Source organism: Hemicordylus capensis, chromosome 4, assembly GCF_027244095.1.
Source record: "Hemicordylus capensis ecotype Gifberg chromosome 4, rHemCap1.1.pri, whole genome shotgun sequence".
Taxonomy (NCBI): domain Eukaryota; kingdom Metazoa; phylum Chordata; class Lepidosauria; order Squamata; family Cordylidae; genus Hemicordylus; species Hemicordylus capensis.
Window position 1 is genome coordinate 225,954,231 of NC_069660.1, and position 144,179 is coordinate 226,098,409.

Here is a 144,179-nt window from a genome sequence, read left to right on the forward strand (position 1 = left end):
GTTAGTACAATTGTGCCTCAAAAGTTTACATGTCCACCATTTTGAATTGGGGTGGATGATGTCATAATATATACCATTGAGGTGTACCTATGTGTCCCTACAGCTGCAGCAAATTTGGTTCAAATCGATTAAGCGGTTCACAAGTAAGCTCATTTGCAGCTCAAAAGTTTATGATTCTGCCATCTTGAATCAGGCTGGATGACATCATCACAAACTACACCACTGAGGTGTCCCTGTGTGTCACTCACTACAGCTGTACCTAATTTGGTTCAAATCAGTTAGACAGTCCACAAGTTAGGCCACTTGCATCTCAAATGTTCATGCTTTTGCCAAGTTGGATTGGGGCAGATGACATCATCACAAACTATGCCACTGAGGTGTCCCTATGTGTCCCTACAGTTGCAGCAAATTTGGTTCAAATTGATTAAGCAGTTCACAAGTTAGCCCACTTGCGCCTCAAAAGTTTATGCGTCTGCTATCTTGAATTGGTGCGGATGACATCATCACAAACTATGCCATTGAGGTGTCCCTGTGTGTCACTCACTGATACTGTAACCAACTTGGTTCAAATGAGTTAGGTAGTCCACAAATTAGCCAGCTTGCACCTCAGACGTTCACGCATCTGCCATCTTGGGTTGAGGTGGATGACATCATCACACACCACACCATCAGGGCATCCCTATGTGTCCCTACAGCTGTAGCAAATTTGGTTCAAATTGGTTAAGCGGTTTACAAGTTAGCCCATTTGTGCCTCAAAAGTTTATGCATCCGCCATCCTGGATTGGGGTGGATGACATCGTCACAAACTATGCCGTTGAGGTGTCCCTATGTGTCCATACAACTGTACCTGATTTGGTTCATATTGGTCCAGGCATTGAGAAGTTGATGGCGGGGACACACACATGGACACATGGACAGACCCACGGACGAACACACACACAAAATGTCAGGTGATCTCCTAAGCCTACTGGAAAGTAGGCTAAAAAATAACAGAATTGCTGCAACACCTCCCCCTTCCCTGTAAAACCATACATGCAGCTTTTGCTTTTTCGGGGGGGAGGGGGGGACCCTGCCAAATGTTCCCCTCCAGGCACTTTGATGAGGTACCCTGCTTGTGTTGCCATCTGAAGTGTTTGTGCTTGTGAACACACACCATTGTTGCTTCCTTGTGAGGGAGCAAAACAATTAGTGCCTGTATTGTCATCACATCCCCTGTCCCTCCTGCTTGCCGGGAGGTGGTGGGAAGGTACACAATGGGAAAATGGAATGACCCTGTGTTACTGTGCCACTTGAGAGGCAGACAAATGTGGGGTGAGATATGGTGGCATCCCTGTTGCCTGGCAACTCCATAGCCAGATAGGTGACAGGAGGGGTGGAGATGGTATTCAGAGAGCCAGCTAGCAAGAAGTGCCACAGACATGCAACGGGCAGAATCCTGGGCACATCTGTGCCGCAGCCTCTATGATTAATTCGGCTTGAAAATCAGGACAAAGCCACAATTACGGCAGCATCCAGCATGGTGGTGAAATTTTGTGCAAACTGAAGGTTCAGTTTGGAGTTTGGCAAGGCACACTGCAGGTCGATTTTGCTGCAAAACTGTGGTTTCACAAATTCGGACATAATGCCATTCCAACGTCTACCCTGTTTAACTCTAGTTTCATGCTTTGTCTGAATTCAGCCACAGGCTGACATCCTGACCAATGAACCACCAGTAAAATGGGAGAAGAGTTAGTCTGAAGAGTTCCAGACTAACACTGCAGCAGTGCTAGTGTATATATGTGTCTGTGGAATTTCAAGAACCTCCACTTCCCCAGAAAACCCTCTGTGTCACCCCAAAACATGTCCCTGCATGACCACAGGGACATTATTTGGGTGACAGAGTGCTTCCTGGGAAAGGCGAGGTTGTCAAAATTTGACACTTCTGCTGAGCCAGTTAGTTAAACACTTCAGAAGCACCGGTGCTTCTCCCATTGCACCAGTGCTTTGTTAATCAGGATGTCAGCCACTGAGACTTAGCAATGCTTAACTTTAGCTTGATTGCACTTTTCATATCTTTGGTATGATGTATTGAATTCTGACAGTGTTAATATTGTTTTTCACATTTCCATCTCCCCTAGTGTATGAATAGAGTTCAGAAGACTAGAGCACTTGTGACTTTGGTGTCTTTGTAATCACTCGATAATTTGCAAACATAGAAGTTGGGCAGCTGTTCTAATGGTAGAAGTGGAGCCTAAACCAAAATGTTGCAATATGTAAATTCCCAGCCCCTATGTGGGCTCTCCTGTCCAGCCAGCCTGGAACAGGAGTCTTGTCATTCTGTTCAGGCCTTGTGGGGGAAGGAGAGTTTCAGGAGGGGAGAGAAAGCCATTGTGCATCCAGTCTGATAGACACTCAGCCACTTGAGTTCAATATTAGTACATTCAAGCAACACAATGCTGCACCTCCTCAACCCTAGTAGTAGTCTACAAACTACCCATGCTTGATGATTCTATGAGTATGGAGTATGGAGTGGGGGAGGAGGGAGAGAGGGAGGCAGGCAGTGGTCACCTAGAGGAACCCAAATGCAAGTATACAATAAATAGTTATCATGCATGCTGCACTGTCCCCATTTTTGACAAGTAAAGAGAGGATGCTATACTTTTCCCCCTTTCCATTTACAGCCAACTAACTCCAGTGATGGAGAGCACAATAAAATCCCTGAAGACTCAAAAAGCAGGGACAAGGAGCCAGTACTTAAGAGTGAGCAGACAGGAGTCTTTGGTATTAAATATAATCAAACTCAAATAAACAGAAATACATCAGTTTCCCCCTGTCAACAGTAATCTTGCAGCTTCGGAGGCCATTTTTCTATATGGTAGGATTTCCAACATTTCAGGCACAGCACAGAAATCTAGCCAACAGGCACTTACCCTGCACAAAGGCTGGCCTGCCATCGACAATATATATTATATTATTTATATATACACAAAGGAAGAAGAATAGCCAGCTCTGTATATCAGAGTGACACATGATTTGAAAAAAATCAAGCCAGCATTTCTCATTACATTTATTAAATTACATTATGGCTGGTATTCATTTATCTACTTTAAAAAAAAAACCCTTTGTAACTGTAAAGCATTATTTAAGCTAAAGTGCTGATGACTTGAAATGTCGTGTTGCAGCACGTAATCCAGGTTAGAATGACCTTTGAAAAGGAAAGTTTGAAATACAAGGACCAATATCCTACAAAATGAAAAGGAATTCCTACATATTCAAAGACTCAAGAAATGACATAAAACTCTTGTGCTTAGGGGCAAGTACAAGCTAGAATGTAGGATAATAAAACAAAATTCTATGACCGGTCATCAATACAATTAAGTTAGCAATGCATAAAAATAGCCAGATCCCCAAATCTTTAAGAATCTTCAACTTCAAAATTAACATTACAAGACACTAGCCCTAATGGTTGTGGAAGAAACCTGTTCTCAAATAATTTGAAGTCTGCACCATCAAAAGCTTCTATAATCTCCTTGCCTTTTCCCTATGGTTTCTATAACTTTAGAAAGGCATAGTTAATTTCTCTGTTTGGAATATTGTCCTTTCCTTTAGCGGCTTGATATTCCTTCTTAGAACAAAGCCAGGAGGTGCTTATAGAGAAGCAGTTTGAATTTTGTTTGAGGGTATGGCTTTGCACTGCCTGCTTTTGCTCATTCATTCATTCATTCATTCATTCATTCAATTTCTACCTTGCCTTTCCTCTATGGAACTCAAAGTGGTGTACATAAGGTTTCCAGGTCTCCCACCCAGATACTTAGCAGTCCCAGACCAGGTAAACTTCAGAAAGTTGAATCAGAATCAGAATCAGAAAAGCTGCATCGTTCATGTTCCTAAGGTTGAACTGTAATGCCTCTCAGATAGGGATGTGCACAAAACTGGCTGGCCAGTTTGCTCCAGCACCCCTTGAACCCCCCCCCCCCCGGTTTGGTTTGGTCCAGAGAAGGGGGGTTGTGAACTTTTTCAAGTTTTTTTTAAAAAAATTACCTTAAAAGTGCTCGTTGAAGTGGCAGGGGTGCACGCAGAGGTCTCCCCCACCTGCCTTCAATATGCCCCCCTTGGGCCTTTTTGGCCCATTTTTCAGCTCATGCAGGCCTTCCAAAACAGCACGGCGGCCAAAATGGCAGCCGCCGCACATTCACAAATGGCCTCTGCAAGGCCTGGCATGGTCCACGGCCTCACAGAGGCCATTTGCGCATGCACAGTGCCCATTTTTGTTTGGTGGCCTTTTAAAATAAACAAATAAACAAATAATGCAGCGCTGGCCCCGATCTTGCTCCCAAATGGGGCCGCACAGCCACGTTTGGGAGTGAGACTATGACCCTCGTGTCTGACATCAGATGTGGGGGTGTGGCTAACCCCAGCATCTGATGTAAGACGTAGGGGGTGGGGTGAGCAGGGCTGTGGCAGCGGCCGGACACAGGGTGCCCATGGTCTGGCTCTGCTAGTGCAGACAGAGTTCTTAATTTTTACTGAGCAACAAACACACTATGTAAAAAGAGCAGATACAACAGCTTGGCAGATTCAACATACTCCAGTAGAGTGAAGCCTATCTGAAAATTCACTACAAAATTCAAACATATTCTCTAACACTAATGTTATTTGAAGTCAGCAATCACAGGAAGGAATATAGGAGAAGTGAGAACTACAAGGCCAAGATCAGAGGTTCTTGAATTGCTTTCCCCCAATCATTATCATGTAAACAATCACATACATTATGATAAGGGGTGCTAATATCTCAGGATACCAACCCTGCAAAAACCAAGCAAACAACATATAAAACATGATTGCATTAAAACATCCAATAAATAATGCTTAATCTCAACAACAAGGTGTTGCTCTAGTCTGTTTCCTTGGGCATTGTTGAGCCTTCTGTGTGAAAATACATAATCATGGACATACAGACATATACACAGAGTCTTGGGGCAAAAACTATTCTGGTTCTTAAAAGCTAACTTTCTCACGGCCCAGCAAAATCCTTCAATACAGACTTTGCAGTTCTTTAAAAAATCTATTAAAAATGTTCTAGCAATCCACCCACCAGCAGGCACCTAGAATCTCAGGTCAAATGGAGTGGTGAGTCTGGCAAGCTGTTTGTCTGCAAGGAATTGTTATTTGCCCTGGGCAAGTGGACAAGTGCAAGAGTGAACCAAATGTTGCATCTCTTTCTTAGTGACTGAAATCAATAAATATCTGGGTGTATATTTGCCCTAGAAAAGCAATAAGAGACTTGGGGGAAAGACAAAGAAAAGGTCAGCAGCATCCGGCATTCAATGTAACAAGACCCTAAAAAAACTACCAGCCCATTTCTGTATGATTTTTTTTTCTTTTTTTGCACTGCAGAAGATCATACAGAATCAACTCAGTAAAAGGAATTGTCATAAAATCTCACACCATTGACTTGTAAATGGAATTGAATCTGTAGAGTCTACATAATGATACTATCAAAAAGGGAAGGAGCTATCACATTCATATAACAGATGAGATATGAAATGACTACTATGGCAGATGAACACCCCAGAGGTATTTTGCTTTATTCTACTCACTGCGTTTATATCTCCAGTTTCTCTAATTTTAGTTATTTTTTTTTTCCTCGGGTCTTAAGACAGAGTAGAATTCTTTTTCTAACAAACAACCTCATACAGAAGTCAATAATATAAATACTTAAGTTTCTGGGGTCAGTGCTGGGGCTTTATTAAAGCTGATTTTTCACACACCATTCCTGTGGTATGTTTGCTGCTGCAGGAAACCTTCTAGTGTACCCCTTCTTTGCTACAGCTTTATGCATGAAAACAGAGAGGAGAGCCCATTTTGATCCCCTCCCTAACCCAATTTACGGACACTGGATGTTAACTCTCCCCCATAAAATCCATGCACTCCTTCTTTTCTGTTTCCTCCTCTAATTCTGGCTCTGCTGAGGCTGCTAATTAGCCAGTGCATCAAATAATCACATGATCCACTTAACTGGAGTTCTGACACTCCTCCCTTCAGCGAAAAGACACTGCCACAACAGTGCAAGCTAAAGTAGTCTTCCGAATTACTAAGGCAGCTCTTTGTATACAGCTGCCAGAAAAATATAGTCATGTGGCAGTGATTGTGGTGGTGGATTAGTAAACACAGCCTTCTGCCATGGCCCTCCAGGGATTCACACCCTGGGTTTAATTAGGGTTTCAGCCTGGCAGTCCTACGTCAAAGAGACAGCAAGATAACTGCATCCCAAGCTATGGACCTTGGTGTCTATGGCACACACAGACCCGCTGCAGTAAACTCGAGAGGAAGAAACATTCTCTTCCCTGCCCAGTACCCACCCTCACCTCCCAGCCAGCACCATTCTTCTGTAAATGATTAGCAATCATACAATTTACAAGCTGGAGGGTATTGGTTAAACTGTGTGCTTTGGACTTCTTATTAAACATGATTGGCCCCAAGGAACGATATGGCAGAGCTCATTCATATGAAGTGCTGTTGGCACTCTAATTCTATGGAAGAATATAATCCAATGGGATGTAATGAAGATCTATGAAGGCAGCAGCAGGGATGGTGATGAACCAGCCTCTGCGCCTTTTACGTGGTTTAATTTTCACTGCATCCAGTGAGAAGTCAAAAGAAATACAATGCATGTTCTGTGTTCACAGTGGTTATCAATCTATCAGCGCTGCATTTGATTTATACATGGATATATTGACTAGGAATACATAGGGATCAATAAGGTGAGCTTTGAGTGAACAAGAAACGGTGGGGGGGGGGGATTCAAACCAGGCAGTCTCCACATCATCCAGGAATAGGTTTTTTATTCCCTATAGAGTAAATTTCCTATATTATTAGGAAATAAATATAGTTCTTTATTTTATTATTTTATTTTATTTTTATTTTTTAAAAATTCTGAGAATCCCTAAGCTGGTCAGTATGTTGTGCTGAAGGCCCATGCTGAAAATCATTTTTTATAGCTAGCTTCAAACATTGTTGAGGAGCTGCCATCTGAATACACAGTCACTTCTGCATCTGGCTAACAGAATTCCTTTACTGTTTGAAAGGAAACTTGTACAAACTATTTGCACACACTGTGTGGTTGTTGATACAGCCTGCACAAGTTCCCATGTACCTTTTGAACATTAGAAGTGCTGCCAACTAAAAGTAAGCTGCCCATTTGGCTGCCAGTGCTTCTTCGATAATGTCTGAAGATGTTCAAGGTTTTGGAACATGTCATGAACATGACAATCCACTATTTTTCTTCCATCTCTATGTTGAATTTCAATGCAATGACAGCTATGTTGATATATGTTACTGCAAGGTGCAAGATGTATTGGTAACACTGTATTATTTATTCCTGGACTGTAGCCTTGCTTACCAGGTAATAGTTGATTAAGAAGCAACATTTTCCAACCATCCAGAGAAAACTGTGACTTGGAATAAACACATAAAGCAATGGGGAATGCACTGAGCAGAATGAATCCATAGCAAGAATTCAAGAGAAGGCAGTGACTCTGTGATCCACTTCAGTCTTCAGCTTGATGGCAAGTTGTTCACTTGGAATTCAAAAATTCAATTTGTAGGGACAAAAAGATATTGAGGCTATTCACACGACCAGAGATCCCTGGATAGGAGAGAATTAAGCCAGGGGTCCGTGGTCATCTGGGCAACCAGGAGCCTTCCCAACCTAGCCATGCCAAATTTGGGTAGCCCAGATCCATTACCCAGGTTAAAACTGAGGTAGGAAAACAACCAATCCCATCCTACTTTCTTCTGTGGTCATCTGTGCAACCGTGATCTTTAAAGTGGCTCCTGACAGCATTCTAATCATATAGCCAAATGGAAAAGGGGCCAGGAACAGCATAACTGCTGCAATAACGCAGACTGCATCTCAGCTGCTCCTGCATTGCATTTTGGTATAGCTAAAGGCCCCGGCTTCCAATTTCAGTAATACCCTGTTAATGAGGGTGCATGAGCAGCAGAGCCCAGAGAAGGCTCTGGTCGTCTGGGAGCAGGGAGCAGGTAGGGTCCTATCCTAAGTGGGATGAACATCCCGACATCCTCCTAGTAGCAATAGCAATAGCACTTACATTTATATACCGCTCTATAGCCGGAGCTCTCTAAGAGGTTTACAATGATTTTTAGCATATTGCCCCCAACATTCTGGGTACTCATTTTACCGACCTCGGAAGGATGGAAGGCTAAGTCAACCTTGAGCCCCTGGTCAGGATCAAACTTGTAACCTTCTGGTTACAGGGCGGCAGTTTTACCACTGCGCCACCAGGGGCTCCGGACCACCCGGACCGGGAGAAGTACATTCTTTTATCACAAGGGGAGGAGGTCTGTCCAAACCACTACTCTACACACACTCTACACACAACCCCAAAACCAGTTTAAACCAGTATTTGTGTCCCATATAGAGCAGTGGTTCAGATGAACTTCCCGCCACCCACAATAAAGGATCACTTGAGGAGGACATTAGGACATATGGAAAGACATCAAGAAAGACTTCCACTGTGTCCCCCTTCTTAATCACATGGTCCAGTTTGTGGGGAGAAAGTACTGTATTGTCTGAACCAGCACCTGGGCTTTCTTTAGTAAAGTTGTGGGAATGTAGTACTGTGAACACTGCACCTATCGACTCTGATGAATAACCTCTGGAAGGAAGGAAGGAAGGAAGGAAGGAAGGAAGGAAGGAAGGAAGGAAGGAAGGAAGGAAGATTTCACACACACACACACACACACACACTTCGTTACATTACTATCCCAGGCATTGTGTGTTTAGAGTTTATGCAGAAACAATAACTGGGAAGTTATTGTTTGGGGGTATCTTTACCACATGAGTATCACCAATCCTCTCATCCCACACAGATATCTGTAATGCTGTTCCCTACATCATGTATTTGTCCAGGTGAGAATGAGCTCCTCTCTATCAAATTTGTCTTACTTGGCTCATCCTCCAACCATGCACATGGTGGCTAAAATCACTCACTTGTTCTTCAAATAAAGAAGAACATAACGGGACTCAGATAGAATCAGTAATCTGGATAATACAGATTGGACACTGGCCCCTTTTTTACAAAAATAACCCAGAGGTATGAATTATGAAAGGAACAAACATATTTCTGCTCTTCATGTTTGTAATGTTTTAGAGATACATGTCCTCTCAACTAGTCTTTAATCAACCGGTACAATATGTGAGCAATACAGAAATCATTAGGATCTATACATGTGCCAAAAGCTGATTATGTGACAAAGTGTTGCCTTACAATGGAATGCTTTTCTGTTCTAGGCCTCAATTCTGCTTTTGTTTTGAGCATCTGTGGTGTGTGTGTGTAAGTGCTTTAACAAAAAAACTACACAGAGAATGGCCCAGGAGATGAATTCAAAGGAGAGTTCAGAGAGCACCAAAAATGTATAATATGCTGCCTCAATAGAACTTCATAGGCCCACAGAAATTGTTACAATATATTAAGATAGGAACCAAGAGACTTTTAAAACTTTTATTATCATGTATATATTGTCTTGGGGATTGTTAGAAGTATGCTGTTTAATTTCCCCACACACCTGGTCATTTATCATTATTAAAATCTATAACTAAGCAGTTCCACTGAAATACCCAATGGACACTAATATGTTAGAAAGGTCTGTTAAAGTTTGTCACCTCACTATGTCACTGAGTGCTAGCCTAAGGTCTTGCTTATGCAGTGTATTCAATGCAGTAGGCCAAGCTTCTTTGGCAATTAGGCCCTTAATTTCACTGGGACTTAAGACTAATTTGAACACTACGTTATTATTATTACGATGAACAGTAGATTCAAAAATCACTCACTTGTCTCCTTCCCTACTAATACTATAACATATGAATCAATGACACAAAGAAGATCTCACCCCCCAGTTAGATACATTATATTGTTTTTCTAGAGGTGATAGGCTGTATCCATTACAGTCTTACATCTTCTGAAATAATCTGTTACGTGGATTACAAATGTTTTATCCAAACAAGACTCTGGAAACCCTGACCTCTGGCATCAGTTCAATAGATCTGATCAATATCAAAGTAGGATCAATGAAAGCCAAAAGTAGGCTACACAGGGAGTAGGAAAAGAGTCCACAGCAGTAGTATGATAAAACAGGAGAAAAGTGGGGACAACTTGTTCACAGTAGGAGTTCCTGCTCAACTAAAATGCTCTGCAGGATAGCAAAGTGCTGTTTGGGGAAGAAGCAGGTTGTCATGACATCTATGAAAATGGAACAGATTCAGTTTTAAACTATAGTGGAAACCTGTGAAAGGAAATTTCCATGAGGTGCCAAGCACTGCAGACCAATCTAGGCATATCCATCCATTTGAGGCATATATCCTGTCAGAGGCGCTCTTACCCCCAGACCTTGGGGCCCCGGTCTGTGGCCTCCAAGGTCCAGGGTGGCCCAAATGACTGTGGCGGGGGGGGGGACTTCTGCTGCCACCCTGCACCCTGCTCTGCCACTGCCCTGCCGCACCGAATTGTGGCTTCCCTGTAATTTTAACCACCATGTGCATGCCTGGGAGGTGGGGGTGAGCTGAGCAGGCCTCCCCCACCTCGTGGAGGCGGCAGCAGGTGGAGCGGCTGCTGGGCTTGTCCATCTGGCCCAGCGGCCCTTGAAAACTGAATGTAACTGGGAAGTAAGTCTCATTGGAATAAACTAAATCTGAATGGGACTTCTCTCTGAATAAACACAATTAGGATTCAGCTATCAGAACTAGGGCTACAACCTTTATTTGATTAAGTGGTTACATAGGAACACCGGAAGCTGCCATATGCCGAGTCAGTATAATCTTCACAGACTGGCAGTGGCTACTCCAAGGTTGCAGGCGGGAGTCTCTCTCAGCCCTATCTTGGAGAAGCCAGGGAGGGAACTTGGAACCTTCTGCTCTTCCCAGAGTGGCTCCATCCCCTGAGGGGAATATCTTATCATCAGGATCAGGAGAAAGACTAAAAATGACATGGATGGACAGATGGGAAGATGTCATTTGATTTGGCTAATTGCAGATTCCATTCTAACATTTTAAATCCAGAAAGATGGGCACCACAGAACAAGGAAAAACTGTCCTTGGCAAAGTGAAAAAGAGCCAAGAGAAGGCCATCAGAAATAAATTACTATGATGAAGTTCATCTTTCATATCCAAATCACAGCTAACTTCTTACATAGGAACATAGGAAGCTGCCATATACTGAGTCAGACTATTAATCTATCTAGTTCAGCATTATCTACACAGACTGGCAGCGGCTTCTCCAAGGTTGCAAGCAGGAGTCTCTCTCAGCCCTATCTTGGAGAAGCCAGGGAGGGAACTTGGGATCTTCTGCTCTTCCCAGCGTGGCTCCATCCCTGAGGGGAATATCTTATAGTACTCACACATCAAGTCTCTCTTTCATATGCAACCAGGGTGGACCCTGCTTAGCTAAGGGAATAAGTAATGCTTTCTACCACAATAACATATTTTTAACCAACTAAAAAGGAAGACAACCTAGATTAATCAAACAACACATTTATTTAATTTTTAAATATATATAAATAATTGTAAGGTATATTACATATAATTGTAAGGTACTATGTAAAATGTACTGTTTGTCTGTGTAGGCAATATCTAGTGTAGGCTAGATGGAGGAGAGTTCACCACAACTTCTTTTGTTTTGACATAATCCCAGCCCCCTGTAATTCTACTTCGCTCAAGGGATTCGTTACTTCAAAAAGAAGACAAGAAAGAACCACAGTTTTTAGCTCATTGGAGAATAACCTGGCAGGACGGTTCTTCTATCCTATACTGTGTTTACCTGGATCCAAGAGTAGGGTTTTTTCCAAACTCTTTGATGTTAGGTTAAGTTTTTTCCAAGTTAGAAAGCAGGGGCTCATCTTAAATTCAGAGTCCTGTTCCTTTTGTGTAAATATGGGTATAATCTGTATTTAACCTCTATTTTTAAGTTATCTTGTATTCAGGTAAATATGGTAGAATAGCCCAACAGGGTAACAAATGGTGAGGAATAATATCATGTCTCGATTCAGTGGAAAGTCAGATCCTGGGGAGGTGGGAATCTAATCTTTTCAAGAACTGAGACATTTTGGGAAAGGGGGAAAGGTTATTATAGAGCAGTATTGTCATAGGCATAGGACATAATTTCCCACTCTCTGCCATACTCCTTGGCAACTTGACCACGTCCTCCACACACTATCCCAATAACTTATTTTAGTTGTCTGTTAATTAGCACAAGGGCAGGATCTTATCATCTGCACAGGGACGACAGTACAATCCCCATGCAAATATGATTGGTGTATATGATTGGTGCACATGGCACTAGTTTTATTCCTACTTCAAAGAAGGCAAACAATGGGGAACACAACAGAAGATGGCAAGAGACAAACAAAGGCAAACCATTAGGGGTGTGCATTTTGGAATTTACTTGTTTCAATTTGTATCCAAATCGAAACATCCCTGTTTTGTTTTGTACCCAAATTTTCTGAATCTGAATCAGCCCTGTTTTGTTTTGTAGCCAAATTTTCCGAATCTGAATCCGAATTGATTTGGATTTTTAAAAAGGGCCCCAGGGCAAAAAGAGTGGGTGGTGGTGGTAGTGTCCAATGGGTGGAAGCTACCACCCAAATTTCAAAGGAATTAGGCAAAAGGTTGATTTTTTTGTGAATTTTTTTTTAAAGTTTACACATCTTTAAGAATTTTCCCATAGGGAATAATGGGGATTCCAGAAAATGTATCGCTTCAAATCAATGGGAAAGGGATGACCCAGAGCAGAGTGTGGTGGGTGGTAGTGCCCAATGGGGGCAAGGAAACTTCCAGAATTATTTCAAAGGAATTGGGCAAAGGGCTGATCTTTTGTGATTTGTTGAAGTTTACGTGTCTTTAAGATTTCTCCCATGAGGAATAATGGAGGTTTCAGCAGCCCCATAATTCCACTTGGGGGGTACTGGGGTTGTCCAGAGCGAGGGGTTGTGTAGTGCACATAAGGTGCCAACCACCCCCACCCCCACAAGCCTGTGGGGTACTGGGTTTTGTTGTTTCTGAGGTGTTCACTGTAGATTCTCTGGTAGCATATGAGATTTTCAGTGAAAAACAAGAATCCACTCTCATATGCTACCAGAGAATCTACACTCAGAACACCACAGAAACAGTTAAACCCAGCACCCCATAGGTTAGCAACCCTTCCCCTGGCCAATGTGGGGTCAGTAAAGTGTGGGAAGAAGCAAAAGAGCCAATGGGGAACAAGGAGGGAATTGTCAGCAGGTCAGCCCATGATTTAGGTCACCGATCAGAAGGCTGGAAGGGTGGGAAATTCAAAGAGATGTCAAACGCAAAATGGAGACGGACTCAGAGATCACCACAAAATGGAGGTCCAAAACAACAAAACGTTTTGTAGCCGAAACAGAGACGTTTTGTTTTGTATACAAAACTTTTGGATCTGGAAAATGGGTGTTTTGTTTTGTCTACAAAACACCCGAAACAGGCTGTTTTGGGTACAAAATGTTTTGCATCCGAAACGTTTCATACATCCCTACAAACCATGTGTTACAATGAGCATGTAACTGGTCCTAGCCAGTCTTTCCCCCACCCTATTGCAGCTGGAGAGAATGATATACAGGTGAAACTCAGAAAATTAGAATATCGTGCAAAAGTCCATTAATTTCAGTAATGCAAATTAAAAGGTGAAACTGATATATGAGACAGACACATTACATGAAAAGTGAGATAAGTCAAGCCTTAATTTGTTATAATTGTGATTATCATGGCGTACAGCTAATGAAAACCCCAAATCCACAATACCAGAAAATTAGAATATTACATGGAACCAAGAAGACAAGGATTGTAGAACAGAACAATATCGGACCTCTGAAAAGTATACAGTGTACTGTGCTTGATTGGCCAGCAAACTCGCCTGACCTGACCCCATAGAGAATCTATGGGGCATTGCCAAGAGAAGGATGAGAGACATGAGACCAAACAATGCAGAATTGCTGAAGGCCGCTAATGAAGCATCCTGATCTTCCATAATACCTCATCAGTGCCACAGGCTGATAGCATCCATGCCACGCCGCATTGAGGCAGTAATTGCTGCAAAAGGGGCCCAAACCAAGTACTGAATACATATGCATGCTTATACTTTCCAGAGGTCCGATATTGTTCTATTCTTCAATCCTTGTCTTCTTGGTTCCACGTAATATTCTAATTTTCTGAGATTGTGGATTTGGGGTTTTCATGAGCTGTATGCCATGATCATCACAATTATAACAAATTAAGGCTTGACTTATCTCGCTTTGCATGTAATGCGTCTGTCTCATATATCAGTTTCACCTTTTAATTTGCATTACTGAAATTAATGGACTTTTGCACGATATTCTAATTTTCCGAGTTTCACCTGTACATTGGACCCGTGTTGGGTAGAGGAGGAAGGAGAAGGAGTGGAGGAAAGGGAGTTTTGTCCCAGCTATGGTCCCAATCCAGATGCCCTCCTGGCTGCTCTTTGCCCCAGGAAAGAAGAACCAACTGGTGTCAATGGAAGTGTCCCTCTTCGGACAAACAAGAGTCATGGAGAGATACATATCAGAACCATGGCAGCAGGAAAGGATTGAAACCTCCCTTGCCACACTGAGGTCCTGATCTGGATCAGACCCCTTCGGAGCTCCTATTAAGTGGGGAGGGGGGCAAGCACACAAAAGCCAATCACATGCTAATCATTACATGCAGTTTGGGTCAAAGGAAGAGAAGTATGTATGTGAGCATGTGTTGTTACATATACTATAGTCCCATGCAGACACTCTTTATTTATTCTTTTGCATTTCTCTAGCTGTCATGGGAGCTCAGTCCAACCCTGAGGACAAGCATGTCTCTTTTACAAGGTGAACTGAGCAATAGCCCCAGGCACAAGTGCACCATTTGCTTTTCCCTTCTGATGCTGCAGTCCCTTTTCCTTCTTCTTTCCCCTCCTATGGCATGCTTCACTTAGGAACATAGGAAACTGCCATATACTGTCTATCTAGCTCAGTATTGCCTTCACAGACTGGCAGCAGCTTTTCCAAGGTTGCAGGCAGGAATCTCTCTCAGCCCTATCTTGGAGAAGCCAGGGAGGGAACTTGAAACCTTCTGCTCTTCCCAGAGTGGCTTCATTCCCTGAGAGGAATATCTTGCAGTGCTCACATATCAAGTCTCCCATTCGTATGCAACCAGGGCAGATCCTGCTTAGCTAAGGGGACAAGTCATGCTTGCTACCACAAGACCAGCTCTCCTCCTTAAACTTGCCTTCACCACAGCAAAAAAATCTATTAAAACAATCAGTTAAAATCAGATCAAAATTCAAAAATGTAAAAAGCCTGAGTGAACAAAAAGGTCTTTAGATCTTAAAGAACAAAGTGATGAAGCCAGGTGAACCTCACTGGGGAAGCTATTCCATAAATGGGGTGCAACCACCAAAAAGGCCCTACCATTACTTTCTGGCTGCCGCCGGCTCCCCAGCAGCACTGCACTTCTCCCCTTTGTCCCCATGGTGGGGAGATGGCAAGAGCCAGAGAGGGATGAAAATGGGCAGGCAATCCAGAACTGGAGGTCTTGGAACCACTGAGGCTGAAATGGCAAGTGCAGTACCACTTCAGCAGCCAGAGCATAACGAGCATGCAAGTGATGCAAGGGCAACACCTGCAGAAGTAGCAATGTTGCAGTAGCATTGCAGCAGCCAGGGACCCAAGGGGGAGTGAAGCCAGTGCCTGCAGGGACAGCAGCAAGTGAGGGACCAGTGGGTAAGTAAAGCACCTCCAGGAATGGGAGGGAAGGGAGCCAGCATAGCATAGTGGGTTAGAGTGTTGAACTAGGACCGGGAAGACCCAAGTTTGAATCTCCATTCAACCATGAAACTCACTGGGTGACTCTGGGCCAGTTATGTATCTCTCAGCCTAACCTACCTCACAGGGTTGTTGTGAGGATAAAAATAAGCATGTACACCACTCTGAGTTCCTCGGAGGAAGAGCGGGATATAAATGAAACAAAACAAACAAACAAAGTCAGTGCACTCTGGTCTCAGGGAGTGGGGCTGTGGCAAGGTGAAGGATGAGGCCACCAAGGTGCAGGGTGTATGTTCTTGAGCTACCTCTGCCTGAGGATGGAGGTGGGGGCAGGCCAAGAAAAGCCATCCCTGGATCAGTCCCAGCCCATACCAAGATGGAGCCTCTGTCTGCTAGCCTGAAGACCTCAGAACTGGAGATCTTGGAACCAGTGAGCCTGAAGCTCAGTTTCCTCTGACAAACCAGCCCCCAGTACCTTATAGTCCCTTAAGCCTGAAAACTAGGGCCAGCAACAAGCCAGGAGGGAGTTCATAGAACTGGGAAGGAATGTTAGGCTCCAGGCAGGGGGCTGCCTCTTAAATCTCTCCTCAGTCCAGGCAAAGAGGCAGAGATTGGGAAACATTGGCCGAGCCTGGGTGTCTTTTAAGACCTCATTCCTCCTCTGGCTCTTGTTGGGACAAGTTGTTCACCTGAAGCTCTCCGGGGTTCTGCAAAGACCTTGTGGGTTCTTTCCTGCAGGATGGGGCATGACAACCAAGACTGTGTAGTCCAAGATGTGGCTTTTGATTTTCCTTTTGAGAATCAATTTAGCTTTTCCAAACACGAGATAATTCTCTGCTCATTTCGATTCCAACCCTGGGCCAGTTCAGATGAATAACAGCAATGCAACCAGCCTATATGTGATAATGTCAGTACCATGGGTGCAAATGCACCTGCCCTACGGTCACTTGTGCCATGCTATTGTGTGACAATGCTATCAAGTTACAACAATGAGGGGTGATCATCCAAATCGCCTCTCTATGCGCACTAAAAAAAAACCAGTTTAAACTGGGGTGCATAGTGCATGTAGAGGGGTGATTCGGATTACCACCCCTCACACATGATCAAAGGAATTGCCAGGATCACATCAGCACATTCTTGAGGGACGTTGGGGTGGGTGTGTTCATGCCAGCAGCCTCATGCTATTGCATCTTCTACTACTACTACTAGGCATATTTATATACCGCTTTTCAACAAAAGTTCCCAAAGCAGTTTACACAGGGGGGAAAATAAAGATGGGTGTGGTATAGTATAGTGCAGTGTAGGGCTGCTATAAACAGGGCCATTCTTAATCTGAACTGGCCCTTTGTCTTTTATTTCCTGGAAATAAAAATCCCAGGAATATCTTTTTCTTTACGTTATAACTTACTCATTCAGGGTGACACCCCACTCCCATAATTCAATGCATGGTTATTTGAAACTGTTGGTTATTTTAATTCACTGTGTCCCACACACTGTAGCTGTGTGTTACTATGTAATGATAAAATCATTATGTAAAAGCTTGCCCAGACTTCTCATTGTCTGAATATTGCAGAAGTTTCCCCGATCAGTGGGATAAAAATGTTTGCTGTATCTGCAAATGCATATCAGCCCCATTGGCCTTTGGAAGGTCACATGCCCTTCTCCCCCACCAACTCCAATTTGTATGAACGATGTAAGTTAGCAGCTAGTGGGAGCAATCCATCTCCCATTGCCATAAGTGACAAAGCTCCCATTGATTTTAATTGATCTAGATGGTGCTCCATATAATATCAGCTATGGAAAAAACCATTCTGTGGTGATTTCAGATCACCATGTATTTGTGTAGCAGATTAAATTATTTCACACATATTGTTATAGCAAAACAGACCTTTGTTATCCTGATTCACTTAATGTCAAGAGACTAGTTTTATTTTTAAACCAGCTGAATTTGGAACCCATGAAAAATAGCGCCTAATAATGGGAAATATTGACAGACCTTTAAGTACCACAACATGAATGGCACCAACTATAATAAGTATAAGGAACGATTCCGAAACAGAAGGCTGGCAAATAGTTACCCAGCTGCTACAGAAATAGCTAGATAGATATTATGTTAAAAAGTGGAGGGGGGGAGGGGAGGAAAGAAAAGAAATTAAATGAAATGGATATTAGCTGGAAACATCTGTGTTCAACCACAGAGCAAAATGCATATTCAGCAGCCAGTTTATTGGCTCTTTAGAGGATGTGAATGGTGCATTGTAAATAATGACACGCCTGTAATAAATTCCCAGTAAAAAAGAGAAGGGCGCTCCGCTTGTTCCTCCCACAATTCACATTTCTGGGTCCCTGCTGTGAGTGATGATTCACAGCAGTCACAAATTCCTGTTTTCAAAAATGCTATTGTATACTCCAGGGCTTTCATTAAGTTTTACACTAGCAGGAGAAATTTAAAACTTGAGCAAGAGGGTGGGAGAAAGAGGGCCCACAGACTCTGTGGTGACATTCATTTAATACTCAGTGTGCTCCACTGATAGATGGAATAGGAGAGGGCATGTCAGAAGTCAGTACAGGGTTGCTTTCTTTAACTAGAAAGAATGGCATATGAAATCCTGGCAGTCTATCAAAACACAAATCCAAAAAGGGAGGAAGTGTTAAAAATACACACACACACACACATCCCTCCTCCCTACTGACGATGACTGGGCTTATATTTTGTAGGTACATAATCACACCCTCCCACTGGGACTAGACATTTAATTTATGCTCCTAAGAAAGAGGCAGCTATCTTAATTTCCACTTTGAATCACGGATATGCTGGTGCTGTATATGAACGGTGTTCTGCTTTTGCACTTGCTGTATTCACCACTGTGCTGGCTGTGAAGGAAGATCTCGCTATGGAAAAAAAATACCCTTCCTGTCAAGCTGGCTATCAAAATATCTTCCCTTCCTCCCCCATTGGGGGAATTCCTACAACATCATTCTGGTACATGGCTCTCCCAGAATTATCCCCATGCTGGGTCTCTCACCCCCAAGACATGGTTTTATATTCAGTTGACATCATTTCAGCCAAACAGTTGTTCCACGGTAGCAAAGCACACTAATGAGATGAGTTTTTGGCAGATTCGCTACGTTCTCAGTGCCCAGAGATATACATGTGGTGTGCTGTGGATCTTCTTTTACACTTAAGGAAGGAAGCACGGAAATATTTTTTTTTCTTATTCCAAGAGAAGAATTGTCCCAGAGGCTCAAAATGCTATACAAGCCTGCCTGACATCTGAATGTACCTACCCAGTCTCATTCATTTGGAGGGAGACACTTGTTGCATCTGGTAGCAAATTAAAGGTATTTTCCAAATACAGGGCTGTCTGGTGATCTAAACTCGCTTGAGCTTTATTGATTTAAGCATAGTTACTCTACATGCAGACAGGGTTGGCCTTTTTTATCTTAAGGCTGCTCGATATTTTACCGAAACTTACAATGACTGACAGCCCAGGTTGTACTGAGACTGTGAAGGAATGGGCAGCAGAGTTGTAAGGCAGCAAAGGACCAACACTTTCCTTTCATGAGTGCTGGGATTCCATCACAGTACTGTCAAAAGCCCAGGAGCATTCCAGACAGCAGGCTTTACTGCAAGTTTACTGCAAAGCTTTACTGCAAGTTCAAATTTACCAAAACAACAAACCACTGATGCAAATAAAGTGTCTTCTTTTTAACCCGGACATAAACTGGGCTATGCTCTAACATGCAATGAAAAACCCAAATCGTGTCTGGAGTGCTCCCCGATAGCTTGCATGGACTTGAGGGTGGAAAAGTGAGCTAAAGGCCCATCTAGAAATGCTCCTGGGCACTCCAGTCCAGGAGGAGGGCTCGGCGTGGAAGGAGCCCTGGGACACTGACTAAGCCTTGGAGGAAGCAACACTAGGGCAGGGCTGGTGAATGGAACAAGTCCTGCCAGTAAGCCTTAAAGTTCTTTAGCTTAGAACTCTGAGGCCACCTCAACCTCCTTTGGCAGTAAAAGGTGGGTGGCTATACTGAACGCCTGAAACATTTTTATTTTCAACCCCCTTCCTAATGATCCCTAGCATGGAATTTGCCTTTTTATCACTGCTGTGCACTGAGTCAACACTTTCAATGAGCTGTCCAGCACGACCCCAAGATATTTTTCCTGGTTAGTCATGGACAGCTCAGATCCCATCAGTGTATATGTGAAGTCGGGTTTTTTTGCCCCAATATGCATCACTTTACACTTGCTTGCATTGAACCACATTTGCCATTTTGTCACCCACTCCCCCAGTTTAGAGAGATCTTTTTGCAGTTCCTCACAATCTGTTTTGGATTTCACTACCCTAAATAGTTTAGTGTCTTCTGCAAATTTGGCCACTTTGCTGCTTACCCCAACTTCTAGATCATTTAAACACTGGTCCCAGTACAGATCCCTAGGGGACTCCTCCCTCCATTGTGAAAACTCTCCATTTATTCCTACCCTCTGTTTCCTGTCCTTCAACCTGTTTCTGATCCACACATGAACCTGCCCCTTATCTGCAGATGATCCCCTCCTTGTTGCTGGGTAGGCAGATCTTCCACCCAGACAATTGCCAGCTTCTCCCGGCAGCAGAGAGATTTGGGGACCGGGAGGCCCCTGGAACTTCCATAATGCACCACATGAGTACACAGTGCATTATGGGGAGAATTTTGATGCTGACCAGGAGGCTGCTGGTCATGGGTGCTATGCAGAGATATGCGGCACCAACACACAATCAGTTAGCCCAAACTAATGGCTTGTTTGCGCCCTTAACCCAGGCTAACAGCTGGGTCTCCCTTACAGATTTGGCTCCTGGTGGTTCTCGTGCACAGACAAAACCGGCCTGGGCTTCCCTAGCCTTGTTTTGCCTGCACATGAGAACAGCCTAATTATCTATCTCATTAAATCGTTGATATACCTGATTCAACTCCACTGTCTTGTCCTTGCAGGCCGCAACTCTTTCCTCAGGATTCTACAACATCAAATGTTAAAATCCAAAAAAAGAAATAAGAACACTAAAAAATAAGCACTCACTAAATCATACTTAATAGTAAAAGACACATAATATATAAAGGTAATTTTTCTCTTGTTCATATAAAGCACAAATACTCAACCAACCAAAGCCTCAGAGTATTCAAGCAAGTGGACCAAGCTACATGTAAAGGCAGAAACAACATTTCTATAAGAAGCAAACCCTATTGATTCCAGAGTCCCACTGATCCTAAATGCATTCCACAACAGTCCTACTGATTTTAAACAAATGTGAGCTCTCTCCAGAGGTGTTTTTTAAAAAGGGGATTTTGTGTCCCCATGATATGCTCTGAAGGCTTAGCCCACAACCTAGCCTTCTGGCCACACACAAAAAGTCATACCGTTGCTGTCACTCAGCATGAGGAGCTAAGGCTTCTGAGCTCATCAGTGATGGGACAAGGCTTGCAGTCATGGTCTCAGGACACTGTTTGCAAGTACAGCACCCCCTTTTTTAATATCCAAAGATGGCTGTGTTTATCATACTGTCTTCCAATTGTCTTAACTCCTAGAAATCCAATTTACATGGGATGGTGGACTTTAAGAGCACTAATATAAAACATGATATCTTAATCTGACTGAAGTAGTTCTGAACATTTCTGATTAAGTGGGAAAAGAAAATTCAAAATAAAGCAGAATTGTAAGGTCTTGCACTACTGTGTAAGTAGAAAAAACTTTTCCTGTTTTTCACAGACAATATTTTATTGAAAACAAAAATCCCCCTTTTTCAGATCGTGGCCTCTGCAAGTGGTATTGGTTTTCACCTCTAAATCCCTATGTGGGATTGGTCTAGTGTGTTTTTCTGATACTGAGGTAATTAAGGTCAACTGAGGTGCTCAAACTAACAGACTCCTGATTTAAATGCACGGGGACCAACAACTGGTGCCCTCTGTTCTGGATCATTCTCTTCATCTGGGTCAGAAATGTCAACCTTCATAGTTTGTTTGCTTCCCTAGGCTCTTTCCTAGCAAATGGCAGTTAGAGAAACTAAATTGATGTACTTCTTCAGTAGAGCTGGAGTTACTGAAGAACAGACATAGTTAAAAATTGAGAGAAATGCACATGTTTCTCTTCAAACATTACAACCACATTTTACATTCATAAAAATCATTTGTACAGCGAATAGTTCATTTATAAAGAAAGCAAAGTAATTCTTCCAACATGGCCAGCCTCCAACCTGGTATTTTAACAATTAGTTTTATATTTCATGCATTAAAAGGCCTGCAAACTTTTACACCCCCTCCCCGTAAATGATTGGAGCTATTTTCTCTCCTCAAGGCACCTTTGGGCCCAATTACTCTAGCCCTGGGGTGGGACCTGCAATCTTCCATTTACTCTGTTTGTAAACTTCAGTTCGGCAATAAATCTCAAAGGACATGTTGTGTTTCTGGGGTGCACTTCTGGAATTAAATGTATAAAATAATCCTTGGGGTTTCCTGTGATAAATAAAACACTGTAACATTTTTCAGGTTCTCCTAACAGTTATTTACACACTTTGAGGCACTAATTCCTACACGTGTGTGAGTGCATGTATGTGCAGATTGCACTTCAGGTTTCCCTCTTGCCCCCACCCACCATATAAAAAATTAGGAAGCAGGAAACAAGGAACACTATAGAAAATGCTAGTTTAGATGAAATATTGTCCCAGATACCTTAGATAATGCCCCAGCACACACACACACAACACACACACACAATATATGTGCTGAAGATAATGAGTGACAAAAGCAGTATTATTGCAGTTCCTCATCATCACAATTCTGTTCGTTCCTATACCACTTATCAACATGTAAACTTGGTTTTCCCAGGAGTAATGATTTTACATCGACTGGGGACAAAAGCAAACGTCAGTTAACAGCCTCATTACACATCAAAACAGCCTTTGCCTGACATCTCTGGAACAAAACTTCAAGAGATTCAACAGAACTGGAGATGTTTGTTTGGTTTAAAGGTGGCCACTAAACCATAAAAGAATTTTACAAGGAAAAAAAACCTCCCTTCTTCCTGCCTTGGAAATAGAGGTGAACTTGAACTGGAAGTTTATGTGCTATCAACAAGTTGAAATTTAAATGGCATCCAGTTAACTTTGTTGCTCTTGCCCTCAATTTTTAAACAGGTATGCAGGAGGAGCGTTTTTCACACAAAGGATATCCAAATTGTGTCCCAATTAAGGACACATTCTGAATTCCACATAATCTTATTTGACAGAACAGAATTTCTTAGAGTAAAATATACAATGAATCCTCATCCCCTTCAATACCTGTTTTCAGAGGATGCTATAGACTTTCTTAGGGCTGACCCAAAATTTAGAAAAAGTGACATTCAAAACAAATTTCAGGATTCTTCCCAAGGCAAAATATCTGAGAATTTTCAGAAGAAGCGGAGCAGACCAAGGACACTGATCAGAGATTTTGCACATCTCTAATTAGTGCCGGACATCCTATCTAATGAAGTACCAGTGCACCAAGAGATGTGCCATTGCTGTGGACAGCATTGACTAACTCAGCAACAACATTCACATGTGGTATGTGTATCAAATTCTGCCAACCAGTCCTTCCCTTGGAAACCCTATGTGTCACCCAAAGTATGTCTCTGATGGTTACACAGAGGGACTTCTGAGGAAAGGCAAAGTTCTTGAAATTTGAGTGAGTGCTGGTGCTGCATTAGTTGGAAACTAATCTGGAGTACCCATGCATCTCACAGCACATGGGCACTTTGTTAAGATGTTTTCCACTGTTTATGGTTTAGAAGCTTCAGCTCATTCCGATTAGGAATATAGGACTATAGGAAGCTGCCTTATACCGAGTCAGACCATTGGCCCATCTGGCTCAGGGTTGTCTACACAGACAGGCAGCAGCTTCTCCAAGGTTGCAGACAGGAGTCTCTCTCAGCCCTATCTTGAAAATGCCAGGGAAGGAACTTGGAACTTTCATAGAGTGGCCCCATCCCTTAAGGGGAATATCTTACAGTGCTCACACAAGCATTCTCCCATTCAAATGCCTGCCAGGGTGGACCCTGCTTAGCAAAGGGGACAATTCATATTAGCTACCACAAGACCAGCTATCCTCTTGAAGATTACTACTGCAAGGATGCTTGCTGGCACTAGGTGTTACATCTATCCTGTGGCAGCTTCACTAGCTATCAGTTTGATTCCAGGCCAGATTCAAAGTGCTGGCTTTGACCTTCAAAACATCGAATATGGCTTGGGACCAAGGTATATGTATTCACTGATCTGAATATGTGATATCTTCATTCATCTATATAAATCTGCCAGGGTCCATCATTCTTCCTTGCAGGCCTTGTTCTCCCATTCAAATGCAAACCAGGGTAGACCCTGCTTAGCAAAGGGGACATGTCATGCTTGCTACAAGACCAGCTCTCCTCCTATTGTCAGTCAGTGGGATTTACTTCCAAATAAACATGCATAGGGTCACCTGCATGGTGCTTTTCCTTGGGACAAAAACAATGAAGTCTTACTTTCAGCATAATTTTTGCCATGGCCCTCATATTGTTATATATCGATTGCTTTGGATACCCCTATAGTCTCTCATACAAATGGCAACCTGTAAATAATTTTTACCAGTCCAACACTTTTTCTTTGTAAATTGAACAGGCTATAGTATTTAGTTCAAATGAGAGCTTTTTAAATTAAATCTTCACTTGCTTTACTTCTAAGTTAGAACTTGGAAGGATTTTTAAAAAGATATGAGGCTTTGTTTTAATTTAAAAGCAGACTCAGTTCCAACTGTGTAACATATTGCCAGCTTTAGGCTGATTTACTTTCAGCTATAAGTAAAATAATAAATCATTCACCATTTTCTAGACTTGCTTCTTCAACATTCATCTCAGCAACTGCAAATCCCTTTGTTAAACCTATTTGCTTGCCAGTTGCACAATAAATTATAGATTAATTACTCAATAACAATTATGGAGGTGATGCCTGACTGAGGATTCACACTCACACATTTTGGTTAAGTTAAACATAGATATTCAGTTTCAGCCTTGCCTTAGAATTAGTACCTCCTCCACATGATGGTGTAATAAAGCAAAAAACAAACAAAAACCCGCCACTACCACCAAGGATGACTGATGCCTTTAACGTCCCTATAGGGTAGAGATGTGCACAAAACCAGTCAGGCCAGTTTAGCGCAAATCCAAACCAGATTCGAATAGACTTGGCCCAGCTTGGTTTTGGTTCCAGTCAAACTGGACCCAGTTCGGGGGGTGGGGTCTACTAGTAAAGGGGAATCCTCCACTGGTTTGGACCAGTTCAGGGGGTCTACTGGTAAAGGGGAAACTGGTGAGGATTCCCCTTTACCAGTAAAGGGCCAGGGACTTTCCCTCCCTAAACCTAGAGAGGGCGGGAGGGTAGATAGTCAGTACTTACAAGTCCCATTTGTGGCCATCTGAGGCAGTGGCGGCAGTGGCTGTGGGGGGTTGGTGGGAGCTCCACCCCCCCACTCCCACCAGCCTCCCCCAGAGTATCCCGGGCTGCCAGCAGCCCAGTTTAGGCCTCTGTACACGTGCTGGGCTAGTTTAATAACCTGCGTGCATGCATAGAGGCCATTTGCATGACCAAACCTATCAAACCGGGTCAGTTCAAAGTCGAGCCCGGCTTGAACTGAGCTGGCTTGCTCACCCCTAATAAAGGGGAGAAAAAACACATGAAAAAGATTTTTATATGGTGGGCAAGATGAGCAGATCTTCATAGATCTTGCCTTAGACAACATGTCCTGCTGCTTCGCAAGCTTACTATCCTAAACAATTTTGATTTTTTTTTATAAGGGCTTGATGCAGGTGATTAAATACCTATATTTATATGTTAGAATAATAATAAAAGAAATAGTAAATCCTGAGATGGGGCAGTAGCTCAGTGGTACAGCATCTCCTACCTGGATATCCCACGTTCAATCCCTGTCATCTCCAGGTAGGGCTAGGAAAGGTCCTTCTGAAATCCTGGAGAGCCACTACCAATCAGTATAGAAAGTATTAGCCTAGACCAGGGGTCCTCAAACTGTGGCCCTCCATATGTTGCTGCACTACAATTCCCATCATCCCAGCCACAATAAGTTGTAGTCAGGGTGATGGGAATTGTAGTTCAGCAACATCTGGAGGGCCACAGTTTGAGGACCCCTGGCCTAGACAGTACTCAATATAAGGCAGATTCCTATGTAACCTGTGAAATCCATTCAAGATTGATTGATTGATTGATTGATTGATTAAGTGCCATCAAGTTGGTGTCGACTCTTAGCAACCACATAAATAGATTCTCTCCAGGACGATCTGTCTTCAACTTGGCCTTTAAGGTCTCTCAGTGGTGCATTCAAGTTCGATTGCCAACAACAAAAGCAATCATCTTTACTCAAAGATCCAAATCATCTTCCTTGTGTGTCTACCCTCAGAGTCCTACAGCTCTTCTGAAAGTAATGAGGCCAATGTCAAAAACACACTTAAAAGAAATTTATATCAGAGTTCATCTCTATAAAAAGAGAGTGCTTGTAAAGATTAAAGAAGCTGGGTAGAATGCAGACATTAAGTTAGTCATGACTAAGTCTCATTGAAATTAATGAGACTTTAAAAAAAAAATTACATTTATATCCCACTCTTCCTCCAAGGAGCCCAGAGCGGTATACTACATACTTGAGTTTCTCCTCACAACAACTCTGTGATGTAGGTTAGGTTGAGAGAGAAGTGACTGGCCCAGAGTCACCCAGCTAGTATTATGGCAGAATGGACATTTGAACTCGGGTCTCCCTCGTCCTAGTCCAGCACTCTAACCACTACACCACGCTGGTTCTACACACCATGCTGGCTCTACCATGAGCCATATCATGACTAATCTTTAGTCATGATTAATAGCTTGCCCCATTGATTTCAATGGTGCTTAGTCATGACTAACTTAGTTTGGATGCTGCCCACTGCATACAAATGAATAGATGATACATTTTGGTCACACTCCGTTAATTCAGGTATTTTTAACGAGAAGGCATTCACAAAGATATCTGATAAAAATGTATCCCAAAAACTGAAGCTAGGTTAAAATATGCTGTTACTTGCTTAAAGAAACACATCACCGAAACAGAACACATGTAAATCATAGGAGAACTTCCAGATTCTTCTCAGGTGCAAACATGGTAACATATGGAACAGTAAGATAATGATATAGGTCAGGGGTCCCCAACTGTGGTACTGAAGATGTTGCTGAACTACAACTCCCATCATCCTTAGCTACAATTTATTGTGGAGCACAACAGGTTGGAGTACCCCTAGTATAAGAGCATCTACTGGTTGGAGTTGTTCCCTAACAAACTGCAGCATCCTTAAAACATAATGTGATGTTATATAGAGTTCCAGCATTCTTTCATCTTTTTGTTTTATGTAGTAAGTAGCAGAGTAAGCATGTACATGGAAAGGCTGTTTAACTCTGTCATTTTCCAGCTCAAAACAACCTCCCCCTCCCCCCAATTTTCCCTCCATAGGTGAAAAAGCAGCTGGGGGGGTGATTTTCAGCTACAAAGGAACCTGAGGGCAAATGGTTAAGCAGCCTCTCTTCCCACCATTCTTCTGCTCAGATATAGATTGTTCCCAGATGGCTTTGTGTTCGTGTTCGTGTTCGTGTTCGCTCTCTCTCTCTCTCTCTCTCTCTCTCTCTCTCTCTCTCTCTCTCTCTCTCTCTCTCTCACACACACACACACACACACACACACACACAGAGCTGAAAACAGAGTCCATACAAGTATTTTCTGGATACCAGTCATTGTTAATCAAAAGCATAACATAAATGTGTTAATGCTGTTAATCAAAAAGCATAATATAAATGTATTGTGGCTTAATGATCAGAAATATAATATGCACTGGCACATATATTGGCACACGTGCGCGTGCGTACACACACACACTATCTGACTTGTCAGTCACTGCAATAGAGATGCCATCAGATGCAGTTAAATTGGATGTATGTTAGAACTTTTGGATCCATGCACTCGGGACACTGGCCACAGGAGGCCTCAACCTCAAAGACAGCACATGACATGTCTGCAGCAGCCAATGCTTGACTGCAGAATACTCCATCACAGACCCTCTATAACTGTTACAGCAGCTGCTGTACCATCCATTTAACATCAGAGCAACTCAAGCAGAAGCCAAAACAAATTTACATACATACATACATACATACATACGAAAGAATTGTGGAACTCTGCCCACCTCACACCTTTTTCTTCAGAGTGGTGTGAGGGAGAGAGCAAAGAGTCACCCAACTGTCATGCCCTCCTCCCTCAGGGGCCCAAGGACATTTGTCTCCCCGCTTTCAACTGCAGCTATGGCCATGCGTGTAATTTTTGAGAGGATATTCTCATGGCAGAACAAAATGCTTGGGCCATTGGTCATGCAGTAGCTTCACAGCTCTCTTCATTGCTTTGAAAAGAGTGCTTCAAGGGTAGGAATAGATTCTGATTATCTGAGCTTGTTATTTTAACAGATATAGAGGTTGTGCACATGACTTCTTCCTAGACGGACGGGGAGACCAGACAGGGAGGCAGGCAGGCATGCGATCTCCCTCCTCACTTCGCTCTGCCACTCACTGTGGCACACAAGCAGCACCACAGTGAGTGGCAGAGGAGGGAGCCAGAAAAGGAAGTCCTCCAGCATCCCTCAATGCACTGCTCCAGGAGAGCGGTGCACTGAGGGATCATCCCTCAACCAGGCACTCTTGCTGCCCAGCTCACTGTATGCCCAGGCTGCATGAAGCCCAAGCATGCACATGACCCTGGCGCCGAGATTAAGAGCATGCTTACAACTTAACTCTGGCTAAAGGCTGGGGCAAAAGATAGGGTTAGACAGGGTGGGAGCACCGGGCTTGGAATGATCCCAGTGCTTCCCATGAGCAGCCTAAACCAGGCTGGGCTGCCCTGGCCTGGGTTAGGCTGTTCGTGAGAATACCTTCATAATGTAACATATCCAAGACCTAAAACAACATGCACAACTGTAACTGGGTGGTTCTTTCTAGCTAGGCAGCTCTGTCCAGCACTTAGAGAGTGCCATGTCTGTGCCGAAGGTAAATATAACAGAGGCCAGCAAAATCATCTGCCCACCAGCTTGATGGGTTGCTAAAGCGAAAACGGCTTCTCAGGCCTGCCTGGCCGGCACAACAAATCAACTTAGCAAGCATACATCTAGCAGCCGTGCAGCCTCTTGTGGAATTAAGCAAAAGTGAGAGAGAAAAGCCAAACACAAATTGATCAAAATACATTAAACCCAAATACAAGCCCCTGGCCTGTGCATAAACCTACTTTCTTTGCAAAGTCCTGCTCCTGCAACCCACAGCATTTTTCACCATGATGAAGCTCAGAGTGGGCACAATAATGCACCCATATGCAATAATTTGTAGGACCAAGGTCTATTGTGCCTAGCAGGCGTGATAAATAATAGCAAGCCATCAGTTGTGGAACAACGAGGTTTACATTAATGAGGGATCACTGTTATGATATAGCTTTCTTATTACCAGAATAGTTTAATCAGAAGATTTACTTAGTCAGTACAGGGCTTTCCAGCTCAAGCCCTTCGTCCTTTCCAGCACCCTAGCTTTTCGGTGTGAATGCTGAAAGTGTCTTGTGGTGACACCCCAGCAAGCTGTCTCTCATCAGCCCTTGCTGTGATGCTCCTAACTCTTCCACTCCAGGGAATGATTTCATACTTGATGCTGCTAGAAGATTAAAGCTGTTCTCATTTTCTACTCTTAGCCAAATAGATGCATAAGCAAGCTGTTTGATTGTTTCACTGTCACCACTGTGGTACAATATTACCTTGCATTTTTGCAGTGCTTTACTGTAAGCAGTCTAATAGTGGTCATTTGCAAGTCAAATGCAGAGGAAAGGTGGAAGAGAGGTTAAGAAAGGTAGGCTGTACAGGACGTTTCTTTACAAGTCCCTATTCTGCAAATTACCAGGAATCCAGTGCCTTTTGTCCAGGGCAAGAGGTGATGTGAACATTAGGAAATATTTTCTATCACTGGAGGGAAAAGATCAGGATTCATTATCCTAAGTGTCCTTAAGCTCCAGTGGCATTTTTTATTTTTCCCAGATATTGCCAGTCTGAATGAGCACAGTAAAAAGAATATGCCAGTCCAAGAAGATACAGTGCAGTGTAGTTGATTTTTATATACCATCCCTCATGCAGAATGCCACAAAACAGTTCACAGGGACAGAAATATAATACTTTACAGAGCTTGGTGCGGTGGCTCCCAGAATGGCAGAAAGGGAAAATGACATATGGAAATGTAGCCAAGAAAAAGGAAGAGATGCAATATAAAAGGCAATAAAGATGCAGGTAAGTATCCTTGGGGACAAGTCACAGTCAAGGATGCGGCAATAGTGTTTAGTGTCAATCTGAGACAAAGACAATAATTGATGAGCAAAATTAACTTGGAGACATAAGTGATCACTAGTAGACAGGCTGGGTAACCTTTTGGCATCAAGCATATACCAAGAAGCAATGAGCGAGGGCGGAGGGAAGCTTGTGTCTCCATAGCACAGTTTCCTTTTCTCCTTTCTCCCACTGCTGCCCTAACCCTGATAAAGAAGCAGGCACTATGAAAGGGCTCTCCCTACAACAACTAACCTGTAGTAGGCAAGCAAGCTGGCCAGAATTTGTTGTGGAATGATGAATTTCATCTTGTGAGCTGACATCCTGTGAATATAGCCAAGAACACAAAAGTTAAACAGTAGAGGCCGCGTGTTTATTATTGGTCCTATATGCTTGCAACACATTTCATTCCAAATGATGTGAATAAATCTGCTGATGGAGCGGTGAATAGAGAATCCTTTCTTGGGGAAGAGAGCTGGACTGCCACCTGAAGTTCTGGTTCTTTGTGGACATGAGGTTCTCTGGGCCAGTTTCTATGTTCAGTGGAATCAACTGGTAGAACTCTTCTTAAACAATATCACTTTCTGCTGCACAAGGGGAATCAGATCTTTTGAGTGATTCCTCCAAGCGGGAGTGGGGGGAGCAAACCACCTTTATATAGAAGAAATAACATGTCAAAAAGAAGGCTCAATTAAGGTTTAAATGTTCAAGGAGATATTTGTGTGTGGAGGGGACATTTAAACATGCAGCCACCGACCTGTGGCCTGGAATGGTATGGGGCCATTTTATTCTACAGGAGCTTTTCCACACAGGGCTTCAAGTTTGCAGCTCCCCAGAATGGTGGGTGTACGTTCACATATCAGTCAGATCTTCCCCGAAGTCCCGGCAAGCTATCAGGGAGCACTTCACACATGATTTGGGTTTTTCCTTGCATGTTAGAGTGCAGCCCGATGTATATCCAGGGTAAAAGAAATCCTCCACTTTATGTGCCGGGTTTTCTTGGGCAACTTCGAACTCGCAGTAAAGCCTCATAGTCAACTCATAGCAAAGTTTGAAAATGCTCCGGCATGCATTGTCCATGTAGAACAAATATTCAGTTGGAGCTAAATCCAACAACTCATTCCAAAATACAAATCACCTTGCTGGAATACTAGGTCAGTCATTGAGGCGTTTCTCACGATCGGCTAAAATCAGGCTAGGGGAGCCTAGCCCGATTTTAGCGGACCGTGAGAACCACCAGGCGAGCCTGGTTGCCTCACAGCAGGTAACCCACTTCTGCAACCCTCCCCTTAGCCCAGGTTAGCAGAGCAAGCACTCCGCTAACCGGGGTTTCTGGATCGTGTGTTGCCGTGCTGTGCCTCCTCATGAGGAGACCCCCGGCCGGGAGGATAAAAAGCAGCCTCCCAGCTCGGGGGTCTCCCCAGCATGCTCTGTGCATTTGTGCAGAGCATGCTGGAACTCCTGGGGGCCACACGGCCCCCGAACCCCCAAGCCCCCGCCGGCTCCGTCACAGAGCCGGCTGTTGTGTGGGCGGCCGATCCGGCTGCCCAGGAAGGGCTTAATTATTGTCTGTGGAGAGAGCAGGCTTAGCCCGCTCTCTCCACAAACCCTCTGGAGGCGGGTCTCACCAATCATGAGACACGCCTCATTATGTACTGGAGGAAGTAACGTTTAAGAGAGCTGGTCTTGTGGTAGCAATCATGACTTGCAATTGGAGCAGAAGCACTGGAAGTGGGGGCATGATGGGATCCCTCCCCCCTGCTTTTTAGCAATCTAAATTGCCTTCCAAGCTGCTATTAGCCCCACAGGAGGAAAATAAAGGTATTTTACCTGGTACCTGTATTTTTGTCCCTGCTGTAATTCTTCCCAGTGAGGCTAACAGAAGCTTTGGGGGAAGAGTTAGATTGAGAAAATGGCACTGGAGGAAAGGGTCCTTCTGGAGTGCTGATGCTTTGTAAGCACTGAAACCATGGCTACTTGAAAGTTAAAAGAAATGTTAGGAGACGACCTGGTCACGGATTTCCTGCATCTTGCCTATTTTGCTGCTAAGCCATCATGGAGATTCACATATTGGATGAAACAAATCCCTATGGGTTTTGCTTTAGAGCTAATTTTATTTATTTAATTTTATGAGCTACTAATAGACCTAATCTCTATATTAAAGATAATCATGTGGTACAGCCCTCCTAGGACCAGAACATTTCTAAATGAAGCTCTCTCAGTCCCCTGAGAGCAGGAGAGGAGGACAACTGAGGTGCTCATGGGCATCATGTGACCACAATTTGGTCAAACCAAGCATATACCAAACTAAGGGTGACATATTATTAGTGGCAGAAACAGTGTGAATCCTGAAAACAGAATTACCAAATAGTTTCATGTGCCATACATCTCTTTGTCTCTATAGTTTTTCCTAAGTTTGACCAAAGTGAAGCTCTCTAGCAATTCAAAGGGAAACAGAGTATTTTAATAATCTGTTACAAAGGTGATGACTTCATCTCTTCATAGTGTTGCCTCATTACATCACTTACTACTAGGTTACCCCTTGTGTCCTATGAAATTACCATTTAATGCCAGCAGTTAGTGCTTTGTGTCTAGGGAGTAAACAATCCCTGTTTCCAATCTACCTGTTAAAAATCTCAGTAATAATTGCCACAGCCCTCTTTCCATCTCTCTGTAAGGGGTAGGTATGGGGATGGGGGTAGGGTAGGAAATGCACAGCTTTTAAAAAGGCAACCAAGAACAAAAGAATACTGGAGAGGTAACTCACATGTATACTCTGAGGTAACTCACTAAAGGTAACTCACTAAAAAGTTCCAGAAGGCTAATTTGCACTTGTGTTTTACAATTACACTTCCATGCAGATACTATGGCCACATTCGCACACAGTGTGGAACTGCAGTTGCATAGGCCAGAGGTTTCCCTACCATTATGTCTGAATGTGTGCCACACATTCCTGCCCATCCAGCGACCCAAAGTTGCTCTCCACAGACTCTAATTTGAACCCTCAGTTCGTAGTGAATTTCATGGCTCATAACTGGGGTTCCAGCTGCAGAGTGTGTCATCTGAATGCAGCACTGGAGGGTGCATTTGGTGAAACCAGAGTTGAAGGAGGAAGCTCCTCCCTCTCTCTGGGTGTGATTGGCTATGTGGGCTGTCCTTCAGGCAAGAAGGAAGTCTGCATAGCCAGTTCTTCCTCCTCTCTGCAGCCTCCAGAATGAAGAGAGCCTGCATTATGTGCGAATACAGCCTTAATCTTTGTTACTATATCTTTGGCACACATGTAGAATAGACAAACTTCACAACATTAGTTATCTGATATTGTCAGGTACATGATGGTTGATTTATGTGAAATAAGCATAATGGATATACCATTGCAGCAGTTGGAAAAGAAAGAAATGTATTTCTAATGTCTGCAGCTGCAGCACAGCTATTTGCTAGCATGAAACCTGATCTTTTGTTAGCTCTGACAAGTTCTGTCTTTAGTATCAGCAAAGGGAGCTGCTTAGTGGCTTTTGTTGTTGTTGCTGTTGTTGCTATTTAAAAAAACCAAAACTTGGATATAAATTGGGCTACACTAAACTACTACATTGTTTTCAACATGCAATGAAAAACCCGAATTGTGTATGAAGTGCTCCCCAATAGCTCACAGGACTTCAGGGTAAATTTGGCCAATATGTGTAGGGATGTGCACAGAACCATCTGGCCTGGTTCAGTCCGGCCCCCATCGAACCCCCCCCCGGTCTGGGGGGTCCACGATTTTTTATTTTTAAAAATAGAGATAAATACCTGTAGCCCCTTCGGGGGGCTTGCTGTGGGTCATGGGGGGGTCCATGAGGGTTCCCCCTCCCCTGCTGACCTCCCTCATCACCACCATGGCCAGGGAAGGGTATTTTGGGCCCTTTTGGGCCTCCTTAAAGGTGAGCAGCGGCCAATTTGGCCACCACTGCGCATACCCAAATGCCCTCTGCAAAGCCTAGCATGACCTATGGCCTCACAGAGGGCATTTGCGCATGCACGGCAGTGGCCCAAATGGCCACCACTCACCTTTACAGAGGCCCAAAAGAGCCCAAAATACTACAGTTACCCAGCCGCAGTGGAGATGAGGGAGGCTGGTGGGGGGAGGGGGAACCTTCACCCCCCCACACTGCCTACAGCAATCCCCCAGAGGAGCTACAGGTATTTATCACTAATTTTTAAAATTAAAATATATATACAGACCTGTCCGGCGATTTGGTTCCGGTCCGGACGGAACCGGGGGGGTTGATCCAGAACTTCCGGACTGAACTGCTGGACTGGTTCGCACATCCCTAGATATGTGAACACAAACCCTCTGTTCTGGGGAAGATGCGAGCTAAAAGCCCTGTGTGAAAAATTATATGCTACAAGCTAAGCAATAGCTTTTTCCTGGAGTCCTCTGACTCCAGGGCAAAAGGAAAAAGCTATTGCTTAGCTTGTAGCATAGAATTTTTGGCCCAAGAAGAGTACTAAATCAGAGAAATAGGAATGGACCATGTAAGTGTGCTAGTTCATACACAGTTGTCCCTCACCAACCATAGGTTGCAGAATGTGCGCTGTCCATGTGTTTTTCAGAACAAATACAAGAGAAAGGTTTAAGATAACTTCACTTGTGAGACAAAGAAAAGAGGCACTTGGAGATCAGTATAGAACTTGCTGACTCACACGCAGGTACAGGAACAGGAAGGAGAATAGAAACTCCTAGCTAGCCCAACCAGTACTGAGGAAGCTACAGTGCCCCCTCTGGCTTCATAGCAGATTACATGCAAACTATACACAGTAAGTTAGGCTTCAGCTGTTGCATATCTCAACACCCCTTCTCAACAGCTGCGATGTATTCCACTTCTGAAGAAGAAAGTGCTACTGAAGCTTGTTTTCTGCTGGCCCAACTGATGAGTCCCCTTCCAAGTAAAAACAGATAAACTACAGGTAGATTTTCTATCAGAACTGTCTCCAGCCCAATCTGCATCCACATATCCCGTTAGGTTGCATTCAGAAGTTGCTGGAAGTTGTAGCTTAAGGTGTAAAGTTCCTTTTAGGTAACATATAAACCGTTTCACTGCATTCCAGTCCTTCTGACTTGATGCTGAGACCTTCCTGTATAAGATCACAATTACTGCTGCAATGTTGGGTCATGTGACAGTGGCAATGTATAACAATTTCCCAATTACTTATCTATATTGTTGGTTGTTTGGCAACAATGTACTCTGTTCTTTGCTCTCCTTTAAGTAACTGGTTTCCATGGGAGTACTTACTGCCTTTGCATTTTTCGTTTCAAAGTCCTCTATTATTTCTTCTATTTTGCAGCTTTGACTAAGGAGGTAGTTCCCATCATCTTCTCTATCTCTCTGTATTCCCAAGTAGTGTGTTATGTTTCCCAGATTTTCCATTTCAAATTGTTGATTTAATGCTTTCATTATTCCACTGCCATCCCCTTATCAGTAGGTCATCCACAAAGACCAGAAGAAAGATCCATCGATTGTCCACTTTCTTCAAGTATAGGCAAGGATCTGCTTTACCTCTGGTGAAGTTTTCATTTATGAGTACTTCATTTATTTTTGCATTTGCAAATTTTTGCATTTGCATTTGCCCTTGCAGCCTGTTTAAGTCCATATATGCTCTTGTGCAACTTACTTACAAAGTCAGGTATTCCTGTATTTTTGAAACCAGGCGGCTGTTCCATATAGATTTCCTCTTTAAGTTTGCCATGCAAAAAGTCTGTCTTTACATCTAGGTGTTTGACATACATTCCTCTTCCAGATGAAACACCTACTAATGTCCTAGTTGTTGTGTACTTAACAACTGGGGCAAATGTTTCATCATAGTCTTCTCCAAACCTTTGTGAGTAGCCTTTTGCAACAAGCCGAGCTTTGTACCGCTCTCAGTTTTGCTTTCTTCATTAAATTTAATTTTGAATGTTCACTTACTGCTTTTAGGCTTTCTATTTGGTGACAATGGAGTAAGCATCCAGGTATTATTGCTGTGCAGGGATTTCATGTTCTCTTCTGCTGCCTTGGTCCATTTGTTGGCTTCCCCTTCTGGCATTTGCTGGATCTCTTCCCAGGATGGTGGTTCAGATAACCTATTGGTACTAGCTTTATATGACAGGCGGAGAGGTGGTTTACCTTTGTTTGTCTTGGATGATCGTCGTAGCTCAACGTCTGTTGATTCTGCTTGCCTCTGCATTTCAGTTGGTTGTATATTAACTTCAACCATTTGTTCAGAAAGTTCTTCTGTGTCTTTGGGTGGTAGTTCTGATTCTTGTAAAGTCATGACATCATCAGCAAAGCTTTCCTCAAATGTCACACTGTTACTAATAGTCACTTTATCTGTGTTTGGGTCTAGAATTCTGTATCCTTTGGAGCATTCATTGTAGCCAACTAGAATCCCTTCTACTGCTCTGTTTTGCAGCTTGGTACGTTTGACTTTTGGGATGTATACGTACGCTTAGAACCCAAATAATTTAATATGTCCCACACTGGGTTTTTCTCTATACCACAGTTCATATGGGGTTTTCTTCATTGTTGTGGAGAAGGACAAGTTTTGCAAATATGTAGCTGTGATTGCTGCTTCTCCTCAGTATTTTTCAGGTAGACCTGAATCTGTCAGCATGCATCTAATCATTTCTGTTAGGGTCCTAGTTTTGCGTACTATCACTCCATTCTGTTCAGGCATGTACAGGACGGTTTTGTGACACTCCACTCCATGAACTCTTTAAAAGCCCTCAATTTTCTTTCCTTAAAACGCTTTAAAAGCCCTCAATTTTCTTTCACCCCCATTGTCAGTCTGAAATATAAGAGGCTTGCACTGAAATCTGTTACTTGCCATGGATACATAGTCTTTATCTGTCTTTTATTTCTTCCCCAATTCCACGCAATTGTGCCACCACTTCCAGCATGGCATTTATGGGTTCTTGCATTTCTGTTCCTTTCCCAAGTCTCAGTTTGTACAGTTTCCTCAAAAGGAAGCATCTACTGTTCAAACCAGTTCTTTAATATAAATTTCTTAATGCATTCCACATGCCCTTCACTGTAGCCTGATCCCTTATGTGAATGAATTGGTTATCTTCCATTAGTAGACTGATGGTTGCCTGTGCCTGTCTGTCTTTTCTATCCCATTCTTGGGGATTTGCTGCTGGTCTGACTGTGTTAGTAACCTCCCACAAGTCATCCTTCGTTAGAAGCATTTCTATTTCTAACTTCCATAGCTGATAATTTCATTTATTCAGCTTTCCCACAGAGAGCTTAAATTCAGAGCTGCAAGCCATTTTTCTTTTGGAAGAAATCCTAGCTTTACTTACTTGTATTCAGCAGGCTTCTTCTCAGAGGGTCTCCATGTGGTTTCTGCTCTTTCCAGGCTGCTTCAAGGTCATTCTGGGCTTTATACTGGGTTGCTCTGAAGAAGTCTGGGCACCATAACCTGTTGCAGAATATGAGCTGTCTGTGTGGTTTCAGGACAAACACCAGAGAACGGTTTAAGATAACTTTACTTGTGAGATAAACAAAAGAGGCACTTGGAGATCAGTATAGAACTTGCTGATTCACACACAGGTACAGGAACAGGATTCAGAAGGAACTCCTAACTAGTCCAACCAGTACTGAGGAAGCTACAGTGCCCCCGCTGCCTTCATAGCAGATTACATGCAAACTATACACAGTAAGTTAGGCTGCAGCTGTTGCATGTCCCAACACTGTGAGGGTTCCGTTCCTGGAAACCCTTGCAGTTGGCAGATTCACAGTAGATGAGCCATTGGTTTCAATGGCAGATGGTTAGGGGAATCATGGTCGCAAAGTAACTGAAAACAAGGTAAAAAATTGGGGGGGGGACCAAAACCCTGACCCCCTTAAATGTCTCCCTGATCCCTGGAAGTGACTGCCAGAAATCACCCCTGGACTGCCCAAAATCACCCCAACCCCCCAAATCACCCTGACCCCAAAATTAACCAAAAACCCCTCCCCATTTTTTAAAACCCATCAAATCACAGATACTCTGGGCATGTTTGGCGAGCGAGTTCACAATTTCCCAGTCACAGATACACAAATCCGTGATTGGGGAAACCACAATAGGCGACTGTATAAGAGTATTGCTTTGAGATTTCAGCTATTGAAATTTAAGTAACAAAAATAGAATTATCTTATAGATTTTTGCAGGCTATTTTTGAAAAATTACCTGTAAAAACTCTAATCTAATATTTTTAATTATTTAATATTTTTAATATTAAATAATTATATCTCAAATATTTTTCTATTTGTAGTTTTTTTTTAAATGTTTAGTATCCATAAATTCCTTTCCCGTAAACTGGTACAATCATATGAAAGTACAGTATAGCAGACAGTTAAAGTCCTTGAAACCATCTTTGGCTTTCTGATTCCAACTGAACATCACAGCTTTGAAATAAACAGAGAAATAACAACAAAAAACTGTGCATCCTACTTGTTACTAATTCTCAGAGTAATGTACCCTACCCACCTGTATAAGTCTAGAGAAATCTGGGTATTGTTAAAAAGGCCTTTTGGTTATTCTTAATGTCTGTGTGCATAATTACAAATCAAACATATTCACATTATTAACTTTTATAAGTTTATTAGTCTCAGTGCTAATGAAACCATTCATCCTTTGCAAATGCACATGGCTCCCTAATGAAACTTCACTAGATGGGAAAGCAGTTAAGTGAGTACATCCAAACGTTTATGCCAAATTCTGTTTGCTGCAACAAAGAGGAAAGACCAAATTGCTTTGAAGCAGCTCTCTACAAACAACAAATTAATGCAATCATATCCTCTCCACAAAAAGGATTTTAGGTAGGCAGCCACTTGTACTATAGAGCTATAGCTGTATTCTTCCAATGCAATGCTTAATCATACTGTCTGCTGAACAAAATGAGTTTCAAATGCATATTTTTCATCATTGCTGTACTATTTTAAACATTTTAAAAACAGATTTGGAAAGTGTTGATGGAACTCGGGGGTGTTTGTTCAGTACCCCCCAGTTTGAGTGAATGTGGGGAATTTAGCTCAAAAGAGAAAACCGTTCCAAGCAGTTTTAATTTGTGCAAGTGTATGAACTCAAGAAAGTCGGTTTGAAAGAGAGGTTTTAATTAAATTAAAAGAGTTTATTGTGAGACAAACAAATAAAAGCAATAAGACTAAGTTACTAGGTGGCCTTAATGTAAAGGCAATACAAATATGTTTTAAATTTGACTATTGTAATAGGGATGTGTAAACCGGCTCGATATCAAGCCGGTTCGGTTTGATAGTCCGGGGTCAAATCGAACCACCCACTGTTCGGTCCGACCCCAGACCGAACACCCCATGACTGTTCGGGGGCTCACAGACTTTTTTTTTTTTTAAAGTCACTTACCCCCTAGGGACAGTTGTTGGAAGCGGTTGGGGGGGGTGTCTACAGAGATTTTCCCATCCACTGCCGGACTCAATGCAGCCTGAACCGGCCCGTTTGGCCGGCTCTGTTCAGGCCTGTTCAGGCCTTCCTTCTTCTGTGCTGTGGCCACTTTGAACACTGCCGTGCCTGCGCAATTGGCCTCTGAGAGGCCTGGATCATGCCAGGCCTCTCAGAGGCCAATTGTGCAAGTGCAGTGGCCTCCAAAATAGCACCACACCAAGGGGGAAGGCCTGAAAGGGCCAAGGAGCTGGTTCGGCCTGCATTGAGGCTAGTGGGGGGAGGGAAAACCTCCACAGACCCCCCACTCCCTGCCACCTCCAACAACTCCCCGAGAGGGGGTAAGTGACATTAGAAAAAATAGGGGGGAAAGGTCCGCAAAGACTGAACTGAACTGGGGGTAATGGACTGAACTGACCCGGTCAGGTTCGAGTCTGGTCCGGACTCGAACTGAACCAGGCCAGCCGGTTCCATGCACATCCCTATATTGTGAGGCACATTTAGCTTAAAGTTCCAGATAATGTGTAAATTCCCAGGCATGCAAGAGAGAGGTGCTAAGAGAGGGGGAAGGGGGGAGTTTGAATCGAAGTGATAAATAGGGGTCCTGAGAGCCGAACAACCGCTATATTGTACTGTCTCTAAGTATATATTCTATACTTAGAATATTCTATATTCTATACGCTATATACGCTATATTCTACTGTCTCTATACTGTCTCTAAGCAACGGGGCTTCGATCAGCGGGAGACTCACATCATTGGGGGACAGCAAGGTGGAAGGCAGGAGGGTTGCAGAGGTTAGCAAAAGGATGGATGCCCACGATATAGGTATCTCGGTGGGCCCAGCTCACTACGCCTGCTAGGGATGCTGGCTGGAAGGGCACATGGACCAATCCAGGTAGTGATTTCAGCTTGGATTGCTCCAATGGAGAGGGGGAAACCAAGGCAGTCTGCTGGAGTTCTTGTTGCAGTGGAGTCCCAGGTGTAAAGCACAAGAGAGCATGGAGATGTTTTGCAGTTCAGTCCTGAGTTGGAAAGACAAGGGAGCACACTTGTTGCGATGTTCTGCAGTTGGAGTCTCCAGTGATAGACACGGGAGAGCACACTGGGTCATGGAGACAGGGATACTTATAACCCAAAACGTGTCTTGGAAGCATATTTCTTTTGTCATACTTTATTGAATAAAAGAGTCCAGACAGGCTTTTTCGGAATGCATTGTGTCTGATCATCCTTCCTGAGTAGGAAGGTGTGCAAATCACCTATTGTATGCAAGGCTGCTTGTAATGAAAACTATAGTATGCAGGTGTGTCAAAAGAGTATCTTGTGCTGGAACTGACTTTCCCAATAATTCTATCAAAAGTTTCAATGTGCACCTTTTCAAAGTTATGTCACTGACATCCCTGTTTTGAGGGAGTCTGCTGCTGCACGTGTCTTATCTGCCTTCCCTTCCTGGCCTAATTGCTTCATTAGCATCAGTGGTTCTCTCTTGCAAGATGATGAGGGGAGCTTTAGAGTTCATCCTAAGTCCAAAATGAGCTTGGATGCCAGATAGCTCACTATAGCTAGTTCTAGAGCCTGCTTAGCTGGGCCCCCACATAGGGAGAGGGGATGTGAAGCTAATACCCTTTCCAATTTGTATTGCTGGTGTCCAAATCTAGGGGCAACCAGTCAACTGCTAATTAAGCGACTTATCCTCATGTATCATATAAACTGGGAGCTCACATTGTGGTGCAGCTCCTGAGCATAGCATAAGTGCAATCTCCAAGCCTGGAGATGCAGCTGTAAACAGGGAGGCTTCTGGGAGCTGAGCAGAATAAGCTCAGCTAGTAACATTATACAAACTCTTAAAGGTTCAGGAAGGTCTCTGTGGTACAATGCACTTTTCACCAGCTTAGGTTCATGTACTGGCTGGGGCTGTTCCTGGACTGGGATTGTCTGGACACCAAGCCAGGGTAAAATATAGATTAAATTACTACAATGTGTTGTATATGGATCTGCCTCTGAAGACTACTAGGAAGTTTCAACTGGTTCAAAATATAGTTGTGTATATGATTCTCATTTCACATTTTCACTATGCATTTGCCTGCGGTGTTATCCAAACCACACAAAGGCTCTGAAATGATGTTGTTTATATGGATGTGCACAGTAGGAATCAAACCATTGGGTTAGCATGTGATTCTGCTTCTTGATGCAAGCCAGGCTTCACTTTCTGGTTATAATGCAAAGTCTTCACACACCTGCTGGTCAACCCCCTCTCCACCCATTGTTCCCCTAAGTATCCTGGCAGAGATGCAGTGAAAGAGACGAAACTTTTGTGCCCATCATGGGGTCTTTCATGCACTGTCTCTCCAAGGAACATCACCCCCAGTACATTGGAAATTAAATACACGTATTCCCCATTATTCACAGTCCCACTATTCATGGTTCCATGTATCTGTGGTTGGGAAACATACCCGACCTTGCTGTTCATGGCATAGAGTCCCACATATCCGCAGTTTTCGGCACAAGGATTCGTCCATATATGGTCATGGCCTTCCTGAACGTTCTTATGAGTTGCGAGAAGAGGTTGGAGAAGGACAAAGGAGTGATTTGCTGTGCTATTTTTGTATGCATGTTTTGTTTTAAAAACACATTTTAAGAGCACTTGGCAGCCTTGGGTAGCCTTTGGTATCCTCAGGGAGCCATTGAGAGCCTTTTGGAGCCATTGCTCTTGAGCTTGAGGAGCCTTCCCAAGCCTGTGGGAGCCCTTTGGAACCGTTGGGAGCCTTTCCTCTGGAAATGCCTGTGGAGCTTCTTGGAGGGACCTCATCCCGTTCTGTGCAGCCCTGGTAAAATCCTAATTATAACTTTAATTTCAATGTTTAAGAAATTCAATTTTTTATTTAAAAATTCAAATAAATTATAGTAGTGTACTATACCATATAACTGTAGTTGATCTAAATAGCAATTAAGAGAACGTCTTCTTCGCTATGAACCACATCGCCCATTGAGATCATCTGGAGAGGTTTGTCTGCAGCTGCCACCGGCTTGTCTGGTGGCTACTCAGGGATGGGCCTTCTCCGTTGCTGCTTTGGAGCACACTTCCTGCTCAAATAAGAGCCTCCCCATCTCTTACAACTTTTAAAAGGGCAGTCAAGACACATTTGTTTACCCAGGCTTTTAATTAGATACTGTTTTAATTGTGTTTTAATAGTTTTAACTTTTTAGTTTTAATTGTTGAAATGCTTTAATCTTTTATTGGCTGTTTTTATTGTTTTGTGAGCTGCCCAGAGAACTTGAGTTTTGGGCAGTACAGAAATGTATTAAATAAATAAATAAAATAAATTTTAAATTTAAAGTACTGTACTGTACAATACCATAAAAATTGATTTTAAGTAGCCATTGAAAATTGATTTTAAATACTGTACCCATTGAAAATTGATCTCAAGTAGCCATTGAAAATGGATTTTAAATACTGTATTGTAGCCATTAAAAATTGATTTTAAGTATCAATTGAAAACTGATTTTAAATACAGTTCTGTATTTTGAAAATTGATTTTCAGCATCCATTCTAAATTGATTTTAAATATCAGTTACAGTACTGTGCTGTCCTGTATGGTACTTTCCAAAAGATTAGAGGGGGAAGGTGTTGTCTGGCACTATTACCGTGCTGTACTGTACATTATTGTACACATTTTTCCTTCCTCCACAGTCAAAATGAGCAAGTGCACAGCAGACAGCTCTGCTGAGGGGAGTGGCAAAAGGTTTTGCAAAGTGTTGCCCTTGAGTGAGAAAGTGAAGCTGCTGGACATGCTGGTTCATGGGGACAGCGTGGCATCTGTTGCACACCATTATGGCATCAATGAGTCCACTGTCTGCTCCATCAAGAAAACGGAAGCCAGTATCCAAAAAAGTGTGGTGTCTCAGAGTCTCAAGGTGGCATTCCATCCAAACAATCCCCACATGGAACTGGTGGGAAAAGCCCTCAGCCTGTGGATAGAGGACCAAGACCAGAGGATCGTGCCACTGAGAGGACCACTAATCCTCGAGAAAGTGCTGTGGCTCTACTGGCGGTTTGCAGTGGAAGGTGGTCCAGTGGCAGGAACACTTGAAGGCACTGAGTGCAGTTTCCAAGTGAGCAAGGACTGGTTTGAAAGGTTCAAGCACTGCTACAGCCTCTACAACATAAAGATGGCGGAACATAAGACAGCACAATGATATCCAGTAGAGTTTCAGCAGCTGGTTGAGTCAGATAGTACAGGCCAGAGCAGGTCTGCAATGCTGATGAGATGGGCCTGTTCTGGAAGCAGATGCCATCCCACTCCTTCATCAGTAAAGAAGAAAGAACTGCTCCAACTTTCAAAGCAGCCAAGGACTGCCTCACTCTTCTGGTGTGCAGCAATGCTGCAGGGGACTGCATGTTCAAGCCCAGGGTCCTGTACTTAGCACAGAACCCTTGTGCCCTGAAAGGGAAGAATAAAAACCATCTTCCCATCTTCTGGAGAGCCAACAGGAGAACATGGGTGACCACAGTGATTTTTGCTGACTGGGTGAACAACTGTTTCCTGCATGAGGTGCAAACAGCTCTGGATTAACAATAAGGCAAAACAAGCACGTGCTTAGGGCATCAAGGGACGGTGGGGCACCACAGAGTTTCCCCCCTAGCTATTATGCCCTTAACTCTTTCACTGAACATAAGAACATAAGAACGGCCCTGCTAGATCAGGCCCAAGGCCCATCTAGTCCAGCATCGTGTTTCACACAGTGGTCCACCAGATGCCGCTCGAAGCCACAGGCAGGAGTTGAGGGCATGTCCTCTCCCTGCTGTTATTCCCCTGCAACTGGAACTCAGAGGCATCCTGCTTTTGAGGCTGGAGGTGGCCTACAGCCTTCCGACTAGTAGCAAATGATAGACCTCTCCTCCATGAAGTTATCCAAACCCCTCTTAAAGCCATCCAGGTTGTTGGCTGTCACCAGATCTCATGGCAGAGAATTCCACAAGGTGATTGATTGTGTGTTGTGTGAAAAAGTGCTTCCGTTTGTTGGTCCTAGATTTCCTGGCAATAAATTTCATGGGATGATCCCTGGTCCTAGTGTTGTGTGAGAGGGAGAAGAATTTCTCTCTATCTACTTTCTCCACACCATGTATGATTTTATAGACCTCTATCATGTCTCCCCACGGTCGTCTTTTTTCTAAACTAAACAGGCCCAGGTGTTGTAGTCTTGCCTCATAAGAAAGGTGCTCTAGGCCCCTCATCATTTTGGTTGCCCTCTTCTGCACCTTTTCCAGTTCTACAATGTCCTTTTTTAGATGTGGTGACCAGAATTGTACACAGTACTTGGTGTGGCCGCACCATAGTTTTGTATAAGGGCATTATAATAATAGCAGTTTTATTTTCAATCCCCTTCCTAATGATCCCTAGCATGGAATTGGCTTTTTTCACAGCTGCCGCACAGTCAGTCAACACTTTCAATGAGCTGTCCACCACGACTCGAAGATCCCTCTCCTGGTCAGTCACCAACAGCTCAGAACCCATCAGCGTATACTTGAAGTGGGGATTTTTTGTCCCAATGTGCATCACTTTACACTTGCCAACATCGAAGCACATTTGCCTTTTTGTCGCCCCCCTCCCCCAGTTTGGAGATATCCTTTTGGAGCTCCTCACAATCTGTTTTGGATTTCACTACCCGGAAGAGTTTGGTATCATCTGCCAATTTGGCCACATCGCTGCTTACCCCTACTTTTAGATCATTTTTGAATAAATTAAAAAGCACCAGTCGCAGTACAGATCCCTGGGAGAGCCCACTTCTTACTTCCCTCCATTGTAAAAACTCTCCATTTATCCCTACCCTCTGTTTCCTGTCTTTCAACCAGTTAGCAATCCACATGTGTACTTGTCACCTTATCCCATTACTGCTAAGTTTCCTCAGGAGTCTTTGATGAGGAACTTTGTCAAAAGCTTTTTGGAAGTCCAGGTACACTATGTCAACTGGATCACCTTGATCCACACACTTGTTGACACTCTCAAAGAACTCCAAAAGGTTTGTGAGACACGGTTTACCTTTGTGGAACCCATGCTGGTTCACTCCCAGCAGGGCCTGTTCTTCTATGTGCTTTACAATTTTATCCTTGAGTATGCTTTCCATCAATTTGCCTGGAACGGACATTAAGCTAACCAGCCTGTAATTTCCCAGATCACCCTGGATCCCCTTTTGAAAATCAGTGTTACATTTGCTACTTTCCAGTCCTCCAGAGCCTGATTGCAGGAATAAGTTATATATTTTGGCAAGGAGGTCGGCAATTTCACATTTGAGTTCTTTGAGGACTCTTGGATGGATGCCATCTGGCCCTGGCGATTTGTTAGTTTTCAGTTTTTCCAGACAGTTTAGAACATCATCTCTTGTCACTTCTATCTGACTCAATTCTTTAGCCTCCATCCCTGAAAAGTCTGGTTCAGGAACAGGTATATGCTCAGTATCCTCTGCAGTGAAGGCAGACGCAAAGAACTCATTCAGCTTCTCTGCAACCTCCATATCCTCCTTAATAATCCCTTTCACTCCCTCATTGTCTAATGGCCCAACCGCCTCCCTGGCAGGTTTCCTGCTTCTGATGTATTTAAAGAAGTTTTTATTACTCCCCTTGATACTTTTAGCTAAATGTTCCTCAAACTCTCTTTTCGCCTCCCTTATTGTCACCTTGCATTTCTTTTGCCACCTTGCATTTCCCTGCCACACTCAACTTTAGTCAATTTTTTATTTTTTTTTGCCGTGTTCAACTTTACTCTGCATTGTTAAGAAAAATATTTTCTTTGGCATGGTGAGCAACTAAAGTTTTGAGAAACTACTAAACTATGTATCTGAAGTAAAAAGTCATTGATTTGCAAAAGATTACTGTAAAGAGCAGTACAAAATATTGATAAAACTTCACGTAAAAGATCGTTGTATGTTATGATGTCTGACACTGAAGATGAAATATTTTTCTCAATCATTCCTTCTGTTGCGGCTATTTATAAGAAATTATAGGCAGTGGAACTGTTTTGTTTTACCATAAAAAATCTAGAAGAAAACTTTTAAAAATGGAAATAAATATTAAGGTATAAGTAAATAATTTGCTTGAGTCTTAATGTCTTGTCAGTAAAGTAACAGAGGGGGCCAAGGGGGGCACCATTGTTGGGCTGTGCTTAGGGCATCAGTTGCTCTTAATCCGGCCCTGGGTGCAGAGATATCTGGCCTCCAAGAACGTGGCCTTCAGCGTCGTCCTGCTGTTTGACAGTGCCCCTGGCCATCCTGAGGCCCTGCAGTTTGCACACCTGATCTTGGAGACTGCCTTCTTGCTGCTCAACACCACCTCATTGATCCAACCAATGGACTGATAGCAACCTTCCACTCCTACTACACTCTCTGCACCTTCAGAAGCCTGCTGGATTGCATGCAGTATGATTCCCCTCTGATGGCCAGCAATTGCTGGAGGAACTACAGCACCATGGACTGCAAAGAGAACATCACAGCATCCCTTTCAGTGATCAAGTCCCACACCTAGAATGCAGTGTGGAAGAAGTTGTGGCCTGGGGCAGGCACCTCTTAATCTACTGCAGCTGTTCCTTCTGTAGCTGATGAGGTGCAGCGGATCACCAACCTTGTGCACGCCATTGGTAGAGAAGGCCAAGAAGACATCCAGTCACATGATGCTTCTCCAATCTCATTTGGAGGAGCTCACAGAGGAAGAATTGGAGGAGATGAGCCAAGCAGCTCCTGAGAGTGAGGGAGAAGAAGAGGAAGAGATGCTACCCAAGTCCTTCACCACAAGGGGACTCTCTGAGATCCTGCAGCTAGGGACTTCCTTGTCGGACAGAGTGTTTGAACTTGATCCCCCGATGGAGCATAGCATCAAGTTCAAAAGGCAACTGGAGGCTGCTTTGCAACTTTACAAAGACACCTACTGGGCTCTGCAAAGCAAGACCAAGCAAAGCACGAGCACCATCACAGCTACAGCTGCTGCGGAGTGGCCATCATCACCAGAAAGCAACACCTGCACTTTCTGTGACTTCGAGGAGGAAGAGGATGATGATGGCAGCAATTGTGTCAGCAGGTCTGCTTGTGCAGGGCCTGCTTCTGCTACGTGATCTGTGCTCCAAGCAGAAGACTGGAGATGGAGTGCTAACTCCAGCACTGGAGTGAAGGAACTCCACTGCTTTTTAAATTTTGATTTTTGCTGCTGCTGGCCAGAGACAGGGAGAGAAATTGAGTGCTTCTAACTCCAGCAGTGGAACTGTGGAGTGAAGAAACACCCCCATGTGCATTGACTGGAACCAAAACCAATTCTGTGCCATCTCTTGGCCAACCTACCAACCTTACAGGCCGGGGGTTTGTGCCGCTAAATGTTGGACTTCAACAGTGGAGTGGGGAAACTTCACAATTATGCATAACTGGAGGAGCTGGGGACCACTGGAGCACCTGGAGAGTGGCAGAGCCATGGTGGCCAAGGTACAGTGCTGTGTTCCATCTTTATTTCTGCTTTTTCCCCCCTCTCTCTTTTTGTGTTTGTGGGGGGTTTTTTTGGTCTATTTTCCGGGGCTCTGGAATCTAACCTCCCAATTCCCATAGACGTAAGGTCTTGTTATTCTCAGTTTCATTATCTGCAACTGTAAGTAGGAACAGAATCCCGCACGCAATGAGGGCCACCTGTAGTAACAGTGATAATTATTAGAAGTGTCACCAAATTAAATAAATATTAGTCATATGAATTTTAGTTGATTAATTGTTCAATTATGTTTGCATACATTTTGTTGAAATACTAAAATAATGAATTTGCAAATGGATAAAAACAAGATGCAAGTTTTCTTTGTCTTACATTCCTCACAGTACTATGATAGAAGAAGCCCTCCAGAGATAGAAAAGGGTTAGAAACTAGGTGTGCTTTTTCCTTCTTCGCACCCCAGCAGTAGCGAAAGGGTGAAGATTTTTGCTCCTTTCTCCTAGAGGACTATTTACTTGCAAGAATATGTCCTTGAGCACTGCACAGCCCTCATGCACATTTTCCTGCATTCAGAGGGAGGAGAGAGCAGCAAAAGTTGCTTCCCCTCCTTCCATTGCTGCTGGGCTGCAGAAGAAGTACACCATCTTTGAGCCCCTGAAGCACTTCTTCCATTGTTGTAGGAGTATGGGGAATGTCAGCCTTTGTTTTTAGATGATGCACAAATGTGTCACAGCAGGCATCATCTTAGAAGAGTCATAGGAACATTGGAAGCTGCCATATACTGAGTCAGACCATTGGTCTATCTAGCTCAGTATTGTCTACACCAGGGATTCTCAACGTTGGATCCCCAGATGTTATTGGACTTCAGCTCCCATGATCCTCAACCAAAGGCCACTGTGGCTGGGGATTATGGGAGTTGAAGTCCAATAACATTTGGGGACCCAATGTTGAGAATCCCTGGTCTACACAGACTGGAAGCGGCTTCTCTTTCAGTCCTATCTTGGAGAAGCCCGAGAAGGAACTTGAAACCTTTTGCTCTTCTCAGAGCAGCTCCATCTTCACATGAGGTCTCCCATCCAAATGCAACCAGGGTGGACCCTGCTTAGCTAGGGGGACAAGTCATGCTTGCTACCACAAGACCAGCTCTCCTCTCTAGTCAATTTCTTCTATATGAAATTTCTTATATATAAGTCTATATAAGTTTTCTTCTATATGAAAGAAAAGAGGAATGCTTATCATCTACAATTTTTATTTTTAATAAACTGTCCGCCTGATTAATCAGGGGTACCTTTTTCATTGATTTAAGCTTTTAAACTGATTTATCTAACCCAGGGGTTCCCAACCTGTGGTCCTCCAGATGTTGCTGAAGTACCACTCCCATCTTCCCTAGCCACTATAAATTGAAACTGGGGGTGATGGTAGTTCTAGTTCAGCAACATCTGGAGGACCACAGGTTGGGAATGCCTGATTGAACCTATTAATCAATTAAACTTTACAGGACAAATAATTATGTGAGTGATGAAGCAATAAATCAGTTTATGCCCTTTACACATATCTCTAGCGGTGCTGTGAAGTCCAGCCCTATACCTTAAAGCCCCGAATACTAACAATGAACCAAAAGGTAACAGAGGCTCCACTTGAAGGAATCTGGAATCCTATATAGCCAGAGGAAATAACACCCACCTCCGTTCCATTGTCCTCTTCGTAGAACAGGGGGAAACCTGTGACATCAATGAGAAAGAGAAGGGAACATATGGCTATAGCTGAGGGAGCCATCCCAAAGCCAGGCCAGATGCAGACGCAGGGAAAAAAAACCTGGCTGCAAACCAAGTCCAGCATTTGGGAAGCACTGCAGCACGGAATACTCCTCTGCATACATCTGCTTGGTTTTTACAGTCTTAGCCCATCTAGCACTGAGTGAAACTTTGGCCAGTGATTATGATTTGTTGCAGTTTCACTTCTCCTTATTGTTTAATCTACCTTTTGTCTGCAAGAGCATTTCAGGAGTTCAATGATTTTAATGAGTTGCTTAAGCTGGGTGCATTTTGTAGCCACATTTTGAGTGTCACAGCAGTGAGCTCTTGGTGAAATATTTAAGATTTATTCCCTGCAGTTGAAAGGCTAGTTACATTTCTCTCTCTCTCTCTCTCTCTCTCTCTCGCTCTCTTTTTGTTTTTACTATCTGTTTCAAAAAGACATCTCAAAGAGATACCCTTATGTTTCCAGACTTCTAAACTATTGGTATCAACTCCCCAGAGCACAAGAATTGCCTTCCAACTGTAATCCCCCCCCGCCTTCTTTTTGAACTCTGTTAAAATTGTTCTGCTCTGGAAATGTAAGCTTTTTTATTATTATTCTGTAAAAGGAACCCTTTTCAGGATTTTGTTGTTGGTCTGTTTATTTGCTCCCCCAGCAGGAAATTGAAGAAAATATGCATTTAGCTTTTGAACTACGCAAATTATCTCAAATTTCCTCATTATTTTCCACACCGAAGTATGAACATTGTGCCTGTAGTAAAATATGTATCAGTAGGAAACAACAGAAAACATTCTTAAACCAGTGAAGTATTTACTTCTTTAAAAAAAAAAAAAATAGACATCTTAATCCTATTAACGGTAAATTATATTACCTATTGTGAGAGCAAACAAGAAGGAAATATTTGAAGCATGCAGTTAATTATGATACCAAGTGAAACATAATATTTATGCGCTCTCTGTATTGCCTGAACAATTTTTCTTTCACTATCTGTGAGTCATGCACTGATTGAAGGCTTGAAATGGATGATGAGAGAGAGAGAGAGAGCACTGGCATTCCTGCCCTGGAAGTTTCATTCTATAGATCATTAGCATTACAAGAAATATCACTGTCTATTCTTTTTTAATATGGGTAATTCTGCATGGTTTGAAGAGAAACATTCTTCCCATCTTCTGTGGGCAAGCTGACACCAGCAGTGCAATCACATTAGCAGATTATGGTGTGCAGGCTGAATCTGTGGAAGTAACTGTTCCTACATACAATAACTCAATGTGTGAATGCAGCTAGTCTTCACACTTTGAGAGTCAGCCATAAGCAGAAGTCCTAAAGATGTAACCCATACTAGTATCTATGTAATTGCCACTACTGTTTATAAACATACCAGAGGATTACAGAAAGCATGTGAACAGTTGGCCACTTGTAGCATCTAGCCACATGTACTGGTAGGGAGATTTATATCAAGGGGTGCTTAGGGATGCTATCAGACACCATGGTCAATCTATCATGCACCTGGATGGAAACACAGTAGGAAAATTACAGTTAACCATCATTTGTGGATGTAGTTAATGTGTCCTAGCTGACATACTGAAACCTCTTGAAATTGTTCTGTATAACGACTATCTTCTCATGATCCAATTCTCCATGCCACTGCAAATAGCCAATAAAGGCTTGCCACAGAATGAATAAAATCACTCTGTCACTGTACACAGAGAGCCTACCAGTGTAATGCACCCCATGAAGCAACTGAAAGTGGCCTACAGATGGTTGACATAACCACAGTACAAGAGTTACTTCTTTCCCACTGTTAATTGCTATTTACATGTAACATGCTTTAACTGCTCCTGTTCTAATCTTCTCATACCCATCTGGCCAAACTACAAATTACATGTAAATGCATCTTTAAGTCCTGATTGGCACATAATATATGGAAAAAATAGCTTCAGGAAAGAGTATTCAGAACAGAGAAGCTGCAGCTTTATTTTCCACTAGTGCTGCTGGAGCAGTTGGTTGGGGAACGATCCCTCAGTTAATCCACACGATCTCAGCTTCATGAGCTAACTCAGTTTCCTCTGATCCACCACTAGTCTTTCTCTTTCTTGTTCCATTTCCATTCTCTTGAGTTCCACTTGGAACTTCCAATGTTCTAGGTAATTGCCTCTGTGCTCTCACCTGGCCCTAGACCGGTTTATGGGTCTCTGAGTGTCTGTGGAGGAGTCCCTTCCCCCTGACCTCCTGTGGGTCAGCTAGAAGGTTCCAGACATATTCATCCACAGTCAGGTTACAGATTGGCAACAACATGGGACATTTTTACTCTTTCAGTGCCCATCTTTGGTTGGCAATTCTAATCTGCACTGGTGACTGTGGGTACAGAACAAGGGGATACATGGGCAACTTTCTACCTTTGTGGTTAGAAAGTTGTAGTTATATACTCTAACAAAAGCTGCAACTTGAATATGAATGTCCCCCACACCACCACCACCACACACACACACAAGCAAGAATGTATGTTTTTAATTTTTGCTGGGAGAGGTATTACCCCAGCCTTCTTATAAGAAGCAGTTATAAGACCCCCTTGAAGAAGCCCTTCTAGACCCCCATGATTTTCTGACTTTTCAGTGATCTGTGATTGTTTGCATGAAGTTCATGTTGAAGGGGCTCCAACAGTTTGCAGCTTGTGAAGTCTAAAGATTAGAACGTTTTATGAAAACATTATCAGTCTCTGAAAGATGAGAGACAGTTTCAATACACAAAGAGGACTTCCTGGATAAAGCAACCAATGGCTGCACCCCATATTTTGGAAGTAACATGTATTTTGGAAGTAAAGTTTACTCTATCCAGAAAATGAAAAGAAGATAAGATACACAGTTTAAGCATGTTAGCAAACAGGAAAAAAATTACTTCTGTACAATTAACTTCTGAGCTTTAAAAGGTGAATTTCACAAGGGCAAAAATATAATTACATCAAGTTCAATTGAATATTTTTTTTTTAAGTTAGAATCTTAATCTGCAATGCTGTGTATTATATTTACAGTTGAAAAATATGGTAACAATCAGGCAAATGAATGACCTCTAAACATTTAAAAAGCTTCTTCTTGAGTAAATGCCACCTTTGTAGATAATTAAATAACTGTCCCTATTTAATACTTTCTAGGAGATTTTCAGTAACCTAAGAGGCAATATCAGTCTCTTGGCCACTTTATACATTTCCTCTAGGGAACACAATTCAAAGCCACTTTCGAGTAGTTCCATCTCTTCTTCAATATTGTAAAGTTCTGCTCCAAGGCATGATCCAAAGGCACAAAGTGTAATGACCTTGCTGAAGCTAATTAGGCCTCAGTCTGTTCAGTGCTTAGAGGGGAGTTGTAAGTATGTCACTCTGGCTGCATTCGCATGTAACGAGGAACCTGTGGTTCCGCTCCCCACTCCCACCCTCCTGTCCGAATTAAACCATAATGGAGGGCAGGCTCTCTGCTGTCAAGAAGAATGCAGAGAAGAGAGATAACTAGCTGTGTGGGCTTCTTTCTTGTGTGAAGGACAACTCACACAGCCAATCACAGCCAGAGAAAGAGAGGAGTTTCAGACAGCCGAGCCTGCAGTTCAGCATTCACATGTAACTCATGCAGCTATTAACCTCGGGTTGGAGGGGATAAACTCACTACAATCCGAGGATTCAGTTTGACACCTTGGTTTAACCAGAGTTTAACCAAGGTGTCCTGCATTCGGTCGTACAGGTTTGGCAACCTCTGCCCCCTTAAATTTCGGTTTTACATTATGTGCGAATGGGGCATTTGAGTTCCATCATGGAAACAACACTGGACATAAATGCAAAAAAATAATAAAAATCATTATGTATAATATGTTAAACAGAATGTTAAATATCATGCACATTAATCATCTCTTTTGTCTGCCAATAAAATAACTTTCTAAGTGCTACTGTAACTTCCAATCTGATTTTGAACAGCTCAGGTCTGTATCCACATAGTACATTGTGCATTACAAATCATAGTAAGCTTTTAAACATGCTGAAGTTGATGATCCATAAAACTTGTCCTTTATTAAACAAATACTAATGGTTCTACAAGAATTCTAGGCGGAGGTGTTCTATAGCAGCTTTAAACTTTATCCAAGAGACTAGAGAGCTCAGAACAGAGCACAGTGATACCAAAATAAATGGCATCATTCCAAAATCAATTTTGTTCTCCCCATATCAGGAAAAATATCAGAGTTCAAAAAGCAGAAGTAAAGAGGAAAAGAAATTAGATGGAATAGGCCTCTTTCTACCTTCTGCATTGGCCAAACAGATAAATATAATGAATAAGAAACAAATAATTGCAGACTAAAGTTGATTTTTGATCTCATGTTTCAATTTCTTAACAAATCCATCCTCGTCATTGGGAAAAGGGTACTTTGTGAACATAGGTTTAGAGAGCATACTTCCAAAGATCACTGAAACACACACGTCTCCTCAATAACTTTAAATCATAGATCTGTAAGTGACCAGATGGCTATAAGATCCATCTCTTGCTTCCTCTTTACGGCTCATACACAAAATCTACATTGGTCAGAGACAGTGGCTGAACTACCACACGACACTCTAAGGCTGTTCTCATGAGCAGCATAGCCTGGGCTAGGCTGCTTGTGTGGAGCACCAGGATCCATGTGGATCCCCGCACACCAACCCAGCAAATCCAACTACTAAGCCTGGCCTTTTGTTAAGGGTGCAAGCATGTCCTTAATATGGCTTCCGGGGTGGTGTGAAAACTCGGTCTGCTTACAGCCTGTGCAAACACAGAGATGGTGCCTAGAGCACTGGTCCCATGGGGCTATCCTTCAATGCACTGTGCTCACTGTGCAGTGCATTGTAGGATACCCAGAGCCCAGGAAAATGAGTACTGGCCTCTGCACTGCTGCCAGCGGCAGTGCAGATCATGTGGGTGTGCAAGGGCACACCGAAGACATCACCGAAAATAGTTGGGGGTGGGGAGAAAGCTGGATTGAGCGTTCCCCTCCCACTATTCATACATGCCCATGTGATTAGCCTTTCTGTCTGCCTAGCAATGCAGTGTTCGTGTCATTGCACAAAATTGTTCTTGCATAAGATGCTAGAATTACATACATGCAGTTGTGCGAGAGAGGGCAATGATTTCCAATTGCCCTGTATTGTGCGACTGTGTCTATGCAATTCTAGCATCTTTCACAAGAGCAAAATGCTCCACAAACACTCTGTTGCTAGGCAGATAGAGCATTGCACAGTATGTCAGCCAATGTTCTTGTCTCATGTATATTTATGGCTGACACTTTCAAGTCATTTTACAGCTGAAGATAGAGACAGCAGAAAGAAGAATATCCAGTTCTTCATGTGGACATATGCAGCTGCCTTATCCTGCATCACACTTTAGGTCCATCTAGCTCAGTTTTGGCTATGAACTGAGTGGACTACAGAACTAAGTGGAGGAGGCTTTTCCAGCATTTCAGAGAAGGTCTTTCCCAGCCCTACCCAGAGAAATTGAACCTGGGGCCTTCTGCATGCAAAATATGTACTCTACCACTAACTTGCAATGTCTCCTCAAGGAGGAAAGCCTTCTGCCTCTGTCTCTTATCCATTTGTCTCCCTAAGCCAGGAAAATAAAACAGACAGAGCGCTCAAAGGATACAACAGAAAGAAAATTGTCTTGGGCTGGTTAAGATGAATATTGGCCAGCACACATAAGCAGGATGGCAGTCACACCAAGAGCACACGTGTCCTGATGTCACTGCAGGATGTGACATCTGTTAAGGCTTCCTTTAATCATGTGAGGGAGGCATTCCTCTGAATCATGCAATTAAAGGATGCCCCAAACAGCACGTCAGGATTTCAGGGTAGGCATGCTCTTGACACAACCACATCTTGCTCATGTGTTGTGGCCAGTGCTCATGGGAAGTGGTCCACTGACTGATTTCAGTCTACCACAGTCCCCTCTTATCTGTCCAAGTGAAAATGGCTTAATAATTTGCGACAGGTGTGAGGAAAATGACACCCTTGAATTCAGTGGTCCACCAGTTGTCAAAAATGTTATAACACACTTTTTTGATCTTCACCCTATTGCACGTTGATTTGTAATACAACCTTTTGACAGTTCCAGGTACACATCCCAGGACAATGCATGTTTTGTACATTATAACCACTGGGATCCATATCATTCAGATCCATGTGTGTTCAGATCAGAAACTCATCTGAAAGAAAAGGATTCTCCAATTTAAAACTCCACATTTCTGCCTGTATCCTATATACATCATGACAACGTTTACATTGGGCAGAATGTCTGTTTAATTAGTAAACTAAGACAAGTTCTTTAGACTCTTGCACTCCTGATTGTGACTCCCAATCTGGCAGTAAAGTTGCATATGGCACAGGATTACTCTGCACTGCACCAGGCATCATGGTCAATTGCCTATTGTCTTTTCTCTGTATTCTTTTTTTAAACTCCAATTTATTTTGAGAGCAGTTTCTTTGGCTTTTTAAATTCCTTCGCCCCTCTTCCTTGCCTGATTTTGTCACAGATGCCATTATTTTATTCCTTTCCCCTCACTAAGAAAGCTAATGCCAGCTTTGATGCAGCCCAGCAAATAGGTGTGGGAAACGTGCCAGAAGGTTTCTCACCAAGGAGTACAGCTGCTGTCCTCCCTCTGAAGAATAATTCATCACCTCCTTGAAGCACTCTGTCTTCATTGGCTTACAAACACAGAGCTGCAGAACCTGTAGGTGAAGCTGATTGTTCTGCAGAGTAACATCATGTACTTTGTGGCACCCTGCCACTGGGAGATCATTGCTATTGGGTTTTGTTTTCCAGGCAAAAGTGTTTTATGAGTTGCAGTTTTGAATCCCCCCTCGCATTCTTTCTTTGAGTTCTGGATCCAACGAGTAGCCAACATACAGCTGGCTGATTATTGTCTTAATCAATTATTTCTGTTCGGGATTCAGGAACCATGTCATACACACAAATGGGCTTAATGGGCAAAGCATGTGCTGAGGCGCTCTTGACAGAACTACCCAGAGAAGGTCTGCAAATGGAATCAGACTGAATGAGCAACGTACATTGGTGCAAACCAACACACCTGGTACCTGTTAACAACTAGTAATCTGTTAAAATGGTATTGGAATAACATGCAGCATGAATACTTGGCCCAGTTGCCTAACGCCTGTTGTAGCATGTCAATCTGTGCACTATCACAGCGACACAGCTTTAGAATGGCTTTATATGAGTGAGGCTGCAATCCTATATGCACCGAAAGCAAAGCACATTGAACCAAGTGGGAATTTATTCCAAGCAAACATGCATGGGTTGTGCTGCAAATCCCTTATCCTATTCACCTTCATTTAAAAAAAAATTAGGATAAAAGTCATGCTAGTCCCATTTTACAAATAAACAGAATCTGAAAGATAATTTCTACAAGGCTCTTGAGTGATTCAGTGGTCATGCAAGGACCTCTCTCTCAGGTACAGTATTGTATAGAGTCTTTGGCTACCATCCGATATGCCTGAAAACAGCTGGCAGTGGCCTGGACTCTTTCTACACAGTGGGAGTGATACACTTGATAAAATGGGGGCCACAAATTAGGGCCACCATGTAGAGTTGGTTTCAACTGGATTCCATGGGGAATTTGTAGCATGTAGACCAGCCTTGATTTTAAGCTGCATCTGTTGCTTCCCTGCAATATTATGTTCGTGTTACTGAAAGCAGTTGCTAGTGACCATGATACGTATTGTACATTCAGTATGCTCTCAAAAACAATTGACAACCATCATAGCCATCCATCAGTCAGTGCTGCAGTGCCAACAGAAGGCTGGCAATATCACATTCCTTTGAACATGCACCCACTGGCATTCCTGCTGGCTTGACAGTGATATCTTGTGCGGGTCCCACAGAGTATAGAAATAGACCCGTTCCAGTACTCTGTGCCTTCAGCTACTTCTTTTCATGACATGACCCAAACAGACAGTTATATTTTGACTGACTGTTGTACGTGTCTGATGAAATGCTAAACCATTCATTTACAACATGGCACAAATAGAATAATTTGTTAAGCAGAAGCTTATTTCAAAATAAATTATTCCCACAGGAAAATATCAATATACAATTGTCCATATGGCTTCAGACTTTCCTAAATCTGCCCCGTCTGTCTTTACCTTCCACATTTAAATGATGAAAAAGTTATAAATAAGAACACCTTAAAAACACACACACACACACCATCATCTCTGGCAGCTCTTAGAAACAGTTGCCTTGAATTAGTCCTTAGTCCTTACAGTAAATTGATTATTATTTAGTATAAAGTAGATGTGCTACATTTTTCTTCTTTTATTTAAAAACATTTGTTGGAGAAATAGAATATAAGGTTTTGAGTCTCAGATGTTAAAGGACAAAAAATCAGTGTAAGAAGGCAATTCTGATAACATTATCAGACCACATTCATTAACAATGCACAAATTTCAGTCACTCAGCTGTGTCTCGACAAAATTCCTTTAGCACCAAAACAGTAGAAAGTGGTTGAACATAAGAATTGTCCTCTGGGATCAGATCTTGTTGAGAACTCTGTTTCTAATAGTGGCCAGCCAATAGCAACATTTCCCCCCAGCAACATTTTTTGTTCCCAGATTCTGATACAAAGAACAGATACCAGCTCTTAACTTCACCTATTTAGCGAAAATGGCTAATAGTCATTGACAGAATTGGTCTCATCATTTCTAAGAGACATTGAAATAAATGACCATCACAAAATCTTGTCCCATGAAATAATAAGCACTGCTTGCAGAAATAATAGTAGAGGGTATTGCCCTTAAGTAGAAGAGACTTGAACAGTAGAAGATATTACCTACACTGACACTATGCACATTAACTTGAGGATGAGCCCCATTTAATTCAGTGGAATTTACTTCCAAGCAAACATGTCCATCTCACTACTTTTCTATAGCTCTCTATAGCAACTTTCAGTAGTATATATTTATTAAGAACTACCTTGTAATCTAAAGAATGTAGACTTGCTTGTGAAGTTAGTTTTAAGGTACTTATGTAGATAAATTAAGTGGTGCAGTGGGGAAATGCTTGACTAACAAGCAGAAGGTTGCCGGTTTGAATCCCCACTGGTACTATATCGGACAGCAGCGATATAGGAAGATGCTGAATGGCATCATCTCATACTGTGTGGGAGGAGGCAATGGTAAACCCCTCCTGTATTCTACCAAAGAACATCACAGGGCTCTGTGGGCGCCTGGAGTTGAAATTGACTTGACAGCACACTTTACCTTTACTTTATCTTTAAACTAACTTCACAAGCTACTGCTGGCACTCCTGACTTTCAGTGCAGAAATTATATACCAATGTACCAAACTTACAGCCACCTAATGGAGAGGAGAGCTGGTTTTGTGGTAGCAAGCACGACTTGTCCCCTTAGCTAAGCAGGGTCTGCCCTGGTTGCATATGAAAGGGAGACTTGATGTGTGAGCACTGTAAGAGATTCCCCTCAGGGGATGAAGCTGCTCTGGGAAGAGCAGAAGGTTTCAAGTTCCCTCCCTGGCTTCTCCAAGATAGGGCTGAGAGAGATTCCTGCCTGCAACCTTGGAGAAGCTGCTGCCAGTCTGTGAAGACAATACTGAGCTAGATAGACCAATGGTCTGACTCAGTATATGGCAGTTTCCTATGTTCCTAATTGTGCAGTGGGGAAATGACTTGACCAGCAAGCCAGCCGGTTCGAATCCCTGCTGGTACGTTTCCTAAACTATGGGAAACACCTATATCAGGCAGCAGCGATATAGGAAGATGCTGAAATGCATCATCTCATACTGAATGGGAGATGGCAATGGTAAACCCCTCCTGTATTCTACCAAAGACAACCACAGGGCTCTTTGGTCACCCAGAGTCAACACCGACTTGATGGTACACTTTACCATTACTGTTCTTACCCAAATAGAAGACAACTCTGAATTTAAGATGACCACCTTAAAAAATGCCGGTTAAATACAGGTTATACTGTATTTACATGAAAGTAAGAAGACTCTGATTTTAAGGAGACCACCTGATTTATTTATTTATTTATTTCCTTCCCCCCACAATTGTTGTGAAACAAGCAAATATGTCCGTTACAATAAAGCCGATGCATGTTGAAATAGGCAAGGACAGTGGTAAAAGTCATTTGGAACTGTTTAGCAAGATTCTGGTAAGCCCAATTCATGCGCTTACATCTAGGCTGACATAATGACTAGATAGATGAACTACTCAAATTAAGGAATCCTTTCGAGAACTCCTGAGTAGTACTATTGACTAAATTAATTTGGATGTCAGTCAGACATTGGATGAGTATGCATTGTCCACTGGCAGAAAATGGGTATAATCATTCACAACAGAGTTTGAGGGCTACAACCAGGACTAGCATAGGGATAGCCAGTGACCACTAGCTTCCACCAGAAGTTCCATCTACTTTATTAATTTAATTTAATTTAATTTAATTTAATTTATTACATTTATATCCCACTCTTCCTCCGAGGAGCTCAGAGTGGTGGGTTAACTTTAGTGAGTTAATATTGCTGTATCTCCTTTTCTAGTCAATCCTCAAATTCTGCTTATGATGAGATATCAACATTTGATTAGTAGTAGTATTATCCTCTGTTTAATATGCTTGCATGCTATTGTGCATCCTTACAGCAGAATCTTGGGCCTAGAACCACCTATAGTCTGTGGCTGCCAGGAGCCACCACCACCCTCTGCAATGATCAGTTTTGGAAAGGGTGTGGAGACTCGACAGGCAAAAGTAAGTCTTTTAAGCCCCAATAATATCATCCAGAGCAAAGACATGGTCCTCACTGACTCTAAGTGATCTCATTTTAAATAGATTAATTTGGACATCTGTAAGAGTGCTCCAGATTAACTGAATGTAAGCAGACTAACTCTAAATCTGACATGGATAATTCTACTCTCTTAATTTTAGTGGTCTAAATCTAGCTTCAAGATACTGGATTAATAACTGGTATCATTTACTGGTCCCTAGTACGCTACTCACAAACTTCCCTGATTAATCTTTCCACTCATTGTCAGTAGAGCTAAAGACAAAGCATTAGTTTGGTCCACCAAAATTGTCCTCATGGGTAGCTCCTTGACTTTAACAATGCGTTGCTACTGCAGTTCTGTAACAGAACTGATGCATGCTGCATCATCCATGCCCTGTGCTGGAGAAGGGTACTTTTACGGCAACTCAAACCACAGTAAACCAAATAGGGTGAACCACAAAAAGAAAAAGAAAGAGACTTTGAAAACACACAGATTGCCCCACATAGCCTGACCTGTCTCCTACAGAACATCAATCGAAACTGATTGAGCTAATGCCTTGCATCTGCCAAGCTGTCATTCAAGCCAGGGGTGATTTGGATGGAGACAAGGAAAGCATTGTAAAAATGACTTTCTGATTTAGTTTACTGAGGCAGCCTTGAACTCCTCCAAGGTACACTAAAATCAGCTGATAGGACAGACCTTGTTTGTGGGAAATAGCTTCACTGGAATGCAGAGAAATTTGCTATATGAAAAGAGGAATTCCTTCAATTTGTGCCTAAAATGTAAGTGGGGGGAGGAATCCCAGATGTCTGATACATTGTGAAAACATATATATGCATTTAAATTGCTTATATCATTACTTACAGATGTAATTGTGAAATATGCTCTTTTTGCTTTCAAAATTAAGGGCAGAACAGATGGCGAAAACTCACTTTAAAGCAATATGTCCACTAAAATAACCCATGCTGTTTGTGCTTGTTATAACAATTCCTTATATCTTTATTTCCATTTCTAGCTAGCCCCATCTCAAATGCTCAGAATAGAGAGAAGAATGTTACAAAATTTTATACACGCCCTTTCAACACTGTATTTCAGTAACACCACGGGTACAATCCAACCCTTCAGTGAACTTGATGGCATAGTAGGCAAAATGAAAATGGTTATTATTATTATTTATTTATTCAATTTATATATTGCCCTTCCAAAAATGGCTCAGGGCAGTTTACATCAAAGTAGAAACAATTAAAATCAATTAACAATTAAAATCAAAACTATAAAAACAGCATAAACTAATTAACAGTTAAAACATTTAAACAGTTAAAAACCCTGGAGAACCAGGCTGAACACTTACAGCAGTTAAAAACAATTTACAACAGATTAGAAACCCTGGAAGGCCAGGCCAAACAGATAGATTTTAAGGGCTCTCCTGAAGGCCAATAATGAACTCAGATTACGGATTTCTGCTGGGAGTGCATTCCACAGCCCCGGGGCAGCTACAGAGAAGGCCTGCCTCTGAGTCGCCATCAGATGAACTGGTGGTAACTGGAAATGAACCTCCTCAGGTGACCTTAACGTGTGGTGGGGATCATGTAGAAGAACGCGCTCTCTAAGATAAGGCTGAGTTTTCTTCATCAAAGTCCAGCACTCATGTCACTGGTTTACCACTGACCTTCTAACCTCATAGAATTTAACTGAAGCTCATTTGAGAAGTGTTTTGCAATGAACTCAACACAGATACTTTGAAATGAGGAGCTAGCTGTGCAACATTTATTCAGCCTGTAGTCACTATGGGGCACTAGGGATGTGCAAAACGTTTCTATGTCAAAACATTTTTACTCAAAATGGGCCATTTCGAGTGTTTCGAGCTCAGAACAAAACACCCTTTAAATAAAGGGCATATTTTGAGCTCAGAAAAAAATAAACCCATTTTGATTTGAAATGTTTCAACATTTCGAGCATCATTTTAGAGGCCTGTTTTCCCCTTTATGATTGGTTTTCTGGCACTAGCTTCCGATCTCCTTGCTGCTTGGTTGGCTTGTTATCATACAAATTAAGTGTTGTTATGGGCAACTATGTCCCCATTGGCTGGGGGAAGGGAGGATGGAGGGGGACACGAAAGGGGAGAGTTTTAAAATGTATCCAAAGGGACTGGGAGGTAGAGAGAGCCCTTATAGTGTGCCTCTCTTGAAGAGAATACATCAGAAGAGGAGGAAGGAATCAAGGAAGGTTTGATTTTGTGGTTTTCTCAGCACTGAGTATAATATGCTGTGCTATGGCCGCTATAACCATCTGGTTTTTCTGGATCTCAAAGGCAGAACTTGGGTGCCTGCCTTGCGTGAGTTGTGGTTTCTTTTGTTTGTGAGATAGTGAAGCTATTCCCACAATCAGTAGAAAGCAGGCTAAGGCAACCTAGCCCACTTTCTACTGATCATCAGAACCACCAGACTCGCCTGGTGGTTCCAAGGCGACGAGCCCACCTAATTCCCCCTCCCCTTGAATGAGCACTTGGTTAACCTCATTTTTTTGCTCGTGTGCCACCATGGTATGCGATGACACATGAGTAGACCCCCAACAGCCTCCCAGCCTCAGGGGTCTCTCCAAAATGCCCCACACACTTATGCGGGGCATCCTGGAACTTCTGGGGGCCAGGTGGCCCCTGATCCCCGCATCATTGGCTCCATGATGGATCTGGCAGTCATGTGGGCAGCCGATCTGGCAATCCAGGGCTTGGAGTCTGCTCGTCTGTGGGGAGAGTGGGCTAAGCCCACTCTCCCTGCAGACCCACCAGAAGCTGATCACGAGAAGAGCTTCATTGTTTTGGCAAAAAATGGACTTTGACGTGTGTGTGTGTGTGTGTGTGTGTGTGTGTGTAATATTCCTTGGTGATTCTGGTAAACCCAATTAATCAAAAATGTATTGCAAATTGCAATGCAAAACTTGTGTGTGCACTCTATGAGTGCAGCTTGTTCCAGCCATAGGGAACAATAGGAAAATTCCAAACACCCATTGTTCCCCATGGGTAGCTCCAAGGGACACCAAAGTGGGTTCTGTGTTAGGGCATCATAGGTGCTACCTACCAGCCAACCCACAAAAGAAATGGGCAAGTGGGCAATTTTAAACAAATTTTTAACCTTTCCCCCCAAACCCCATAGGATCCTATGGGGTTTTGGTTTAAAAATAATTAAATATTGCCTGCTTGCCCATTTCTTTTGTGGGTTGGGTGGTAGATAGCACCTATCCATGTGCTACCACGCAGCCCACTTTGATGCCCCTAGGAGCTGCCCATTGGGAACAACTGGATTTTTAGTTTCCCCAATGTTGCCTATGGTTAAAACACATTAAAAAAAAGGTTTGAGTTTTGTTCTGTCAAAACAACCAGTTCAACTGCTGTTTCATTGAACCATTTCGGCCATCTGTGTTCTGTTTTGAGCTTGAAACAAAATGCAAAATGCATTTCATGCATATCCCTATGGGGCAATGCTTGCACTCTTCTTCTACTAGTAGAAGTGCTCTTCTTCATCTAGATGCTGCACAACATTTCAGAATAGCACAAACAACTTAGAGGCACATCTTTTCTTGACTTATGCATGCTAGCACAATGCTTGTCTAGATCCTACTGATTTTGTCTGCCAAGTCTATCCCATATTTACATGAATAGAAGATGACTCTGAATTTAAGACAACCCCCTGCTATCTAACATCAAATAACTTGGGGGGAAACTAGTCTTGGATACAGGTAAATACAGTATGTCAGCCTGCAATTTAGATATTTGGTTTACAGTATACAGCCAGAAATGAACTGGTCTTGTGGTAGCAAGCATGACTTGTCCCCATAGCTAAGCAGGGTCTGCCCTGGTTGCATATGAATGGGAGACTTGATGTGTGAGCACTGCAAGATATTCCCCTCAGGGAAGAGCAGAAGGGAAGAGCAGAAGGTTTCTGGGAAGAGCAGAAGGGAAGAGCAGAAGGTTTCTGGGAAGAGCAGAAGGGAAGAGCAGAAGGTTTCAAGTTCCCTCCCTGGCTTCTCCAAGATAGGGCTGAGAGAGATTCCTGCCTGCAGCTTTGGAGAAGCCGCTGCCAGTCTGTGAGGACAATACTGAGCTAGATAGACCAATGGTCTGACTCAATATATGGCAATTTCCTATGTTCCTAACCAAGAATTGAAAAGGGGTTCCACTATAGTTTGATTATCTTTATTAATGTTGTCTCTACTAGGATACTTGGATGAAACCCAGTATTATGAGAGAAGCAGACACTGTAGAGAAGCAGAGAAATCCACCTGATTCTCATTGTTTCAGCCTTACAGTATGTGCGTTAAGTGGGTCGTTGTCATGCCTTCCCTATTGGGAATGTAAAATTGTCATATTGAAGGCTAACTTAACATGTCAATTCAGTTTATAAAGGCACTGTGTAGGTTTCTAAAGTGACATAGGCTTAGAAATATGACTGGAAATGCATCCCTGTAACATAAAGATGTGCACTTTCTGCTGGATTAGGACTTTTTATTCTATGGAAATAAGAAGTGCATTGTGCTTGAGAAGTTTGTATCAAATCTGCAAACCTTGCGCTAATTTGTAGAATTTGTTTCCATCTGATTTCCATTTTGCATTATGTTTGCTGCCATCCAGAACAATAGCTGGGTAAACGTAATTGGTCTGTTGCTTTTGATGGTTGGGTTTATCACTTCAAAGAGACACACAAAACTCTCAGCTAAGCAAATCAGAGCACTTTCTCTTACCCATTTCTGAAATGGCTTTCAATTAAAAAATTAAAAGAAAGATAGGAAAATAAAAGCAAGGCAGCCTTTTCATTCATGTTTGGTTTTTTGTTCTCTCTTTAAAAATAATTTCTTATTTGATATGGTTATTTCTTTCCCTTGAAAATGGCATATTCATGTCCCTGCAGACTTGGAAGTTATAGCATTCTCAGCAATGAAAATAATATCATTCACACTGCATATAAATCTCATATTTTGGCTTTAATGTTGTCTATCCAATGACCTGAAGTGCAACAGCACCTCAAGCATGTTTTTAAGTCTTTACAAAAAATGCTATTTATTTGATTTTATGTGTTTCTGATTAAAAATACAAACACCACCTCAAATCCTTTTGCATATACGTATACTCCAAATTTATCATTTGGCAGATGAATTTGCATGCCTTTTGTTATTATCATGGTTTTATTTTGATCTGATCTATCATATTTTATTTTGATCTGGTTCAGATGCTTCCTGGCTTCCACATAATCACTCATGAGAGCATGCAAGTTTCCTGGTTGTATGAAGTGGTGTCTCCACATGGCAAAGAGGCACCTTTTAAGGTGGTGATTTCTTATATTTAGCAGGGGGAGAATAATTGTCCTTATACAATCCCAGCACAACATCCCTCCAGTTGTTGTTGCCGGTTTCTACCTTATATTTCCTTTTAGGACAGGAAACCATCTTATTTATTTTTCTATGTAAACCACTTTGAGCACTTCTCCTGAAAAGTGGTATATACTTATCCATAGTAGTAGTGGTGGTGTGATTATGATTTTAGTGATTTTGGCAGCTCAAAAAACTGCAACTGCAACCACACAAACTGTAGCAGCCATTGGTTTACCCCATTGTGGAGACACCCATTCATACAATGTGCACCTTCACACAATAGAAGTTGGCTTGCAAGCCTTCCCAGACAGCCCAAAGATATGGATTAAATCAGTTAAAAATTCGAATTTGGTTTAGGGATGTGCAAAGCAACGTTCAAGGTTCAACGTTGAACATGGTTGGTTTGGTTCGAAACCAGTTCAGTTCAACAGTTCGGGGGCGAACCAAACCATCCCCATGTTCTGTCCGACCCCAGACCAAACACACACCCCTGGCCATTCAGTGGGTTAGCAAGTCAATTTTTAAAAAACAAAATACATTTTTTCCATACTTATCCCCTCCAGGGAGCTTCTCTGAGGCCATGGGAGGGGGGGAGGTCCACAGAGGTTCCCCCTCCCTCTACCAGTCTTCCTTGTGGTAAAAATCACCCGGTTTGGGCATTCTTCAGCCCTTTCCTGGCCTTTTCTCCATTGTTGTGGCCATTTTGGAGGCCACTGCGCATATCGTGATGGGCCCCTTTGTGGCTAAGTCATGACCCAGGCCATGCAGAGGCCCACTGTGCATGCATAACAGACTCCAAAATGGCCACCACAAGGGGGGGAAGTCCCAGAAAAGGCAGAAGAACACCCGAGCTAGGTGATTTTTGCCATGAGGAAGGCTGGGGGGTGGGTGAACCTCCATGGACACACATACCCCCACAGCCTTGGAGAAGCCCCCTGGAGGGGGTAAACACTAAAAACAATATGTTTTTTTTAAAAGATTGACTCGTGAACCCTCCAAACTGAACCAAACTCAGGGCAGTTGATGAGAAGGGGACCAAACTGGCTCGGTCTGGTTTGGACTCAAACCGAACCAGGGCAGCTGGTTTTGTGAACATCCCTAGTAGTGGTGTGAGAACTGGTTCAAGGTCAAATCAGGTTGAACTTGTACCAGCCTGGTTCGACCAGTTTGAGCTCGAACCAGATCAGCCCTCCAAAGAGCGGGGCCAGTCTGAGTTCGAGCTGAACCTGGTATGGACTGAACTTGTCTGGCCAGTTCTAGTGCTGGCAAAGGGAAATCTGGTAAGGATTCTCTTCGTAAGCATCGGGAAAACCCTATGGGGTTGAAAAAGGGCAGGTGGGTGGGTGTGCAGGAGGCTCCTTGGCAGCATGGCTACTTGGCAGCAGCCCCTCTATGTCCTGCTGGTGCTCCCCCCATCAGCATGGTGATGCTTGTTGAGGCAAACGGCCTCTGCGTATGTGTAGAGGGCACAAAAAATCCCAGCCTGGGCTGCTCTTCAGGAGGCTAGGTGGGGTGATTGGAGGAGCCACTGATATCTCCGCCACTGCTGCCTCCACCATCCCCACCACCACAAAATTAAAGGGGAAAGGTACCCTTTCTCTCACCTCGCCTACCTCCCTGTACTGCTATAGGGAATGCCCTTTACTTGTAAAGGGGAATCCTTGCCAGATCCCCCTTTACAAGTATCCCCCCCCCGCCGGAACTGAACCACAAACTGGTTCAGCCAGGTTCAGCTGAACCCGAGACCTCAGAAGCAAGATGCTTCTAAATTCCAGTGGCAGGGGAACAACAAACAGAAAGAGGGCATGCCTGTGGAGAGGGTGAAAGCTTGTGGACTTCTCAGAGGCATCTGGTGGGCCACTGTGTGAAACAGGATGCTGAACTAGATAGGCATTTGACCTGATCCAGCAGGGCTGTTCTTATTGCAGAGCAAATGCCCAGGAAGTAGAGAGGAAACTTCAGCGATATGTACTAATATGTGAGAAACTTGGACAGTGATCCTTGGTGTGAGAAGAGGGCTGTTACAAGTACCCAGAGTGTACTGTACTTGTTTTCCTCTGTGAAACCTTGGAGGGTGAGCATGAAGCTTGTTGAAAAGCAATAGGTTCTTACACTAAATATTTAACCAGGTTCTTAAGAACTTTGCTAACATATGGCAGTAGCAGCACTTTATTTTTTTTGGTACAATCCACTTAGTGCTATTTCCATTCTAGTGCCATTGAAGTGAACGGAAGTTTGCCAGGAGTAGTATTTGTTAGAGTGATCCTTTTATTTGTCCTTGTGTGGGGAAGAACAATCATTGGCTATAAGAAGATTCTCTTCTATATTATTTTAAGTCTGAAACCTATTTAGTTTTTGAATCTGAACATATAACAAGACTATCCTCCTCTTTCATTACAAAATTTTACCAAGGGTATAATATGCTTTTGAAAAACTAGAAATATGCCAAAGGATAAGGTCGCCAGGCAAGATTAGGACTCTATTGTATGATGAATAAGAAACAGTCCCTCCCTTCCCACGAAGTCATAATCTCCTTTCCTTAATAACGAGATAAATTGTTTTCCTGTCTGGGTCTGAAAGTGTAGGTAGAGAGGAAAAGAATGGTGTTATAATTTGTTTGTGTATTTTTGTACTTTGTATGCCATTTTAAATCTGACACTTATCTGAATGGTCAGAGTAGGATAGAAGTCTCAGTCAGCTCTTCTGGTGCCCATTTTTCTTGTCTTAAAAATATTTTCTAAAAAAATTGAATCACACTACTGTATCTTCTCCCATTCACCACCAACTGCATCATGACAGATCTGTTATCATATAGAGTGCCTTCCAGGAGGTAAGGTTGTTACTCTAATAGGCATGCTCTTCTTAGCTCATGCATATCGGCAAACACACTTCTTGACATGTGTAGGATTCCCCATTCACATTATGTTTTTCCTCACAGAGAGCAAGAGAGATGGTGGGGGGAAGTATCTGACCTGGAAAACTACTTTTCAAAAGTTTTAAATATTAACCTAAAGGGCTCATATGAAATATATCACTGAAAAATATAAATGTTGACTTTTTTCTTGTGCAGTATTTACCATTTTAATAGCAACAAAACTCCCTCTTTACTGTTATGGACTCAAAGCAGTTTCATGGCGCACGTAAGTATAGAATCTATGAAAAAAAATGCCATTTATTCTGACAGGAACTATTTGCAAAAGGAGAAACACAATAATGGCGCAGCTGTTAAAAGAAAATCTTTGAGGGGGGGTTGTTATTAAGCTCAGCATGACAGAGATTAAACTGATTATCTCCCATCCTAACTGGGTCTATCTGTTTACCAGTGGATTTGGAAACTGATTCTGTGTGCTAGTTCACTCATGTATTGTTCACTGCAGTAGCAAGAGATGATCTGTATGTATGAATGAGTTATAACTGCAGAATCAAATATTTCTATCACTTCATATCATCACTCACACAATCAGTAGCACCCAGACTAGTCTTGCATTAGCATAAATGCTGTTGCATTAACTTAAGGATGTACTAGCACACAGTCGTTGTGCGAAGAAATTCATCTCTCTTCCAGACTAGTTTTTGCACTAGCACGACCTCTTGCAAAAGCCTGTATATGTGCAAATGTTCAACCATCATTTGGGTAGTTCTCCATCCATTAATGGTAGCACAGGGCTGTCTACCTATGAATTTGCCTGGGGGGAATCAGGCAGTGTGGGGACCCCTTCAAGTGAATTTTAATAGGGGTTAAAAGAGTGGGATCCAGGGCAGTTACCCTGTTTCCCCTTTCCTAATGACAGCCCGGCAGTAGCATGATTTTGCAGAGCATTGGTGCCACAAAAGGTCTTTTCACATGTGCCACAGTGGATGCTACTAATGCTTTTCAATTGAGTGAGTTCACATATTTCTCAGTTCACCTACCAGGTCTAATCAAGTTGTGAGAAATCAATGGGTACATAAACCAGGATTTGGAGTTAGTCTGTCAAAATTCTTTTGGCCTATAGCAGGGATGTCAAACTGTGCCCCTCCAGCTGTTTTTGGACTAGAACTCCCATAATCCCCAGCCACAGTGGCCAATAGCCAGGGATGATGGGAGTTGTAGGCCAACATCTGCAGAAGGGCCATAGTTTGACATCCCTGGCCTATAGGCTCACTTCTGTAATTGACTTCATTCCACATGCAACACCACAACACAAAAAGGACTGTGAGCCTTCTCCTGAAGGTGGTCAGGGGGCCCACCTAGCAAGCAAAGTTGCTGAGGGAGACCGTGCTGAGACAGCAGTTAAAAAGCACAATTTTAGCATCTAACAAATGGGAAGCCTGGGAGGGAAGTGAAACTTGTTGAAACACGTATCTCCACACCTGGTCAGTGGGAAAAGTCTGATCCAATCCCCTCCCCTTTCAAGCCTTAAGAGGATGTTAGATTGACTGGGGAGGGCAAAGAAGGGGGATCCAGGCTCCAGCAAGACCCCAACAAGCAATTGCCAGTGCTGACACAGAAGAAAGGCCAGCAAGCTTCCTGTAGCTAGCCAATGACAAGGGTGCCAGAGAAGACTGTGAAGAACACCTGGGCATCAGAAGGGGTGAGGCTGAACCACTGCCTATACCTTGCACTGGTTATATTGGTTCTTGCTTCATAGATACACACCCCTCTCTTAGAGCACTGGATATGGAATTACCCCCATCAGAGGAAGACTGGCTGAAAATAGAAAATGTGATTTTGTGATTGTATCATAAAATGCAACCAATAAGTCCAGCAATTCCTCTTGTATGATTAGGTTGGATCAGTTCCAGTTTGTGACTCCTGAGGATGTGGACAAGCCAATCGGAATGGTGCGGCCTAACACCTGTTCTCTTGACCCTTGCCCAACATGGCTTATACTATCTGGTGGGGGAGGGGGTGTTGTAGAAGGCCTGGTAGAGATTATAAATGCATCGCTGAGGGAAGGTAGGATGCCTCCTTGTCTTCAGGAGGCGATTATTAGACCGCTTCTGAAGAAGCCTACATTGGATCCCTCAGAGTTGAGCAACTACAGGCCTGTCTCCAAACTTCTGTGGCTGGGCAAGGTAATTGAGAGGGTGGTGGCCTCCCAGCTCCAGACAGTCTTGGAGGAAACAGATTATCTTGACCCATTTCAAACTGGCTTTCGAGTGGGCTATGGAGTGGAAACTGCCTTGGTCGGCCTGATGGATGATCTCCAATTGGAAATGGACAGAGGAAGTGTGATTCCGTTGGTCCTTTTGGACTTCTCAGCGGCTTTCGATACTATCAACCATAGTATCCTTCTGGAGCGTCTGAGAGGGTTGGGGGTGGGAGGCTCTGCTTTGCTGTGGTTCCGCTCCTACTTCTCGGGCAGGTTCCAGATGGTGCCCCTTGGAGACTGTTCTTCTTCAAAATCTGAACTTTTGTATGGTGTCTCTCAGGGCTCCATATTGTCTCCAATGTTGTTTAACATCTACATGAAACCGCTGGGAGAGATCATCAGGAGATTTGGTGTAGAGTGCTATCAGTATGCTGATGACACCCAAATCTATTTCTCTATGTCAGCATCATTGGGAGAGGGCATAACCTCCCAAAATGCCTGCCTGGAGTCGGTGATGGGCTGGATGAGGTGATGGGCTTATCTGAGACTGAATCCAGATAAGACGGAGGTAGCAATAGCAATAGCAATAGCACTTACATTTATATACCGCTCTATAGCTGGAAGCTCTCTAAGCGGTTTACAATGATTTAGCATATTGCCCCCCAACATTCTGGGTACTCATTGTCCAGGGTTGGAACTCGAGAGATGGTTTTGATCTGCCTGTTCTGGATGGGGTCACACTTCCCTAGAAGTAACAGGTACGCAGTCTTGGGGTGCTTCTGGATCCAAGCCTCTCCCTGGTCTCCCAGGTTGAGGTGCCTTCTATCAGAAGTGCCTTCTATCAGCTTTTGCTTTGGTCCATTTCTTGAGGTGAACGACTTAAAAACAGTGGTACATCTACTGGTAACCTCCAGACTGGATTACTGCAATGTACTCTATGTGGGACTGCCCTTGTATGTGGTCCAGAAACTACAGTTGGTCCAGAACGTGGCAGCCAGGTTGGTCTCTGGCTTATCCTGGAGAGACCATATAACTCCTGTATTGAAGGAACTACACTGGCTGCCAATATGTTTCTGGGCAAAATAAAAGGTGTTGGTTATAACCTATAAAGCCCTAAACAGCATGGGCCCTGAGTATTTAAGAGAACATCTTCTTTGTCATGAACCCCACTGCTCACTGAGATCATCTGGAGAGATCCATCTGCATTTGCCACCGGCTCGTCTGGTGGCCACTCAGGGACGGGCCTTCTCCGTTGCTGCCCCGAGGCCTTGGAATGCGCTCTCTAGTGAAATAAGAGCCTCCCCATCTCTGACAGCTTTTAAAAAGTCTTTAAAGATGCATCTGTTCACCCAGGCTTTTAATTAATATTGTTTTAATGGTTTTAATGCTATTTTAAAATATTGTTTTAAAAATTTTAAATTGTTGTAATGTTTTAAACTTTTTGTTTTTGTTTTAACTAATGTTTTATTTTCTGTTTTTATTTTGTTGCAAACTGCCCAGAGATGTAAGTTTTGGGCAGCATAAAAATATGTTAATAATAAATAATTATTATTATTCTCTCTAGATACCAATCACAAACACTGTAGAATTGTGGTTTTTAATCTGACAACTTTTTTTGTTTGTTTAATTTAGTTAATTTTATTACTTTTATTGTATCTTGTGCCTATGTTATTGTTGTGAGCCCCCACAAGCAGTAGTGCACTGGAGGGGTGTGGTATAAATATTTAAAACAAACAAACAAACAAATACATACATAAATAGAATACAAGCTCCTCAACTAATCTCTTAGTTACTTGTCTTTTCTTTCACCTGAGGGATGACATTCACAATTTCTCTCCACAATGCCATGAACCCACTCCACTTGACCAAGATTTCCACAAGCCTTTCATATCTAGTCATTTATTTATTGTTAGATTTTTATATTGCCTTCCATTAAAACAATCTCAAGGTGGTTTACAAAAACGTTTAAAACAATATAAAACTATGGCTGCATTCACACGTAACATGAAACCTGAGGTTGACGAACCGCAGTTTTAATTTGAAACCGTTAATCACGTCACAGACGTTCGTCCAACTGCAGTATGGCAATCGCTGGTTACAGGAGAGGGGAGCCCCTCCCTGCTCCTCAAATGACAAGGCCAATCCCAACAAGCTCCATGGCCAGACTGTGGGCAAAGCATCAGCATGTCAGTGGAGCAGCTGCAATTGGCCACAATCTTGAAGGGGGTGCACCGAGTATGATCATGCATTTTCAGAACAGTCTACCCATCCTTGGCATGGAAAGGGCATTTAAATCCCTTTAAATGCCATGCCATGCCAGTGATTCTTCTGAAAGCGATGACACTGCTGTGCCATGAAAATAGTCCAAAATAGTCCAGCACACGAACAATATCAGGGGTGGGGGTGATCTTGGGGTGGGGGAAGCTATTTCCCTGCTACTATGTAAAGGGACTAATCACCTAATGGTGCAGCAGGGAAGTAACTTGCCTAAGGAGCAAGAGATTCCTGGTTTGAATCCCTGCTGGCATGTTTCCCAGACTATGGGAAACACCTATATCAGGCAGCAGTGATATAGGAAGATGCTGAAAGGCATCATCTCATACTGCGCAGGAGATGGCAATGGTAAACTTTTCCTGTATTATTTAAAAGAAAACCACATGGTTCTGTGGTCACCAGGAGTCAACACTGACTTGCTGGCACAACTTTATGGAACAGGAAGGGAAGGCAAAGGATCCTGCGGGGTCAGTCCCACTATGACCTAGGATATTCTTGTGAGAGCTCACCTTGGCAAAGCAATCCATACAGACCAAAGCACACCCCTGCTCTGCTGGCAGCTTGTTGCTGGTGGGCTTGCACTCTCATGTGAGGAACAGTCAGAGAGGAACAGTCAGAGAGGAACACTCAGCTTGCTGGTGGGCTTGCACTCTCATGAGAGGAACAGTCTACTAGGGAGGGCCATAATGGTAAATGGTCTTCCATCAGACTGCACAGTCATGTGTTGAGCTAACTCAACAAAGGGGACCCTGCTTGCGTGGGGGCCTCACTTTCCATGGTAAAGATAGAACTTTTGCACTCCAACCACCTCTTCCCCTGGGAAGACTTGCACACACCCAAAGGAGATTTTGTTGTTCCATGTGTCAGAGCCTGGCCGCATGTGTGGCTGGGGTGTGGGGACAGATCTTTACTCCCATCCAAAATTCCCAGGTTTGGGCCAGCATTGCACTGTATGCAGATCTCCCACCATGGGGAATCGTGGGAGAGAGGAGATCTGATTTCCAGAGACCCCAGGAGAACGGGGTCGCCATTTGGGGGCACAAGCAAGAGAGCACATGTCCACATTGGCAGACGGGCTGGCAGGGGGCATGCTTTGACAGCTATTTGGTGGCAGTCACCAGGGTAAACATCCCCGCAGTTTTCCTACATAGAGCAACCTGGCTTGATATAGAGCCCCAATGGCCTGACTCTCATGATAGAATGGTCGGAGGGAGAAGTGGTTGTTTTATCATTGCATATTATTAGTGATTTTGCCTGGCAACCATGTCTCTACAACATTTCTTTGCATGAGTTGTGAGGGGGTGTCCCCATGGCCTTGTGGGAGAGCTGTCCATGGGAGAAGGGGTTATTTTGTAATCACACATGATTTCAGATTGTGGCCAACATCCCTGCCCTGTCCCTGCAAATGGTTCTTCTCATGAATTATGAGGGGGTGTCCCATGGCCTTTACACTCTCATGAGTTAGTGGTCCATTCGAGGTCACCCTAGGGACCACACAGATACCGCCAAAGGGAAGGAGCTGGGGGCCCCCTTCCCCAACCTTTTTATTGAAAAAAAATAGAAACTGGCTGCTCAGAGATGGTGGGGGCTGCCTTTTAAACCCAACCTCAGGTACACGCCCCCCACTAGCCATATATTCCTGTCCTGGCACTGTGATAGGGTGTCCTGCTTATGTTGCCACCTGCAGAGAGAGAGAGAGAGAGAGAGAGAGAGAGAGAGAGAGAGAGAGTGTGTGTGTGTGAACATTCATCATTATTGCTTTATTCTCTGAGAAGGAAGTACTTTATGTCTGCTCTGTCATCCCCTCCACTTTCACTCCCACATACCAGGAGCAGGCAACAAGGGAAGGAATGGGAAGAGGGAATGCCCCTTTGTGTCTTTGCTGCTTGAAAGGCTGACAAGCTTGGGATGGGATGTGGCAAAATCCCTGTTGCCAGGCAACTACATTGCTGGATCAGTGACAGGAGGGGTGGTGCTGGTGCTTGGAGAAGGTAGCCAATGAGAAGCACCACAGGGAGGGAGCAGGCATGATTCTAGGCGGGGCTGCACCGCAGTTTCATAAACAGCATGAAACCGTGGTTATGGCGGCATCCGGGATCGGACGTAACACTTCAGCTGCCAAACTTCAAGTCTCGGTAGTGAACTTTATTGCAAACTGGAGTTTTGCAAAGCAAGCAGGAGGCCGCTTTTGGCTTGTAACCATGGTTGCATGAATCCAGACATAATGGATTTCCAACCTCTGCCCCCATTTAATTCCGGTTTCATGTTATGTCTGAATTTCCAATTAAAATATTAAATTGGAAAATAAAAATACAAATCTAATTAAAAGTTTTTAAAAATATTTTTTTAAAAACCAACAAGACCATAAATTACAGAGCAGCATCAAGAAAAACTATATATAAAAGCCTGGGTAAAAAGCCAAGATTTCACGTGCTTTCTAAAAACTGTGATCGACAGTAGGTGCCAACTGGGAGAGCATGCCATAGTCTGGGGGCAATAACTGAGGGGGCCCTGTCTTGTCAGCATGTGGAGCAGAGCCCCCTCCAATCACCTTGTCAAGTGGGAAGAAACCCTTGCAAGCAGTGTTCCCTCTAACAGGGATTTCCAGGTGTTCCCTCTTACAGGGGTTCCCAGTACAACTCTCAGCATCCCCAGGTGCAATGGCCTTTGGCTGGGGATTATGGGAGTTGTATTCTACAATGTCTGGGAATTCCTGTTAGAGGGAACACTGCTTGGGAGCAGGCAGTCCCTCAGATATCCAGGACCCAACCCATTAATATGGTGGTGGTACATCCTGTAGTGGAATGGAATGGAATCTACATTTCAGATTACACAAATAGAATACTATGTATGAATTGACACCTGCAGTGAAGTAAGGCAGGAATAAGGTGGAGAGAAGGCATTTAATTATTTTTCCTCACATTATAGTTCTGACAAAAACCACCACCTTGAAGCTGTTGTGTGTGCAATGAGCCACCAATTCCATTGGCACCAATAGCAGGAGGAATCCTAAAGCAAACAGTTCCCTTTGAGGGGAAGGGGATTTTCACTGGGACTGAAACACGAAAGAAAGGTTAGCCTCCCTCTTTCTGCATGCCAGGGTCCCAACCTTGATAAGGCATTCCAGCAGCTCCTTTTTAAAAAGAAAAAAATACACACAAATACACATTTAAAGCGTGATGTACTAAAGCTCACCTGCATATCATGTGGCATGAAGTACCATCCAATAAATCTACGTTTTGTCTTTGCTACAACAAAGTTGGGCACTTTCCTCGGAATAGATTCCTTTGGTTTTCTTCCCTCCCACTTTCAAGAAGCTATTACTGCTTCACATTTGAAACATAAGACCCTCTTGGTAGAAGTATTTTGAAGACTAAAATAAATAAAGGAGAACAGTGGAATGGAGTCAAACAGGCAATTATTTGTAATAGAAAAAACTATTGATTTTTTTTCTTTTGATACATAGTCTAAATTATCCCTCAAGAAAAGTAGTAATGCATCTTTAAGCAGATTTATTGGCACTAGCCATTAAAAAATGTGTTATTTAACTTCAACACTATCACATTTTTCCACTTCCATTTGATATAGAGATGGAATGTTGAGACAGACAGACAGAAGATATGATTCAGTGACCAGAAGTTCTAAGGCTACGATCCTAAGCAGGAAGTAAGTACTATAGAACTCAGAGGCACTTTTATCCCTGGACTTCCGAGCAGAGGTGTAGCTAGGGGAGAAGGGGCCTGTGTTCACCCTTCTCCTTGGTGGCCCCTCAGAGTGAGGGAGATAATGAAGAAAATTTGGAGGGGTAGAGCTGGGGATTCTCAGGAGCTGGGGGGGGGCAGGTTCTTTGAACCCATCCACTCAGTTATAGCTACACTCCTGTTTCTGGGCTGAGGTCTAGGGCCTCCTCAGCCCTGGGGCCCCCCCAAATACTCTTTAGTTTGTCCCTGGTGGTGTGGTCACCTGGCCAAACATGATAAAGCTTAATTTTCAGGGGAGGGGGGCCTACAAAGGCCTTTAGGTCCAGGCTCCAAAATTATCTAGGTGTACCTCTGATTGAACTTAGTGGGGCTATTCTTACGATCAGCAAAAATCGGGCTAGCCTCCACTGGCTAGCCCAGTGGTTCTGGAGCGGCTAACCTGCTCTGGAACCCCTGGTAAAAAGCAGGTTTGTGGAGCGAGCGCTCCGCAAACCTGCTTTTCACAATCGTGAGTAGCCGCAGCGTGTCTTCGTGCCGCACTTACTCATGAGTAGACCCCCAGGCCTGGAGGCAAAAAGCCACCTCCCGGCTCCAGGGGTCTCTCACAGGGCATACTGGGGCTTTCGGGGGCCCCGCGGCCCCCGCTCCCCCACCCCCCTCTGGCTCCGTCACGGAGCCGGCAACCGTGTGGGTGGCCGATCCAGCTGCCCAGCGCTCCCTGCCCGCTTGTCTGCAGGGAGAGTGGGCTTAGCCCGCTCTCCCTGCAGTTTCTAAAAAAGCGGGTCTCACGGACTGTGAGACCCGCCTCAGTGAGGTTCATTTCCAACTAAACATACTTAAAATGATACTGAACTCCCTGCTAGAATCCTCCTCAAGTACCACCTTTTCTGGGAAACTTATGATTGAACCTTGTCCCCAAATGGGCTGGGAGGGGAGCCTAAGTATACATCCACCATCTGCTTACCTAAGTCTGCAGCTGTAACGATGGAGGGATCTCTCAATTTCCATTCCATAACAATTTCTTCCATTTTCCTTTCATTTTTGTTCTACTTGCTTCCACTAAAACTTGCTGGATTTTGTTCCCATCACTTAAAAAATAAATAAATCTACATTTAAGTATATTTTTGAATATATATATTTTCAAGTAGTTTATAACATGTTTCCTATCTAAATAGTTGCCACAATAAGTTGTGAAGAATGTATTTAATACACATTTTAATGCAAATGTACAGAATGTAAAGAATCTGTAGAAATCACTATATTTTATATAACTCAATTCACTGGGGAGTGAGAAGGGCCAAGACTCGTGCATTCTGTCATAAACTTCAGCAAGAAAAGTATTCAGTGGCATCCCTACATGTGAGAAGGGAAGAAGCTGTTGATGGCAGGGAAGAGGCACCAGGGCTACCTTGCAATTGTGAGGTTTTGGCCCCGTAGCAACTCAAGTCTTATAGGACCCTGACCAGTGACTCCTGAGGGTTTGGGTGTAAAACAGCCCATTCCTTCTCAGCCAGTAAGGACATGCAGGTAGCATAATTCACCCACCATTTTGGCAAAGGAGCATGTTGGATACTGATGGATTGTTCTCGGTGGAGGATGCAATTTTTTCATGTTAGTTTTGGTTGGTTGCTGTTGGGCCAGCATGTTTTACATGCTGTTACTTCTGGTAGATCAGATTTTCCCATTAGTTATTATTCAGTTGAATGTGACTAAGGGCTAATTGATTATCTTTTCTCACACTCTCTCAGAAGGAGAAGGACCAGTGTGAGCGTAATCCTGCTGTAGTGTTTTAGTTCATTTTTTAAAATGTTCTTTATTTTTTTCTTATTTCTTGTTGCATTTCTTTTGCTTTAGACATTTTTTTTTCCATTTGGAACAGTAGCATAAAATCTATTTATTTATCATCATCATCATCATTATCATTATTATTATTAACATGAAACAATACTTCCACTAGGGAGAGAATGGGAAGGTGCCTGAGAGGGCATCATAAGCCGAGATGGGGAATAACAAATGTTCCATAGATGCTGTCTGTGGAAGGTAAGGCATTGCACAACCAATGGTGTTGTTTGTTGCCTTCCACACTATAAAAATTCATTGTACACTCCTTGGAGAAAGAACCCATATTTTTGGCTAATATAACTCTGCAAAGCTCTATCCTCTTTGATAATGCGAAATAAATTCATGAATTCTGCAAAAGTAACAGATTGCATGAATTAGAAGGAAAGAAACCCTGGCCCTATTTAAATAAACAAACACACAAACAAAACAGGAGGAATCACTTTGTGCGTGAATTGTACATTCCACCCCCCACAAACACACACACAATTTAAAGAACCTATTTAGGAGCAGACCTAAAGAACACTTAATGTGATATTTTCTCAGGCCAAATTCTACATACATTCACTGCCACATCAAACAAATGTATTAGCCCTGCAGCTCCTATTTAATGTTTTGTGTACACCTGACTCCAGCTAAACTGGAAACCGCTTCAAATCTTGGGAATGGTTAAAACAGGAATTAGCACTTTGATTAGGTTAAGTGAGTTAGTAGGTGTTGCTTTCACACGCAGAAGGTGCCTTTGCCCAGTTTCCAGGGGTTCCCCCATTCCACTGCAGTCACCTATGCCACATCCAATGCTGCCGCAGATGGTCCCTTGACTAGTCCTTGGCTTGCGCTTGCACAACTCTCAAGATGCTATCCAGAGTTCTGTAGCACCATAGCATAACTACCCATAAACAAGGTGTACCAGGATCCGATATTACAATATAGATTGTAAAGCAAACAGGGAGAGGCACTCCCGGCCATGCTGAGAATGCAGCACAGCCCCGTTTGCTAACATGGCCACACCCCAGGTGCATCTGACATGAGATGAAAAGGGTGTGGCTGGGGCACCAGGTATGGCCCCTGAACAAAGCAGTCTGGGTTCTTGAAGGGGGAGAACCCCGTGCAATTGTGGCTCCACCCCTGTTTGCTCTACAGTATAGGTATATTATGTTCAGATATCTTTCTTCCATTCTGCATCTCTATATGTTTTGTAGATGCTGCAGTTTGTTTTCTCCTCATTTCTCTTCTTCCCAAAGGGTTTCTTGTTATCTTATTCAGCCCCTTCTCTTGTTACCATTCGTCCCATTTGTGAGATTTGGGTGTACCTGGTGCAGCCTCAAATGATCTGTTGTTGTCAATATCTCCCCTATTGCTCACTGGTAAACTCTGCATTATACAGGTGGCAGAATGAAGTGTGCCATTTCATAATTAATCCCTCAAGCATTACAGACAAGTTATCATCAAAACAATCAGCCAAGCAACTTCCCCCGCACCATCAAGTATGGATGGAAGATCAGAAAAAGAAAAGAAATGACTGCTGAAAAAATGAAAAAACACTTGATATTATAAAGATTTTTCTTAGTTAAAGTATTCACCTACCATAATTTTAGTAATTCCATTAAAAGCATTTGCTTTTGGTAGGTTAACAGAAACTGGCCTTTGATTTTTTTTTAATTTAATCAGCCATGTGGTGTCAGAAATAAGAAGAAATGTGCTATTTTTACTGGGATTTGTTTACTTAGTATGAACTTGATGTCATAGTGATGGTAAACAACCATCAAGCTGAAAGCATGCTATGTAGTGCTCGGAAATGCCAGATGAACAACCAAAACACCCACCAAAAACTCTGAATATAATGCACACCAGGAGGTGTTGGCAGCCATGTACATTTTCTGCACACTGCAGAAATGGTTAAGGCAGTCGCTGTCTTCTAGAACAGAAAAGGCCCTTTCATATATTCAATTCAGATTACTTATGCATAATAATCTTTAACTTTCCTGATTCTGTGCTTCAGCACACACCCAAAGTGTTGAAACCAATCCTAGTGGAGGGAAAGTACAACTGTGCTCATTTGAACTGTGTTACCATGGATGCATATGCTACCTAAAGGCACAGCGGGGAAATGACTTTATTATCAAACCAGAGGTTGCTGGTTTAAATGCCAGCTGGTATGTTTCCAATACTATGGGAAACACCTATATCAGTCAGCAGCGATATAGGAAGATGCTGAAAGGCATCATCTCATACTGCATGGGAGGAGGCAATGGTAAACCCCTCCTGTATTCTACCAAAGACAACCACAGGGTTCTGTGGTCGCCAGGAGTCAAAACCAACTCAAAGGCACACTTTACCTGTACCTTGGGCACATGGCCAGAATTTCCTCACACCTGTGGCCTAAATAGGCAGACTACAGAGTTGCACTGTGAATGTCCCCACCTGGCAAACAGTTTTCCTGTCCTTGGTACAGCAAAATTTTTGCATTTTTTGCATTTATATACCGCCTTGGGGTTATCTTTTTAACGAAAGGCGGTATATAAATGCAAAAATAAATAAAAAATAAATAAAATAAAAATGCACATGTATATTCCCCAAACCAGGAAAAAAACACACTCAGTTCAGAAACATCCTAGGGGCCAAACTGGGGAACCTACAAATGCATGCTTAGGAAACCTTGACTCTCCAGCTGTTGTGACTGGGGATAATGGAAGTTGTAGTTCAACAAAAGCTGGAGAGCCAAGGTTGCCTACACCTGCTTTAGAAGTATGTTTTCTACTGAAAGTGCCTCTTTTATTGTTTTGGTCAAAAATAGTTGTGCAGGGGAGGGGGGGTAAACCTAATCAAGACTGAGATGAAGAGGGCCATTCTTTTCCTGTGTCCCATTTTCCCACCAAAAACCTTTCCACCTCCGAAATACATTTATGCCGGGGCAATTTTCAAAAGAAAAGTGGTGTGAGTAGCTGGTGAATAGAACCACCCCCGGGTTTGTCCTACCACGCAGCTGTTTTTTATTTTAAAAATAGGCACTTGTGGCTTCTAAGGCATGTGTGTGCATGTTTGTGAAGTTTGGCCCTAAGAAACAGCAGTCTGCCCGAGTTCCAAATGGGCTGGTTTGCCACCTGAGACTCAAGGACACTGGAAGGAACCAGCTGCACAGCTAAAGTCTAGATTAGACACACAAGTCTAACACAAAACAAAAGGTTTCTTTTCTGTTCAACACACAGGCTTTAGGCCTTCCTTTTGCAAAAGTATTGTTTGGTCGTACCAACCAAACTGGGATAAATCTACACAAACAGCCCAGGGAACACTTAGGTGTGTATATGATGCACATCCAACCTTCATTGTCTGTAGTCCAGACATGTTGGTCTTCTACTGCTCTGCACTGCAGTCTCCATGCCAGCAAGAACAATGTCAGCACAGAGATCTCTTTTGCCATGCTTCTTGTGGCAGCATGAGGAGCCAAAAATGTTCCTTAAGACCTGACTAGCCCAAGGACGAAGCTTCCTTTTCTGTCCCTCACAATGGTTGCCTTTGCTCAGGAAAGAGCAAAGGCACTTGTATGTCTCAGCATTGCCCCCTTAAATAAGCACTAGCACTAAACACAGCAACAGATTCCTTAAAAATGTTTTTTCACCCTATATTGCAAAATGATCATTACAGCCTATGTGTCAAACTGAGTTTCCTTCTTAAACAAACAATGTGTCAATGAAAAGAATGGACTAATGCTAACTTCTATTATCATAGACAAGCCTGGAGATGAAGAGCGTTTGATCTATTGCTACTTCTTCAGGGCAACTTTCCTTTCCAAGGAGGTCTTGTATCACTATATCCTCTGCTTCCATTCTGTCAATGTTGCCTTTGTTTTAGAGGCTCTTCAGTTAAATTAATATAGTGATCAAAAGAAGAGAACTGAGTTCAGGCTGGGTTTAGATAATAAATCTACAGTCGCTTTAGATGAGAAATGACCCGGCTAGAATCCAGCCTTAGAGGTAACATTTCCCACTAGGTAGAAAGGTGAAGGTCATGTTATTTAAGGCACTATGTGCTATGAAGCAACTGATAATATTTAAACTAGCAAAATACATATTCAATGAAATATACTTCTATTATCATTGTGTTTAATAGGGCTATGTAGACAATATGGCAACATTCAGTGTCAAAGAAAGTACAAAAATAGAGGAAGAACTAAACATATCAGCAAATTTGTCTGCATTTGTTGCAGACCTTTGTCTGCATTTGCTGAGATAACATGGGGGGGGGGGGAGCATCGAAAGACTGACAAGTGAGAAGTATGGTTGCTTAACCCCCTCCCACACCATCTGATTTTTCCTCAGAAATTGTCCACAAGGCTGTTTTCCTTCTAGTTCCTCCAAAATCTTGGTTTTAGGACATGGCTGGGAAAACAGAAATAGAAGGCATTTAGTTATATGATAATAAATTGTTGGCTGGTTTTGAAGACATGTAAGGCACCTTTAAAGTACAGGAGAAGAAGGGCAGAAGTTAAACAAACAAAACCAACAGATTCAGCACAGTTTAGGAGGTTGTGTAATCTACTCTTGGTTGATTGTCAGAACTAAAGATCAGTGAGAACTGTTCCTTCATACGTAGCCAGAGTTCCTAAACCTATGAAATAGATCTGAAATGCTTCACATTGGTAAAAACCAATGCTGATGGGTTTTCTCCTATTCCTCCACCTTCCTAAAATCCCTTCAACATCAGACTTCAAACAATCTTTTAAGCCACAATTCTTCTTCTCCCAACCAAATTTCTATTTAGCCCACAAATAATTGTCTGTCATTGGCTCTACTAATCACTGCTACCACTGTTGCCTTCTCCTATCTCACAACATCCTTGAGCTAAAGGTCTACTGGGGTCTGCAATAAAGTGTGGCATAGTCAAAGCTTTCACAGAAGTCCCAACCATAATCTTACTCCCCATGCATACACTGCTACAGGCTTTCACGCTACTTCCTAGCACTATCTTACCCTCTGTACAAATGCCAAGCAGGGACCTTGAGCAATTTCCACATTGCCACCTGCTAGCCAGCTTTTACATTCTGAGAAGATTCCACTCCTTTTAAATTACCACTTTTGTGGTGATCAGAATGCAAGAGTTAGTTGTAGGTGGCACTACAAAATCACGCGAGGTCCCTGCTCAGCATGTAAACAGAGGGTAAGAAAAAAATAATAGTGTAGAAGCCTGCAGCGGCATATGTATGGGACTAAGATGTGTTTGGAACCTGAGTAAAAGCATTCAATTTCCTGCACCATATGGAAACAACTCTGCCCAAACCAACATTCCTGTGGCAAGTTCTTCATCTAGCCTCAGTTTAAAACATAGAATGGAGCTCTCACCGCATAGATGGCCATAATCATTCTATGAGTCTTCCTGACTCTGCTCCACATTACTGGAGGTAAATGTGGAAACTGTGCATGTCTGCTTGTCATCTGCTCTCCTCGGATGATGCTCAGCACTGGGAAGACAAATCAGGGAATGAACATCCTCCTCTTTCCATTTCAGGAAAACTAGCCAGGCAGTGGCTGTGCTTCTTCAGCATTGCCACTAGAATGTCAGTGCTGAAGGAGAAGCACATCCATTAGCATTCCCAGGATCAGGCACCAAGAGGAGGAACAGGGAACTAGACACTAGGGGTGTGCACAGAACTGGCTGGTCCAGTTCGGTTCGAGTCCAAACTGGACCTGAACTGGACTGGGCCGGTTCAGTCTGGCACCTCCCCCAACCCCCCAACCCCTGATTCAGTGGTTCGCAAGTTTTTGTACAGGCCATGCAGAGTCCCATTGCACAGGTGCAGCGGCCTCCAAAATGGCTACCACGCCGAAGGGGAAAGGCCAAAGAGTGGCTGATTTCTTAAATAAGGGAGGCTGGAGCCGGGAGGGGAAACCTCCATGGATACACACATACCTGCCACCTCAGACAACTCCTCCAGAGGTGGTAAGTGTAATATATATATATATATTAATTTTAAAAAAACACCAACAACTCATGAACCCTCGGTGGCGTTGGGTCCAGGGTCAGACCGAACAGGGGGTGGTTTGGTTCGACGTCAAACAGTTGAACTGAATCAGTTCAACATCGAACACGTTCAACATCAAATCAGCTTGCACATCCCTACTAGACACACCACCCCCACAATAGTGCTCGGTGTCAGGAAATCTAACCAGACATCATTGGGAAGGAAGTAGAAGGTCCTCCTCCAGTAACTTCTGCCAGACCTAAAGAGGATGGAGAAATTGCCTGAGGGATGCTATTGTTGGCAGCATCCCAAAGAGAAGCATATAATGTGCTGTGTCTCATAGTTCATGGAGCTGGAATGTAGGGACCGGACCAGCACCGAGGGGGGGGTCTCCATTTAAGGGCGGAGGGGTAGAACTTACCCCTCCCACCGCTTTTCCCCCTCCAACGCTGAAGCTGCCAGCCAGGTCTCTGGGGCACTAACCAGTCCGGAGGCCATGTTGGAGGCCTCCGGACTGGTTCGGATCCGGACCGGACCGGACCAGTCCGGCAGCCTGGCACTGGGGGGTGTGTGTCTCCCTTTAAGGGTGGGGGGGGGGGTAGAACTTACCGCTCCTGCCGCTCTTCCCCCTACATCACAGCGCCGCCGCCGCGCGCATAGTGGCGACAGGTGTGCGCGCGCATGCGTGCTAGTCAGAGGAAGACTGCCAGGCGATGACGGGGGCAGGGGCAGCAGCGAAGAACGCTGCCGCCCCAAAATCTTCAGTAAAAAAGACAGCGCCAGAGGGGGAAAAGCGGCGAGAGGGGTAAGTTCTACCCCCCGCCCTTAAAGGGAGACACCCCCCTCAGTGCTGGTCCGGACTACCAGCACATCCCTGCTGGAATGCAAGATAAGGAAAGATCTTTATGCTGATCTGCACACAAAGTATATTGGGCACTCAACCCAATTGAGGTATATTTTTTTGTTTCTCTTGCGTTTCTGTCTTAAAGCACATAGTGAGCTCATATGAACCTGCTTATTCTTCAGCACTTGTTCTGACACTGAGGACATGAGTCAGCACTGCCAGCTACCTGTCTTTGTTGTTACAACTGTAGGAAGCTTAAAGAGCTGCAATCTTAAATATGGATTTCTATGATGAAGTCTGAGAACTTCTCATTTCTTTATCATACTTCCCTTTCTCTCTTTCACTAGGTACTTTTTCTCTCCTCATGTAGAACTACTTTTGGGAGGATTAAGGCAACCATGGTATTCATTGGATTACTGCAGTAAGCACATGTCAAATTCAGATTACATTATGTATTTAGAGCATTTCTTGATATTGAAGTAAATGGGACCACTCCTGCTTGCCGACAGTTCTATGTACGTCAGGAATCCCCACCCTTGGGTCCCCAGCTGTTGTTAAACTGCAACTCCCATCATTCCCACCTACAATGGTCTTTGGCCTAGAACAGCTCCACAAAATAGGGGGGCTAAAAATCCCTGGTATATGCAAAGGAGAACCCCCATGTGCATCATTACTCAGCAGGATCAAGGCCCATCAACATTCACTGCAGTGAAGCCCTTTCCTAAGTAACATATGCTAACATCCAGGATTTGCCTGGGGTAGAACATCTTAGCCATGTTTCTATAGAATGTTGTGACAAAGGAAAATAATATGGAATATGAAACCCCTGATTCAAAACAATCCCTCAAAAGAACAAACAGTGAAGAAGGTGGGCTATTACTTCACTCAAGCACTACTGATCTGTTGATATTAGAAGCAGCAATATTTTTTCAACATCATAACTTAACAACATAATATGACAGCATCTATACAACTAATTAGCATAAATCAACATAATATCCACTTTGTAGCATTATGGTATTGAAACGTTCATCTTGAATAGTAGGGGTGACAGAGGCAAGGACAACAAATGATAAATTCTTATGGAACTTCACCAGATGAAAGAGAGAATGAATGTGTGTGTATATATGTGTGTGTGTGTGTGTGCGCGCGCATGTGCACACACCCAAATGTATAAATCATACAACTTCTCATAGTTTAGTAATGCTACATTTCTGTACATGATGCATTACTTACATAGACCTTTCTTATTACTGGTGTCAACAAAGATAACAATGGATTTTTCTGAAAAGTTTACTAGACTGAAGAATAAATTGACTCGTTTTTTTCTCTAAATGAGTTCATTTTTATTTCTAAGCACATCTGCATGCCTTCAGGAGCCCAAAGGGTCACCATGCATGAAGTTACTTGAATACAGACTGCTATAAAAATATATGCAAATATCATTCCATGCCAGACCTCAAAGCTTGAACAACAGATTAAACAGAATGTAAACTTTGGAAATAAGGTGTAAGAAATAACAACCTTACATGGCACTTCCATCACTTTAGATAACATTTTAGTAACAATTGTAATATCAAGGGCCTTTTTTCTCTTCTAAGACGAAAAATATGCATTCCCTCCATGTTCCATTCACTTTTCAGTGTTTCTCATTTACAGAACTACATTTTAATCCCTCCCACTAGGTGACTCCACACATGATCTTCCCATATCTGCAACCCAGCAAGATCATTTCAGTATCAGCTAAACACCTACAGCATCATAAGTGGCAACATCCTGCTCTCAGTTCTTGCCAATATTCCCAAGTTGTGTTCCCTCCTGCTTCTGCTAAGCATAACCTGGGCACTCGCAACCTGGAAAAGATTACAATCTGAGGGGAAAGAACTTTCAGGAACATGGTACCCAAACGGGAATACAGATGAGGATTACAAACGGGACAATTTCATATTCCAGTCCTAGTAAACCAGGATAGCTGAGCAAGCAGCTGCAGCTGACACACGATTGGAAAAACAAGGTTAGGAGAGCAGAATTATCCAGATCTGAAGCTCGGTATGCAGGTTTGCTGCCATGGTGCCTCCAGAATCTGCCTGATCCTGGCAATTCACACATATATGCAAAACCAGGCTGGTTAGCCCTGATTTGCACATGTGTGTGAATAGCCTCATTGTGTGAAAGCAGTCATAGGACTGTAAACGTTAGCTGAATTATCCAGATAGGAATTATCCAGAATTATACTGAAAGCAATTGTTTGCATGTGCTAAAGCCCAGTACTATATTTCACTGGAAGGGCCTGTTCAGACAGTCTTACTAAGGCACATCATTTCTGCTGAACTAATTTCACCATACCATGTTTTGCCAGTGTAGCCATGAACTGAGAACTGAATTACCAAATATTTCAAAACCAATCTTCAAAGTAGGTATTGGGGTAACAACTCCCTTCAGATATTAAAATGTATGAGGAGCACAGTGGGACTACACCTGCTAACACATTCCCTGCTGCCAATGTACCTACCACTCATGCCCCTCCTACAAACATTGGCAGCTGCCTTATACGGAGTCAGACAATTGGTCCAGCTAGCTCAGTATTGTCTTCACAGACTGGCGGCGGCTTCTCCAAGGTTGCAGGCAGGAATCTCTCCCAGCCCTATCTTGGAGATGCCAGGGAGGGAACTTGGAACCTTCTGCATGCAAGTATGAAGGTGCTCTTCCAGAGCGGATCCATCCCCTGAGCAAAAAACCTTACAGTGCTCACACAGGTAGCCTCCCATTCAACTGCAAATCAGAGTGGACCCTTCTTCGAAAAGGGGACAATTCATGCTTGCCACCACAAGACCAGCACTCCTCCCTCATTCTTTCTCCATTCAGCATTGGTCAGAAGAGACATGTACTGAACAAAAGGAGGATTTCTTTCCATGACTGAGAACCTTGGAATGGTCACTCACTTCTGAAGATGCTGAACATAGGGGTAACTGGAGGCATAGCTAGCCACATTCTTCATGGAACACAGTCTTTCTTTCTCTTCCATCCTTCACAGTACCTCTAGTTTCCTACAATATTTGCTATGTGGTAGAAATGATGGATTCAAATGTATGTATGTATGTATGTATGTATGTATGTACAGTATGTATATGTATTTATTTGTTTATTTATTTATTTAATACATTTTTATACCGCCCAAAACGCAAGTTCTCTGGGCAGTTTACAAAACAATAAAAACAGCCAATAAAAGATTAAAACACAGCAATTAAAATTAAACAGTTAAAACTATTAAAACACAACTAAAACTGTATCTAATTAAAAGCCTGGATGAACAAAAGTGTCTTGACTGCCCTTTTAAAAGCTGTAAGAGATGGGGAGGCTCTTATTTCAGCAGGAATTTAGCAACAGAACCCTAATTAAGATACTTGTTCAGCAAGAACAAGTCTTATGTGGATCCTCTTTCTGAAGCTTATAAACTGCCTTATACTGAGATAGATAATTGGTCCTCTAACTCAGTATTATCTCCACTGGTGAGCAGAAAGAGGCCTTCAGAATGGGGGTTTGCCCAGCTCTAGCTGGAGATGCCAGCCAGGAACTGAACATGGGATCTTCTGCAAGCCATGTGCTCTTCCACCAAGCTACAGCTCCATCCCCATCCACCTCATCAGATCACTAACATGCCAAAGAATATGGGGTGAAACTTTTATATCCAGACCCCAGGAATGCATATTTGGTTTTCCAAGGAGTACGAGATCCCTACGTGCAGCTTCTAACTGGTGAACTCACTTCACTACTCCTTCCCAAACAGTTGATAGATACTGTCAAAACTAGCCACTCTACTAGCTACCTACACGCACATTTCTAAGTGCCAACTGCATCACACAACCCACCGCGGTGTACACAGAGCTGTAGCTTGAGAGCAAGGTTCCACAAAATGAAAACCTCATGTCAATCAACAAACAAATGTCCCACTGAATTTAAAGATCTGCAAAGCTGAAGTGATACAATTAAGAATTTAAGTATTCTAGGATTGTAAAGGAAACAGAAGCAATAGCACTCCTCTTTAGATGGATAGGAGCATTGTTCTGTGAGTTTTCTATTAAAGTAAACTCACAGAACCATGCTCCTGTGCTGTATAAGGGTCTGCGGAAATGATAAAGAAATGTCGTAAGTTGAAAAAGGGGTGCACGTTTTCTAAAACCACAGTACTTGATGCTATCTGATTGCCTCATTTTGCAGGCAGCTAGTGAGCTGCTCTTGAGGCCAAGTGTGTATCTCTCCATTAAATGCCCAAAGTGCAAAATAAGACATGAAGTGCAGTTCTCCTATAATGGATTCAGAAGGGGAGGAGATAAGGAGAATCATTTCAACACCAGGTGCAGTGTTCTCCCTGTTGTGTACTGTGGGGAGGGGGACATAGTTGCAGCCATTTATCATTTGTGGACATCATGACATTGGTTTATTATTCTACTTCCCATTGCATTCTGGGATCCTTATTCTAGTCTTTCACCTGATCAACTGTATCTTCAGCACAAGTCGCTGTCTCTCTCAGTGATAAGGCAGGTGCAAAAGAGGCTATTTTTGCATACAGTGCTGAGCTGACATAATATCTTTGTCACAGGAGACTAGGTAGCTTCCATTATGGGGCCACAATGCAAAGTAAGGTTGAAAAAGGAATGCCTTCATGAGGTATGTGGTATGCTTAAATTGAAACCTCCTGACAGTACCTTTACTAGAAGTAGCAGTATGTGAATTACCAGTTAATTAGAAGACTAGATTCAATGTCTTGAGAAGAGGAAGAGCACTGAATCCTACAAGTTACCTAGATATGCTCTCACAGGGTGGGTGGGTGCACACACACACACACACACACTCAGCACATTTCTTGAAGAAAATACAATCAACAGAAGTTACCTCAGCAGATGCTGTAAAAGTTAGTCCATAAATTGAAAGTTATCCGTAGTTAGTGTTTTGAATATTTTGAGCAATATTTTTCAAGAAATGTTGCAGAGGCAAACAGAAAACGTATTTCTTGCAGATAAATAGTGTAAGGTAATACATTGTATTGGGAATCATTCTGTCTTTATTTTCACAGGTGCAAACAGCTACACATGGGATGTGAGGCCATTAAATCCAGTCCACAATGTTCAGTTTTCCACCTTTCACCAGGTTTTAATAAAGCAGACAGAAAATGTCTAAAATAAAACTCGGCAATAGGTAGATGATTATTGCTTAGAATCCATCTATAGTACAGTATATGGATACGGACATTACATTAGAACCCTGCACAGAGTCTTCTCAATACACAGAAGCTAGCACAGGGGTGTAGCTATAATTGAGCGGATGGGTTCAAAGAACCCGGGCCCTCCAGCTCCTGAGAGCACCCCAGCTCCACTCCTCCCTATTTACTTCATTATCTCCCCCACTCCAAGGGGCCACTGGGGAGAAGGGTGAACATGGACCCTCTCTTCCCTAGCTACACCCCTGAGATAGCACAAAACTGCACCTTGGCTGTATTTGTGCCACTGAAGGTTAAGCCAATCCAGAAAATCCAGGTAGTGAAGCCCTTATGCTAGAATGCCTTGCCTTCAATGTCAGTGAAATCTGTTTCAGCAGATAGCAGGCAGGCTTCACATCTGAAATCTGGAAATAATGTACACATGAACTTTGAAAATGCTAAATGAGCAAAGAGACACTTTTAAAAGTGGTGACACTCATATTTAGTAGTGGGAAAGTAACTGTTACTATCCAAACCCAGCATAGCATTTTTCCAGCGCTGTTGCTGGTGTCTGCCTTGTAGTGGTGGTTGCTTTCAGACTGCAGGTCGTTTTGGGACAAGGAATCATTCTTATTTCTTTTTCTATGGAAACTGCTTTGTGAACATTTTGGTTGAAAAGCAGTATATCGATATTAATAATGAATAAAATAAAATAAGACAAGGTGTAATACATGCATATCACGTGCAATGCCTTGTATGTGCTTTGCCTGATTTCCGCAATCTTTCCGCAAACACACACTTCTTTGAAGAAGGGTGTTTGTATATCCATGGCATACGGTATGCCCATGTTGCTGCAGAAGAATGTGTCTGCATTCACTGCCACATTTGCAACACGTATACTAGTCCAGAATGCTTTGAGAATCTGGGTTTAGTTCTCATGGTTCCCACTTGCGTGCTTTAGCAGAAATAATTCTAACTATAGAGGAACAAACATGTACACCTGATACTAATATTTTACCCTTTCTTAGTAACATTTATGAGTAGAACCCATTACTGTTTTACTATTTTGAAATAAGAGTTATTTCATTTAAAAAAAAAAAACCCTTTCATTTCTAGAACTTCATTGTTTTTCCCCTGCTTTCCTTTCTCGCCTCATACTGTGTATATCAGAGAAGGCCAACGTTATTTCAGTATTGACTTTTATTTTGATGAATGCGCTTCTATTTCATTTATTCTTTATTTGTACAGAAACTACACAGTATTTTTATATTGTTCCCTACTTCCTTTTTGATTAAACTGTTTTATTTGATTTTCCAGAAATAAAGCAGCAGAGAGGAAAACCACAGATGTAGTCAGTGCCCTGACTTTTGATGCATTCTTCCTAGAAAAAAACTAAAGGTTCATGATGCAGCAGTTTTGCTGAAGCTAAGCAGGTCTGGGTCTGGTCAGTACCTGGTCTGGATCACTTAGAAATTCTGTGTTTGCCACTTTGAGTTCCCTGATGGAAAATGGTAACATTAATTTTTTCAATGTAACATTTAAACACATAGAAAAACCCTCATGCCTATGGGATACTCAAAAGGCTAAAGGAATATACTCATTAATGAACACGGTAGTTGCTACAGGTTTTTAACAGTTGTGGATTGGCTTAATCCACAGCAGCCCTAGTGGCAATGTGCACCACTGCAGTTAAATATATGCATCAATAAATAAAAATATAGGGCATAGCCAGATGTTACTGCCTAGCTTCCCATGAGATCTCTAATCCTATCCTTGCCATAAGAAACATCTGTCTCAAAGACTTTCGGATGCTGCATGGGCCATGAAACAACTATGATCCACAGAAGTTGGCATAGAAAAGGTCCCAAATTCTACACAGAGGCTTCTTTTGGGATAATGTTAAAGGGAAGAACATTGTTAATTACATTGTTTAGTATTAAGGCCATTCTACAATTTTAAAACTGATAACATTTAGTGGTAGTAAAATTAAGATGATGAAATAAATCTAGGGAAATGACTACACTAATGCAGGGTTCACATATAGCACAGAACTGGTGGTTCAGCTGAGCATCCACAGGTACACACATGACCCTACCTCTGGTCTTGGGAACAATATGCTGAGATTGGACATGACATGCAAACCCACCAATCTGCAGACTGCCTTGGCTGAACTGCTGGTTTAGTGCTATGTGAACCTGGACAATATTGTTATGACAAACCTTGATTTGTATTTATCATCATATTTACAAGCCTGAAAATTCAACAAGAAACTGCTGATTGAAAGAAGATTGTGCTTTAATCATGAAGTATATTTGAATATTTGGAAATAGTTGTTATACATTATTATGTGTTCCTGACAAGCTATTGTTTGAACATCAGTTCTGAATTCTAAGTATAAAAAAATAGTAATGAATAGAGCTGTACAATGGAACAGATCCTTGGAGGTGCTGGCTTTTAATGCCTCAATCTTATCCACAATTACATAGGAGTAAATTTCATGAAAATTAGTGGAACTTACTTATATAAACACACAAGGGATCACACTGTCAATCTCTTTTTAATTTTGTGAGATTTACATTTCTGACAACCCAATCAATCATTTAATCTGGTTTTCAGGTATTTCAATTTAAAGTTATTTAATCCCATTATCCACAGTAAAGCATATTATATGTGCCAACCCAGTAGTATTTTGATTATTTCTCCTTCTTTGAAAAGAAATCCTTAAGGCTTTTTTTTCCAGAAACTGGCCTGAAAATTTCTTATATCACGATGTGCCCTGATCATCCCATGAATTCCAAAAGCAGAAAAGGGATCTGTTTGAAATAATGGTCCGAATGTTGGGCAGCAATATGAGGGTGGCAGATGAAAGGCTTCTTCTGCACCAAGAGGCTGGTGCCTAATAGGTGTTTGCACAAAACCAGCTTGGCCTATTTCATTTGCATTCAAACCCAATTTGAACCAGGGAGGGTAGGTTTGGTTTTGGTTTTGCTCGAACCCTCCCTGGTTCAGTTCGAACACAATTGAACCGGTTCTAAATAGAACTGGACTGGAATCGGACAGATTCCAGATGGTGTCGATTGGAGACTGTTGCTCGTCAAAATCTGAGCTAAAGTATGGTGTCCCTCAAGGCTCCATACTTTCTCCAATGCTCTTTAACATCTACATGAAACCGCTGGGAGAGATCATCAGGGGATTTGGAGCGGGGTGTTATCAGTATGCTGATGACACCCAAATCTACTTCTCCATGTCAACTTCTTCAGGAGATGGCATAACTTCCCTAAATGCTTGCCTGGAAGCAGTAATGGGCTGGATGAGGGAGAATAAACTGAAACTGAATCCAGATAAGATGGAGGTACTTATTGTGCAGGGTCAGAACTCTAGACAAGATTTTGATCTCCCTGTTCTAGATGGGGTCACACTTCCCCAAAAGGAACAGGTTCGCAGTCTGGGAGTACTTCTGGATCCACACCTCTCCCTGGTTTCTCAGGTTGAGGCGGTGGCCAGGGGTGCTTTCTATCAGCTTCGGCTGATAAGCCAGCTGCATCCATTTCTTGAGATGAATGACCTCAAAACAGTGGTACATATGTTGGTAACCTCCAGACTTCATTTCTGCAATGCGCTCTATGTGGGACTGCCTTTGTACGCAATCCAGAAGCTTCAGTTGGTACAGAACGCGGTGGCCAGGTTGGTCTCTGGGTCATCTCGGAGAGACAACATCACTCCTTTGTTGATAGAGTTATACTGGCTGCCAATAGGTTTCTGGGCAAAATACAAAGTGCTTGTCATAACTTATAAAGCCCTAAATGGCTTAGGCCCTGGGTATCTAAGAAAACGTCTTCATTATGATCCCCACTGCCCATTGAGGTCGTCCGGAGAGCTCCGTCTCCAGTTGCCGCCAGCTCGGCTGGTGACCACACTGGGACGGGCTTTCTCAGTTGCTGCCCTGAGACTGTGGAATGTACTCCCTACTGAGATATGATCCTCGCCATCTCTGACAATTTTTAGAAAGCATTTGAAAACCCACCTCTTCACCCAAACTTTTTCTGTTCTTTAAATGTTTAAGGTTTTAATTCGTGGTGATTTTTAAATTGTTAAATTGTTTTAAAGTTTTTGTATTTTTTAACTTGTTTTATACTATTGTTAACCACCCAGAGATGAAAGTTTGGGGTGGTGTACAAATGTAATAAATAAATAAATAAATAATCCCCCAGTGAGGCTTTACCTTGGCATGGTTGTGGGGCATGCGTGCTCTGAGGAAGGTGAGAGCTATGCCAGAGGTCCAACCATACTGGACAGGTCTCACCAGAGGAGCCAGACAAAGAGTGCCTCTCCCATCAACAATATGGTGAGAGGTAACTTTAATAAATCTATACCGGATCTGTCGTCGCTTGGGTCAACAAGGACCACCCCAGGTGCTGGAGCCCCTGGACATCTGGAGGCAAGTGGGCAACAGGACTCAGCATCTTCAGTTACACAACCAGGGCTGGAGACTGCAAGGTTACTGGAAGAAACATCGCTTAACCAAAAAATATATAGGAAAAATGCCAACAAGAAAATAATGATCTGCTCTTACAAGTCTAGTCCAACTAGAAGAGGTTATTTAAAAAGAATGTACCAAATTTGGAAAGAGAAGCATCCAGATAGAGAAATAACAGAACAAAGGCTAGCAGACCAGAAAAGATTCATAATAAGAAATAAAGTATTCACAGGAGTTGAGCTGGAAGAACTGCAAAGAACAACACAGGCTCAAGACATGGAAGAAGAATTACCACTAACTGAAGCAGTTGCTCAGGCGCAGGTGGAGGTGGTGTTGGAAATAGAGGATGCCACTGACAGATCAGTGGACCTGTCAAAAAAGAAAGTAGTACATCACCTAAATGGAAGATTAGATTAGAAAATAAAATCTCCAGGCTTAGATCAGTAAATTGAAAGATATGAAAGACAAGAAGCTGAAGAATGAAAACACCAAACAGTATCTGATCCAAAAATACCACCTAGATTCAAGGAAAATCAGAGAAGTCCTGGAAATAATAAAGCAGCAAATAACAGCAATGTCAAAGAAGATTAGCAGATACCAAGCCAGAATTACACAACACAGGCACAATCTCCAATTCCAGTAGAATCAGAGACGTTTCTACCAAAGCATAGAAGGAGAAACGGCAAGAAACCTAGAAACACCAAATAAAGAAGAAACAGTGCAGTTCTGGGGGAAATTATGGGACAATCCAATAGATTATAATAAAAAAGCAAGCTGGATGAAAGAGGTCGAAAAATGTAACCAACAAATGCAAAATCTAATAATAACAGCAGAATTAATAAGTGAAAGAGCAAAGAAAATTAAAAATTGGTCTGCTCCAGGGGAGGATGAACTGCATGGCTTTTGGCTTAAACACCTAACAAGCCTCCATAAACAACTATCAAAACAGTTCAATCACATTTTGCAAGGAGGTGATATTGAACAATGGCTAACAACTGGGAAAACTCATCTCATCATGAAAGACCCAGCAAAAGGTGCAGTTCCAAGTAATTATAGACCAATAACCTGCTTGCCAACCATGTTCATATTATTAACTGGAATAATAGCAGATGAAGTGATGCAACACTTTTTAACTAACAAACAGCTTCCAGTTGAACAGAAAGGAAATTGCCCGAACACCAGAGGCACAAAAGACCAGCTGCTGATTGACAAAATGATTATAGAAAATTGCAAGAGAAGAAAAACAAATCTAAGTGTTGCATGGATTGACTACAAGAAAGCCTTCGACTCATTGCCTCACACATGGATACTAAAATGTTTAGAAACAACTGGTGTCAGCAAAAACATTCAGATATTTATTTTTAAAAAGCAATGAGCATGTGGAGTACACAGTTAACAATCCATGGTGAGACACTTGGACAGGTTAGCATTAGAAGAGGTATTTTCCAAAGGGACTCACTATCCCCTCTGTTGTTTGTAATCGCCATGATCCCACTTTCACAAATACTAAACAAAACAGGCCTCGGATACCAAACATCTAAAACATCAAGTAAAATCAACCATCTGCTGTACATGGACGATCTGAAGTTGTATGGAAAGTCCCATTCAGAAATCGAATCACTGCTAAACACTGTCCGTATATTCAGTAGCGATATAGCAATGGAGTTTGGACTAGACAAGTGTGCTGCATTAATAATGAACAGAGGGAAAATAAGAAAAACAGAAGGAATAGAACTACCCAATGGAAACAACATCAAGAACCTGGAAGAAAAAGAACATTACAAATACTTGGGCATTCTCCAGGCTGATAACATTGCACACACTGGAGTTAAAAGAAAAATTGGAAGTGAATACATCAGGAGAGTTAGAAAAATCCTCAAGTCCAAACTCAATGGCGGGAACACCATACAAGCCACAAACACCTGGGCTAGACCTGTTATCAGATACACTGCAGGAATAATAGACTGGACCCAGGCAGAGCTAGAGACGCTAGATCGTAAGACCAGGAAAATCATGACCATCAATCATGCTCTGCAACCCCGCAGTGATGTAGATAGGCTATATCTCCCTCACAGCTCAGGTGGAAGAGGAATGCTGCAAGTCCATCGAACAGTCGAGGAGGAGAAAAGAGGCCTTGAAGAATATATCAAGGACAGTGAAGAAGATGCACTTCAAATGGTCAATAATGAGAAACTTTTCAACATCAATGAAACAAAGCAGGCCTACAAGAAAAAAACAAGTCAATTATCGAGCAGAAAAATGGAAAAATAAGCCACTGCATGTTCAATATTTGCACAATATAACTGGGAAATCAGACATCACCAAGACCTGGCAATGGCTTAAGAATGGCAACTTGAAGAAAGAAACAATGGGTTTAATACTGGCTGCAAGAACAGGCACTAAGAACAAATGCAATAAGAGCAAAAGTAGAAAGGTCAACAACAAACAGCAAGTGCCACCTTTGTAAAGAAGCAGATGAAACCATTGACCACCTAATCAGCTGTTGTAAAAAGATCGCACAGACTGACTACAAACAAAGGCATGACAAGGTAGCAGGGATGATACACTGGAACATCTGCAAAATATACAAGCTACCTGTAGCCAAAGATTGGTGAGACCATAAAATTGAAAACGTGGTAGAAAATGAAGATGCAAAAATATTATGGGACTTCCGACTACAAACAGACAAACATCTGCCACACAATACACCAGATATAACTGTAGTCGAGAAGAAAGAAAAACAAGTTAAAATAATCGACATAGCAATACCAGGGGATAGCAGAATAGAAGAAAAAGAAATAGAAAATAATCACAAAATATAAAGATCTACAAATTGAAATTGAAAGACTGTGGCAGAAAAAGACCCCAATAATTGCAGTGGTAATTGGCACTCTAGGTGCAATTCCAAAACAACTTGAAGAGCACCTCAACACCATAGGGGCCACAAAAATCACCATCAGCCAATTACAAAAAGCAACTTTACTGAGAATAGCTTATATTTTGCGACAATATCTATAATAACCAAAAGTATTGATGATAAAATTCTGGCATCCCAGGTCCTTGGGAAGGACTCGATGTCTGGATAAAACAAACCAGTCAATAACATCTGTCTGACTGTGTAAACAAGAAATAATAGGTTCTACATAGGGTATAATGGGGACTTGAACCGGCCCATTATTCCCTATGCAGAGCACCTAGGGGCACAAGGATTGTAGGCACCCATGGTTGCCTACCGCTCACCAAACACCCAAACAATCAGACACTCCTGCAATTATTGATGCATTTCTGAAGATTTTTAATTTGTTTGCATGTTCCCCATAGGGAATAAAGGGAATTTGAGGATGCCCCATATGCCCCCTTGGGAGGTGCCTGGGCACCAAAGTGGGTTTGGGGGCAAGGCACATTGCGTCACAACCACTCCCTGAAGGCCCAAGCTGGTGGGGTTATAGATATAGATATATAGATATAGATATGACTGTAGCCTATTTCAATACAATGAACAGAAATTACTCCTCCATACATAACAGTAAAACAGTGTGTGACCTAATTTGCTGTGACTTCTGACTCAGAGTTCACAGTAGATTAGGTCAGACACGGTTCTACTGTTATGAATAGGGATGTGCATGAATCAATTTTTTTGATTCGATTTGTACCCGAATAGAATCACCCCCAATTTGTTTTTTGTGTGAATCTCCACCCCCACCAAATCACCCCAGATTTTATTTGGATCCAAATCTGAAACAATTTGGGGCAAAAAGGGGTTCCAGGGGCAAAAGATTGGGGTGGGTGGTAGTGCCCAATGGGTGGAAGCTACCACCCACATTTCAAAGAAATTGGGGAAAGGGATTATTTTTTAAAAAAATTGAAGTTTAAAAAGTTTTGAGCTTTTTCTCATAGGAAGTAATGGGGATTTCAGTGGCTACATAACTCCATATGGGTGCATCAAATATGAGGAACGAACAAAGATGAACAATGATAGTGGATTCTTTGTTCATTCATCATTTTGCACCAAAGATTATGAATGAACATCTTGATGAAAGATAATGATGAATGAACATCTTTGTTCATTCATTATCTTTGGTGCAAAATGATGAATGACCAGAGAATCCACTACCATTTTGCATCAAAGAATCCACTCTCAGAACACCTCAAAAACTGAAAACAACAACAAAACTCAGTACCCCATGGGCTTGTGGGGTGGTTGGTATCCCATGTGCACTACACCACAACCTGCTCTAGTTGCATCTCCTCTCATGTGGAGTTACGGGGCTGCTGAAATCCCTATTATTCCATATTGGAAAAAGCTTAAAGATGTGCAAACTTCAAAAAATTGTTGAAAATAACCCCTCTGGTCATTTTTTTTTTTTAAATTGGGTGGTAGCTTCCACCCACTGGGCACTACCACCCAACCCACTGTGGCCACAAAATGGAGGTACAAATTTTAAAAAAATGGGTCTGAAGCTGGGCAATTTGTTTTGTACCCAAGTTTGGTGCCATTGTGCACAGGGGCAATTTGTTCTGTCTATAAATCACCCATATCAGCTAGATTTGGGTACAAATCATTTTGTACCCGATTTGATTCACACTTCCCTAGTTATGAATGGAGCAGCAATTCCCCAGAACTGGACTCCGTCATGACTTGGGCATCATCAGCTGCCCCCTCCCCCTGAGAGGTGAGAGGAGCATTGGAGAGGCCACAAAAGGGAGGAGAAATCTAGCTCCCCTGCCAGCCATCAATCCCCTGCCTTCCACTCCCACCACAGAAGCAGCTTCCCTGGCAGGAGAGCCCCCCACACTGCCAGGCTCCACATGGAGCGGCAGCACTGGTGATGTACCCAATGGGCCTGCCACTGATCCTGGACTTGACTCACCAGCAGCAGGCTCCTCCAGATAGAAGAGCCTTAGCCCCATCACTTCAACTGTGGCAAAGAACTCACCAATGGGAAGCTGTGGGACCTCATGCCGGTGCCTTCTCTGACACCCACACTGGTCTCCTGCACCAGCTTGGGGACCCCTCCCTCCTCTGCCAGCCACCCTATAGCATGCCTTGCTCGCCACATGATGCTCAGACATGACCTCTGTGGGTGTGGCCTTTAAAAAAAATTAAGCTTTTTTTAAAAAAAAGTTTTTTGGGGGGGAACAAAAAAAAAACCTATCCAAAAAACCCTAAATTAAACCATACTCCTGCCAACCTACTCCACTCACAACAAAAATACAATAAAATAAAATACAATGAGGGGCAACTAAGGGGGAACCTGTAAAAGCAAGAAATATCCTGTAAAAACAAGAGACAACTTGTAAAAAAACAGCCACAGAAAAAATTCCTCCCCCACTAGTCAGTAAGCAGCTACCAGTCAGTAATAAGTAACAGCAAAAGGGAAGAGGGTCGGGGGGGGGTGCAGGGGGTGAACCAGGGAAATGGGCCAGAGAGGCCTCTCAGGCCAAAGGGCCTGTGGCCCCCCGGAAGTGGGCACAGAGCAACAGAGACAGTCACTCACTCAGAAAACAAAAAATCCAGCAGCATCAGCACAAACACATACTCAGCCAGAGAAAATTACTTTGGAGAAGGGTGAGTAGTGGGGCAGGATGCAAAGCAAAAAAAAAGGCAGCGGAGACTGGAGAGATCTCACCACCACCGGCACAAGGCAGGCAGGCACAAGAAGTCTGCATCCAAACTCTCTCACCAGCAGCAGCCAGCAACAACATGCAGCAAGAGTGATTTCTGCTCCCTCTTTTTGGAGCCCCCACCTTTGCCCTCACCCCTGGCCAATAGGGTGCCAGTTCTCCAGGACTGGCACCACTGGGAAGCCTAGTAGAGAGTCAGAGAAATCTGGCCAATCAGTAAAGCAGGAGCTCGGCAAATGAAACCAAGGAAGACAAATGACACAAAATGGCTACTCGCGCCTAAAATGGAGGCTTGAGCCTTCAAGCCTGTTTGAACTGATTCAAACCAAACCAGGCTCAAATGGTTCGAACTCAGACTGGCATTGCCAATGCAATGCCCTGTCTGGTTCAAGTTTGAACCTTCAAACCGAACCTGTTCAAATTCAAACCTGTTTGCACACCCCTAGCACCTAACTGTAGTGAAGGCTTGTTCTGTAGCTAAGTGTTGTGGGAAGAATGGACTGCCAGAGGGAGCGCTTGGACTCCTGCTTCATAGCAGTCACCAGGACCGGGAACAGTGTGGCCAGCGTCGCCTTCCCCAGGGCTTGCAGGGATCTAGCAACTGGGCTGGGTGGCAACAGCCCTCAAGCCTCATATTTTATGTATTGTTCAGTTTTTATACCGCCTTTCATAAAACATCCCAAGACAGTTTACAAAAGTTAAAATACAGTAAAACTCCATAAAAATCCCATTTAAGAACAGGTACAAAAATAGAATAGAACCACTTAAGAATTCTAGGGCTATCTTTTATCCCAAACTTTGGGTTATCCCTTTGAGGGTAGACTTTCCTTTGCCAGTGCACATAGTGCCGCATCAGTCTGGGGCATGCCTCCCCCAATGGGCGGGGGGCGCAGCAAGGCTGAACATTTGGATGGAGTGTTTAGTGGGCGGCAGCAAGGCTGAACATTTGGATGGAGTGTTTAGTGGACAGTTGGCAGGAGCAGCACCATCCACAGGAACCTTAATAATACAGACACTGTCCAAGCAACCAGGAAAATCAAAGCCCTTCTGACCAACCAGACTCCAGACCTTAGAAAGGATGCCTGACTGGACAGCCGCACTTGCTCAAGTGTGTTATTAATGAAAGGGTTCCTCTCACATGTGCCGCTCCCCTTCCCCAGATGGAAGCTGTCAAAATGTCTTGAATGGAAACTGCAATTAAAGGTCCTGAATGCCAAGGTGTGCATTGCTGGTTTGTTTTATTTATTTATTTTTTAAAATGTATGCCACTTCCTCCAAAGACTCTAGGCCAGGCCTGTTCAATTTAACACCCCCACCCCCGCCTGTTTTTGGACTACAACACCTGTAATCCCCAGCCACAGCAGGCAATAGCCAGGGATTATGGGAGTTGTAGGCCAGCATCTGAAGGAGGCCCAAAGTTGAGCAGCCCTGTTCTAAGCGGTGAAAAACACCAATAACAATTTTAAAATAAAGATAAAGGAAAAGCCTCCTGGTGAAACAGATAAGTCTTAAGAAGGGCCTTAAAAGCAACTAAGGAGGGGGCTGAATAAATCGGGGGGGGGGGTGTTCCAAAGAAGAGGGGCATACATTTGCTCAATTGTATGCCTCATACGGTTGCTCAACTAATAACAAGCAAATGGACAGACACTGACAGGAGATTTGTGGGGATACGTTTTGCCTCTCTTTTATATGACTGGAACACAGGAAGGTTTCCACAGACAGGGTGCCCGTGCGTTTCTGCACAGGGTCAGCACACTGGTGTTTCTGCCAAGTGATGTGGTATCACTTCCCTGGCATCTGTGATCTTTGCTGGGAAACAACCTAGTTGCCCGGTTTCTGGTGTTACTGGGCTCCATGTTTTTGTGCACATACTTCTGCGGTCCTCGATTGCTGGAGACGTCTCCTGCTATGCTCATCTTTTTGTGTGGATTGACAAAGGGGGCATCATAAGACAGAGTGGGAAGTGGGCTTTCCCAATGTGCTTCTCCCTCTAAATACATTCAAGCAATATTCTTTAACCCAAATTTCCCCCTTAAGATCTGCTCTCTCGCTCTCTCTTTTTCTCTTCCCCACTGTGCTGTGAGCAGTGTTTATGGGGTCAGTGTTTGTAAAAGGAAGCTTGAACAGCAATGTCAAGAGGGTAATTGGCAGAAAAGAGATTCCTGCCTCTGAGCAAGAGGAATTAAGCTTTCTTTTAGCACCTTGGGACCATCTAGGGCTCATTGTTGCTAGACCTACAAGCCCTAATTATGAAGATCACACCAAAGGTCATGTTATGTAGTGAGACAAGAGTTCTTTCGAGTGAGAACAAGGTCACAGTTCCTTGTGTGCTTCTGATTGATCCTTAGAGTTCACATCTGGAGAGAGATGGCCTAGTATGAAAATGCATTACAGTTCATGGAACTAGTTCATTTATATTCAGATTTGCAGCTTTTTGCAGAAGAGCTTCTGTTCTGGTTGGATATTAACAAGTTACTGCCAGAAAGCATGCAGAAGGGCTTTATTCTGAACCCAAATATCTGCTTTCAGAAGACTGCAGAGACATTTTGAGTTGCACTTCTTCAAATCACAATTATAGGATGGAGGATACATGACCTAGTAGTAGTACATACATGTAAAAAGAATCTTAGGATTGTGAGTCAGCAGTCTGATGCAGCTGCAAAAAAACCTAATGTGATTATAGGCTGCATTAACAGGACCGTAGCTTCCAGGTCATAAGAACTAATAGTGCTCCACTTTATTGTGCACTAGTCATGCCTCATTTGGAGTACTGTGTTCAACTTGGGTAATGCCCTTTATGAAGGATATAGAGAAATTTGTTCAGAGCAGGGCAACGAAGATGTTCAGGGATCTGGAAAACAAGGCTTTGAATATGGTTGGCCTTGAATATGGTTGACCTAGAGGACTGAGAGGACAGCTTAATGGCTTTATTTATTATTCTCTTGTTTACACAGTCAGACAGGTGTTATTGACTGGTTTGTTTTATCCAGACATCAAGTCCTTCCCAAGGACCTGGGATGGCTGAATTTTATTGTCAATGTTGTTGTTGTTGTTATAGATATCGTCGCAGAATATAGGCTGTTCCCAGTAAAGTTGCCTTTTGTAATTGGCTGATGGTGATTTCTGTGGCCCCTATGGTGTTGAGGTGCTCTTCAAGGTCTTTTGGAACTGCACCCAGGGCGCCAATTACCACTGGGATTATTTTGGTCTTAATAATAATAATAATAATAATAATAATAATAATAATAATAATAATAATTCGATTTCCATACTGTACCGCCCTGCCAAAAATGGCTCAGGGCAGTTTACAAAGAGAAATAACTTGACGGCATACCCAAAGTGCTGTCACACAGAAGGGAGCAAAGATTTGTTCTCTGCTGTTCCAGAGGGCAGAGCTAGATCTAAAGGGTTTAAGTTACTGAAGAGCTGGTTTTGGTTCAACCTTAGAAGGAACTTCTTAACAATAACAGCAGTTTAACAATACAATCAATTGACTAGGGTTGGCTCTTCCTTACTCAAGGTCTTCAAGCAAATCTGGAGAGCCATCTGTTAGGAATGCTCTAGCTCTAGATTTCCTTCAGTGAGCAGGGGCTTAGACTAGATGACCTACAAAGGATTTCCCCAACTCTATGATTCTATAAAGATTTAACTGCTGTTTTACTTAGTACTTATTGTAGCAGTACCACTGGAATAATGACACCAGTCAAGTATTATTGAAAGTATATATAGCATGTGCAAATTCCTACACTATATTGCCCTCTCCAATTCTGCCACATGAAGCTATTTGATAACATATGAGTCCAAGCATCAGTCCATCTAGCTCAGTACTGTTTACAATGTTGGTGCTCCTAGCAGTGTGCATGGAACTGATTCCAGTGGTTTAGTTTGAATATGAGCCAAATTCAAACTGGCCCATCGGCCCGTAAGCCAGTTCAAATTGAATTGGCCCCTGGTTCAGTCCGAGGTTTGAACTGGTTCAGAACTGGTTCGATTTGGGTCAAGGGGCATGCTTGTAAAGGGGAAGCTAGAACCAGGCTGTGCTGGAGTGTTGTATTTATTCCAGAGCTTGGAGGAGCCACGCCACCACTTCTGACAACAATGATGACGAGGTGCCCCTTGCCACCCTGCCACCCAATTAGGAGTCCTTTTAAGGCAGACATGCTTCCCCCCTTTGCTTGTAAAGAGGAATCTTCACAGATTCCCCTTTACAAGCATGCCCCTTGAACTGCCAAACCAATTTTGAACCATTTCCATTAGAACTGGGGCCAGTTTGGCTCAAATTTGGATCGGCACCCCTTTTGGAGGGTCTGGTCCGGGTTGAGTCCAAACTCGGTGAACCAGCCTGGTTCTATTTGAACTAGTTTTGAATAGAAATGGTTCCACACACACCCAGTGACTCCCTAGGGTTTCAGGCAGGAGTCTTTCTGAGCCCTACCTGAGATTTTGAACCTGAGACTTTCTACATGTAAAGCACTCTTGCTCTAAGCTATGTCCCCTGCTATTGCCTCCAGCTATGGGGTCCCATGCCTGAGGGCAGAAGCTTCTATTCTTCACATCAGTGCTTTTCGGTTCTTGCATCCTCTCTCGGGGAAAACCCCCTGTATGGGATCCAGATCTGACTTCATAAGTATAAGTTAGCATGCCAGGGTGAAGATTCAAAGAACCAGTTTAGACACACATCAGCATGCCCAGTAGGACTTTTGACTTTCCCCCTCTGAAAAACAGAACTTCATACCATGTCCCACATTGCATTCGAAACTTTTCTCAGTTTCACAAGGTCTGTGCCATGAGGATGGAACTTGCACAGTTCTTTGGTAACATGCCAAAGAACTTCATTGTGCCATTGAGTTGATGTCGACTCCTAGCAATCACATTCTATCTGATTTTCTTGATAGAATACAGGAGTGGTTTGCCAGCACCTCCTCCCGCACAGTATGAGATGATAACTTTTGGCACCTCCCTATATCGCTGCTGCCCAATATAGGTGACTACATAAAGAACTTCATAACAGGCCTATATTTCATAATCCTGACAGCGCTTGCCACGATCATATCTCATGGTGTTCAATGTCCAACAACTGCTTTCTTTGTCCCAAGTGCTTACATTTTAATTTTCCATCTTTGTGAAATTGTCCCTCTTCATATTTTTCACTACCCTCAATCTTTTCGAATTTAGAAATGAATAAAAATCTCATAAAAATCATAAAAATGAATTAAAAAAATAAAAAGGATAAATTGAGATTTCTAAGCATGGACCTTGAGGGCATGTTAACATAATAGTAACATAAGATTATCTCGGGAAACATGGTTACAACCCATTTGCGCACAAACAAGCAATTGCAAGCTGTTTCAGAGACAAACTCCCCCTATTTAGCTTCTGTCCTGTCCAGAGTAGATTGCCCACCAGCAACCAAGGTATTTTCAATACCAAATCCAGGTTGAAATGCATCTAGATCATCTGTCATCCAAGACCACTTGACATTGGGCCATCACCACTAGTTTCAGAACAGTTTCAGAAATTAGAGATTCGCCAACAGCTGTTAAAAAGAAAGGGATATCGGGATGGCTTTTTTAACATTCACCTCACTTCCAATAGTTACGGAACCTTACTCTCCCATAACAGGGAGTTAACTACCTCCTCTACCCATTTGACCAGCCTCCCAATGGCAGCTTAGTTAATCCAGAATGAACCAGGGGTGATCACACAATTGGTCACCTTCACACTTAAAAGAATCTGGTCCACATCCTTAGACTGAACCAACTGAAAAGTATCCAACACATCAGGATGAGCAGAAACCGCTATTCCTATCAGGACAATTGCACATAAAGGACTTTTCCAGACAACTATATTAAGTTGAATGTTTATTAGAGGAATCCAAGGTGGTTCAACACAAACCTTGAAAAATGGGCCTGTAACATGGATTTTATAAACTGACCTGTAGAAAACAAGGCAAGAGGATTCTTGCAGGAAGAGATTGGACAAGATTGCCTTTTAATCTCTTCCAGTCATATGGGATATGATACTTGCTGCTGCTGCTTAGTGTTTCTATCCAACACGGCAGAAAACCTCAAGGAACTTCCTCCGAGTAAGATGAATGACATGACATTGAAAGACTCTTCATTGGCTATTCCAGCCAGAGACTGAACTGCCAATGGTACAATGCTGACACCTAGATATCCCACTTCAGTTCCAATACAGAACCACAATGTAAAACTCTCAGAGTAGTTGGCAAAACTGCCATGGGAAAAACACACAGGCAAGTGAAAACATGAATTGTGCTTCACATGCTCTATGGCAGGGGTTTCCAATCTTTGGCTGGGGATCATGTGAGTTGCAGTCCATCAACAACTCTGGATCTACGGTTGGGAACCCCTGCTCTGTGGTAGAGAACAGTGGTGCAGAGGAAGGAGTGGAAACTCCAGAGATGTCTAGTGTCTTTCCTACCTTCCCTGTTTATGATTCTGGGGACCAGCTTTGCCTATGGTTTCTTTTGCCAACAAGTAGTATCTCTGACTTAGTGAACACTTGATTTGTATTCACCACCTCTCTGGTACACTAAGGAGTCCCGTGATAAGCTATTAAGGGCATTTAATTTTACCAATTTGAAACTGAAAAACACAAGCTACTGGGGCGGGGAAGTTGCCAGAAGAGACATCAGGCCCTATGTTAGAATATTGGATTCATCAACTACTATATGTGCTAAGCCTGCAGATTGGATAAATTACAGTTCTATCAATGAAAAGCATGTTTATCAAATCCAAATTTGCTGCAGTAAGAAAAGCAGCTTAAATACTAGCACACTAGATATATTAAAAAAGAGCTTGATATTATAGAAAAAAGATCAAAGCACTAAAACAAATGGGTGAATAAGAGAGAACAAGTATAATCTGAAAACCTTGGTAGATGTTATCACTATAGTTACATGAATGTGATTTAAAACTGAACTTCCTTCAATAGTGTGTTTAGGATCAGGGTTTTAATAAGTCTTCCAGTGCATTGGCACAGCCTTGCCTATCTTTCTTGTATATCACACTGTCATTTTAAAAACAAAAAATCTCCTAGAGCAGGGCTACATAACTTTGGCCCTCCAGCTGTACTTGGACTACAACTCCCATAATATCCAGCCACGATAACCAACAGTCAGGATGATGAAAGTTGTAGTTCAGTATCTGTAGCTGTGCAGTCCTGCTCTAGAGGGACTCTGTTTGCTCAAACACATGTCCTATAAACATTTGAATCGTGGTTGCATGTTTCCATGTTGGAAACACCAACTCAATTTGGGAAAGTTGTACTTTGAAGCTGGAGGAATTACTTGCATGCTAGAGGGTCTGAGCAAAGCAGTCAGTTCTACTAGCTAGGAAAGTGGGTAACTACAGGAGTGGAACTATAATTGGGCGGACAGAACAAGAGCCGCCCAGCACCAGGGGGGGGGGAAGCCTGGCTTGCCCCTTTCCCCAAGCTCTGGTGGTCTCATTTCCCAGCCAGCTTCATTGACTGCTGGGTATTTTCTTTGTTCTATCCCTCACTCTGAGGGAGTGCCAACAATGAAGCCAGCTGGGAAATTAGCTCTGGAGGGTTGCTGGCTACACCCTCTGTGTATAACAGCAGGCACAGGAGGCATGTCCAGCATGCAGGGGTGTGGCCAGCACCCCAAAGGGCCAGCTCAGCACTCATTTCCCAGGTGGCTTCATTGTCAGGCAAATATTGTATTCGTTCTCTCCCTTGCTCTGAGTGAGGGAGAGAACAAAGAAAACACCCAGCCAGCAACAAAGCTGGCAGGGAAATGAGCTCTGGAGGCCCTATCTGGACCTTTTGGGAGCTGGCCATGCTCCCTGAGTGCTGGCTTGCCCTGCTGCAGGACATAACACGGAGGAGGAACTGCTGGACTGCACGAGCGGCCACTGGGGAGATGGGCAAACATAAGCCCATTCTTCCCAGCTACATGCCTGGGTAGCTATCTGTCTGGTCAAGTGCATCCAGTAGGGATGTGCATGGAACTGGATTGCCTGTTTTGGCTCGAATCTAAACTGGATTTGAACCTCTCCAGGCAGCTCAGGCTTGGGCAACATATCCCTGCCTATGGGGCCATCTTGCTTGCCTAAAATGGATGAGCCTCAAACTATAAACTCCAGCTGATGTAGCAGTTAGGCTGAGAAAAAGGATAAATCCTAATGTGTGGCAGGTGCGGGGAGCATTTGATGGGGAGGTGTTCTGGCAACACTACTGTGTTGTTACAATACTCCCACTTTAAAGCCATCTGATCAGGGCTGAGTAAAAGTTACGACGGCCTTTACAACTGAGCTATATGTGGTTATCTTCAAATAACTTAGCACATTAATAATGATTAAAAATGTGTTTCTCTTAATTAAACTTTTCAAATTGAAATCAAAGTTCTGATCATATTGTCGTGTCATATTCATGATTGATTTTCTTGGTATAATCCATCATTTCCAGAATGTATGGATCTGCAACTGCAGCTGACAGAATTAAAAATAATAATAAACAGTGTCAGACATTGGCAAGGCAGCCGAGAATAGCTACAATCAGATGGATTTCATTTGTAAAAACCTGTTCTTTGAGTGTTACAATCTGTGGTCTGAAAGTTAGGGGAAAGGTTCTATTCCCAAATGGGCCATTATGGCAAGATACAGGAAATAAATTCTAAAGTAAGTAATGCATTGTGAGAAAGAGGAGGAGGGCAAAAAAACCCAACAAAAACACCCCACCCTCCATCCTTTAACATAAAGTCTACAAGTAGTTCTCAGTAATGAAGACATGCAAACTAAGAAGGGCAGCTGCTGAAACTTATCCCCTTTCTTCCACTTCTCATACTTGCTTGTTTATCATGCTTCACTTGGAAACTGGCTGAGCTTCTCTCTGTGTGTGATTCTATACAATATGTGGGATTCCTGTTTCTCTCTCGTCTGACTTACCTCTCCCACTCCTTTAAAGCTCCTATGAACATTTTCCTGAGACACTTAACTGGAAACATATTACATTTGACATAATCTTAAGTAAAATTGCTGTTTAGTTTCTAAAGATGGTTTATGAGAAGTTCTAGAGGTATAAAAACTTTTCACCCTCTTTTTTATGAGAAATTCTAGGAGTATAAATACATGTCACCCTCTCTGTTCCCACCAACTTAAGAATGTGTTTACACAAGCAGGTACAGTAGCCATTCAGACTAACGTCATGAGTGTCAAATAAGGTTGCACATGCACAACAGGGGATATGTGATTTTAAATAGCTCCCTTCCCTCTGGGCCTCCTGAAAATATGTCCTGGAGGGTTATGGAATTCTCCAGGGTATCTTTTCAGGATCCACAAGGAAGGAGGCTAGAAAATCACCCCTCCCCTGTTGCATGCATACTGCGTTATTTGCCATGAATATTATCTGGGTGTTGGCACTGAAACTAAAAACAAATCAGCTTATCACTGTAAGTGAGTTAATGAAGAGAAAAACAGCTCTACCCTTAAAGTTTTTAACCCATCTGTATTATCTCAGGATAGGTTAATGTATGTATAAAAATATGATGACCTGTTCAGATAAGATGTAGCTTTGTACTATTTAATTTGATTCAGTTCCTATTGTTCTAGTTCATGGTATGTTCTATTCTTTCCTGCTTAATCTTTTAGTGGTCCGCTATATTAATAAGACTTCCCAGCTTGTGCCCTCCACAGGTTTTATCTACATGTTTCTACTCCCCGCCTCAAAGTTACTAGCTAAAATATTGAATAAAAGATTGACCTTAGAGGCATTCTACTAGTTAATGACTTATATCTATATTGAATAATATTTAATAATACTGAATTTAATTATTGAATAAAAGAGTGATGCCAGAGATACTACACTGCTTACTTTCGTCCAAGTTGAACTTTTGTTTTTTTAAACATAACTCTTTGTAATTTCCCTTTAACCATTTCCTCACTCTCCCTTAAGGATGAGGCCACTCTAAAGTGAAAGCAGGCTGAGTGAATCAGGTTTCTTCTTTCTGTGCTTCTGCTGTAATGTGAGATATGACCCTTGTCAGACCCAAGGCCCATCTAGTCAAGCATCCTGTCTCTCACAGTGGCCCACTAGATGCCTCTGAGAAGCCCAAAGGCAAGGGGTGAGAGCATGCCCTCTCTTTTGACATTGCTCCCCTAGAAATGGTATTTAGAGGCATCTTGCCCCTGAGGCTGAAGAATCATCCATGCTAGTAACCATCAACATATCCTGGTAGAAAACTCTATAAATTAATTATGTGGTGCATAAAAAGGAAGTACTTATTTTTTGTTGGTCCTAAATTTCCTGGCCTACAGTTTGTTGAGACGTCCCATTTCTAGTGTTGTGAGAGAGGGAGAAAAAATTCTCTCTGTCTACTTCCTCTACTCCATTGTTGGGGACCCCCCCATACCCCAACATTAAACCCAGAATACCAACCCAGAATTGTGTATGATTCAGGCCTGTGTCTGATTCCATTTTATTAAGAGTTCAATTAAATGCCTGAACTTGAGGTGAACATGACACCCAGATCTCATGACTGCCTGGTAAATGATTTGTAACGGCAGGGGTAATCTAGCATTGTTTATCAGTGGTTGTGGAACTCACAAGAGACACAATGGGTCCTGCAAGATTACCAGTCTCACACTTCTGAAATTAACCTGCTCTCCAGTAATCCCCTTACCTCACTGACAGGATGCTTCTGCCTCAGTCAAATGTATTGATTAACTCGCCTCACACATGTACCCCTTTTGATGTTACTTTAAATATTCTCTTGTTATAATTACACACTAGATAGAGGCACACAAGAAATAATGTAATTGCTGTCCCACACAAATAGAGCTAATTCTTTCACTAACTCCTGACTTTTAACATTATTGGGACAAGGCAGGAGAAGATGTAGAATTGTTTTGGGGAATGACAATAGAACAATACTCTGATAACAGGAGATGAACTGAGACCCTGTTTACCCTGGACTGACCAAATATCCTGAGCTATAATTGAAAGACAATATCCAGAGGATAACAGGAATGGACGCCTTTTGTGATCCAGAAGACTCAAATGGACATCAAAGGATTGAACCAATATAAGAAGGAGTCTCTGGACATGGCAGATTAGCAGTCTTTTGCCTACAAGCAATCTTTTGCCTGCAAGCAAGACTTGCTCATGAGTAATCCAAGCGTTTGCTACCCAAGCCGAGGGGCTAGAGGCAGGAATTCTTTCCAGAGAGAAGGGACTGTATGAAACTTCTGCTACGCAGTGAGAAGTCAAGACTTCCCCAGCCATGGTACTCTCACTCTCTGCCTTGCTCTGAGCAAACTGCCTGCTTGACCAGCCTGCTTGACTGCTAGAAGATTGCATCGCTCTCAAGCTGCTGTTCCCAGCTACAGCCTCTCTCCTTCAGCTGAAAGCCCCACCACTCTCAAGCCTCTGACCCTGGTAAGATGCTGATCCACAAGCCTTGGATCCCGCTTCCCTCCTTTCTACTAATCACTGCCATCCCTCTCCTAAGCCCTCCCTTCTTCCTTCTTTCTCTGCTTCCCTCTAAATGTTTTATTAAGATTTGTTGATTATTAGATTGCTGTAATTACAGATTGCACACACATATGTTAGTTAGGCACATTACACTACACTTTGAATCGGAAACATGCTTTTAATGTGGATTATTTTATCCTGATGAACAACTTTCTATAATAAAGCCCATTGAACTTTCTGAGTGTCTCTCTCTCTGTCTCTGTTTGTATGCCCAGTAATGGTCACCATCTCCAAGAACCAATTCAGTTTGTGTGTGATGTGACTTTGCCTCTTTCCCTCTGAGCATATACAGAGTGCGAAACCAGGTGTAGTTCAGAACACCACTCATAGTTTGATACACTTCTATCATGTCTCCCTGTTGTTGCCTCTTTTCCAAACTAAAATGTCCCAAATGTTGTAGCTCTGCTTCATAGGAAAGGTGCTCTATGCCTCTGTTATCTTGGTTGCCCTCTTCTGCACCTTTTCCAGTTCTACAATATTCTTCTTAAGATACTGTGACCAGAACTGCACACAGTACTCCAAATCTGACCACACTACAGATTTGTATAAGGGCATTATAGCACTTTGCTGCTTACCCCAACTTCTAGATCATTTATGAAAAAGTTAAAGAGCACTGGTGCCCGTATAGATCCCTGGGGGATCCTATGTCTTACTTCCCTCCATTGTGAAAACTGTCAGTTTATTCCTACCTTCTTTTTCCAGTCCTTCAACCAATTACCAGTGCACAATTGAACCTGTCCCCCTATCCCATGATTGCTAAGTTTACTCAAGAGGCTTTGGTAGGAATATTGTCAAAACAGCTTCATTTGGGGGCAGCAGACAGAACCTCACCATATCCTTGGAACTGTGGGACCATAGCTTCCATTTTTGATATTTCAATTTGTGGGATCAAGAACTCTGCACATGCCCATATTAGACAAGACTTCCAACTGGTCACTTAGCAAAACATGTGGCATTGCTATCCCGAGGTTGTAGTAATAATGGAAACTGGAGGGGAGTCATCCTCAAATACCTCTCTTTGTCTCTCTGTCAAAGAGAAGGAAGCTGGCAAAGTAGACTTCTAAGTCAAAAATATAAGGAAATAACAAACTCCCTTTTTCAAGAGAGATAGCATGAGCTAATCTTCTCTGAAGTAACTCAAGATAAGAGCAACAACTCCCCATCCCACTGTCAACAGCTAATGAGCTGCGCAACTAGAAGGAGGAAAACCCAGGAAATTGATCTTGCACCTGGAGAGATATCTCCTGCCCAGATAAGCTTTAAGGGCATCCCTTCAAGCCATTCCAGCCTTTTGTTCAGTGGGTTTACACCCAAATTGACTAGTCCATGCAACCATGACTTTCATTGTTCAGCACAAGTTTCAGCCCCTCCAAAGAGGGAGGGCGTGTGACTCACACATTGCCTCAGGAGTACAAATATCCCTGGCCTAGCCACATGGCCTCAAAATCAGAACTGGAATCAGAATCAGAATCTACATGGAATTTTTCTCTGCTGGTTCTCAAGTGTATGAGTGGTAGCCTTTTGCCCCTCACCCTTTCTTCTTCCTGCTTTTCTGCTGCCTTCCCCCTGTGAAGAGACCCACTTGGCTGCCCATCTACAAGTGCACCAGACACACCACTGGATCAGGATTGGTAATACTAACCTCCTGCCTCTCCAAATCTCCTCAGCCCCTTTCCTTCCCTCTCCACCTCTGCATTCAAAGCCCTTTTCTACAGCAAGCCTTAAGCTGATTTATTTACAATTTGGACCTAAAGCCAAAATTCCTCTTAGTGAGATTCTTGTTAAGACTGTCAGTTTAGATTTTGTTGCCTGCCTAACCAAAACTTTTACTTTCCTGTACCCCAATTTCATCCCAAATAAATCTGTTGTGCTACATCTACGTTTCTTCATTATTTCCAAAGCCAAATCTCTGCTCTAATTAATACTGTAACAGAACTGCTCCCAAAGCCAAGCTAATTTCCCCAGTTTAAGCAAAAAAAGTATAGTTGGAGTGTCTAGCTAGTACTCCCAGACAGTTCTATTAACAGAAACTTTGTCAAAAGCTTTTTGGAAGTCCAAGTATACTATGTCAACTGGATCACCTTTATCCACATGCCTGCTGACACTCTCAAAGAACTCCAAAAGGTTAAGTGAGGCAAGCCATGCCTTTGTAGAAGCCATTCTGGTTCTCCTTCAGAATGCCTGTTCTTAACAATTAACAATTTTGTCCTTAAGTATACTTTCCATCAATTTATTGGGCACATAAGTTAAGCTAATTGGCCTGTAGTTTCTGTAGTGTTGATCTGGAATCCTGTGAGTTCATGGATCTCCAGTGAGATGGAAACATACAGTACTTCCAGCATGATGGAGGAACATGAGATAGACAAAGTGAAAGTAGCATTTTTCCCCACATTCAGTTTATTTATTAAGTGTATTTATTAGCTACCCTTCAAGCAAAGCTCCCATTGCAGTCCCATTGCAATTAAAAGAATAAAACAATATACTAAAAATGAAGCCATAAAAGTACAGAAATACAGAAGCATCCATCAATAAAAACTAGCCAAAACATGAAAGATAACACAGGTATTTGAAAAGATGGAATGCCTAGACAAATAAAGGAGTCTGCATCTGGCACTAGAAATACATCAAAGTTATTGCTCTGAGGACAGCATTCTAAATATGAGGTGCCACAACTGAAAAGGTCCTCTCTCAGTCATCACCTCTTGAACCTGAGATGGTGGTGGGAGTTAGCGAAGGACCTTTGATAAAGATTGTAGGGTTAGGACAGACTTGTATGATTAAAACTGGCCCTTCATGTAGTTATATCTCCTTGCCTTGGTCTTTATATGTCATAGTTTCTCAATGTATATTGCATACAAGGGTATGCAAGACATAGGCAGGGGGCACAGGACAAGGGGTAGAGGGGGGGAAGCCCATCAAGGAGGATGGAGATAAGAGGGCCTACTTATCTTTGCTGCTCAGTCCTTGCAGCTGGTTATTGCCTACCATCAGTCTTGTTCTCTCTCTCCATCTCTCTCTCTCTCTCTCTCCCCCCCCCATCCTCTCTCTATCTTCTTCCTTTCCAAAGATGAAAAAAAATTGGCACACCATACAATGTGCAGTGCATTATCATTCGCAGCAATAATTTGACATGCTGCACTTTGCACAGCACTGAGTTCAGTTCCCCTAGCTCTGGCCAACATTATCTCTAGCACAGGTACATATTCAAGTTGTGCGCCCCAAGTACAAAAGGTGGCAACCCTATCCACACTAGATCACACCTGTCATACCATGGCCCTATAGACATAGCCCTCCTTCCAACATATGTTACACGTTGCTATCAGTATAAAATCCACTAGAAAACAGAGATAGTTTTGCAGAACTTAAGATGTATACTTGCTATATAAAAGGCTGAGAAAGACTGTTATAGATAACAACTAGCACTTTGAATTCTACCTGCAAATAGACCAGAAACCAAGTCATCTTCATATATTCAAATGGACATGTTGTGGTGGGGGATGCACCAGCTGGTCATGGGCTGCAGGGCATACATTTGGCCCTGCATTTAGCCTTGTCTACACATTTTTACAATAATCCTATGAGATATATTGGCTGAGATTTAGTTACTTTTTCAAGGCAACAGAAGAATTCATTCATGAGCAGGGATGTAAACCTGGGTTTCCCACAAAATCAAAGCTCTACACACTTGGCTTGGACACTGGATTATTTCTAAATGTGCAGGTGTCCATCAGACATGAAAACAGAAAAGCTTTAACTTGACTAATGCAGTTCATACTGTAAGAGTGAATCTCACATCCTATTTAATAGGAATAGCGAAACAGATTGTGCATTCTGTTTCGAGCTCAAAACAAAACACAAAATGGCTGAAACCTTCTGTCAAAATAGCGGTAGAGATGTTTCAATGGAACAACTCGAAACATTTTGAGTGTTTCTGCTATAGGGAACAATGGGGAATTCAAAACACCCCATTGTTCCTCATGGGCAACTCCTAGGGACACCAAAATGAGTGTCCCAACACACAAAAGAAATGGGAAAGCAGGCAATTTCTAACAAAACTTTATCCTTTCCCCCAACCCCCCCCCAGAATCCTATGGGAGTTTGGGGGAAAGGCTAAAAATGTGTTTAAAATTGCCCGCTTGCCCACTTCTTTTGTGGGTTAGGTGGTAGGTAGCACCCATCATGCCCAACTACACAGCCCACTTTGGTGTCCCTAGGCGCTACCCATCAATCAACCATCTTTATTATGGCCATAGACCAGCATAGAGCTACCCATGGGAAACAATGGGGTGTTTCAAGTTCCCCATTGCTCCCTATGGCCAGAACAAGCTGCACTCACAGAGTGCACAAAAGTTTTGCATTGCAATTTGCAATGTATTTTGTAACCCTGCCTTGAAAAACATTGCAGAACAGAAGCACACAGCAAAAGAGAATCTGTTCCTCTCAACACAGAACACACATTCCAAACACAGTCCAAAAATCATGAGAGAGAGAGAGAGAGAGAGAGAGAGAGAGAGAGAGAGAATCACTGACCCAGAATCCACTGCCAGCCACAGTGCCTGTGCTGCAGTAACATCATTGGCACAAGTTGCTCTGTCACACACAAGTATGACTCCTTATATTACTTCCTAGCATTGCAACAGCTGCAGCAGCAGCACCCTTACTAGCAAGCATAGCCATAAGCTCAACAAGAGCAACTTCAGCCACATTTTAACTGAGTATACCTTGCAATGCAAATTGCAGAGCAGACATACAAATTAGTCTCAAGGCCTGACATGGAGCACATCATCACAGTAATCACCAAGAAATATGAGAGAGAGAGAGAGAGAGAGAGAGAGAGAGAGAGAGAGAGAGAGAGAGAGAGAGACAGAATCACTGACCAGAATCCACTGCCAGCCACAGTGCCTGTGCTGCAGTAACATCATTGGCACAAGTTGCTCTGTCACACACATGTATGACTCCTTATATTACTTCCTAGCATTGCAACAGCTGCCGCAGCAGCACCCTTACTAGCAAGCATAGCCATAAGCTCAACAAGAGCAACTTCGGCCACATTTTAACTGAGTATACCTTGCAATGCAAATTGCAGAGCAGACATACAAATTAGTCTCAAGGCCTGACATGGAGCACATCATCACAGTAATCACCAAGAAATATGAGAGAGAGAGAGAGAGAGAGAGAGAGAGAGAGAGAGAGAGAGAGATGTCACTGTCCATTTCTCACCACAGCACTATCTCACAAACAAGCCAAAAGCACAACTCAAGATTCAAGGCAGGCACCCAAGATCTGCCTTTTTCAATCTGAGATCCAGCAGTGCTTCACTATATAGAACAAAAGGCTGATATTCTAATTAATGGAGAAGTAAAAACAGCACTGCTTGAACAGTATTCTGATTTTTCACTAAAGTATGCTTCATGGAGTAATTAGCAACCACAAATACAAAATACAAATACAAAACAAGGCACTTTTGTAGTAATTTGCAATAATTACTATTATTGGAGAAGAGGAAAGTATGAAATAGAATATTTCTAGGGGGGGAGGAAATTGCAACCTATTTTCTGCAGGTCTTGTAATTTAAGAAAAAATGCTCAGATACATAGAGACAAACAACTATTAAACCTTGTTTAATAATAGCATAAAATCCTATCCGGAACACCTTGAACGCTTTCTTTCTGCTGCATTGTTCATTCTTATGTTATAAGGGGTTTTTTATTTCCTTTGTAAGGTAATAAATAATTATAAGACAGAAGCGTATATTCTATGTAGCATTTGTAGACACACTTACATGATGACATTGGAATGAACTATTTTTAATGTAACAAACAAAAACTTAGCAGCATTAAAATGAAAAAGATAAAAGTATAGTTCTGCACCGTCTATCAATGCCATTTTTTATATGAACAGAACAGATATTTCCCCAGGCTAAGCATCTTTCTGTTTCACATACATATACCAAGTGGCACAGCTTCCATCCAAAATAAACATTTCTTCAGTGTAGACACAGTTTCTGCTTCTTTCGTTTGACATTAAGTGAAGTGAGGTTAACAAATGCATTCTAATCTCAGTAGCACCTCCTAGTCCACAAATTTCTTAGTGGTTTTGTACAGACAGATCAAACATTACTACCAATCTCTCTAAGGTATCTAAAGCCATTATGATAAAATTCTGAATCCATTTTTTTAATTGTTAGATTTTTATACCACCTTTCATTAAAACAATCCCAATGTGGTTTAATTTAAAAACACATACCCAACATACAAATCAGGTTGATAGTAAGTATGGAACATGGTGACCCAAGTGATGACTAACATGGTTACCAGTGTTTGAATATTGACATGGCAGACACAAAGCAAGATTGGCAGTCACCATTGCTTGGCTCAACCCAATTTTGTGAGGGAAAGGAAAGGAAACCAAATTTTCCAGGAAAGGAAAAGCTGTGAACTTTTCATATCTCTCTAACATGACAAAGTATTCAAACAGTAACCATGGCAAAAAGAAAAAGAGTAATCTCATATTGATTCTTATCTCCCAATTAGTTACCAATTCATACGGTTATCTCAATCTATTGATTGACGATGGAGTATTCAGTCACTACCAGACATCAGTCTAAGTCAGGCCTGCTCAACTTAGGCCCCCCAGCTGTTTTTGGACTACAACTCCCACAATTCCCAGCCTCTGTAGCCAATAGCCAGGGATTATGGGAGTTGTAGGCCAATATCTGCAGGAGGGCCGAAGTTGAGCAGGCCTGGTCTAAGTATCCAAGTCATGAGTCGTTACCAAATCTTAGGATGGTTTGATAGGGGAAAAGGCTCCAAGAAAAACAACTAATATCATTTTGGTAACAATGGTGATACCATTTTTACTTACTTAACATCACTGAATAGAATGTCTATAATAAATCAGCAGCCTTGTATCCTTTTCCCAAGCAGGGTACTTGCAAATTAGATACCAACACAAGGGAGAAAACAGAAGTAGAGGAGGGAAATGGAGATAGAGAGGCAGTACTTATTTCATCCCATGGGTCTGTGAGTATCCTTTTCCCTTTTGGTACCTCATGCTCAGCAATTTAAGTCTTAATTATTCTAGGCCACCTTAAGTGGCGGAGTGGGGAAATGTTTGACTAACAAGCAGAAGGCTGCCAGTTCGAATCCCCACTGGTACTATATTGGGCAGCAGTGATATAGGAAGATGCTGAACGGCATCATCTCATACTGTGTGGGAGGAGGCAATGGTAAACTCCATTGTATTCTACCAAAGAAAGCCACAGGGCTCTGGGGGAGCCAGGAGTCAAAATCGACTTGATGGCACACTTTACCTTTTAGAGGAGAGCTGGTCTTGTGGTAGCAAGCGTGACTTGTCCCATTAGCGAAGCAGGGTCCACCCTGGTTGCATATGAACTGGAGACTTGATGTGTGAGCACTGTAAAATATTCCCCACAAGGAATGGAGCCGCTCTAGGAAGAGCAGAAGGTTCCAAGTTCCCTCCCTGGCATCTCCAAGATAGGGCTGAGAGAGATTCCTGCCTGCAACCTTGGAGAAGCCGCTGCCTGTCTGTGAAGACAATACTGAGCTAGATAGACCAATGGTCTGACTCAGTATATGGCAGCTTCCTATGTTCCTATGTTCTCATGTTCCTAGGCCTAACCTTTCACTGTATTAAAGCCTCTGAAGCCCACTGTACACTGTAACCTTTGTCATGTTGACAATAATGCTTCACAAGGTTTTTAAACACTAAACAGAACTAAAATGTTTTGGTATGCAACTCCAAAGTTGGACATCATTTTTGAATGGTAGGTTTAACCAAGACATGCTGACTTGCAATTCAGACACACACTCACATACAAAGGGGTTAAATAGTCAGCTGGTGATGGCTTCAACATCTAAAAACTACTTGACTGAATTGAGCATATCTGTAGTATCCCATAAGTGGTCATGCACTTCTAATCATGAAAAACAGATTAGTGAAAAATTTCCAAAGCAATGTTAAGAGCAAGACAGACAGACAGACAGAAAGACAAATTGTTATTGCTCCTTCCTTATTTATGCTCCCTATAAGCTATATAAACTAGCTAGTCAAATGATAAATGCTCTCGTTTCCCATCATAATTAACTAAATATTCTTTTACTTAAACAAGCTCTCATTTTGCTATAGACACAGTATAATAGATCCATTAACATGGTCTATCAGAGGCCAGGGATCTTTTATTTATGAGTGCAAGTACAAATGGTAACTATTTTTTATATGTATTTTTCTTCTTCATACCATACGCTGCGTAATGGCTCGCCTCCAAACAGTAATCACACAATGGGTGCTTTTCCTTCCTTCTTGACCTACCACACTGCACATGATTTAATCCATTGTTTTGGATGTTGCTGATGATTTATTGTACAAAAAATGTAAATGATCTGGATGGCAGATGTTTTATATTTTCTGACCATTCATTTTCAGTGGGAATGTAATTAAAATTTATGAAGTGTATCTGCTGAATTGCATTGGCAATTGATGATCTCTTCCAGTCCTGTCTGTCTGGAGATGATGAGTGATTGTGGACAGTGAGATGTGTTGACAAGGGCAGAAACAGACGTGATGTTACTGTCAGGAGTGAGGCTACCTGAGAGAAGGGCTGCTTTTTCCCCCTTTTTCCCACAGGAAGAAGGTGGCAACTAGAGCTGTCTTTCTTCTTGCTCGACAGAGTACAAAGCCCCGCCGTACTCCTGAAAGCTGTCACTCTTCACAAGTGCAATCTCTGTCTCCCTCAGCAATAGGCATCTGGAAGGCAAGATATCACTTACAGCAGCCCATGTCAGAGATATTAATTAAATTCCTGATGGCCACCCAGAAAAGTTAATGAGTGTGGATTTCACAACATCCCAACTCATAATGCTACACGTTTAACCCTTTAATTGTCAATTTAAGCCTTGTTTCATGAGGAAGGAAGGAAGTTAGTACCAGGAACTTGAGGTGGGAAATGCATTTGAAGGTATTTCCAATCAATATAATGAGCTCTGTCCCACATTAGAAGTGTTCCACAGCATCATTTGTAATATCGTTTGAATCACAAACAGCTGCACAGCTACTGATTAGCTTCTGTGTACAATTCAAAGTGCTGGCAGTTACCTTTAAAGCCCTACATGGCTTAGGACTCAGGTCCATGAGCTAAAGGACTGCTGCTCTCAAATGTCCCTACCTGTGCACTGAAGGAAACTCCAGATCCCTTCCTGGTCTCCAGAGGGGAGGTGGGTGGTGACTGGAAAAGGAGCCTTCCTGGGCGTGGCACACTGTTTATCGAGTTCCCTCCCCAGGGAGGTTCGCTTGGCACCTAGATTGTTCTTAGGCAACAGGTGAAGACATTTTTTTATTCTCCCCCACTTTTTAGAAAGAAATGTAATGCTGCTTTAACTAGGCCGCTGCTGTGCAGGCAGCTTTCTAAACAAAGCTGCATACACACTTGGGGCTACACTGGGGTTTGGGAGCGATGGCAACAGCAGGCGCACTGCCTCGGTAAGAACCTTTTTCACCGCTGCTGTCCAGCCACCCCTTCACTGCCAGACTGGTTCACCTGAACAGGGCTCTCTCCAGTTCGATCATGCACCGAACCGCTCCCAGTTTCTTCCACGATCGAGCTGCTGAACCAGCCCATTTTGAGGCAAACTGGGTTTGTGGCCAATGGTTCGTGCATACCCCATCTGATAATCCTCAGATTAAATTTGCCAAGAAACATGTTATAATATGGGCCTTACATTTATTTATTTATTTATTTATTTATTTATTTATTATTTCTTGTTTACACAGTCAGACAGGTGTTATTGACTGGTTTGTTTTATCCAGACATCGAGTCCTTCCCAAGGACCTGGGGTGGCTGAATTTTATTGTCAGTTGTTATAGATATCGTCGCAGAATATAGGCTGTTCCCAGTAAAGCTGCTTTTTGTAATTGGCTGGTGGTGATTTCTGTGGCCCCTATGGTGTTGAGGTGCTCTTCAAGGTCTTTTGGAACTGCACCCAGGGCGCCAATTACCACTGGGGTTGTTGTTATTATTATTATTATTATTATTATTATTATTTTACATTTATATCCCGCTCTTCCTCCAAGGAGCCCAGAGCGGTGTCCCAGAAACTCATACTTGAGTTTCTCCTCACAACAACCCTGTGAAGTAGGTTAGGCTGAGAGAGAAGTGACTGGCCCTGAGTCACCCGGCTAGTATCATGGCTGAAAGGGGATTTGAACTCGGATCTCTCTGGTCCTAGTCCAGCACTCTAACCACTAACATGCTGGCTCATTCATTTATGATAAATACGAATTTCTCATTTTAAAACTATACAGCTGGCCCTCATTATTCATGAGGGTTCTGTTCTTGCCTATAGGCATGAATACGGAAACCATGAATAATGAAACATTACCCGTATGAGAAACCAAGGATTAGATTCTGACACATACAAAAATGACTAAAAGCGGGGGCATAAATAAGAGAAATAATGTACTCTACCTTGTTCTCCAGGTCTCCAGCTGTGCCCCACAAAACCCCCAATTCCCTCAATTCCAGGAAAACGTCACAGGAATTTTTAAGAGAGCCACAAAATGTCTCCACACTGCCTCCAGACCAGAGATGACACCAGAAATAACCCCAGAAGTCATTTCCAGTGGCCTTGGAATGGCCTAATTTTGCACCAACAGATATGGAAACCAGGTCTCTAGGACCTTAATGCAGATATGCACAACTGCAGTTGCTGGAGCTGTGGATGAGGGCCATGTGTATTGCATAATTTATATGCAAGTCAACATGGTGTAGTGGTTAGAGTGCTGGACTAGGACCAGGGAGACCCGAGTTCAAATCCCCATTCAGCCATGATACTAGCTTGGTGACTCTGGGCCAGTCACTTCTCTCTCAGCCTAACCTACTTCACAGGGTTGTTGTGGAAGAGAAACTTAAGTATGTAGCACACCGCTCTGGGCTCCTTGGAGGAAGAGCGAGATATACATGTACTACTACTAATAATAATAATAATTTAAAAAGCGTAAGACCAGGATCGTAAGACCAGGAAAATCATGACCATCAATCATGCTCTGCACCCCCACAGTGATGTAGATAGGCTATACCTTCCTCGCAGCTCAGGTGGAAGAGGAATGCTGCAAGTCCATCAAACAGTAGAGGAGGAGAAAAGAGGCCTTGAAGAATATATCAAGGACAGTGAAGAAGATGCACTTCAAATGGTCAATAACGCGAAACTATTCAACACCAATGAAAGAAAGCAGGCCTACAAGAAAGAACAAGTGGGTTTAATACAAGAAACAGAGGGTTTAATACTGGCTGCACAAGAACAGGCACTAAGAACAAATGCAATAAGAGCAAAAGTAGAAAAGTTAACAACAAACAGCAAGTGCCGCCTTTGTAAAGAAGCAGATGAAAGAGTGGACCACCTAATCAGCTGTTGTAAAAAGATCGCACAGACTGACTACAAACAAAGGCATGACAAAGTAGCAGGGATGATACACTGGAACATCTGCAAAAAATACAAGCTACCTGTAGCCAAACTTTGGTGGGACCATAAAATTGAAAAAGTTGAAGAAAATGAAGATGTAAAAATATTATGGGACTTCCGACTACAAACAGACAAACATCTGCCACACAATACACCAGATATAACTGTAGTCGAGAAGAAAGAAAAACAAGTCAAAATAATCGACATAGCAATACCAGGGGATAGCAGAATAGAAGAAAAAGAATAGGAAAAATCACCAAATACAAAGATCTACAAATTGAAATTGAAAGGCTGTGGTGGAAAAAGACCAAAATCATCCCAGTGGTAAATGGCGCCCTGGGTGCAGTTCCAAAAGACCTTGAAGAGCACCTCAACACCATAGGGGCCACAGAAATCACCATCAGCCGATTACAATAAGCAGCTTTACTGGGAACAGCCTATATTCTGCGACGATATCTATAACAACTGACAATAAAATTCTGGCATCCCAGGTCCTTGGGAAGGACTCGATGTCTGGATAAAACAAACCAGTCAATAACACCTGTCTGACTGTGTAAACAAGAAATAATAATAAAAGCTGAAACATATAATCTGGCATCAGCTTTTGGACTTTGGGTTCGGCATGTGGCTAAGAAAATTCAAATGGCATTAGCAAACTCAGGCTACAATCAAAATATAAATTGATTTTAAAGACAGTTGAAGATGGTATGACAGAGCTGTGGTTGCCTACTGGGAACTCATTACTTTTTCTTTACTATTATTTCCAGTGTCTAACAGCGTTTGTAGGGGGTTTTCCTGGTAGTTCAAAAGCCTACAAAACCTGCTTGACCAAAGAAGTTAGCTGAACAAAATAAATTAACATGCACTCCATGGACGCGAATGCTCTTTAAACACACACACACACACAAAACCTGTTTTCATTCAAAATCGTTGTATCAATCTGTATCAAATCTGTATATAGGTATATTGTATATCAGTTTTCAAGATTTGAAATGAAGATCTTTATTATTCTAAATTTTCAAGTATACCAAATTATCAGAATTCCATATTTGATGGTTTAAACTTGGGTATAATACAAGTCCAGTTCTAATATCTAATGAAGCTAAAAGGTTAGGTGCATTGTACAATTGATTACTAAATAATCTCTAATTTTATTCAAAAGAATCACTATGGATAAATATGTTTAGAACATGCAGCTTTAGCATATAGAATGTCCAGGCTTCAGTCATCTAACCACTTTTTCTAACAGCTGCCCCAGTGAAGATCTTGGTAGTATTTCTTATTGATAGCCAAAATTCATAGACTGCAGACCACATACCACTAATTCTTCTCTGATTTTTTTTCATCAGATAATAGAAGATTATAATATTGTCTGTTATTTATTTGATAATAGACAATAAATATCAAAACTATTTATTTATTTTTAATCAATATCAAAACTATTTGATAATATCCCACTTTTACATCACCAAACTCAAGCTGCTAAAGGTAACTTACAAATAACATGTCATAAAAGCAATAATTAACTAAAATCAAACAATATGCATTGAACAACACAATCACACATAAAAAGCAGCACTGAAAACTCATGAGCCACACTAACAATAAATCAGTCCTACAAAACAGACAAGTTAAAAGGTTGCCAGAAAAGTCTTCAGGCAGCAAAGGAATACTGGCAGAGTGGAGAGCAGGAGAACCTCCTAGAGCAGGGAGGTCCCACAATTGGAAAAAGTCCTCTTGTGCACCCCCAACAACAAGCAAATGGGTGTGCAAATGGACCAAACATGGTAATCTTAATAGAAAGGGGAGAATGATCTATGGGGAGGTGATCTTTTCAGTATAGTGAACCAGCCACTCAGTGGCTAGGGTCTGGATGAGGGAAACCTGTCTTCACTCAGAGGCTAGAACCAAATATAATAGAGCAGTGTGACTGTTACTTCTAGATAGCTGTGTTCAGTAATGTTTGGAAAATGTGGAAGCCTAGTGGGAGAGGCCAACAGTAATTAGCCAGATGCTTCCAAAAAAGACCACAGACAGATTATGTGGTATTTTATAGCTGTTTCCCTCATAAACACAAAGTAATTATATGTAGATTTAACTAAGGATTTATTCAGAAACAACTCCATTTTCTCCTTTCCCTCCCTGTTTCTTTCTGACTCCACATCCCACACTTTCTACAGGATCCCCACTGGGACAAACTTCTTAATAACAAAACATAAAACATTACTAGTTAGAATATCAAACATCCCTCCCCTTTATAACAACAATAATGGAATTAATTAAAATTCAGTGGGGAAAGTCTTGAAGTCTCTTAGGTGGTCTCCTGTCATGCAAACATCTCCTAATTCTGGGTGCTCTGGCACAGAAGTGATGTGCATGTTTTTCTGGTACAGAGGATTGTCCATCACTTTTATCAGCTTCCTCTGTGAGGTCAAAACTGCAGGCAAGATCCAATTCCTCTCCAATTCCTCTCTGGAGATCAGACTCCCTTCCCTCTTATCTCACAGTATGCATGCTAGAAAGTCTCAAACTGTTCCATTTCTTTCCATCATCCAATATGACTATCTCCTCAGATTTTGATTATTTGTTTTGGTCCAGAATATTGGGGACATCCCTTTCTCACTTTATAAGGCAGCTGTGCTTGAACAAAGTCCCCCACCTGAAATCTTGGCTGTTTTGCATCCCATTTCTGATCCACATACACTTTGTATTTTTGTTGCTTCTCCCTTAACCAATCAGGAATTTCTGCATCCTAAGAGTGCGATGGCATGGAAAGCCCTATCAATTGTTGTCATTGTATAGGTTTGGTGGTAGCTTTGTGTCTTCTCAGCAGTTCAAAAGAAGATTTTCCTGTCGTAGAAAAATGAGTAGTTCGATAAGCAAACACAGTTTCACAGATTGCCTCTTTCCAGGGTTCTTGTTGTATAGTAGCCAGTTTTAAACTTTTCTTCACTAACCTGTTCATTCTTTCCACTGAGACATTCGCTTGAGGATGGTACAAGGAAATAGTATTGTGTTTTATCCCATAGTTATGCAAATATTGCTTGAATTCAAATGAGGTAAGCTGTATCCCATTGTCAGTCACTAGTTCTTTAGGAAGATCTTCTCTCAAAAAATGCAGCCAAGAATTGGATCACCTTGTTTGTAGTAATGTTGTCAGCAAATGAAACTTCTGACCACCTGGAATAGTAATCCACCATCATGATAATAAATCTTTGGTTTGTATCAAAAGGTCCATTATATCCAGAGCAACTTTTTTCCAGCAACCATTGGGATACTCTAGGTTAGTCAAGGTGGGTGGCAAAAGTCTATGATTTGTCATATACAGCACAAACCATACAGTGCCTGATTACCTTTTCAATGTGTTTGTCCAAACCTGGCCATCAAAAACTTTCTCTGATTCACCTTTTAGCAAAACTCATGCCCAGGTGACTTTCGTAGGCAGCACTTTTGCTTGTAAGGAGGTTGGCACCACCAAACTACCAGTCCTCAGCACCAGGTCATTGAGAAGAGACAGCTCACTTGCTACATGCATGTATGGTTGGAGATGTTCAGGTACCTTGTTTTTGCATGCCAGCTATTAGTTTTGTAAGGTTTAAATTCAGTAAGCATGTGATCATCACTGAGGGCTGCTTTCTGTTCAGAAGATATGATCACCTTCATCAGAGTGGATGAAGCTATTTGTACAATTACTACTCTTTCATCTTCTGGGATCTCCTGTTGGCCTGGAATTGGAAGTCGAGATCAACAATCTGCATTTGTATTCCAAAGACTTGGAAGATATCCCACCTGCAAATCAAAATTCAAAGGTCTGGTGAGCCATTTATCTATTGGTTGCTCAACTTGAACCTCAAGTAGTAAATAAAGCAGATAGAGGTGTATGGTCTGACTGTAAACTGAATTTTCTGGCCCACATGTAAGTCCTGAAGTGCCTCGCTGCCCATAAACAATGCTAGAGCTCTTTTTCAGTGACAGAATACACCTTCTTTGAAGCAGTAAGCACTCTAAGGGAAAACACAACTGTAACTTCGCTGAACCCTTTTTGCTGGAGACAGCACCCAAACCATATTCAGAAGCATCAGAGGTTACATGGTATACCTGTTGGTGTCAAAAGAAGTGAGAGCAGGCCTTTCAGCAATGGCTGATTTGACAGACTGAAAACTAGCCTTGCAGGATGCATCCCAGTTACATGCTACAATTTTTAAAGAAGATGCAATGGAGGCAAATTGTCGGCAAATTGTCTAACAATTTTAGACTCTCACAGTCCTAAAAATGAGCCAAGTGCATCCTTGTTACGTGACTCTGGTGCTCCCCAAATGGCTTTCACCAAGTCTGTTTTGGGAGATATGCCACTCTGAGATCTTGTGTGTTCCAAGTATGCCACCGACGGTGTACAAAACTGACATTTCTCTGTGGAGATCGTAAGTCTATGTTGTCTGAGTGTTCTTCTGTCAGTTTAGCATCATGCTCCTCAATGGTTTTGCCAAACACTAAAATATCATCCTGAAAGTAAGTGATGCCATCTGTAGTCCCAAAAATTGCATGCATCATTCTTTGAAATACCGAAGCTGCAGAGGGTAACCCAAACGGCAGTCTTTTGTATTGAAAAAGACCTTCTGGGGTAATGAAAGCGGTGTAATTTTGATAACTTTTGAGCAGAGGAATTTGATGATAGGCCAAATTCAAGTCCAAAGTTGTAAACATGGAGGTGTCTTTCAGAGTAAGTAACATTTCATTGATACTAGCTAATCCAGTGCAGAGCATCTGCGCCCCTAGTTCGCGACTCCTGCAACCACTTTCTCCCCCCCACCGCTGCCACCACATTTTTGCCTGCCCGCCCTGCCACATTTCCCCCACCCACCCATCTTCTTCCCTGCCAGGCCCCTGCCCATTGTCTTCTTCCTTCCCTGCCTGCTGGCAGTCTGTCCCCCCCCCCCCCGCATGCAGTCTTCTTTCTTCCCTGGCTGCCCCCGCCTGAAGTCTTCTTGTTTCCCTGGCCACCCTCTGCCCGCCATCTTCTTCCTTCCCTGCTCACCCACTGGCCATCTCTTTCCCCACCCACCTGCCCACCGCCATTTTTTTTTGGCTGGCCGGCACCATTCACTGGCAGTTTTTTCCCCTTCGACCCGCCGGCCACCGTTGCCATTTTCTTCTTCCCACCCATCCTGTGGCTGTCTGTCAACTTTCCGAACTCTCGCCAGAGCTGCCACACATGGGATTAGCCACAGGTATGACTTAGAGAAATATATATAAAGAAGATAGGGTAATGGATTGGTAATGGTAATGGATGTTGGAGTTCACATCTCTTAAATCTATGCACATTTGAAGTGTACCATTTGATTTCCGCACAACAACAACAGAGATAATTTGGTATGTTTTCTGGAAGATTTGTTTGTCTCTACTTTGGGATCTGACTTTGCTGATCCAGTTGTTATAGAAAGAGCATATAGAATAATTTCCAATGTAGCTAAACAAAAGAAACTTCCAAGAAATGTTCTCATTTGCTTTCAAAATCAAAGGGTCAAGGAGGCAATCACAAGGAGTATCTGGTGGGGTCCAGAAAAACAATAAGAGGACAAGAGTTTTTCTGATTTAACACTCATGACATCACAAAAGAAAGGGAGGCTATTCTCACGAGCACTGGAAAATGAGCTAAGGGAGCTTCATGGGAACAACCGGGCACTCAGGCGATCCCGGTGCTCCCAAGGTGGCTAACCTGCCTAAAACACCCTCCCCCTAAATGAGGTTGACAGAGCGAGCACTCTGTTAACCTCATTCCTTTGCTTGTGTGTCGCTGCAGTGTGTGGTGACACATGAGTAGACTCCCAGCCAGGAGGCTGCAAGCAGCCTCCCAGGCTCGGGGTTCTCTTCAGGATGCCCTGCGCACACGGGGCATCCTGGGACTTCCAGGGGCCATGCTGCCCTGATCCCCATAGCCCATGCTGCCCCCGATCCCCATAGCCCGTGATGGTGCCAGCAGTCATGTGGGCTGCCAATCCGGCTACCCAGGGCTCCACTGCCAATCATCTGCGGGGAGAGTGGGCTAAGCCCACTCTCCCCGCAGACCTCATTGATGTGCTTCACAGCAATTGCGTTAAGTGCCTCAAAGAATGATTCCTAACAGAAAGACTAAGTGGAATGGAAGCTAGGATACTTCCCTGTCTCCAGTGGCCCTGCTGTACATGTGCTGCATACGCTAGTGATACCCCTTGCACGTGATGTCACACGTACATATGTGTCGCCTGGTCTCCAGAGGACCCGCGTGAGCCCTCCAGAGCTCATTACAAACCTGCATTTGCTGGCTGGGTCCATTTCTTTATGTTCATATCCCACCAGCAAGGGGGAGAAAGGGAAATATATGCATCCAGCCAGCCAACACTGGCTGGGAATGAACTCCAGAGAGCTTGCACGGGGATCTGAATGAACTCTGTGGCTCACGGCCAGGTTATTTAAACCCATCCCCTCAGTGGTTGCTCTGACCCTGGAAAGACTAATTAAGAAGGAAATAGATTACAGTCATCCCTTGCCAACCGCGAGGGTTCTGTTCCAGAAAACCTTGCGATTGGTGAGCCATCTAAAATCAATGGCAAACAGGGGGTTAGGGGAACTGTGGTTATGAAAAGACCACAAAGTACAGTTTTAAATAGGGGGGAAATGCCATAATTCAGTAAGAAGAGTGCAGGGGAACCCTGAAAATCACCTCTGACCTCCCAAATCACTCCCAAACCCCTGAAAATCACCCCTGAGCCCCCAAACCCACCCCTGACCCCCAGAAAGCACCCCAACCCCCAGAAATCACAGCAACCTCCAGAAATCACCCCCTGACCCTTGGAAATAGTTTAAAAAAAAAAAAAACCACCCCAAATTGCAAAAAAAAAAAAAAAAATCTTGCCAAAACAGATACTCGGGTCACGGTTGGCGAGACCTGCCACAATTTCCCAGTCACGAATACATAAAACCGTGATTGGGAAACCCGCGGTTGGCAAGGGATGACTGTATTGTTGGCAAGTGCCATTGAGGTTGACTTGTTAAGTATAATGGGAAGTGAGTTAATATAAAGTGATTTTTAGGACTCTGCAAGTCTACACCCATTTTGTGTGAAGAGGCTGAATATTTTATGAATATTTTAGACAAAAAGGAACCTCAAGAGAGAAGAGTTAGACAGAGAGTAATATCAAAAACATATGACCCGTGACACAGACACCCAGCGAGGATGCGGATAAAGTTGAAAAGCAGGAACAGAAACTAGAGGGAGATATTAACTAACTTCTACTAAAGATTTCAAGAGAACCAGTAGATTTATAAAGACTGCCTTTTGTCTTTCTATTTTGAATAGAGAAGTTGTATAGATTTAATTGACATACATAATGACTTTAAAGATTTTGTCTCAAAATGTCAATGGTTTAAACAACATTAAACGGAAAATGATAGCACAATGGTTAAAAAATGAAAGAACAGATGTGTTTATTCAAGAAACACATTTGAAAAAGCAACATAAAAACTTATTAAAAACTCTAGGGGGCTATGAGATCTATGAGACTTGCGCTGATCTAAAACTAAAGATGTTTCAACTTTATTGAGAACAAAATTGAACTAGATGTTTAGATCAAATAAAAGGTAGAAGGTAGATATGTAATGTTAAAGGGATTAATTTTGGATAGAAAAACAACTCTAGTAAATATCTACGCAACAAATGTATCACAGGCATGGTTTTATAGTAAGCTTTTTCAGAATATCAGTGAATTTACTGAAGGAGAGCTAATCCTAGCAGGGGACTTTAATGGTGTAATGAACTCACAATTAGAAAGAGATCTAATAAGATGACTCTAGTAGATATTCTTCCAAAAAGGTTTCTTCTAGGTTTAGAGAAACATCATCTAATTGATGCTTGGAGATAATACTACCCCAAGGAATATGAACCCAGAGAGCAAGTCTTGTGGTAGCAGGCATGAATTGTCCCCTTTGCTAAGCAGGATCCACCCTGGCTTGCATTTGAATGGGAGACTACATGTGTGAGCACTGTAAGATAGTCCCCCTTAGTGGATGGGCCACTCTAGGAAAAACATCTGCATGCTTGCATGCAGAAAATTCCAAGTTCCCTCCCTGGCATCTCCAAGATAGGGCTGAGAGAGACTCCTGCCTGCAAACTTGGAGAAGCTGCTGCTAGTCTGTTTAGAATTTGAATGGGAGGCTACATGCGTGAGCACTGCAAGCCCCATTCTCCTAGGGGATGGGCCCTGGGGCTGCTTTAGGAAGAGTACCTGCATGCTTGCCTGCAGAAGGTTCAAAGTTCTCTCCCTGGCTTCTCTAAGATAGGGGCTGGGAGAGACTCCTGCCTGCACATTTGGAGAAGCTGCAGCCAGTCTGTTTAAACAATACTGTGCTAGATGGACCAATGGTCTGACTCAGTATAAGGCAGCTTCCTATCTTCCTATGATTATACCTTTTTTCCTACAGAAGAAAAACCTTTTCCTATATACAGAGCTACTCAAGGACTGACATATTTTGATCTCCTAGACTGGTCAAAGTAACAACTTCAAAAATCCAAATCCAAATTCAAATTCAAAAAGAAATTGGCCCAAGACCAATTCTGTTAGCTGTGTTATAGATCTAATACCTACTCCAAAATATAATCATGGAAATTTAAATCAATTATACTAAAAAATGAAGACATAGTAAAATAAATTCAAAATAAGATATGGGGATATTTTGTATTTAATAAGATTGAGAGTGAGAAATATTATGTAGTATGAGATGCTTTTAAAGACACATACGGGGAACAATTCTTAAAATCTCTAGATTGAAAAGAGATAAAGGGGAATTGCATAACAACTTACACCCTTGTTAAGGGGAAAGAGCTAGAGAAAACACACAAACAATCCTTAGAAAGGAAAATCCAGGAGGAACTAGATCTGTATCAGACTCAGTTAAACTGGGTGACTCTGGGCCAGTCACTTCTCTCTCAGCCTAATCTACTTCACAGGGTTGTTGTGAAAGAGAAACTCAAGTATGTAGTACACCACTCTGGGCTCCTTGGAGGAAGAGCGGGATATAAATGTAATAATAATAATAATAATAATAATAATAATAATAATAAAATTAAGTACCCTAGAATCACAAGACACATAAAAAGCTATTAAGTTTAATAAAAGTATTTTGAGAAGAGGAATTGTATGGATAAATTGTTGGATAGTTATATAGGTAAAGAATGTAAGAAAAAATTAATACCACCAATTAAGTCAATGGAAACAGGGAAACTAACAAGCTCAAATGACGAGACAGTCCAATAATCTGAATTATTTTTTTTAAAAAAACTTGATTCCCCTGGTACCTCTACGATGTACCACAGAAAATAATTTTTCCAGCAATTACAGCTCCCAATAATTTCTTAGGAATGACAAGCTTAATAGCCAAGCTACTATAGATGAGATGACTTCCCAAATTAATAATTTAAAGTTGAATAAATTGCCAGGACCTGATGGTCTTTCTTCAGAATTCTATCTCCAATTTAAGGAAGAACTATCCTTACCTTTAACTAAATTATTTAAACAAGGCATAGATAACAGAAGAAATTCCAGCTAAGAAGCTAAAGGAGTGGCAGAAAGAAGTAACTGGTTTTATTTGGAATAATAAGAGTTGTTAGCTACTTTGCAGAGGCAACTAACAAAAGGAGGCATTGAAGCACCAAATTTAATGCTTTACTATATAGCAATGAGATTGAAATTGGTTCTATCATGGAAGACTGCAAAGAACATGGACCCTTTCTAAATTTAACAAGATACATCTAAGGTACCACTAGATTATTTACTGTGGGCAAGTGAATATACTTATAGGAGGTCAGGTATGATGAATTATGACAACTATACATTAAATTAGTTAATGCAAAACTAGGGAAAATGTAAATGTTTTAAAGTCCAAATATTTCTCCTTTTATTTCCTTTATTTTCAACCAATCCTTTAATATTGCAAGTAGATAATCAATTTGGGTCTGCAATAATATAACCAGATATGAAGATGTCTTCCAGAACAAAACATGTTTAAGTTTTAATCTATTGATTCAAAGAATGAATGGTGAAACAGTGGACTGGTTCCAATATACCAGATTAAGAAGTTATATAGACAGTAAAATTAATTACAGACAATTGAGAACTGAATTCACAGTTTTTGAAAGTTTGTTTAAAACTGCTACATCAACTAAAAGAACATTGGCTAAGCTTTATCAAATGTGATTAGACCATGCAATAAAACATAGGGAGGCTGTTCTCACACGCAGGTGATACGGGTTCCGTGCTAATTGGGCCTAACACTATCTGGAGATCTTTCTGATGTTTCTATCCCAATACTGAGATTCCTTTTTGTGACACATACACATCCCTTCTGCAGTACGTCCTTTGTATTCCAGCAGAGAAATATCCATTTAGGGTAATAGGGGACAGCTCAAGTATCCATTCATGGCAATAGGGGAACCTCCATATCCCCGTGGCTGGATGTCTAAAGGTTGCAAACACAGAACTGATGTAGTAAGGAGTTTCTTGTAAACTAGATGGGAAATAATAGCGTACGGAGAACCAGAATCAGCCAGCATCCCCACTATATGGTCATTAAGTTTAACTTGACAATGTGGAGAAGCAGGCTCTGATTCTGTCACACTTAGAACACCGTCAGGAAGCTGAGAGCAGAGCTTCCTTTCCCCAGCCAGCAGTTTGTGCAATCACTGACTGGGAGCTCCTTTCCCTGCTTCCTCAGGAAGACAGGGAAAGGAGCTCCCAGTCAGTGATTCCAAATACCAATGCCAACATTTCACTGAAATACTGTGGGGGGGGGGAGCCAAGACAGCTAGCCAGAGTTTCAATGAAACACTGACTGGGGAGGGATGGGAGAGTGTCCGAATGGACCCTCTCCTAATCAGCTACCCTTCCCCCTGCATCTGACATCAGACTGGGGAAGTCTGACTGGGGTGAGGAAGCACTGCTGGGGCTGACAGGCCCCATCCTTGGCATTGGCCCTGCCCCCTGGCATCTGATTTCAGATGCAGGGGGCAGGGCCATTGCTCAGGAGAGGGTCCATTCAGATCCTCTCGAATCCCTCCCCATTTAATGTTCCATTGAAATGCTGGCTTGGCTTCCCCCCGCCCCCTAGCACAGGCAGAGTTTCAGTGTAACCTCAGCATTGGCTGTGCCTTCTTGCATCTGACATCAGATGCAGAGAGTGTGCCTTGAGGCACACACAATTGTAAAGCATAGTAGGAGAAATTCAACCTCCCTACACCCCTGCTCCTAGCCATCTCTATAACTTTATCCAAGGTAAATAGCAGGTTTTCATGCCAATAGCAGTTTTTTACACAGTCTGGAGCAGCTTGTTTTCATAACAATCTGATCCCTGATCATTTCATCAGTAAAGTTGGCAAACTCACAGATAACTCTTAAGGCACACAATGCTGTGACATATTCATGAATAGGAAGTTGGGATCTAGAATAGAACTTGTAGCATTCAGAAGTCACATTCAAAATAGGGTTGAAATGATCACCAAAGCCTTGAAGAGCACCTTTATAAGAATTGGCATCCCCTTCCAAGTTGGCAGGAAAGGGCAAATGATTATAAATTATTTGGCCATCAGGGCCCAGAAAGTTAAGCAATATCACCTTCTGCTTTGCTGGAATAAAACCAGGGGTCAGTATAGTGAGGAGATAATTGCAGAAATAGCACCCACTAATGTAATGAAATGAGGTTGCAAGAACATTCACAAGCTTTGGAGGTTCACACGCTTAGCTGGTTCAAAATCTCATCACCAAATCTTTTAATTAATTAAATCTTATGTAGATTTAACTAAGGGTTTATTCAGAAACAATAATTTTCTCCATTTTCTCCTTCTCTTTCCCTCCCTTTTTCTTTCTGGACCCCGCCCCACACACACACACACTCTCTCGACAGGATCCCCCTTGGGACACACTTCTCAACAACAAAACATAAAAGATTACTAGATAGCATACAATGAGGCTATTCACACGATGGGGCAAATCAGGCTAGCAGAGACTAGCCTGATTTTGCCCCATCGTGTGAACCACTGAGCTCAGCTGTGAGCCCGGTGGTTCCTAGGCAGGTAACCTGCCTAAGTACCCCTCCCCTAAAACCAGATTTGTGGAGCAAGCGCTCCACAAACCTGGATTTAAAGATGGTGAATAGCCACAGCATGGCTCCGCACCGTGGTTACTCATGAGCAGACCCCCGAAGAGGAGGTGAAAAGCCGCCTCCCAGCTCCAGGGGTCTCCCCAGTATGCCCTGAGCACTCACGGAGGGCATACTGGAGCTTCCAGGGGCCACGCAGCCCCCAAACGCCCCAGCCCCTGCCTACTGTGTCACAGAGCTGGCAATCGTGTGGGTGGCCGATCCGGCTGCCCAGGGCTCCCTCCCTGCTCATATGCGGGGAGAGCAGGCTTAGCCCGCTCTCCCCACTCACCCTTCTAAACCGGGTCTCACTGATTGTGAGACCTGGCTCAATATGTGCTTTCTAAGAATGCCAGCATCTTCCAGGAACCCAAAGGTAGAAGTAGAGGGAAGAGTTCGACCAACATTGTTTTCACATTTAAAGTTACCATAGCAATTTGGGATTGCATGAGCACAAGGCACACTTTAGCAGCTGCCAAGAACCAGAGCTTACACTTGCCCTGGCCCTTCCCATATTGGGCCCAGTTGCCAGACAGTGACTATGGGTTAGTGACCACAATCTAGTGAACCTCCTTTCTCTTACCATGGCAGCAGACAAGAGTTTCCTTTCTTTTTGCTGGAATAGAACAACATTCTAGCTGGCAACTGATGCCCACCATGTTTCTCCCCTGCACAATATCCCATGTGCTGTCGTAATTAAGGCATTGTGAATGGCAGAAAACATGATATGCAGCAGTTCTGGTTAGAACACAGTTTTTCTTGTTGCTTTTGCCCCAACAAGAATGAACCGCACTAAAGGTCACTTTGTCAAGGGCATTCCCAAAGCTTGAACTAACTATGAAGCCAACTGAATAGCTGTGTCTCTGTCTCTAAGTTTCTGTCTCTCAGTTTAGCTGATCTCCCAGGCTTGTTGTGTGGACAAATTGAAGAAGCCCTTGTAAGATACCATCAGCTAGTGGTGTGCAAACAGGTTCGATGTCAAACATGCTTGACGTCGAACCAGTTTGGTTCATCTATTCAGGGTCAAACCAAACCACCCCCTGTTTGGTCCAACTTTGGACCGAACCCCACTGGGGTTTCAGTTTTTTCTTCTTCTTCTTCTTCTTCTTCTTCTTCTTCTTCTTCTTCTTCTTCAAAAAAGATTTTTAAAAATTCATTTACCCCCATCGGGGGACTTCCTCTAGGTGGTGGTGGGTCTGTAGGGGTTCCCCCTCCCCCCGCTGGCCTCCTTGCCACCCTAACTGGCCATTTGGCTGGCTTTTCATCCCATTTGGGCCTTCACTCTCTGGCAAGACAGTGATTTGGAGGCCGACATGCCTCTGCAATGCGCCTCTGCATGGCCTGGGAATCAAACATCGAATTATCTGTTTGTATCACAGGTACTGATTTGGTTTGAGATCTTGGCATGTCACTTTGTAACACATACAGTCTGTTAACATGACCTTTTAAAGAGTAGCAGCAGACAAGTAGAACCTCTGTTTAGGTTAGCAAACCCAGGAAACTCATGACTATGCCAGGCGTTGAAATTGGGAGCTGCAAGCATAGAAATTCTTCTGAAGTCTAGCAGGCCTTACCAGAATGCTTGGTGCTGCCAGTAGACTGGAAAGCCTCATTGCATTACCAGATGTCCTCTGATTGGCCACAAAGGAGCAGAAGGCAGTCCCAGCCCTGCTGAAGGTGCTTTAGCTACAGGTTCATAGAATGTTCTTTACAGAGTGGCATATCCATCATCGGCAGCCCCTGTAGCCACAGCTCTCTATTGTTTCCAGGCCTGCTGGTTCCCAGTGGTTGTGTGAAAAGGTGTGTGGATCCACATGACCAGAAAAGCAAGGTAGGAAAGAAATGCTCTCCTCTCCTCCTACCTTGTATAAGAACAGTGTACAAAAATTAGGCTACCCTGCTTTGAGCAACCTGGGCTGGAGGGATTTTCGTGAGTTCACATAATTGTACAAATCAGGATAGAATGCCTCCTACCCCAATACTGATGGTTGTGTGAACAGGCCTAGTGTATTTCTGTTTACCTACAATAAAGGCCATTATTGACCTTTATTAAAAAAAAAAATTGACCTATAGAGAAGAAGAAAGCTATATTGACGTATTTCAGTAGTTATTAGTAATGAAAATACATAAGAATAGGAATAGTGTCCCCCTTGCTGTGCTGGTCTATTTTGGCTGCAAACTTCAGATAATGTGAGAGAATCAGACTACAGTTGATCATTCTGAACCAGTGTTTTGCAGAGTTCAGCCACAGAAGATTATACTAGGATATCAAAGAAAATGGGACCACTTAATAAACCACTTTAAATAAATTTCATCCCTCAAGTGAACAAAAGTAAAGAGGACAGCTGAAGTGCCCCAAACTCAATAATTTCTAGTGCTTCAGTTTTTCTCTATTGACTTTTAATTAAGCTTCGCCAGGATTGTGGGCCTGTCATTCGAGGAACTTTTCCATAAAGAAAAAAGGAGCTTGCTCCCCAGGTGGGTTTTCCCAAGTTTCTCAGGGTCTAACCACAATATATGCTTGGCATCCATGACAAGGTTGTCAAAAATAATAGCTAAGGAATTCACTGTCTGTCATTCTGAAATAATTATGTATGGGGCTTTACTTGCACCCTAGATGGATTATACATTTCATTGAGAATATATATGCAACCTTTAAAAAAATGTAATTCATTGAGGGCATCACTGAGATTAGCAGCCAAATAAGGATGACGGGGGGAGAAGAGCATCTGTTGATGTGCATGTTAGCCATGCATAGGTTAGGGGGCTTGTCATTCAAAAGCCTATTAATTGCAGAAAGCATTCATGTTTTATTAGCCCTTTTATCAGGAATTAATCACTCACTTTGATATAAAATTCTGGCTTGCAAATGAAATGTGAAAACTGTCCCTCAGATACAAGTTGGATATCAGGAGGTTTCTAAAAAGAAAGAAGGATACTCCAGCAGGACACTCTGTGTGATAAAAAGTAAATGCATGATTTTTTAAAAGCACAGTGTCTAACAACAGTAAGAAGAGTACGAGCAAAGCAAATCATACTCCATGATGTTCTTCAGGTGCACCATTGGAATAGAAATGCGAAACAGGATGTTCCTGTTCAGTAAATATTATCATTTTTATTCACTCATCAATTAAGTTGCTTAATTGCAGCTGTCAAAAGACTCTCAAGTTTGAAATGAAGTTGCTGTTCTGTGTTGATAGTGGCTGAAGTAGCCAAAGATCCTATTTCTAGGTTTGCTCTGTACTATAAAATAGCTTGGGACAAGCAGTTAGAGATAGCAAAAGACACTTCACATGTAGATCTCTAAATGTGTTATCTCGTTTAACATCTATGTGAACTGTGAATTTACAGGTAAAGGTAAAGTGTGCCATTGAGTTGGTGTTGACTCCTGGTGACTACAGAGCCCTCTGGTTGTCTTTGGCAGCATACAATAGTTTACCACTGCCATCTCCCGTGCAGTATGAGATGATGCCTTTCAGCACCTTCCTATATCGCTGCTGCCCGATATAGGTGTTTTCCATAGTCTGGGAAACATACCAGGAGGCATTTGAACCAGCAACCTCCGGCTTGCCAGTCAAGTCATTTCCCCGCTGAGCCATTACAGAGCTACAGCTAAAATAAGAACAGGCGATGCAGGTGAGCCAGAATCCCTCCACAAGCCGCCTTTCTTTGCCCTCCAAAAACAGTTTTCTTGAGTGCATGGCTATCTTCATGTGAAGCAACAGCAGTTTGGCATCACTTTTAGAAGGACGGAATATGCAGGACAGAAACAGCAAGTGAAAGCCAGGAAATTATCAGAAAAAATGATTTCTTTAAATTCTCTTATTTTTAAAAAAATATCACTGATATGTGTCTTAAACTTGGATACATAGGTGAGGTGTATATTTATAGAAGTCCATGAGATAGCTGGGATAACTGTGTGCGCGCACACACATACACATCCAGAATGAAGACAAAAGATCAGTTTATGAAACCCCTCAGCTGCTATTTCATTGGTGTGATTGATGCTCCATGGCCTGCATATTATCATTTCTGTCATTACTCTGTGAAAATCATTTTTATGCAAAATATTTCCTCTCTTTTAATCTAACTTTCCCACAAGGGCCTGGAAATGGAAATGGGCTCAGGCCCTGTCAGTCAACACAATTATAAATATTTTTCCCTCGGAAGGATTATTTTAAGCTCTTTTAGGAATACATCTTTTCTAGTGCACTGCGCTGATGAATAGCCAACACTTACAGCATATTGTGCATGTAATTTGAGGTATTATGTGTGTGGAAGGATGATCAGATGTCCTGAAAACCCTGAGACACCATTAGCACCAAAAATCTAAACTCCTTATTCCTCTACCATGCTGATTAAGACTGCTAATCAGAGAGTGTAGCTCAGTGGCAGAGCACATGCTTTGTATACAGGAGGTCCCCCTGGCATCTCCAGGTACTAATGGGAAAGACTCCCTGTCTGGAATCCTGGAAAGTCAGCGTAGGCAGTTGAGCTAGACGGAACAAGGGTATAAGGCAGCTATATGGCAACAACAGAACAGGGGTTGGCTTCAGTCTTCCATGGCCAATGACTTTAGAATTCCCGGATCCACTGGTGCGGTTTAGTTTAAAAAACAAGACACTTTTAAAGGATTTTTTAAAATGAAGGCATGACTAATCTGTGTTAAGTGCCCCTAAATATACACCGTCATTAAGAACATAAAAGGTAGCCTGCTGGATAAGGCCAAAGTCGATCTAGACCATCATTCCTTACAAGAATCCCAGCAACAGACCCAAAGCTGGTTAACATGAGTATGAAAAGGGTAGGAGAAGCTTCCAACCCAAGTTTGGAAGCTACATGCTTCCATTTTCTGTTCGTGTGTGAGTTCAAAACAAGGTCAGAGGCTCTGGGTCGGAGGGCTTTTCCTCCTATCTCATTAAAGACCTGGGTACAGTTGCTGGGTAGGAGGGAGCCCTCCCACCCAACTGCTGCTTAGCACACGATCACTGTCACCACTCCAACCTCATTTTTAGCTCACACACAAGCAGAAAACGGGAGCGAATCGGATAACTTGGGTAGGAAGCTTCTCCTATTCATTATAATGTGAATCAGCCTCTTAGGTGGTTCACTAATAATGACAAGTGACCTACTGATGGATTCGGGTTCACATGCCATCCACCATTGCTCTATAATATTTTGGGCTGTTATGGGAATCCTACCTCAAAAAGACTATAGGCAAATTTGAGACATTACAAGAAAGAGCTCATTTGCAGAATGATTTTGCTGCTTCCTCAAGGTCATTTTGTCCTGGGAGAGTACTGAGTGGCGTTTGGTAAGAGCAGCAGTCAGCCATTTACCAGAAGCACTAAGAATTTGCTATCTCAGAAAGATTGGCCAAGGAACCCATAGGTTAGTGGGCAAGTAGTTGCATCCACTGCATTATGTATTAGCTGCTTTCAAGGAGACAGCTGATGGATAGACCAGATGAATGCTGCTGCAACCTACCCTTTAAGTTCAATAGTCCCCAAACTGGTCAAGCTAACACCAGAAGTGACAGCTGCAACAACTCTCTCTTCCACTAAGCTCTGAGGAGACTTTGCTTGGGCTACATCCCAAGCATCCATTGGCTATGGGCACTGTGGTTGAAGCACTAATGATTTGTTTGGAGGGCCAAGATGAAGCCACCTGTTCCCTCCCAGCCTAACCTCCCCCCCAAATACCAAAACAAAAAACAATCATCATCTTTGTAAAAGAATGTGCAGACTTTACCAAATGTTCCAGCCCAACCTAATGTTAGGCTAGAAAAGAGCAAGTATTTCCTTGCCACTTTCCAGCCTAACTTTCTTTATCCCTTCCCAAATCCAAACACCCCATCATTATCACATATGATCTAACTAGAGTTGTCTGGATACCCTAGCAGATTATATGCTGGCTTTGTAATTGTTTGGAAAGAGGGGACAGGAGTGCTCAGTCCCTCTAATACCTTAACAAGATATAGGGGTGTGTGTGTGTGTGTGTGTGTGTGTGTGTGTGAGAGAGAGAGAGAGAGAGAGAGAGAGAGAGAGAGAGAGAGAGAGAGATGTTTTGATGCTGAAAATTATGTATTACAATTTTATCACAGCCTCAGTAGCTGGTAATACTTAGAAATACAGATTATATGAACACTTGGTACAATCAGTACATTCTTCTTCAAAGCTGGCAGGGTTTGTAGAAGAATGTTGTAGTTAATTATATTATTCAAAATATGAAGGCAAGTGGCATCCATAGGTGTTGGAATCTGGTGTTTCATGTCAGAATGGAAATGAAGCCTAGGTTAAGAGGCTTTTGGCCCCACTGAGGCCTAGATCGCACTTTAATGTGTGCCTGAGTTGAAGACAGGGTCACAAGGTGAAACAGAGTTCAACCATAAGTTGACTGATAGCTCTGTGGGACGGGCAGGGAAGAAGGAGAAAAGAGGAAGAAAGAGGGATGTCTAGACTCAGGGGGGAAAAGTCACTGGAGGTTCATCCCGCCTGAGAGAAATTCCTCTCAGCAGTAGCTATCCCATTGATAAATTGACCCGTGGCCCTGAGACGGAGCTGGCAGTTTGCATTCACTTGTCTCCCACAGATGTAATATAGTTTCTTAACAGATGCGTGCTGCAAGCCTCATCATCCTCCAAACCAGCAGCAACCCAGTGTCCTGCCCATATACTTCAGTACTTAGAAAATAAATTAAAAGTGGTAGTGAGCAACAGAGGAGTCATATAGTACAGACTTTTATTTACTTATTTCTTTCCTGTATTTATCTTTCTGGGCAGTGGGGGGAAAAATCAGTCATTTATTTTATCCCAAGCTGGGATTTTTTTGTGGCTTCCAAAAGCAAACTTTTTGTCCATTTATTTGTAGGATATAGCAACATAAACAAGAATGACAGAGGAAAGGAATGTCCAAAGGGAAAGATAAAATTAGATCACTCTGTTAATAGATCAGTTCTAATAGAACTGATCACTGGCCTCAGTTCTTACTTCCATCAATGCAAAATAAACCCTAAGAGCATTTGGCTGCAAGTAAGCTAAATTTTATTCAGGGAAGTGAAAAGAAAAATATATAATTATAAAATTCAAGTTTTTTGGAGTGTTCATTTTAGCAGCAATGTGATTTTCTGCTTGATGAGAAAAAATGCTTTGAAAAAAAATTCTAAACATAATTTGTTTCCACACTTAAAAAAAAAAAAAAGACACAATTAGAGAGATACATCTAAGATGATTATTTTTCCTTCCTGAAGAGCCATGATGGATCAAAGCAAGAAAGGAAGTATCTCAGAACTGACACATCTCTAAAAATTTCATGATTGTCTGTATTTGATGTGACACGTCACCAGACTGCATGTCAAATCTGGAAAAAATCTTACAAAAATATCAAGATGCAGAGTTTGGTTAACTACATTTGTGATGGGTGGGTCTGCATTATCTGAAATCCTTGCTTGTTCCCAATCATTGTGTGTGTGTGTGTGTGTGTGTGTGTGTGTGTGTGTGTGTGTGTGTGGATTGTATCCCTCATTCTGCACTCTATGGATTTAAAAACAAACTAATCCAAAACCTACTAAAGAAAGATTCTGATTCTTTATTGTCCTGCTGAAGAGCAACAGCTTTACAGAACCATTCTTGGAAGAATTGGTTGGTGAAATCAACATTTAAATGATTGGGCCATTTGTTGCAGTATTTTGCAGTCATTCTCTTTAGACATCAAGCAAATACAAATGTTAATCATTAAACTTTCCTAGAATTAGCAGTTTCTCAGGGAAATCTTAACAGTAGTTTACAGGAAAGAGAACACCGATCAGAAATCTGTAGTCAAAACAGATTCTATTTGACCAATGCAGCGGCAGTACCAGGAAAAAATAATTGAGGGGGAGCACAGAAGGGGCAAAGTGCATTTTAGGGTGGGCGAGCTGTGTCCCACATAATGAATTTCCAAAACAAAAAGGGGGGCAGTGGGGGCAAGCTATTTTTCGGGGGGTGCATGTCTCCCCTGGCCCTCCTCTGG

At 42.6% G+C, this 144,179-nt stretch overlaps 1 long non-coding RNA gene across 1 annotated transcript; it reads right to left on the reverse strand.

Moving 5' to 3' along the window:
• Nucleotides 1-18,336: 18,336 nt before the first annotated feature.
• Nucleotides 18,337-101,084, reverse strand: LOC128323796 (uncharacterized). Its single transcript, XR_008306467.1, has 5 exons — nucleotides 100,945-101,084; nucleotides 78,035-78,158; nucleotides 76,565-76,742; nucleotides 20,763-20,816; nucleotides 18,337-18,714 (listed from the first exon to the last, which is right to left on the reverse strand). It is a non-coding gene; the product is annotated as an uncharacterized LOC128323796 (long non-coding RNA).
• Between the last annotated feature and the right edge of the window lie 43,095 nt (nucleotides 101,085-144,179).